At 44.5% G+C, this 144,179-nt stretch overlaps 2 protein-coding genes across 2 annotated transcripts; both read right to left on the bottom strand.

The window, feature by feature from the left end:
• Nucleotides 1-35,422: 35,422 nt before the first annotated feature.
• Nucleotides 35,423-53,977, bottom strand: ROPN1L (rhophilin associated tail protein 1 like). The gene is made up of 6 exons (XM_040262510.1): nucleotides 53,841-53,977; nucleotides 53,367-53,521; nucleotides 47,041-47,164; nucleotides 45,721-45,882; nucleotides 37,649-37,824; nucleotides 35,423-35,619 (listed from the first exon to the last, which is right to left on the bottom strand). The coding sequence occupies exons 2-6, from the start codon at nucleotides 53,495-53,497 to the stop codon at nucleotides 35,556-35,558; spliced, it is 657 nt and encodes a 218-aa protein (XP_040118444.1). The 5' UTR covers nucleotides 53,498-53,521; nucleotides 53,841-53,977; the 3' UTR covers nucleotides 35,423-35,555.
• A 5,579-nt stretch (nucleotides 53,978-59,556) lies between these two features.
• Nucleotides 59,557-133,493, bottom strand: MARCHF6 (membrane associated ring-CH-type finger 6). Its single transcript, XM_040262509.1, has 26 exons — nucleotides 133,236-133,493; nucleotides 111,466-111,562; nucleotides 110,599-110,672; nucleotides 108,676-108,819; nucleotides 104,366-104,438; nucleotides 100,317-100,485; nucleotides 98,646-98,835; nucleotides 97,139-97,200; nucleotides 96,468-96,500; nucleotides 92,382-92,433; nucleotides 90,590-90,648; nucleotides 89,274-89,354; nucleotides 88,764-88,832; nucleotides 88,605-88,679; nucleotides 87,529-87,663; nucleotides 85,624-85,743; nucleotides 84,561-84,661; nucleotides 81,961-82,098; nucleotides 80,241-80,445; nucleotides 78,313-78,382; nucleotides 75,060-75,241; nucleotides 73,193-73,327; nucleotides 68,039-68,128; nucleotides 66,059-66,191; nucleotides 64,982-65,117; nucleotides 59,557-62,336 (listed from the first exon to the last, which is right to left on the bottom strand). Exons 1-26 carry the CDS (start codon nucleotides 133,252-133,254, stop codon nucleotides 62,246-62,248), a joined length of 2,733 nt encoding a protein of 910 aa, XP_040118443.1. The 5' UTR covers nucleotides 133,255-133,493; the 3' UTR covers nucleotides 59,557-62,245.
• Between the last annotated feature and the right edge of the window lie 10,686 nt (nucleotides 133,494-144,179).

Here is a 144,179-nt window from a genome sequence, read left to right as displayed (position 1 = left end):
CAATCCCTCCTGCCCAGCCACTCAAAACATTTCTCAAATCTAGAAAATGACTATTATCTCCCTGGTGTGTTGTCATCATCGACTTTCAAATTCTTCTATGCAGACCCGGGGCTTCCAAATGGCTTTGAAATATTTTACATCCAGACCTGGAACAGATGTGTATAGAAGTTTCCTGAAGCAATGCTTCCCTGGTGGCTCAGACGGTAAAGAATCCGCCTGCAATGCAGGAGACCCGGGTTCGATCCCAGTTGGGGAAGAGCCCCTGGAGAAGGGAATGGCTACCCACTCCAGTATTCCTGCCCGGATATTCTCATGGACAGAGGAGCCTGGCGGGCTACAGCCCAATGGGTTGCAAAGAGTCATACATGACTGAGTGACTTCACACTTTCACTGTTTTATGCACCCTGGTATTTTTCTATACGGTTCTATTTTGTTCCATTTTTAAGAGCTGGTTTCGTCTTGATCTTCAGTGGTAGTTTGAAAACCAGCAACCAGGCAAGTGAGTTTACTCTGAGCAGGCCTGGCCGGGCGTGGTCTGAGTGCTCCCTCTGGGTTACCTAGGCCTCGGCTCCCTGAGTACCAGCTTCTCCGCAGAAGACCCCAGTCCTGAGACGCAGGGTCCTGGAGCTCCTGGTGCCCTGGTGGGCACCAGAGGCAGAGGGAACGTGAAACACAGGAAGCCTGTCTCCAGGCCCACAGGCTGGTCTGGGTTGTCCAGAGTCACTCAGCCATGTCCAAGAGCGTGTTCCTTAGAGTTTCATCCATTCAGTCACGCTTAGTCACTCTGTTGCATCCGACTCTTTGTGACCCCGTGGACTGTAGCCCATCAGGCTCCTCTGTCCATAAGATTTTTTTCAGGCAAGATTGCTGGAATGGATTGTCATTTCTTTCTCCACGGGGGGTCTTCCCAACCCAGGGATCAAACCCGCATCTCCTATGTCTCCTGAATTAGCTGGTCAGGGTCGGGGGGTGCGGTTTCTTTACCTGCTGAGCCATCAGGGAAGCTCCTTTTAAAACGAAGATGTTCCTTTGCTGTTTGTATCTTGATGTCCAAGGGGCTGGTGCTGCAGAGTAGGGAGATGCAAACCTCGGACTGGCGACCAGCTGGGCGCCCAGCGATACAGAGAGAGCAAGGGGAAGCTGCAAGAACAGCCTGGGCCGGGAGGACCTGCCTTCAGGTGCCATCCTGAGTTGCCAGTCCAGCTGTGGTCCTCCCCTCCCTCCCCTCGTCCTCCCGGCCCAGGGCCACGTGACCCTTCCCGGCTTCCTTTGCTCCTCTGAGAGACAGCCCGCAGCCAGCCAGGGATGTCCTGGAGCTCCTGGTGGGCACCAGAGGCAGAGGGAACTGACTCTGTGACCCCATCAACTGTAGCCCATCAGGCTCCTCCGTCCATAGGATTTTTTTGGCAAGAATACTGGAGTGGATTGTCATATATTTCCCCAGGGGGGCTCTTCCCAACCCAGAGTTCAAACCTGCATATTATGTGTCTCCTGCACTAGCTGGGGGAGGGGGGTGTTCTTTACCTGCTGAGCCATCAGGGAAGCCCCAACACACCCACCGGGCCCAGTGTAACCGCGCCGTGTCCCCCACGCCCCCCCTTCCATGGCTGGAAGTAGCCGAGCACAGGGACCTCGGAGCCCACGTGGAAACGGAAGGGCCTTGGGTCCCCGAATGGTGCTCAGGCGGACACCACCTGCTCATCAGCGTCATTCATTCTGATCTTCACACGAGTGAGAAATATACCCCCACACGTCTCACTCACATCACAAGACTCACTCACACCACAAGGCCACTAGCAGACAGCGATCACGCCACTACGCAGAAGTCCTCTGAATCTCTGGCCAATTTCAAGGCAGTGGAGCTGGATGTTCTTAAACGTAGCCAATTTCACGGAGCAAAAAATTTTCCATCGAAACAGAGGATGAATGTACGGGGTTGGATGGTGTCTCCCCAGACTCATGCTGACCTGGAGCCTCAGAATGGGAACTTACTTGGAGATAGGATCTTGGCCAATACCATCAGCTTAAGTTGATGTCACCCTGGGAAAGGGCGGTATCCTTATGGCAAGAGAAAAGTTCAGACACAGTGGACATACACAGAGAAGGCTTTGTGGAAACAAAAGCAGGATTGGAGTGATGCAGCTTAAATAAAAAAAACTCCACGGCTTGCTGGCAGCACCCAGGATTAGAATAGGGATGGGAGCATCCTCCCAGAGACTTGGGAGGGAGTGTGTCTGTCAGGTCAGGACTCCTCACCATCCGGAGCTGCTCCAGAAAAAAAGAAAAAAATTCCTGCCATTTTAAGCCCCCAGCTCATGGTACTGTGTGACGGCAGCCACAGGAAACCAACACACTCTGTAATCAAAGCATCGTGTAATGTTTAAAAGCTGCACTATTTTTAGCCCAGTTCTGCGTGCTCCAAGGAAGAGAACACCCTGATTCTGTGCTTCCAGCTGGAGGATGGGAGCCCAGACCCCAGGGAAGAGAGCCCTCCACCCCCCCCACCTTCTGGAGAGAGCCCCTTGGGATGGGGTTCCCCGGGCAAGTCAGGGCAGACAAGGTCTTTGTTGTACATTGTTCAGGTGACTAAGTCGTGTCCACCGCTCTGTGACCCCCCGGACTGCAGCACGCCAAGCTTCCCTGTCCTTCACTATCTTTCACTATGCTTCCCTGGTGGCTCAGCTGGTAAGCAATCTACCTGCAACGCGGGGGACCTGGGCTCAATCCCTGGGTTGGGAAGATTCCCCTGGAGAAGGGAACAGCTACGCACTCCAGTATTCTTGCCTAGAGAATCCCATGGACAGAGAAGCCTGGAAGACTACATACAGCCCATGGGGTCACAAAAGTCAGACACAGCTTGGCGATTAAACCACCACCACCACCATAAAGTCCATGGGGTTGCAAAAAGTTGGACATGACTGAGAGACTTTCACTTTTATCTCCCAAAGCTTGCTCAAATTCATGTCCATTGCATCACTGATGTCATCCAACCATCTCATCCTCTTTCGCCCCCTTTCTCCTCCTGCCTTCAATCTTTCTGAGCATCAGGGTCTTTTCCAATAAGTCAGTTCTTCGCATCAGGTGGCCAAGCTCTCGGCCAAGGGTAGATGTGAGCTCTTCCAGCCAAGGTTTCCAGTCAAGACCTATTTGCCCTCGAAGATGGTCTGGCTCATCCTCCACGGGGGTCTGGGCCACCAGGTAAGAAGGAGAAGGCAACCTGGTGGATGAACACCCCGAAAGGCAAGACACACTCGTCTGTTGTTCCCAGACGGTGGGAGCCCATTTACCACGTGTATCGAGGCTTGCTGACCAGAATCAGCTCACTTTTGATTATCATCCAAGTCGTGTCTCACCTTCATTTCAAGCATTCAGAAATATAACCAATGACGCAGGACATGGCTTCCTGGATCACATTAAAAGGCAAAACATACTTTACGCACAATAGCTAATCAGCTACCTCGAGGATGCTGTGATGAACGTTCTTTACTGAACGGGCATCTCTCTGAAGGGGACTAATCACTCTGGGTGCTGGTTTGCTAGGGCTGCAGCGATAAAGTAACATAAACCCAAGTGCCTGAAACAGCAGAAGTTTAGTGTCTCAGTTCTCGAGGGTACAAGGTCAAGATCAAGGTGCTAGCAGGGTCGACTGTCTGGAGAATCTGTTCCAGGTCTTTTCTTCCGGCTTCTGAAAGTTTGCTGGCAATCCTTGGCATTCCTAGACTTGTGGACTCATCACCCCACACTCTGCATGGCCTGGTTGCCCGTGTCCAAACGTCCACTTTCTACAAGGTCCCTGGCCAGATCACACTGAGGCCCACTCTATCCGGTATGAACCCAGACTCACTAATTACATCTGCAGTCACTCTACTGACAATGTGACACCCTGAGGTATGGGGGTTAGGACTTTAGCACATGAATGGGGTGGCAGGGTGAGGAAGCGGAACACAATTCAGCCCCAAACATTCCCTTTGAATCATTTTTGTTAAAACCTCTACCTTAATATGGTAGGTTGGCTTTGAAAAGTGAAGGTGTTAGTCGCTTTGTTGTGTCCAACTCTTTGCAATCCCATAGACTAAAGCCAGCCAGGCTCCTCTGTCCATGGGATTCTCCAGGCAAGAATACTGGAGTGGGCTGCCATTCCCTTCTCCAGGAGATCTTCCTGACCCGGGGATCAAGCCAGCATCTTCTGCGACTCCTTCATTGCAGGCAGATTCTTTACCATCAAATCACCGGGGAGGCTGTTTCTATGCACATATTACACTTTCATTTTTAAAAACAGCTTACTACAAATGAAAACTATCCTTTTCATAGGTGGTGAGCACTAGCTGCGAGAGGTCGTGTCAAGCCTTTAGCCCAAGGCTCCACAATCTGAGCCCTCAGCAAACATGCTCTGTTACCGCTGTACCATCCCTTACCCAGCAACACACTTTGGGGTTCTGGCATCAGTTCGGAGGCCCTTAGGTACAAGGGGCTTATCCTGAACCTCATCTCCCACCGCCAACACGGTGGTACTGTTCAACCACAGGGCATAAAGGGTGAACACAGCCCCACGCCAGTTCACATCAGTCTCGCCTCCCATTATGGGGTTTTGTCCCTAAAAAACTCACCAGAATATGTCTTCTGAGGGATTTTTGGAATTCAGGATTGTGGATAAGGGATGACACAACTGTGTGGTCATATCATGTGTTCTTTTCTGCAGCTGGGAATCAGATGGTTTGTGCTCCAGGCCAGTCCTTTTCAAGACGAAGCCAGGTTTCCCACTGGATGAGACTGGAGACTAGAAAAGGAAATAGGAAGCACTGCCCAGAGCTCAACTAAACAGATGCTGAGGTTCCCGCCAGACCTCAGGCCACCCCGCCCTGGTGACTTCAGCGGGCAGACCTGACACGGCGGCCACGGCAGGGTCCGAGCCTGGCCTGGCCCCTAGCGGCTCCTCCAGGCACCATCCTCCCCTGTTCCCTTGTGTGTGTGTCTGGGGCCTGGGCAGCCCAGTGGGGGGGGGGGGCTTGGGGGTCAAGGGGGTGCCCAGTGCGTGGTGACTTCAGTCAGTTCCATTGAGCTACTCAGTCGTGTCCGACTCTGAGACCCCATGGACCGCAGCACGCCAGGCCTCCCTGTCCATCACCCACTCCTGGAGTTTACTCAAACTCATGTCCATTGAGTCGGTGATGCCATCCAACTATCTCACCCTCTGTCATCCCCTTCACCTCCTACCCTCAATCTTTCCCAGCAACAGGGTCTTTTCAAATGAGTCAGCTCTCTGCATTTGGTGGCCAAAGTATTGGAGTTTCAGCTTCAACATCAGTCCTTCCAATGAATATTCAGGACTGGTCTCCTTTAGGATGGACTGATTGGATCTCCTGGCAGTCCAAGGGATTCTCAAGAGTCTTCTCCAACACCACAGTTCAAAAACATCAATTCTTCAGCACTCAGCTTTCTTTATAGTCCAACTCTCACATCCATACATGACCACTGGAAAAACCATAGCCTTGACTAGATGAACCTTAGTTGGCAAAGTAATGTCTCTGCTTTTTAATAGGCTATCTAGGTTGGTCATAACTTGTCTTCCAAGGAGTAAGCAGCTAGAGATACAGGACGCCCTGTTAAAAGGGAAGTTCAGATTCAACAGTGAATAATCCCTGTATTATGTCCTGTATAATATCTGAGATATATTAAGTATAACGTTGTTTATCTAGAATTCAGATGTCCTGCATTTCATCCAGCTGCCCTCCAGTGCGGGTGTCTCCAAGATGAGGCATCAGTGAAGGACAACAACCTTCACCAACCTGCTTAGACAGGAGGGGAGAATGCCGGCTGGGGGAGGGTGCAGGACCGTCTCCTGACCTGCAGGGCTGGACAAGAGGCCGAGGCTGTCCTCGAGGAGGCCGTGTTGTCTCTCCCTGTCTCTGTCACCTACGTTCTCTGAGTGCAGATTCACCTCCACTTCCTGTCTACCCCACACTTCTTCCACCTCCGGCATCACCTGCCATCCGTGTACAGGGCATCCTCGGAGGGACACGCTCTGGGGTCCCTCCCCCACATCTCACTCAACCACAGGCCCGCCAGCCCGAACCCACATCTCACTTCCTCCACCAGTGACACAGCCTGGAGTTCCTCCAAGTCGGTCCACTTGGAGTAGCTTCCTTCTTTTGAACACTCGGGGGCAAGTGTTGGGAAGGAGATGGTGGGCAAGCCTAGAACTTGTTCAAACCCTAATCAAGGAAAGTTCTCGTATTTTCCTCCTAGTCCATGACTATCGCCTTGCCTCTAGGGTGCACACCCCACTCTGAAGCCTGCCACCTGAGAGCTGAGCTGTGGGTCACCCAGGGCATTGCCTGGGCACTGACATCCCGCATCTCTGTTAGGCCTCAGTGGCTTCTCAGAGACTCATCCTGACTCAACAGTCATCCAAGCTTGCGATGTCCTGGCTGACTATTTATAAGAGCAGATGTAACAAGTCTACTCACCTTGCCCTGGGTCTAAAGCGGGGTTCTCGAGACTAGCGATCTTTGGAACTGGGTACTTCGTGGTGGGGGCTGTCCCTTACACCATGGGATGTTCAACAGCGTCTCTGGGCTTCACCCACCAGATTCCAATACTGCCTCCCCTTCCAGCATGACAACAGAAACGTCTCCAGACAAAACCCAAATCTCCCTAGTTGAGAACCACTGCTCTCAAAGCCTCCAAACTCACCTCATTCCACAGATCTATGACAGAGTGGAGAACGCATTCACTGTGGACCCGCCATGGCTTTGCTGGGAAACAGTGGCTGTAACACCAGGAGTAAAACTCTTTTTTTAAAAAAGGATGCTATTGGTTGAGGCTATCTTCCAAATAAGATGTTCCCATCCTCAAAGTTCATTCCCCTAATTAATGTGTTTGCTGCTAGGAATTAACCGATGCTTTGTTTCTCTCTCAGAAAAAATGGTTTCAGCAAACCTCATTTCCTGCCAGGACCCCTACTTCAGGTGCTTTGAAGCCAGAATGAGTCTAAAGCAGTGATGGGAACCGAAGGAAGCAGACATTCCTGAGGGCCTGCTATCAGCTCAGTCCCTCCTCCCCAAAACCACGTGGTTGGCGTTATTCTAAGGACACTGATGCTCCCTGGGGTGATGTGACAAACTCAGGGCCACTTACCTCATCATTAGCCATCCTGGGAACCCCACCTGGATTCCAGAGCGAACTCCCCCGCAATCTGCCCTCCTTCATTCTGCAATTAGAGATAATAAAATGCAGATGCCCAGGAGGAAAGGAAACCATTACTTCCTTTCACTTGTTACACCTGCTCTTGTAGGTAGTCAGCCAGGACATCAGAAGCTTGGAGGACTACTCAGTCAGGGCGGATCTCTGAGACTCCACAGACGCCTAACTGAGACGTGGGATGTCGGTGCCCAGGCATGAATAAGTAAATAGTGAAAATAAATATTAATAAGTGACCCTTTCCTGCTGGGAGGGTTTCATGAGGTCAGGCTAGAGCACAGGGCAAGGGTCACTAGACCCCTGGGGGGAGCCAGAGATAGAGGAAATGGGGGATGCACAGTGTGTGTGTGTCTCACGATGCTGCCAATGGGTTGGGCCTTTATTGGCTATCAGCCAGGTCCTGTCTTGAGGGAGCCAGGGCGATCCGGGAGCAGCGTCCCATAGACATTCCTGTGCAGCTCAGTTGCCTTTCCTGGCCCCATGCAGCCAGGTAGCAACACCTGAATGAAGTCAGTGGCATTGTTAGGTAGGTCAAATAGGGAAAAGGAGTCCAAAATGGCAGTGGCTAAAAGACAAGGAAGGGAAAAGCCCGCGAAAATAGAACAAAAGAAGGTCCGAGGACCGGAGTGAGGACCTCAGGTAAAACAAACAACACTCCTGGCTGGCCCAATTTATATAGGACAGCCCCAAGGAGAGAAAAACATATAAGAAGAGGAACCAAAGCAAGCTCTCTCTCTCTCTTTCTCTCCCGCGCGCTGGGGCGCTCTTCTCTTCGCGTCTTTGGATTGACGTGCCCTCAGGCCTCGAAGATGGATTTTCCTGCTATCTTCTAAATAAAATAGAGCTGTAACACTGGGCTGTAACACTGATTTGTCTAAGAGCTATAACATGGTCCGTTTGAGACCTCAGAGCTATAACACGGTCTGTCCAAGACCCGAGGGCTGTGACGTGCCGAGGGGGCTTTCATGTCCATCACTCCAGATCTTTGTTTTGATGAGACAAAAACCGAGGGGCATACACTCGCCTGACAGCATCACGGTTGGAACCTAAGCACTTTCCAGTCCAGCGGTTCTCAAGCGCTGCTGTCCATCAGCTTCACCTGGGAGCTGGGCCAGTCCCGAGTCCTGGGCCACTCCCACCATCGGGACCCCAAGATTTTCAAGCTCTCCAGTGACGCCTATGTGCAGCCAGCTCCCCCTGTGACGGAGCACAGCACCCCACTTTCTAATGCACATTCAGGCAATGGTGATCCCTGGATCTGCAGAAACTGAGTCAGGAGGCTGAGGTGGGCCTGAGATCCTGCATGTCGGGCCAGTTCCAGGGCGTGGAGCCAAGTGCGGTCCATCCTTTGGTGGTTGTCACCTTGGAGCTGGTTGTTCGTGTTAGTTGCTCAGTTGTGTCCGACTCTTTGCGACCCCTTGGACTGTAGCCTGCAGGCTCCTCTGTCCATGGGATTCTCCAGGCAAGAATACTGGAGTGGGTTGACATTTCCTTCTCCAGGGTAATCTTCCCAGGGACCAAACCCAGGTCTCCTGCATTTCAGACAGATTCTTTACTGTCTGAACCACCAGGTGCTGGTTAGAACCTTGAGAATCTCAGCCCCACGCACTCTCCTATCCCCCACACCAAGACCTACAAGTCAGAATCTGCACTTTAACCAGGCCCAGGGGAGGCAAGTACATGTTCAAGTTTGAGACTCTTTGCTCCACCTAATGCCTTTGTTTGTTGATGGGGCAGTGAGGCCAGCAGAGGACAAGGGCCCAGGACCCCACAGCAGAAAGTTCTAGGAACTCGTGCTAGGCTGCATCCAAATGTCTTCTTTCCATCATTTGATGATCTCGGTAAAGATGATTTATTTTTCTTCATTTACTATGATTTCAGGCAATGTATACAGTGTCCCTCTCCTATTGCATTTAATTCAGGCACAAAACCAGACAAAACCTAACCTAGGAAGAAAAGTAGGGATTAGTAAAATACAAAAATAAGACAGAAACAAGGTGCTTTCACTTGTTCTCTGATGAAAAACAGCTAATAACTGGGCACCTTCCAGTATGGTGACTTGAGAAACACAGCAGAGGGGAAGTTCAGTGGGAAACTGTGGATCATTCCTACCAGAGGAGTGATCAGGAGTTTTGCCTATACCCAGGAATACAACTTCCTTTGCCTATCTCAGGACAGTCTACTTTCAGCCTTGTGGTGAGACTATAATATAAGAAAGGCGTTAACCAAAAGGAAATGGCTGTTTCCTCTATTTCTAAGCCACAAACTCCTGCAGGACAGAGCTGATGAGTCAGTAGCGGTGGCCCCATTGTGAACGGCCAGAAGACTGTGACCATTTTCTAAATGTCTTCTTAAAGGTCAGCCTCCACCTCCGCAGTCTGGAGTTGATTTTTGGAAACAGCCGAAAGTTAATCAGAACCAGGTCAGGTGATTAAGGTGGTGACCAGACTCAGCTGCATTTAGGAGGCAGATCCAAACTGAGGCCGCAGCGTGCCCTGCCTGGCTTCTTGTGCACCACCTCGCGGTTCTGGCACAGCTCCTTATGACAGCCCCAACGCGGGTTCAGCAAGGACAGCAGCACCGGGGAAGCTCGACGCTGCCCCAAAGTGCTCCTGTCAGTCCTACTGAAGGGAGAACATGCTTGCAAATGCTATGACTGATAAGGGGTCAAACTCTAAAATACACAGACCACTCTTACAACTCGATATCAAAAGAAAAACCTGATTAAAAAATGGGCAGAAGAAGTAAATAGATATTTTTCCAAAGAAGACAGACAGATGGCCAACAGGCACATAAAAAGATGTTCAACATCGCTAATCCTTGAAAGTGAAAGGGAAGTCACTCAGTCGTGTCCAACTTGGCGACCCTGTGGACTGTAGCCCACCAGGCTCCTCTGTCCATGGGATTTTCCAGGCAAGAATACTGGAGTGGGTTGCCATCTCCTTCTCCAGGGGATCTTCCCAACCCAGGGATTGAACCTGGGTCTCCTGCATTGCAGGCAGATGCTTTAACCTCCTTAGGGAAATGGAAATCAAACCCACAAGGAGACATCACCTCGCACCTGTCAGAATGGCTACCATCAAAAAGACCACGAATAACAAATGTTGGCGAGGATGTAGTGGAAGGAAACTCCAGCATTTCCACTCCTGGGTATTTATCTGAAGAAAACGAAAACACTAATTGGAAAAGACACATGCACCCCAATATTCCCAGCAGCATTAATTACAGCTTCTAAGATATGGAAGCAACTGATGTGTCCATCAACAGATGAATGGATAAAGAAGATGTGGTATACAGATATATGATGGAATATTATATGGCCATTAAAAATGAAATTCACCATTTGCAACAACACGGATGGACTTGGGTGGTGTATGATGCTTGGTGAAATAAATAAGAGAAAGACAAACACTATATGGTATCCCTTATATGTCCAATCTAAAAAATACAGCCAACTAATGAATATAACAGAAAAGAAGCAGATGCATACACACAGAGAACAAACTAGTGGTTGCTGCTGGGGAGGTGGGGGGTGGGCAAGAGAGGGAAGGGGATTCAGAGGTACAAACTACTGCACATAAAATAAATAAGCTGTAAGGATATACTGTACAGCACAGGGAACACAGGCAATCTTTTATGACTGTAAGTGGAGCTGTTGTTTAGTTGCTAAGTTGTGTCTGACTCTTGCAACCCCGTGGACTGCAGCCCACCAGCCTCCTCTGTCCATGGAATTTTCCAGGAAAGAATACTGGTTTTCATGCCCTTCCCCAGGGGATCTTCTGATCCAGGGATCATCGAACACACATCTCTACCACTGAGCCATCAGGGAAGACCCTACAAATGGACTACAACCCTTAGAAAATGTGAATCACTATGCTGTATACCTGAAACATACAACATTATAAATCAACTGTATCTCAATATAAGAAAACAATAAAATAAAATCAAAAAGCATCACAAAAAATAATGGTTCTGTCGACAAAGCAGGTTCCTAGTCATCACATTCCCTTTGTCTAACATCCACCCTCACCTCATTTCCAGTAGTGGTTATGCATTTTTAGACATAAGACAGCAAGCACATTGTGGGTGTAAAGGACAAAAAGCAGCTCACCACCTGGGGGCCTGGCCACGGCAGATGGAGGTGACAGAGGGCCGGGCAGACGGCAAGGTGGGCAGCCACTTGAAACTGGAGGAGGCTGCAACAGGCTCTCACAGAGCCTCCAGAAAGAGACCGGTCCTCTGACACTTCATTTCAGGTTTCTGGCCTCCAGAACGCTGAGGGAGGGTATGTCTGTTGTTGTAAGCCACCCCGTGTGCAATACTTGTTGCAGCTGCTGCAGGAAATGAATGCACCCTGTCTGGGCTAGTAAAGCCCTCCTCTCCACTCCACCACCATCTCTTCTGAGCCCTAGCTCACCTTCATCCGTGCGGACGGGGCTTTGGTGTGTCCTGACCTGTGGCTGGCCCGGTGTCCCCCCTGAGGCTCTAATCCTCCTTCCCCACTAGCTCTCCCAAGTTCTCCATCAGTCCAGGAGGGGGTTTGAGTGACCCGGGAAGCGCACACTGGTGCACCCAGAGGTCTGTCCAGCTGCCTGTTCCAGCACCACAGCTCTGCCTGCCTGAGATGAACCGCGAGCTGGCCATCTTGGTGGTTTCCATGACAGCCGGCTGCTTTCATCCAACTCTCACTCTGTCCCACGGGGGTGTGGACCAGAGCATCACCATCACCTGGCAGCTCACTGGAGAAGCAGGGTTCAGGGCTGGCCTAGACCTACTGGATCGGAATCTGCATTTTAATGTGACTGGAAAGGGGCTGCTGGGCCTGTTACCGTGACAGACATGTGGGTCTAAACCCTTCTGGGATGATCCCCTCTCACCAACACACAAGCTCTCTCCATTCAACTTCCTGTCTTTTCTCTCCTAGGTGGAGACTGTGGCTGCCTGGCCCCCCAGGGAAGGGGCGTGGTTTAGAAGCAAAAGCTTTTGTGCACTTGGTTTAACTTCCTGAGACTTAATGTATTTTGAATTTCAAACAACAATTCTCAAGCCTGGCTTGCGTTTGTTATTCAGTGGGGCAGGTGCCCGGTGTTTAACTCAGTTAAAAAACATTTCTCCTGACCACGTCCAGGCTCTCAGGGGAGCAGGCCCCCACCTCCCCGTGGCTGCCTGCCCTGTAATCTCTAAAACCAATCCGATTCAGGCCCTCCCTGCCGAGAACATCTGTTGTTTGTCCACCGGCATCGCCTCCCTTTTCTTCAGCAAAATCTCCTCTGGGAGAAGGCAGCCTATCACAGCGGGGTCACCTCCCTCCCGTCACCTGTCATGTGACGATCACGTGACTCATACTTGCCTCTGTAGCGTGCCCTGTGCCCCTGGCCAGTGATTGGTCCAGCATTGGTCATGTGACTGAAACTAGACCAATCAGAGTTGTCTGCAGGGGCTTTTTTTGTATGGACACTGGGAAACAGTGTCTCTGTCCTTTAGGAATCTCTAAACTGGAATGATGTCAGTGGGTCCGACCACACTAAGGTACTCCCCTCACGGCTGCCCGCCACATGGAGGTACACTCATGCCTCAGTGTCCACAGGGGATTGGTTCCAGGGCCCACTGCAGATACCAGTATTGTTGCAGCAAAAACAGAAACGAGCAAACAGACTTTTGGCACCTACCAGCCAAGCAGGCCTGCAAGAGTTAAGCAATCTTGGTTACTCTTGAGCTGTGACTACTAACAAACACTTGTGGCTGGGCTTGCCCCTCACAAAGCTAGTTACTCTCTGACTTTGTACGAGTTGTACTCTGCACCTGGCGTTCTTCTCGCCCTACGCTGTCTTGTAGCATTCAGAAAGAAGGTCATGGGCTGATAACTTCAGGGCCACCAGACCTGGTTGCTGAGTTGCCTGATGCCAGCTGTGACTGTTTCAAAACTTTGCAGAAGGAAAAAAAAAAACCTGTGTAAGGATATAAACACCTCTCCCTCTTCCTGAGAAGGCGGGCACAGTTCTTGAGGGGCTATCCTGCTGTGTATCCCCTTTGCCTGGCAAAAATAATAAAGCCACTCTTTATTGTTTCTTCCAAACTCTGTCTCTCTATTTGGCACTGATGGACAGGGAGCCAAGATTTCTGGCAACAAAATCAGGGGATGATCAAGTCCCTCATATAAGATGATGTAGTGCTTGCCTATAACCTACAAACATCCTCCTTTATACTTTAAGTCACCTCTAGGCTACTTAGAATGCTCAATTTAATGTAAATGCTATGTAAATAGCTGCCAGTACACAGAAAATTCAAGTTTTGGTTATGGAACTTTCTGGAATTTTTTTTCTTTTTAATATTTTAGAAAATGTATCTTTTGGGAATTCTCTAGTGGTCCAATAGTTAGGATTCCATGCTTTTACTGCTTGGGGCCTGAGTTCAATCCTTGGTTGGGGATCTATTATAAGATCCCACAAGCCACATGGTATGGCCCCCAAATTTTTTAAATTAAAAAATAAATAAATAATCAAGGCTTCCCTGGTGGCTCAGTAGTAAAAATCCACCCGCCAATGCAGGAGACACAGGTTCAATTCCTGGTCTGGAAATATCCCATATGTCTTGGAGCAACTAAGCCCATGCACCCAAACTATTGAGCTGGCACTCTAGAGCCCAGGAACCGCAACTACTGAGTCCACACACCACAACTACTGAAGCGCATGCACCCTAGAACTGTGCTCCACAACAAGAGAAGCCACTGCTCCTGCAGCTAGAGAGGAGTCCCAGATCATCACAGCTCGAGAAAAGCCCCGAGCAGTAATGAAGACCCAGCAGAGCTGCAAATAAATATGTAACCCCTGTGGCTCAGCTGGGAAAGAATCCACCTGCAATGCAAGAGACCTGGATTTGATCCCTGGGTTGGGAAGATCTTTGGAGAAGAGAAAGGCTACCCACTCCAGTATTCTGTCCTGGAGAATCCCATGGACTGTATCGGCCATGGGGTCAGAAAGAGTCAGATACGACTGAGTGACTTCAAGTAAAAATAATAAACAAATAAAAAATAAAAATAGTTTTGCTCCAAGGTTGGTTGAATCCATGGATGCAGAAGCCACAAGTCCAGAAGGCTGACTAGCTGTCACAAGGCACCCAGGCACATGGATACGCCTGGTGGTGCCCTGCCCCCCAGAGGCTCCCTGCCACGTGGAAATGGCCCGTCTGCAGTGGGACTGCACCATGCAGAAGCCTGGATCAGAGTTAGAACAGAAGAGGGATTCCTGGCTCCACTCCAAAGCCCTCGTCTACTCCTGAGGTCACTAGGACCACTTCCCCAAGCCCTTTTACCATTTTCCTTTTTCTGCCTGAACTTGTTTGAATTCGGTTTCTGTCCTTTGCAACTGAGAAGTTCTAAGGAGCACAATCTCATCTTAAAAGCTTTCCGTGGCTGCCTTGCAGGGGGTGGGTGTGGGGGACAGGGTCACATGTCTTGTGTTGGCATTGAGAGACCCCCCTCCCCCGACACCTAACTCCAGGTCACTTCCTCCCACAGAAATTCAGGCCCTGCACTTGGAACTCCTCCAAGGTGCGGGCACCTGCAGGGAAATTCCAGGCCCCATGTTCCCCCCACCCCCAGTGTCTTTCTGTCTGCACCCGGACAACAGCAGCATCCACGGCCTTGCGATAGTTTGCATCTGTGTTTCCCCTACCAGGCTGTGAGCATCCCAGAGGGACACTCGGCTTTGAGCCCCAGGCCCCCAGTGGGCTCCAGACTCACAGGACACGCTTAACAAACACTGTGGACAGACCCCCGCTCCCTGTCTCTCAGCAGAGGGGTTACAGGGTGCCACAGACACCTGCCTCTGACACAGGACATGCTTTGGCTGTCCAGTAGCTAAGGTCTGCTGAGATGCCTCCTAAATAGAAAAAAGTACCTCCGCTACTCCATTCACTTGCTCTGTTCCATCCCCACTCATTGCCCCCAGTTTAGAGCCTATTTCCATCCAGGTGACCTGGGGCTCCACGTCCTCATCCTCCAGACAGAGTCCTCAGTTTACCTCCTGGGCTCGGCATGCCTAGACCTGCGGCAGCCTCGATGTCCGAGGTCATCAGCACAAGCTCCAGGATGCTCTCCCGGTCCCAGAGGAAAACTCCTTGAGAGGCGAGAAGATGCGTGTTCTCCTGCACAAGGACTTATCCCTCCAGTGACTGTACCTTTCCAGCCAGATCCAAATGGTAAATTACACATTTGAATAGGGAGTGCTCACCACCTGGATTTACTCTCCAAGAGGCCAGGCAGGTCATTACATGGTCATCTGAGTGGACAGCCCTGGGCTCCCCAGAGTCAGAGCATCAAGCAGGGTGGGGCTCTCCTGGTGGGCCCCTGAGGTCAGCAACAGACAGCACGTCTGGAACCTTGCTTCTTCCCCTCTGGATCATTCTCCAGAATCCCGCCATGCTGGGCACTCAAAACCCACACTCTGTGTTGTCACTCGAGGGTAGAAGAGCTGCCATCGGAAGGAACACAGCAACAGAAGTGCAGAGGCCCTCCAGGTCACACGCTTCTGCTATGTTTGCCTGTCTGGATCCCTGTCTGCCCTGGATGAGGGCATAGCAACCCACTCCCTTATTCTTGCCTGGAGAATCCCATAGACAGAGCAGGCTACGGTCCACTGGGTCACAGAGAGTCAGACACGACTGAAGCAACTTAGCATGTATGCATACATCCCGTCTGCACCCTGATTTTCTTGGGGAGGCCCCCCGTCCCTGTGTGGGTCCAGGGACAGCAAAAATTTCCTGTAAAGATAGCAAATATTTTCGGCTGCCAGAGCCATACCATTTCTGTCATAGCCACCACAGGAAAATCGCCATAGAGGATGTGAATGAGTGGCTGTGACTGTGTGTCAACAAAACTTTATTCATAACAGCAAATGGTGGGCCTGATTCTCCCGTCACAGACAGCAGGAGTTGGCACTCAGCCCTCATCTCATCCATGTGTTGTTCACGTGGAAACCTAGAGCATCTAAGCTGGTCATGGTAGAGGATACAGTCTTCAGCAGGAGGACGAAGCCATTCATTTGTTCTTTTTATCAAATCTTAGGGGTCAGCTTCCACATGGAGGTATCTGGCTCACCTTGTGGGAGATGGCCTATAAGACAGTACTTGGGAAGTAAACCAGTCTGGCGTGAAGTGGGAACTGGGAACGGGTAGGACGATGATCCAGACAGTGCCTAAGAGGGTCCATAGGAGCCACAGGATTGGGGTGGGCCTCTCAAGGAGAGACATCTGAGCTGAGGCTCAAAGGGTCGGAGAGGCCTGGCTGCAGAGAGCATCCCTGGGAGGGGAGTGAAGCAGGAGGGTGAGGCATACTTCCTGGAGCACAGGAAGGGCCAGCCCAGCAGGAAAGAGGCCTGAAGGGTGGGCAGGAGCCAGAAGGGGTCAGGCCTGGCTGCAGGATTAATGACACCGGGAAACATCACCAGGCCACTGCATGGAGAAAGCTTGTACCAGTGGTGCTCAACCTGAGTGAGCATCAGACTCCTAGAGGACATGTAACCAGAAGGCTGGCCCTGCCCCCAGACCCTCTCATTCAGTGGGTCTGGGGCAGCCCAGGAATTTACATCCTGAGAGTATTTCCAGGAGATGCTGATGCTGCTGCTCCAAGGACCACACCCTGAGAATCACTGGATTTCAGGAAAGCTCACAGTCCCCAGCAAGGCCTTCCCCACCACCCAATCCAGACTGTGCCCCCCCACCCCGTCGAATCACCCATCGCATTTCCTTCACCGCACACACCACTCTCTGAATGCTCTCTGTCTCCCCTTCACTTTTCTCCCTCCTCACCTTCCTTCACTTCCTTCAGGTAAACCCCCAAGGGCAGAGACCTCATTTGTCTTGTTGACAGCAGTGTTTTCAACAGTAAGAGTGCACCGCATACAGGAGCTGTTCAGTGGGTATTTCTTGACAAGAAATGAATGGCCTGAGGGTGAGAACACAAGCTGACAGAGGGTATTTCTCACCACTTCTGCATCTTGTGAGCAGAGGTACGAACTGCCCTTTTCTTGCAGACTCTCTCTAAGGATGGTTATTCAGTGAACGGCCTCGGAGGAAGAGGAGGTGTGTCCCTGAAGAGGAGAGGGTGGTTTGGCGACTGTCCAGTAAGATAAACATAACATTAGCCCTGGGGCGCAGACTGGGTGTGTTTCTTTACTGCCAATTATACAACACACACATTCCCTGAGCGCAGGGGCCCCAGCTGTGGAGGAGACCCACCATAAGGCACCCACCTCCAGATTGCTCCTGTGGAACCTGGGGACAAAAAGAAACAGGGCAAACACAAGCTTGTACTTGTATTTTCAGGATTCTGATGTTTGTGACCTTTGGGGCCCTGCTGATGCTGGAAGGGCTGTCCCCTGCCAGGTAGAGCCAGTTGCTAGATGTGGTAAATGACTCTCTTGGCAAATACAAACCAACCAATCCAAAGCTCACACTGCAACCACTTCTTTACTGGAGTCCTCACACAACAGGCCTGGGTTTCCCTGTGGCTCAGTGGTGAAGAATCCGCCTGCCAAAGCAGGAGGGGCGTGTGCCACCCCTGGGTCAGGAAGATCCAATGGAGGAGGAAATGGCAACCCACCCTGGTATTCCAGCCTGGAGAATCCCATGGACACAAGAGTCTGGTGGGCTCCAGTCCATGGGGTCGCAAAGAGTCAGACATGACTGAGCGAGTAAACAGCAGCAACATACCAGGCCACTGTCCCCCTGCCCTAATCGCCCCCAGGGCCAGGTACCACACAGCTAGGGTCACCCCTGCACCCAGAGCCCATGGAAGCTATTCAGGCCAGCCAATCCGAAGCCTGCTACCCTGCCTCACTCGTTCCTTCCTGGGATCAAAGGCTCCTCCCATGTTCCCCTCTCTCCCTCTGCCCCAACCACCCCTGGTGCTTCCCCATGTGGACCCCTCCTCCTGGAAACTGTGAGCAACACGTTGTCTCTTCAGTGACCTTGGTTTCCCAATGTGTGGGCCTTCAGCTCACTGCAGTTCTGTCGCTTAGTCACATCCAACTCTTTGCGACCCCATGGACTGCAGCACACCAGGCTTCCCTGTCCATCACCAGCTCCCGGAGCCTACTCAAACTCATGTCCATCCTTACTGTATCTCAAACGTTCTATGAAAAAGCAAAAGCGTTAATTGCTCAGTCCTGGCCAACTCATTGCAATTCCCTGGACTGTAGTCCCCCAGGCTCCTCTGTCCATGGAGTTCTCCAGGCAAGAATACTGGAGTGGGTAGCCATTCCCTTCTTCAAGGGATCTTCCCAACCCAGGGATCAAACCCAAGTGTCCTGCATTGCAGGCAGATTCTTTACCATCTGAGCTACCGGGAAAGCCCCCAGTGTTCTATGAATACACTCTATTTTAAACTCTCTGGCTGCTTGCTGTGCCATGAGTAATAAAGCCTCCTGCTCCTGACCCAGAAGTCTTGTGTTATCTGGCATCTGACAGCCTGCATGAAACTGACAGGCTATCTTGTGAGCCTGAACGTAGGTAGATTCTCAGACTCACAGTTCCGACAAGACCCAGGCCTGCACTGCAGTAGGTTTTGTAAGAGCTGGGTGTTGGAAGGAAGAAATAGAAGATCTAGTGGCAAAAAAAGACAGCTCCAAAAGGTACGGGAGCTTTGAGGCCAGAGGGGATTTGCCAGGTCCAGCTGTGGAAATCTAGAACAACAGGGACTGTTGCTCAGATTTTATTTCCCCTGAGGGTTTGTATAAAGGCTGATCTGGTCCCAGAGGTCTGGATTGGGGCATGAGAATCTGTGAGCTCCCGGGGAAGCCCATGCTGGGACCACACTTGGAGCAGGTGTCTAGAGACACACGTGACACAAGGGCCACGTTTATAGGTACACCTGGAGGATGGGGCCTGGAGGCCTTCCTCTGACCAGCCACCAGCACCACCTTGTCCCATATTGACTCCCATGTCCCCCAGCCCACCCCAGCACACACAGCCTCTTCCACAGTGTGGATTAGCTCAGCAACAAACATAAGGGCCCTGGAGGCTGTGACTCCCACGGGAATCTGAGGAACTTTCTGGAACAGAAGATGGGGTTCTCAGAACAGCCCTGACCTCCTAAAAGCCCAGGAAGATTTGCCTCAGGCAGGCAACCTCCAAACTCTCAGAAATCTGCTTCCGCATCCATCGCCCTACACAGAGACAGGGCCCAAGAAACATGCTTTGAATTAATGAAAAAATCCTATCAATTTGTGAGTGTGTGTGTTGCAGCTCCAGGGGAAAACTGAAAGAAAAGAAAACTTCCCGCAGAAATAACCACATTTGTTTATGGCCTATTTATTCATTGATCTACTCTTCAGGAAGCTAAGAAGTTCCTATTTTTAGCACCTCCCAGGCGCAAAAGTGCATTTTTCTTTTTCCCTTGAGCTTTCTTTAAAAGTTGACAGTTTTCAGCCTATGAACTGCAGAGTCATGTCCTGCATCCAACGGGGTTGATAGTCGGGGCCCCCAGTCCCCAGGAATATTTACAAGGCCTTTGAAAACTGCCCTTGGACTGCAAGGAGAGCCAACCAGTTAATCCTAAAGGAAATCAACCCTGAATGTTCATTGGAAGGACTGATGCTGAAGCTGAAACTCCAATACTTTGGCCACTTGATGAGAAGAACCGACTCATTGGAAAAGACCCTGATGCTGAGAAAGATGAGGGAAGGAGAAGAAGGGGGCAAGGAGATGATAGGATGGTAGGATGGCATCACCAGCTCAATGGACATGGGTTTGAACAAACTCCAGGAGACAGTGAAGGATAGGGAAGCCTGGCGTGCTGCAGACCATGGGGTCACAAAGAGATGCGACCTAGTGAACAACAACATAGAATTTAAAGAGTCTTTCATTCAATAAGAATACTTTTTAAAATAGTCACAAGGCAAGAAAGGTGGACAAGAGTGGCCAGGAAATGTCACAAGCCTGTCCCCAAAGAAGCCTTCCAGCGCGAGTGCCAGCTCCTCCTATCTTCGTCGACTCCACTCTCCACAGCTTCCAGGAAGCCAGGTAGGAAGGGTCCTCCTCCCTCCTCCATCCACCTGTTCTCTTCCCACTTCCAGAGAGAAGGTATTAACGCTGGAGCCTCTTCCCTGCATCTCCAACAAGCGCCAAGCGCACTGGACCAAATGGTCATTTATAAGTCACTCAATGAAAAAATGTGGGACGTGTGAGCTGCACCCGAACCCACGTTCTAAGCCTGTAAAAATATCTGAAAGAGGGTAGTCATTGCAACTGGGGTGCTGAGCTCCAGAACTGACACTGACCACGCCGAGGGCTTGAGCAAGTCTTCCAATTCTCTGGGTCCCAGTTTCTCCGCGAATGATGTGTGAATCGTAAGTATAGCAAGGAGGTCCAACCAGTCCATCCTAGAAGGAAATCAGTCCTGAAGATTCATTGGAAAGTCTGATGCTGAAGCTGAAACTCCAATACTTTGGCCACCTGATGCGAAGAACTGACTCATTTGGAAAAGACCATGATCTAAGAAAGATTGAAGGTGGGAGAAGAAGGGGACGACAGAGGATGAGATGGCTGGATGGCATCACCGACTCAATGGATGTGAGTTTGAGTGAACTCCGGGAGTTGGTGAAGGACAGGGAGGCCTGGCGTGCTGCAGTCCACGGAGTCACAAAGAGTCAGACACGACTGAGAGACTGAATTGAACATTAGCACCCAGTTATACTCCTGGAACTTGGAGAAGCTACTGCTCAGCCCCAGGGATTAATGTGCAGCTTAATCACTCGTGAAATCTTTCTAAAATATCCACACTGGTTACCCTAATTCCAGCAGCTACATCAAAAATGGAAACACTGGGATAATCATCAGAGTAACAGAAGTAATACAGCACTAGAACAGAGAAGATTTCCAGGGTGTTAATCTTGATGCCTCTATGAGGACAGGAGGCGGCTAATACATGAAAACATGATCCCTGTCATCACCAGGCATGCTTCCAGGGCACTGCAGACTCTTTCCAAAATTGACACTCATTTTACCATCTGTCCTCATTCCCGACAGAAGGATTGAAACTATTCTTATTTTCTCCAATTAATAAATTTTTTTTCAGACATGAGAATCCAGCAATATTTGGGTAAGGAAAGGTAGTGGATTGAATAATGTCCCCTCCCAAAATGCAGGTCCCAGCAGAACCTCTGAATGTGACCTTATTTGGAAAAATAGGGTCTCTGCAGAGATGATTAGTTATGATGAAGTCATCCTCGAGCAGAGTCACCACTGACTGCTGTTCTTGTGAGAAGAGAAGACGCACTAATAAACGCAGAGGAGAAGGCCCTGTTCAGAGGAAAGCAGAGGCTGGAGTGATGCAGACACAAGTCAGGGAACCCTAAGAATCGCTGCAGTCACCAGACCCTGGAAAAATGAAAGGGAAGTCGCTCAGTCGTGTCCGACTCTTCACGACCCCATGGACTGCAGCCCACCAGGCTCCTCCATCCATGGAATTTTCTAGGCAAGGGTACTGGAGTGGGTTGCCATTTCCTTCTCCAGGGAATCTTCCCGACCCAGGTCTCCCGCATTGCAGGTAGACTCTTTACTGTCTGAGCTACCAGGAAATCCTACCAGGCCCTGGAAAGGACCAAGAAAAGATTCTTCCCTCGAGTCCTGGGAGCACGACCCTGCTGGCCCCTTGATTAGGACTACCTGCCTCCAGACCCGTGAGAGGACCCAGCTCTATTGTTTCAAGCCCTCCAGACTATATGGTACTGCATTATGTCAGCCGGAGGAAACGAATAAGGAAGAACAACCAAGACCTGGGAGCCAGGAGACCCAGGAGGGAAACTTGCAGAGGCTTCGAGAACGCTCCAGGGCTGCCACTCAGGAATTCAGAGAAGGCTCAGGACCCTTCTGGTCCCTTCTGATCCATCCCAGGGAGCAAACGCTCTGGGGAACCAAGAACAGGGTCAGGAAGGAGCCAGCGTGATGTCTGTCCCCCCATCCCCCATCCGCCCATCCCCCATCACCCCTTTCCCCATCTCTGCTTGTACTTGTGGGGGGAGGAGCTTCATCTGACCAATCAGTGAAAGGCCCATGGGTTCTCCCGCCCTCACTTGGACCAGCGACCCCTTCAGCGGCGCCTTCTTCCCGCAGGAAGTGGTTAGACAAGTAGGCGCTGAGTCCTATACCCTCCCATTCTTCCACACCTACTTCCTCCCTTCCCTCTCATTTCAACAAGACTGATCAGGAGACCTTCGCACCGCTTTTCTCCAGATCCTGCAGGAGTGCCCTGGTGCCCGTCCAGGTCCTTCCTGCCGCTGCATCGTCAGGTCTCCACACCGGGCCTCAGCGGCTGTCCATCCTCTCCACTCTTTTCGTCTGCGGAGTGTGAATGACGGTAAAGGTCCTTTCTCCCAGATGAAGGCAGCGAGTCCGTAAATGGGGAACGGGGCCCAGAAAGGCCTTCACAGGGTGCCTGGTGCTGCCAGCGCGCTGGAACACTTTGCATCTTCAAGAGTTTGATCTTGACAGTCAAGGTCAATTGCAAGAGCAGGGGAGGGCGAAAGAGCCCTTGACCTCAGAATCCTTGCTGGGGCTTCCCCAATGGCTCAAGTGGCATCAAGAATCCGCCTGCCAATGCAGGAGGCGCAAGACACATGGGTTCATCCTTGGGTTGGGAACCTAAATGGCAACCCATCCCAGTATTCTTCCCTGGAAAATCCCATGGACAGAGGAGCTTGGGCAGGCTATAGTCTATAGGGCCACAAAGAGTCAGACACCACTGAGCATGCAAGCACAAGGAAAGCAAATTGAAAAAGGAGATTTTGTGACTTGTCCAAATTCCATGAAATACAGTATTACCCATAGGCGAAGTCTTATTGGAGCACAACTACACTGCTCAGCCTCCATGAGGCCACGGCTGTCTTCACTGGTCAGCAGTAGACCTGAGTAGCTGTGACAGAGACCGCGTGACCCGCAGGCTTAAAATATTTACTAGCTGATGCTTTACAGAAGTTTGCTGGCCCCTGGCATAGACTCTGGAGTCGGATGACCTAACTTTAAATCCTAGCTCCACCACTTACTAGCTCTGTGATTTGGGACAAATTATTTTCCTCTCTCTTCTCTCATTTCCACGTCTCTAAAATGGACACGAAAGTTCTTATTTCTAATTATTGTGACAATTAGATGACTTACCATTCTAATGTCTTGAAACAGTGCCTGGCAGGGAACAATACTATAGATGGGTTAAGTTATCTTCAGGTCTCAAAATCACTGCAGATGGTGACTGCAGCCATGAAATTAAAAGACGCTTACTCCTTGGAAGGAAAGTTTTGACCAACCTAGATAGTATATTCAAAAGTAGAGACATTACTTTTCCGACTAAGGTCCGTCTAGTCAAGGCTATGGTTTTTCCTGTGGTCATGTATGGATGTGAGAGTTGGACAGTAAAGAAGGCTGAGCGCCGAAGAATTGATGCTTTTGAACTGTGGTGCTGGAGAAGAGTCTTGAGAGTCCCTTGGACTGCAAGGAGATCCAAGCAGTTCATTCTGAAGGAGATCAGCCCTGGGATTTCTTTAGAAGGAATGATGCTGAAGCTGAAATTCCAGTACTTTGGCCACCTCATGCAAAGAGTTGACTCATTGGAAAAGACTCTGATGCTGGGAGGGATTGGGGGCAGGAGGAGAAGGGGACGACTGAAGATGAGGTGGCTGGATGGCATCACAGACTCGATGGACATGAGTCTGAGTGAACTCCGGGAGTTGGTGATGGACAAGGAGGCCTGGCGTGCTGCAATTCATGGGGTCACAAAGAGTCGGACACGACTGAGCGACTGAACTGAACTGTCTCCCTAAATCCTACATCGTTCTACACCAGAGTAAGATGAATAAAAACTTCCAAGTCTTCATCTTACTTAACAAAAACTTATCATTTTCTCCTTTTTTCTGCATTTCATTCACTTTTCATTATTGGTCCATAGGCAAACAGATCCAGGAGACCTTAACTCAGATTTCTCAAATCCCAGCTGGGTTCTAATTTGTTACGTGGAGGAGAAAAAAAATCCATATTCCTCAGCAGATGCACAGGAGTGCTTTGTTAAGCACATTTGCCACCTCCTTACTCTTCAGCATTAAAGGGCATTCTTGCAAACTCTAGAAATCCTGACATCAAAAGCAACACAAAGGGGGCATTTCGCTGATGGCCCAATGGTTGGGTATCTGCCTTGCGATGCAGGGTACACTTTGTCACAGTGGCTTAGCTTTCATCCTAACTAACCCACAGCCGGGCAGCCCACTATCCTCGGCCCACAGAAGCAGAGGTGGAAACTGAGTGATTGGCTAATCTGCCAACCACCCCCTGATGCCAACCCCACACTTAGCTGCAGAACCCGATCTGAACCAAACTCTGAACTCAGAGCCCTGTGCTCTGTCCACTTAACACGGGCATTATATTTGCTCTTGGAGACAAGCCCATGTCCCCTCAGCCTCTGAATTAATCCACCCAGTGCTTAGCACATGGTGCCCATAGGCTTCCCAGATGGTGCTAGCGGTAAAGAACCCACCTGCCAATGTAGGTGACATAGGTTCGATCCCTGGGTCAGGAAGATCCCCTGGAGGAGGGCCTGGCAACCCACTCCAGTATTCTTCCTGGAGAATCCCACGGACAGAGGAGCCTGGTGAGCTACAGTCCATGGGGTCGCAGAGTTGGACATAACGGAAGTGACTGCATGCATGCACGCCAATATGCTGCTGAGGACAGTGTGTCAGCTTGGGTCCAATCAGGAGACAGGAACCACAGACTAAGACAAACAGGTAACGTACAATAGAAGAATCAGTCGCTGTAACAGGAGTGGGATACAAGGAACCAGATGGAAGAAGTAAAGAGAACTCTAAAGGCTATCTGACTAGCAGGTGTAGGAAGCAGCCGTGAGCCCCAGGTGTGGGACCAGGGCACTCGGGGGAAGTATCCCCCATCCCCCACCCTCACCTTGGGGCTGAGCTCCAGATCTGTTGGCTGCGGCTATGGTTCTGTGCTGGAGAACTTGCCAGAAACTAGCCCTCCAGGGACTCAGGGAAGGAGTCACAGGAGACACCTCACTGCTTTGGAACCACGTGGGGCTCTAGGGAAGCTGCTGGCTACAGAGGATAATGAGCAGACAACTACCGGTTGTTTAGAGTATGTTTGTGAACCAGCAACAATCATCTTTTGCTCATCTTTTTCTCTTATCTTTGCATGCGTGACTGTGAGTACTGAGTTGCTTCAGTCGTGTCCAACTCTTTGCAACCCCATGAACTGTAGCCCACCAGGCTCCTCTGTCCGTGGGATTCTCCAGGCAAGAATACTGGAGTGGGTTGCCATGCCCTCCTCCAGGGGATCTTCCCAATCCAGGGTTCAAATCCACATCTCTTAGGGCCCCTGCCTTGGCAGGTCACTTCTTTAACACTAGCACTCGACTGAGCGACTTCCCTTTCACTTTTCACTTTCATGCATTGGAGAAGGAAATGGCAACCCACTCCAGTGTTCTTGCCTGGAGAATCCCAGGAACACGGGAGCCTGGTGGGCTGCCGTCTATGGGGATGCACAGAGTTGGACACGGCTGAAGCGACTTAGCAGCAGCAGAAGCAGCGCTACCCAGAAAGGTCTCTATTATCCTTAGAAACTTCCAATATTTTTTTAAACTAATGTGTATTCATCTTAAAACAGAACTTAAAAATATACATCCACGTTTAATATGAGATCACTTTTAAAACCCACAACATCAAGGCTCAGCAGTGTTCCTTCTTTACCATTTGGGAGGGACTTTGGTCAGAAACTGCGTTCATTTTCTATCGTGCATCACCCATGGTCACAAAGATAGCGGCTTCAAACAGTCCACGTTCATTAATTTGTTGTTTCTGTGGATCAGGAGGCGACGCATGGGCTGGCCGAGTCTCTGCTCACTTGGCAGACACCTGGTCAAGGTGTGGGCTGAAGCTGCTCTCTCACCTGATGTGCAGGACTCACACGCAAGCCCTCAGGACTGCTGACAGAATTCAGTTCCTTGTGGTCATAGGGCCACATGCATGCAGGCTCAGTGTCCGACTCTGTACAACCCCATGGACTGTGACCCGCCAGGCTCCTCTGTCCAAGGGATTCTCCAGGCAAGAATACTGGAGTTAGTTGCCATGCCCTCCTGCAGGGGACCTTCCCTACTCAGGGATCAAATCCCCGCCTCTTAGGTCTCCTGCATCGGCAGGTGGGGTCTCCACCACTAGCGCCACCTGGGAAGCCCCTCGTCGGGCTGAGCTCCACAGCTCTTTGCCTGCTGTCAGCTGGAAGTTGCTCTCAACTCCCAGAGAGCACCCTCAGGTCCTCAGCACCTAGGCCTCTCATAATGACAGCTAAGATCTCAAAGCCAGCCGGAGCATCTCTCTAGTCAGCCAGCTCTGAGTCTTACATAAGGTAACACAACCAAGGGAGTACCTATCCCACTGTATTCATGGGTCTACCCGCAGTGAAGGATGTGAGATCACAGAGCGAGTGCACACCAGGGCCAGGATCTTGGAGGCCATCTCAGAATTCTGCCTGCCGCGGAGACTCATAGAAAGTCTGGGACAATTTGAAAATTACCAAGAGCAAGTCTAGCTTCTCCCCATTCTAGAAATCTCTCTGATCTTCTAAATGAGCCAAGATTCCCTCATTACACTTCAACTTCCTCTATCCTCAAACCAACCCCCATTCCCCAAATCTGAAATTTAAAGGGCTTTCTTCTTAGGGATCAATAGAAAAACATCCAGATCTGGCTATGCCAGAGGTTAGTCTATTTCTTTTTTTGGTTTGTTTTTTAGCAGCTTTTATTTTTTTGTTGTTTTTTGTTTGTTTTTGTTTTTTAATTTATTTATTTTCTAGATGACCATCAGCAGAGGAATGGATAAGGAAGCTGTGATACATATACACAATGAAATATTACTCAGCTATAAAAAGGAATACATCTGAGTCCATTCTAATGAGGCAGATGAAGCTAGAGCCTATCTGTAGAGTGAAGTGAGTCAGAAAGAGAAAAACAAACAACATATATTGACGCATATATCTGGAATCTAGAAAGTGGTACTGATGAACACATTTGCAGAGCAAAAATGGAGATGCAAACATAAAGAGCAGAGTTCTATTCTATTTCTGATGCCCCCTCTGGACAGTTGGCAAGAAAAGAGGTTGGCAGGTATACTGGCCTCCCAAGGCTGCTGTATTGAATAACCACAAGCCGCAGGGCATAAAACAACAATCTATTCTCTCACAGTTCTGGAGGCTGGAGGTCCAAAAGCAAGGTGTGGGCAGGACCGTGCTCCCTCCAGAGGCTTAGGGGAGGGTCCTTCCTCACCTCTCCCGGGCCCTTGGTGGCCTCAGGTGCGCCTGGCTTTTGGCTGCATCACTCCAGTCCCTGTCTCCACCTTCACTGGCCTTATTCCAATGTCTCAAGTCTCTCTCTGACTTTCTCTTATAAAAACCCCAGTCACTGGAGGCCCACTCTAAACCAGGGATGATCTCATCTCAAGATTCTTAACTACATGTGCAAAGGCCTTTTCCAAACAGGGCCACATTCACAGCTTCCAGGGTTAAAACATGGTCTAAGGACTTCCTTGGGGGTCCAGAGGTTAAGAATTCACCTTTCAGTGGAAAGACGCAGGTTCCATCCCTGGGCAGGGAACTAAGATCCCGCATGCCATGGGGCAACTAAGCCCACACCCTCTAGAACCTGTGCTTCGCAACAAGAGAAATTCACATGCTGCAACGAAGAGCCCACATACAACAGTCCAGGTTTTATTTATTTCTTACTTTGCATAGCCAAAATAAAATAAAAATAAGTAAAACATGGACTATCTTTTCAGAGGGTCATTATTCAACCGATTGCTTTGGAAACTATTTATTTAGAAGTCCACTTATATCAGTTGCAAAGACTAGTGATCCTCCTCAATCTTACGGGAGCACGATGGGGTGGCCTTGGTTGGTAAGTGTAATGAAATTGAGAGCCTGGCCAAGGTGGTGTGCCCCTAGAGAGGCAAAGGGCCAGGATCCTAACCCCCAGGACACTGCTGCTCTGCCCTAGAGAGAGACTCCTCTACACCAGGGCCCCAGGGGGGCCCCCACAGATGGGGAGCAGGGGAGCATAGAGACCTCTGCAACCCTACCCATGACACTCAACCTCTCTTCCTCAGTTGTCACACCTAGAGTATGAAGTTAGTCACAGTGACACTCTCTTTGTGGGGTGTCGTTATAAAGGTTAAATAAGTCCATGTATGTGAAGTAGGTAGAATTCTAACTGGCTCTGAAATCCCCACCATGCTGATGAACCTGCCCTTCACAGTCCCCTCTCCTTGATGGCCTGGCATGTATTAGATTAAATGAGATGAAACTGACATTTAGGGATGAAAAATGGAGTCAATCTGTAACTTACGTGTTTCGGCAGAACACACTCAAAGTCTTAGTCCTGCAGGTATATCTGACTCTTTGCGACCCTATGAACTCTAGCCCACCAGGCTCTCTTGTCCGTGGGATTCTCCAGGCAAGAATATACTGAAGTAGAATTGCCATTCCTTTCTCCAGGGGATCTGCCATACCCTAGGGATTGAGCCCACATCCCCCCCATGGCAGTCAGATTCTTACCTGTCTGAGCCACCAGGGAAGCCCCCATAAGTATCATGTAATTGTTAGCTAAGGTTACTACCTACAGCTCTAGGCCCACCTCCTGATGATGCCTCAACCACAGGAAAGCAAAAGGACTTCTCCCTCCCAGCTCCAGGATGAAAAGCTCAAGGGAGGCTCTGATTGGCTGAGTATGGGTCATGTGCCAACCTGCTGACAAAGCACTGTGGCCAGGAGGCAGAACATCAATTCTTGTTAATGATTGGTGGATGGATGGATTGAATCTATAATACACGTACATGATAAAAATCAAACAATAGGTAAAGTTATGCCATGGCAAGTAGGCCACTGCTTCTCAGAAGTTTCTACCAGTGCCTTTTGAGTGTGTTAACATTCCAGAAATAATTTGTGCATCTGTAAGCACGCACATCGTAAGCATGCACATCAATGCATAGAGATATAGATACAGATTTCCTGCACCTTTTTTTCACACGAATGATTGTATGCTGGATATTTCCCACTTCTTTGAGTGTTCGTCTCCTCGCTCTGCCCTTTTCCAAAGCCAGATGCACTGATCTCTGTGGCCTAGGACTTCCTTGCCCCTGCTTCTAGTTGTGATTGACCAACTTAAGGCCCTGGCAGATTAGAAGGCCAGAGGCAAATGGGAGGGGAGTATTTATTCCCCCAGCTGCCACCTTGTGAGTCCCAAGGCATAGTGTGCATGCGTGCATACTAAGTCACTTCAGTCATGGCCCACTCTTTGCGACCCCATGAACTATAACCTGCCAGGCTCCTCTGTCCATGGGATTCTCCAGGCAAGAATACTGGAGTGGGTTGCCATTTCCTCCTCCAGGGGATCTTCCCAACCCAGGGATCGAACTCGAGTTTCTTACATCTCCTGCATTGACAGAGATGGGTTCTTTACCACCTGGGAAGACCCAAGGCATGGCTACTCCTCTACTAAATCCATAGCTCCTGCCAACTCTCCAAACCTCAGAGGCAGCCGCCCCTCTACTACATAAAGCCCCCACATTGGCTGGCCCAGGGCCCTGCACCCTTCCCCGTGGGTTCCCCTTAACCCTTCCCACAATTTGATAAAGTCTTCTGTGACACCTCCTCTCCAACAAGGTGAGCCTATCCCTATTAGAGGATTCTGCCCCGATTACTGTCCCCTCCCCATTTTCCTTCTTTAAAGTCAGGGGTCCCCAGACTCTGAAGTCAGACTGCTAGGGTTTAGTCACAGCCCTGCCACTTTTTACATGAGTCACCTGGGCAAAGATACTGTTCTGACCTGTGAAGGCAGTGGTAGTAACCCCCCGCAGTTGGTGTGAAAATTCACTGTGCTCTGAACATGCCCCTTAGTAGGGGGCTCAGCCCTTAGTGGGTACTGGTTAAATGCTTTCTCATCTAAGCCAGATGTTATCCGAACCCCAATGTCCCCAAGGCCCCACTGGGCAACCTCTGTCAGGGATCTTCACGTCCTGTCTGGCCATCCTGGTCAAGGCATATTTGAACATGGGTTGGATTTGGGGTGGTGACTGATGGAACGTGTGTCCAGAAGGGAGCCATTCTCCATCCTGTGTCAGTGGCTCCATCTCAGCCTCGAAAAGTACCGGACTCCTGCCTCACCTTAGTGGATCACGTACCAGCTGTCCACGAGACGTCTGGAAGGATGCAGCCATTCTGGGGAAAGCTGCAGGTGAACATGTCAACACCCTTTCAGTTTACTTTACCTTTGAGTCTTCCAACCTCTTGGAAAGCCAGCACCAAGGAAATGGAGGGGTGGATATTAGAAACGCTGGTTGAAGGACTTCCCCCGTGGTCCAGTGGCTAAGACTGCACTCCCAATGCAGGGCAGCCCGGGTTCCATCCCTGGTCAGGGAGCTAGATCCCACATGCTGCAACTAAGACCCAGGGCAGCCAAATATATAAATAAATACTTTAAGAAAGAAAAGAAACGCTGGTTGGTGTGGGAGAAGTCGAGAGGGACAGAAGTGCGAGGCCAAGAGGGTGGGCCTGAGCCCGGGGCAAGAAGAGCAGCTGAGATGCCCCTGCCCTCTTAGTTCTAGGGCTCAGGCCCCAGAAAGGGGGTTAATTATATTTTTTCAGCCCACCTCATGGGCTTCTGGAGAGAATCCACGTTAACAACCAAGGAGGACAAACTCCACAGCGGGACATAATGGAGCTGGGGTTTTCCTTAGGGAGCGTCTGCACCACTTTCATTCCAGACACTAAGGCACAGAGCCTCGGGCCTAACGAGAGCTTCAAGGATCTTTGAAAATGTTTAAGTCTTGAAAAAAAAAAATGATAGGCTGCAAATTATGAAAATAGTAATAGCAAAATCAAATTCTACAAATGATTAATTTATATATTCGCTCTTCATTAATTGTTAAATCAAGTAGACATCAAAATCTCACTGCATTTGAAAACTGTTTGTAAAGATAGATTTTTCTCATGTCACAAGAATTCACAAGTATGCCAGTGCCTGCCAGGAAATAACGGCTAATCGCAAGTTAAATGAGTGACTTATAACGAAATCTTTTGTGTGTGTGTGTGTGGCCACATGGCTTGTAGAATCTCAGTTCTGAGACCAGGGATTGGACTGGACCTGGGCCACAGCAGTGAAACCCCAGAATCCCAACCACTAGGCTACCAGGGAACTCCTGAAACTCTATCATTTTAATGACAAAATCACTGGTCTTCCCCAGTGAACTTCATCCTGCCAGGGGATGGTCTGTTTCCAGAATCATTGCTACTTCTGCCTTTTTCTCTTTCTTATACATCATGAATACCAACCAAAAAAAAAAAAAAAAAAAAAAACCACCAACCCTCAGTTTCTTTAAAGCGGAAAAAAACAGAAGCTGACAATAGATTGAAAATCCATTCATCTGCCGGTTGCATTGCAGGGACATGGTGTTTTCGATGAGACAGCCAGTTTCTAATACCAAAGTCACCTTTGGCTAATTTGCATTTGTGGCTTTTCCAATCCTGGTTTCCCCCAACCCACCCCTGTGCCATCAAGGGAGAGCAGGTACTTTCCAAACCCACAGTTCACAAATGCCAGGGATTGTTGTTTTTAACGCAGTGTGTGTGTGCTCAGCCGTGTCTGGCTCTCTGTGACCTCATGGGTTGTAGTCCGCCAGGCTCCTCTGTCCATGGACTCTCCAGGCAAGAACACTGGAGCGGGTTGCCATGCCCTCCTCCAGGAGATCTTCCCCACCCAGGGACCGAACCTGGGTCTCCTATGCCTCATGCATTGGCAGGCGGATTCTTTACCTCTTGACCTATCTGGGAAGCCCTTTGAATGCTGAGTCTCCCTCATTGTCAAAGTCTCTTCTCTAAGTGACTTTACTCAGAAATGTCTCTCTCTCTCTCAAGGTAAACCCAGATGGCATCACCTGAGCCCTCACCCTCAGCCTCTCACAGTCAGGCTCTACTGGAACCCACCCCCAGGCTCCCACAGAAAAGAGGAACTGGTCTCTGTCTAGAGCTCCTCTGTTCAAAAATTTCAGTTGTTTGAATGGTTTATTTTATCCAGCACATTGATTAGTTATTAATTATGAAAATAGTAATAGCAAAATCAAATTCTACAAATGATTAATTTATATATTCGCTCTTCATTAATTGTTAAATCAAGTAGACATCAAAATCTCACTGCATTTGAAAACTGTTTGTAAAGATAGATTTTTCTCATGTCACAAGAATTCACAAGTATGCCAGTGCCTGCCAGGAAATAACGGCTAATCGCAAGTTAAATGAGTGACTTATAACGAAATCTTTTGTGTGTGTGTGTGTGGCCACATGGCTTGTAGAATCTCAGTTCTGAGACCAGGGATTGGACTGGACCTGGGCCACAGCAGTGAAACCCCAGAATCCCAACCACTAGGCTACCAGGGAACTCCTGAAACTCTATCATTTTAATGACAAAATCACTGGTCTCTTTAATTAAATCATCTGAGTGAGCCCTCCGAAGACCGTGAACAATCTGACTGGAAGCCAAGCCCCCTACACAAGTTTTAAAACAGAAAAAAAAAAAATGCAGGGCATGCAGGAGAACAAGGGTGACTCAGCTGTGTCTTAGGAAGGGCCCATGTCCCCACGAGGACGGGGGTGAGCTAAGGCTGCTGTCTGGAGGCTTGGGAGCTGGCTGCTGAGGAGCGGACGATCCAGGGTGGATACACAGTGGCACGTGCCTGGACTGGCACTGTGTGCCTGGTGGACACACAGCGGCACGACACTGAGGTGCTCCAGCAAAAGTGGGATAGAAAAGCACCCTCCCTTTGTGCGTGCAAAGTCACTCAGTCGTGTCTGACTCTTTGCGACAATACGGACTATAACTTACCAGGCTCCTCTGTCCAAGGGATTCTCCAGGTGATAATACTGGAGTGAGTTGTTGTTTCACTTAGACAAAGGCAAGTTAATGTTTCTGGGTCAAGTTCTTTCTGGTTGAATTTTAGGGACCTGACAGAGCCCTAAATCAGACCAAAACAATTCTGGGGACTGAACGTGTTGGAGGGAATGCCGTTTCCAATTCCATGGCAAAGTTACTCTTAAGGAGGAGCTGTTCTTTCAGACCAGGGACAAACCCCAGAGCCTGTTCGCCAGCGGGATGGTCTACGGGAACCCATATTCCCACAGGAATTAACACTTCATTCCATGTCTCCCCCAGCCCTGTACACATGTACGGACAGCCTCCTCCACCATCAACATTCCCACCAGAAGGTTCATTTGTTACAGCCCAGCCACCTACCCTGACACATCACTGTCACCCAGGGGACAGAGCGTACCTTAGATCCCCTGGAGGAGGAAATGGCAGCCCACTCCAGTACTCAATTCTTGCCTGGAAAATTCCATGGGCAGAGGAGCCTGGCGGGCTACAGTCCACGGGGCCACACGTCCCTTCCCATTGCAGTGCGTCCCCTGCACACATTTGATCGCTTCACGTGATTTGCCACTGCACTGACCTGCCACCTCAGGCGTCTTTCTGCTTATCCCCATGCATGGAGGGTTTACAATTAGAAGGGGAAAAAATATTTTAATTCTTTGGAGCAAACTTTAAGAAGATGTAAAGCAGCTCCAAAAATTGTGAAACCTTTTAAAACTCCAACTTTGGTAAGTTTCTTGTAATTTTATGAACAAACTCTCTATATTGTTCACTTGGAGGGTGAGTGGAAGTCTAGGCAAAAGATCATCTCAAATAGAGCAGTTTCATGTCCAGATGAAAAACATACTTTACCCGTTTGCAAAAAATGACACACTTTTTGAGCTAACAAATGGGTCTCCCTAAAACTTTGGGTTTTCACGAATCTTTGAACACCGGTGAAACTGACAACTAGCATGGTTAACACATTTTCAGAGAACCAACAAGCCAAACCATTCCCCAGTTCTCAGAAGAATAATCTGAGATGTATTTGTTGGCTCTGTCGTTTTGAAGATTTTATATGAAGAAAGCAAAGAGACTGCTCGTCTCTGTGCAGTGGACCAGGCGCTGGTCCAAGCTGGTGGCCCCGTTAGCCTCCCATCGGCGGATGCTCTCCCAGCCAGCAAGTCCCGGGGGCCGTCCTGTCACAGAGAAGATCCAGCTTCAGCACAAGACGCTCCTCCCAGGGAGCCCAGGTGTGACGGCCAGCGAGCGGAGGGCCTCTGCCTTCCTGTGCTCAGAACTTCTGAAAGAGGAGGTACAGCTGATCTTACCCTGCCCCTCCCCCTGCCTACTCTGCAGCCTCCAAACAGATTGCTTTCCCTGGGTCATTTCTCTGCTGTGAATGTGTTGCAATTGAGGCTCTTAGGAGAACACGGAGCAGAACAATCACTAAATGTTGTTGTTGTTCAGCCGCTAAGTCATGTCCGACTCTTTGCCACCCCATGGACTGCAGCACTCCAGGCTTCCCTGTCCTTCCCTGTCTCCTGGAGCTTGCTCATTGAGCAAGCTTGTCCATTGAGTCAGTGATGCCATCTCACCCTCTCGCCCTCTGTCACCCTCCTCTTCCCCGGCCGTCAATCTTTCCCAGCATCAGTGAAGTGAAAGTCATTCAGTCCTGTCTGACTCTTTGCGACCCCATGGACTCTACAGTCCATGGAATTCTCCAGGCCAGAATCCTGGAGTGGGTAGCCTTTCCCTTCTCCAGAGCATCTTCCAAACCCAGGGATTGAACCAGGTCTCCCACATTGCAGGCGGATTCTTTACCAACTGAGCTATTAGGGAAGCCCTTCCCAGCATCAGGGTCTTCTCCAGTGAGTTGTCTCTTCATATCAGGTGGCCAAAGTATTGGAGCTTCAGGTTCACATCAGTCCTTCCAGTGAATATTCAGAGTCAGTTTCCTTTAGGATTGACCGGTTGGGTCTCCATGCAGTCCAAGGGACTCTCAAGAGTCTTCTCCAACACCACAGTGCAAAAACATCAATTCTTTGGTCCTCAGTCTTCTTCGTGGTCCGACTCTCACATCTGTACATGACTGCTAGAAAAACCACAGCTTTGACTATACTATGGACCTTTGTCAGCACAGTGATGTCTCTACTTTTGAATATGCTGTGTAGGTCAGTCACAGCTTTCATTCTAAGGAGGAAGCATCTTTGAATCACTAAATAGGGCCCCATGATGCATGGGTCACATTCCATTACAAGAAAAACTCACACTACATACGTATGTGGTTAATGACATGTATTGGGTGTCAAGGTTTTGAAAGGCACTATTTTGACATTAAAATGTGTTCTTCTCTGTATTATGTGTTCTTTTCTGTATTAATGGCCTGTCTTCTGAGTTTTCTTTTCAAGGCTTTCTAAATTTTCCTCTTTAGAACGAAGAAATCTGAAAGACCTATCATACCATTCTTTCTAGCAGCTCTAAATGGGAAACAAAGACACTCATTAGTAATCTCTTACTGCACATCATACTGTTTCTATGCAATATAGCATAATTTAGCTTTACCTTAAAAATTGACTGTGGTCTCAAATCAGTAATTATTACCTCTAAAAATAAAGCACTCTATTTTCTTACATTGAAAAATGCATATATATTTCTAGGTGAAAAAAAATTAGTACTAGGTTTAAATTTTTTTTTTATTGACAACTCAAATTTAGTCACTAGTATAAAGAGGATCTTTCTAGTATTTTAAAAGTTGATCCAGTAGAGCTCAAAGGAGTGTCTTAAGTCTATCAAACTTTGGCATTGACAACGTCTTTTGACTTTTCTCCTTATCTACAGACAGTTTTATTTCTTAAAAGATGTGAACGTTAGTAAACTTCTACTAGCATCTTAGATGTAAAAATACTGAACTGGAACAATGTTCATTTTCCATGTCAGTGGGAACATAAGAACTGCCTTGAGGGCTCATATTTAAAAGTAATAGGAACACAAGTTAGTGGTTCTGAAACATACTTTACCATAAAAAGGAACCACCTCTTATGGGCCCAGGGGAATGACACCTTAGGAAGAGCCTCCCATTGGAGCCACCTGGCGATAGAGAGTGGACATCTCCCTGAACGATAGAGAGTGGACGCCCCTCCTGGGTGCAGGGACCTCCCACCTCAGGAGCCCAACCTCTGCTCAGGCAGAATCCGGTTACTGTCTTTGTAATTGTAAACACCGGGTTATAAACTCCCACCTCGCAGCCTGCAGTTAAATGCCCTTTACCTATACTTTCAGGCTGGGCAACCACGCATTTCTGTTGGGATGGTTGAAGCCTGAGGGGTGCACCAGACGTCCCCGAGGGGAGGCCCAGTGGGCACTTGACATCGGAGCTTGGAGCTGGGGGCCAAGGCCAGACAGAACCCACGGGCAACTCAGAGGGGGGCGAGTTATCCCGCCACCGGCCTTCTTAAGCATAGGGTGTCAAATGGTTTAAACACCAGGGCTCGTTCAAAAGGAAGAGTTCGTTTCTTAACAATGAAACACAGAAATGGGTCCCTGCAGGCGGGGGGAGTTCTGACTCCCCGCTTGAGTGAGGAGCGACTCCATTCGCCCCTTCCCGTGGGCGTGGGGGGTGGGGGAGGGGGAGGGGGTGGGGTGGGGAGGTGGGGAATGCGATTCTGGAGGGTGGAGGAGAGGAAGGGGTTTCGAGGGCTCCAGGTGAGGGCTGTGGGGGCGCCCGGCTCCCCTTAGGGGCGGAGGGGAGGGGCCAGCTCCGGAGCACCCCAGATGGGTTGGGGGGGGCGGGGGGAGGGGACGAAAGCCTGGGAGGTGGGGACGGGCCTGCCGGGTGCGGGCTCCCGGGCCGGGCAGCGGGACTGACACGGTCAGTGTCGCCATCAGCGGCTCCGTCGCCTTGCCGTCACAAACACACGCGTGCGCGCACCACCACTACGTCCCGGCACGGCACGCGTGGCTCTCCGCAAACCTGTCCTGTGGCTCCAGGTGGCGGGTGTGGGGGCTCGGGGGACTTTGGGCAGGGGCGCCTGGGGGCCTGGGGAGCGGCCCCGCTGTCCAGAGGCCGGCGAACGTCACCTTTCAGACCCGCAGAGGCGCGGAGCCGACACCTGGGGGGCGGCTCCTCCCTCGCGGGGCACAGCCCCTGCAGGCAGCACCGGGGGCAGGTGGGGGGCGAGGTGCACGGGGTCACTTCCCACTGCTCCTCACTCACGCGGGGAGTCTGGACTCCCTCCACCTGCGGGGACCCATTTCTGGGTTGCATTGTGGAGAAACGAACTCTTCCTTTTGAACGCACCGTGGTGTTAAACCATCGCACATCCCGTGCTTAAGAAGGCCCGGGCGGGATGTGAGGTCTGCGCGCTGAGCGGCGCCCCCGCCCGGCCTCCTCACACCACCGAGCCACACCTGACACCTCGGGGCTGGGGGGCTCGGCGTGTGCTCCTTCCCTCCCGTCAAAGGCCCGATCGATCTCTGAGAGCCGAGAGCCCCGGGGCGCGCACTTACGCGCTCTCCTTCAGCGAGGAGAGGTAGGCCTCGGTGTCCGACGCAGGGATGTCCGAGTCGAGCTCCGACAGGTAGCGGTAGACGTAGGAGAAGGTCCCGAAAGGGATGCGCGCGGGCCCGCCCTCGGGATCCGTGGTCAGGATCTCGCAGAGGTGCTTCATCGCAGTGTTCAGTGACTGGAGACAGCAGAGGGCAGGCGGGGAAACGGTTACCGCTGCGATGAGCTAAGAAAGACAGCAAAGACAGCCGCCGACAGACACCTGCGTACAGCCTACAGAAGTTCTCCCCCAAGTATGTTCTCGGCGGTCTAAACTAAGAACTACCGGGAATTTACAATCGCCACAAGGAAGAAAAAGAAAAGGGTCGATCAGGATGTAATTGACCTGAAAAAAGTTTGATTTCCAGATTCTCTCTCATGTTAAACAGGGAATGACTCCTAAAGAGACAAGAGGAAGCCTGGATCTTATTGAGGAGGGACAAGGCAACTTGCACACCAGTCCCTCTGGCCCCACAACATACCTGGGCCATCCGTGGTGGGGGAGTGGGGCTGGCAGGGCCCTGAGCAGGCTTGGGGCAGCGGCAAACCTGGGTCACACACCCCCTCAACCCCATCTTCCACTGCATCCTTGACTTTCAGCCAGAACTCCTCCCCGCCCCCACGTGGCTCGAGCTTCCAGAACATTCCAGAGCATGCTGACGCTCCTCCATCCGACCCCTTCTAGTCACCAAGGCATGAGGGTGAGGGTCAGGGGAGCCCTGGCACATGTCAAACACCCCAGGAAGGTGCATCTAGTCATGGCTATGGTTTTTCCAGTAGTCATGTATGGATGTAAGGGTTGGACTATAAAGAAAGCTGAGTGCTGAAGAATTGATGGTTTTGAATTGTGGTGCTGGAGAAGACTCCTGAGAGTCCCTTGGACTGCCAGGAAATCCAATCAGTCCATCCTAAAGGAGATCAGTCCTGAATATTCATTGGAAAGACTGATGTTGAAGCTGAAACTCCAATGCTTTGGCCACCTGATGTTAAGAACTGACTCCTTGGAAAAGACCCTGATGCTGGGAAAGATGGAAGGTGGGAGAAGCAGGGGACAACAGAGTATGAGATGGTTGGACAGCATCACTGATTCGATGGATATTAGTTTGAGTAAGCTCCAGGAGTTGATGATGGACAGGGAGCCGTGCTGCAGTCCATGGGGTCGCAGAGTCGGACAAGACTGAGCGACTGAACTGGACTTAAATCCCCAGCAGTTTTGCGAGATGGGAGGAAATCAGCCTTGGTGGGCGTGTCTTCACCGCATTTGAGGCCCTTGTCCTGCCCTCAGGGAGCTGAAATGGAGGGCTGCCACAGTGACAGCGGGTCCTACAGAGCGCAGATGCGAGCCTCTGGGACAGACCGGAGCCCTCCAGGGCAGCTCCTGAAGGAATGAAACGTGGGCTGTGCTCACGAGGAAGAGAGAGCCAGGAAAACCGGGGGGGGGGGGGGGGCTGGCTGCAGAGGATGGTTCCCCAACGTGGGGGCCAGGCAGCAGGTGGAGGGGAGGGCATGGGTAGGCCGAATGGATCAGAGCAGCTGTGTGGAAGCGAGTCCCACGGCTCAGGGACACGCAGAGGGCCGGGGCCAGGCCTTGAACACAGTCATTATCCAGCCACCACCCAGCCAGCCGGCTCCTCTGAGGCACCAGTCGGGTGGCGGCAGAGGTCTGGTTCTCACCCAGAGCCTCGACTATTGGAGGACCCACTACCAGCCTCCCAAGGGGGTGGGCAGAACTCACTTCCTGAGGCTATAAGACCACGAGGGGGCCCGCCTCTGGCCAGATGCTAGCCGGAGCCCCTCCGGGCTCTGACAGGCTGCTGAAACAGGCCCTGATACAGGGCCTCCCTGAGGTCCTCTTACTACACACCAGCTTCGTCAACCGCCAGGGGATGGACCAGGCTCTCACAGTGAACATCAGAGAGAAACCAGCGGTGCTTCCCACAGTGGGAGGAGCAAGGCAGGGGCACCGAAATGAGGTTCCTGCCCAGAAAGTGCTAACGGCCCGGCATCACCACACAGCAGGAACCCCGAGAGATGGACTGGTCATCTCACTCACTCCTCATGGTCACTGTGCGAGATGGGGTCAAGGGGGCTGAGAAGCCGGGTCACTCACCCAGATGAGTCAGCTGGGATGGGAATTCAGCAGTCAGCATCCCAAGCCCGGGCCTGACCAGCACATCCCACCTCTGGGCTGGCTCGGGGAGCAAGTGGCAGGGCCAGGGGTGAGCCTGGACCACGGGCGCACACTGCCCCCCGCCCCCACCAGCTGCTGGGACTCCGGGTGTCTGCAAACCATCACCATCCACACCCACCCCAACCGAAGGCCCCTGCTGAGACGGGATGCGGAGGGTGAGTGGACAACCCCACAGTCCTGACGTTAGCCCAGCTCTGGGGGTGAGGGGATGCTCTAGTTAGAAAAAATGGTGGCATTCATTTATTCATTTCTGCAGGGACCACCGCACGCACCATCTCCCCGAAAGACCATCCCCAGGGAGGACTAGGTGAACAGAGAGTTGTGTATTTTACAGGTTCCCTGCTTGAAATGTCTCAGAGACTAGTTGCTCTGTTAGATCCTGCTGTTTGAGCCCACACACCGGATGACAGTCATCGAGGCGGGGCTGGGGGCCTACGGCAGGGCTGAGGGGTGGAGGAAGCTGGCAAGGAGCCAGAGCAGACGCTCTTCTTCAAGATTGCTGCTCCAGCGCTTCCGAGGAAGAGGTATTTTAGGGGGAAAAAATGGATCCAAACATGCTGGCATCACTTCCCCTGACAAAGATGTGATGACATTACCGGTGCTAACATTTCCGACGCAAAGACTCGCAGCAGTTTTTATGTCCACAAGGACTCATTAGGCAACTTGCTTGGCTTGGGAACTCTGTTCCCTACAACAGCTCTCTCACCCGATGGGTCATGGGTCCTAAGGCTACTTGCTCACCAGCTACAAGGACTCATCTTCTGGGCGGTAGCTCCACTAACCCGCTGCTTGTTATTCTCTTGCTGGTGGTTGGTCCAGGAGGCGGCGGCTGCAGTGCACACTGGTACAGTGTGCACGTCTGAAAGTGTCAGTTGCTCAGTGGTGTCCAACTCTTTGTGACCCTGGGGACCGTAGCCCTCCAGGCTCCTCTGTCCATGAGATTCTCCAGGCAAGAATATTGGAGTGAGCTGCCAGTTCCCTCCTCCAGAGGATCTTCCTGACCCAGGGATCAAACCTGCGTCTCTAACATCTTCTGCGTTGGCAGGTGGAGTCTTTACCGTCTGAGCCACCAGGGAAGCCCAGGCATGCCGAGGCCTCATCTCAGATGCGAGTGGAGACGCAAGAGAGACCTGGCCTCCCGAGCACGTGCAGTGCTGGTCCTGTGGGCCCCTCCAGTCTCCCGTGCGGCAGCTGCTGTCCTGCGACACCGCGAGCCACCGTATCGCCCCCGGCGGGTCCCTTTTAGCTGCAGGGAATGAACAACGTGGGCCACACTCTGCCTGACCCTTTGAACACAGGACACAGTGGGGGGCACTCGCTCCTGCCCTGTGGCCAGAGCTCCGGGGGGGAGACTCGACTCAACGTCGGGCAGCGGCACTGACCCCCAGGTCTCATTTTTAAAGAACCCCCCCCCCCGTCTTGCCCTGTTTTACTTCCTTTCCTCACAAGCTTCCTTTTACAGCACGGGCCTGGGGCTCGTGGCTAGTGCCACATTCTCGAATGTGAGTGAAGCCAATGCCTCGGGCTGGAGGGACGGAGGGGCCAGCACGCTCAGCATCCACTGACCCCACCGCCCCCAGCCCCACGGAGCGGACGCACAGCTGGGGTGTGGTGGGCAGGAGCAGCTGTCTCCTAGCTGGGAGGCAGTTAGTACATGAGCCTGCGGCCTGAGGCTCACAGGTGAGCATCTCCAGACGGGCTCGTGAGGCCCCACTGGAAACCTGAACCAGGGGAGAGCGCAGCCTGGAGGATGCCACCTCCAGCACCCAGGGCCCCGCGGTGCTCAGAGACACCAGAGCCCACGGGTGGCCCGCAGCTGGGTGCGATGGGGGTCTGAGGCCTCCAGGGTGAGTGCGGCCGGCAGGCTGGCACACAGTGTTTTAGGGAGCGGATCACCTTAGGACAGGGCTTCCCAGGCGGCTCAGACAGTAAAACAACTGCCTGCAACGCAGGAGACCCGGGTTCAATCCCTGGGTCGGGGAGATCCCCTGGAGAAGGAAATGGCAACGCACTCCAGTACTCTCACCAGGAGAATTCCATGGATGGAGGAGCCTGGTGGGCTACAGTCCATGGGGTCGCAAAGAGTCAGACATGACTGAGCGACTTCACTTTCTTTCTTCTTCTCGCTTTAAGGGTATAAAATGGTATCAAAGGGAAGGCCGGGGAGTTGGCACTCTCTGGGGCGTGTCCCAGCCTGTGGGGGCACAGTGCCTGGGCTACAGAGTCATCACAGGGATCCCCCCTGTGTCCACCAGGAGCGGTGGCTCCGGAGCCCGGGGTCTGAGTTCAAATCCCACCCCGCTGCCTCCCCCTGCCCTCCGCCCCACTCAGCCCTCCAGCCCACGGGTTCCGAGATCAGGGCTTTCCTCAGAGGGCTGCTCAGAGGATTAAAGAGAAAACAGACAAGGGCTCCAAACATTCCCACACCTGGTGAGAACACTGGAAACGACGGCCATACGTAAGCAATACATCCAGATGACACACGTATATTTGCAGCTGTACACACGGAGGGACACTCCCGTGAATGAGGAAGTTCAAAAGCTTTTCAAAGACGAGCCAGAGCTGGGGGAGCAGCTCGTCACTGCAGACTTTCCTCAGTCCTGTGTGGGGCGCGTGGGAAGGTGGACTTGGTCCACAACTGTTTTGCTGCTGTTGTCCAGTCGCTCAGTCATGTCCGACTCTTTGCGACCCCATGGACTGCAGCACGCCAGGCCTCCCGGTCCATCATCTCCCAGAGCCTACTCAAACTCATGTCCATCAAATCGGTGATGCCCTCCAACCATCTCATTCTCTGTCATCCCCTTCTCTTCCTGCCTTCAATCTCTCCCAGGCTCTTTTCCAGTGAGTCAGTTCTTCACATCAGATGGCCAAGTATTGGAGTTTCAGCTTCAGCATCAGTCCTTCCAACGAATATTCGGGACTGATTTCCTTTAGGATGGACTGCTTTGATCTCCTTGCTGTCCAAGGGACTCTTAAGAGTCTTCTCCAGCACCACAAGTTTGAAAGCATCGATTCTTCAGTGCTCAGTCTTCCTTATGGTCAACTTTTAACTTTTTCATGTTATAAAAAAGATTTCCATACTTAAAAAAAAGAACAGATGAAAAATGTTGATCCACTTCTTAGGACATTGATGGGGCAGCAGAAACATTAGGTGAAGATCACAACGCAGACTTGTGGTCATCTCACCCAGCGATCATGAACCTTGGGAGACAGCCCCTCTGCCCATGGCCGAGGTTCCTGAGGCAGAACCCCCTGATGCTCTTGCTCTCGTGCCCTCCCCCCAATCGCATCTGAAGCTTCCACTCAAGAACCAGAGCAGCACTTGGGGCTCAGAGGATATACCAGATGTCGCCCATGGGGTGTCGAGATCCCCTGGCACTCAGAGCACAGCCCACACCAAGCAGCAATCGACAGACATCCATGGAAGGAATGAGACATATGGCTCGGAAATCTCAGAGAAGGTTCCAGTCTTTGCAGAGGACTCAACTCATCCAACTAGAGAGACTCCAAAGAGATCCTGAAAAGCCACAAGCCACGAGACACCGCAGGCGGAGCAGCCAGAGTTGCTGCGTCACAGCGAGGCAGAGTGACCAGATTCCAGCTTCACGGCAGTCCAGTGTGCGGAGAAGTGGACCGCAGTCATCCATGAGAAATTCCTCCCTCTCATCCCGCTTCAGTTCTTCACTGGCTCCTTTCTGAACATTTCCTTCTTCTAAGCATAAAGACAAGTGCTAAGGTGCCAATCTGCCCAAAGAGCCGTCTCCCGGAAGTCACATCGCCGGGCTTTTGGGACGTCTTCAAGCTGTCCCACCAACAGGGGCACCGGTGGGTCAACAGAGCACATGTCCCCTTGGGCCTGGCCCATCACAGCCCCGATGGACCCACAGCTAGCCCTGCCCTGGGTTTTTTTTCGGGGCGGCAGGCCAGGATGGAGCGGGCACCCCAGGCTCTGAACTCTGCCTGGCAGAGGAGCAGGGGACTTTCACACCTGAACCCCCTCCCCAGGGTGGGCTCCCTACAGAGAAATAGGAGAGAGTCAACGGCCCAGTCCGGGCCCAGGCGGCTTAGTCAGGGGCCAGTGCTGGACCCCCACGGGCTGATGGGGTGAGCGACACATTCCGGGAAGAAAAGAGAAGTGAGTGTGCTCTTTCCTGTCACTTGCCCAGGCTTTAGTCCGGAAGGGAAGCTCCATCCTTAACAAATGTCTCCATCTAGCGTCATGCCCCACACACAGCTATGAGGCCTCCTCTTGCAAAACACAAGCTGGTCTGGTTTGAAATCTAGCGCCTGATTCTCCTGATTTGGGAGGAAGCACTTACAAAGATGGATCCCCCAAAGATGAAATATTCTGATTTCCCATCTTTATAAAAATCTAAGCCTCATAAACCAAGTTTAGAGGAATAAACCATCAAATCAAATATTAGGTATTCATTTTGTGTTATTAAAATCTCCCTTTCCCGGAGCTCGGGATGAACAAAGCCACATAAAATTTCCTCCAGTAACTAAATGCATCTTTGTCCTCAGTGACACCCCACTGCGATTCTCCTCAGTGGCCTCGGAGCCCAGAGACAGGTGGCAACAGGGTCTGGGTTGTCCAGCCCAGGGCTGGCGGGAAACGCCACCTGTGGGCAGGGACACCACGAAAGGGAGCAGCCAGCCTGACTCCCGGCTTTTTTGGGGTTTCCGAGTTTCTCACTGGGGCCATGGACAGAGGTGGTAAAGTGCGCGATGCTCGCAGAGCGGGCACTGCACAGCAGAGGGAGGTGAATGAACCGGAGCGTCTGTAGCCAGGCAGATGAACAAAGAGAAATCTAATTTGGAATCAAAGAAGAGTTCCAGAAGATTAGTGACAACATAAAGCTGAAACCAGCTAAAATTAAGTCAAGTACTTCTTGGGGGTCCATATGCGCTCAACGGAAGCAGGCGCTCAGGGCAGCCGATGCTTGACGTGGAGGGCAGTGCGGGGATAGGATGGAAGGTTAGCTGCAGGCAGTTAGCTTTCGGTGGCCCTGTGAGGTAGTGTCAGACAAAGTACTGCTAGAGAGTTAAACGGAATCAAGGAGGCTTGTGCAGGGACCCAAGATGAGGGTGCCCCACGAAGCAAGGACTAAGGATTAGCCAAGTATGTGCTCTGGGGTCCAAAGACTGAAGGGATGGGGTTGCACACCTGGTCTCAGCAGTAAAAGGAGCTGGTTCTTTTCTCAGTCCCTTTCTTCACACACTGAAAGTGGACTTGACCCCTGTGTCTCACGTGGCGACTCAAATTCTAGAGCTGAAGACAGGCTCTAGACTTCCAGCCCCTCCCCACCACACCCACCACCCTTCTCAGTTCAGACTGGAGGGATGTCTGTGTCTTCAGTCCTAAACCTGTATGGGTTATACTTCTTAACATCAGCAAGGTATCTGCTTTAAGTTACTAATAATCGATTTTAACTGCTGTAGGTGACTAATAATTGATTTTAACTAAAATAGAAGATAATTTTATTTCTTTTTGCACAAGAGGGAAACCTATCAATTTGTCAAATGATGTATAGTTTCATAAAAGTCATTGATGCATTCTCTTCTAAACACTAAACACATTTTCACGGTATCTACATGTTTTATCTATTGTTAACATCTTTCACGTTGAGGCACTCATAAGTATTTAACTTCTGTAAGTTAAAGTAACTACAAGCCTAAAATATAATAAGCATCTGAAAAAAACTGCCTAAGACAAAATGACTAAAATCATGAGCGTTACTAAAGTGATAAGAGTGTTCTTACAGTTACTGAAACAGCTAAATTATTTGGACAGCAGGCCTACGATCACTCAGAATTATTAACAGGCTATTTGTAGGTACGTACCCCACCAAGCATGCTGCATCCAAGTGCTAAAAATTTTATCCACTCGATTTTGTCTTCGCAAGGATCCAGCTGCAGGAGAGCTTTGAATTTTTCTATAGGCAGGCACAAATTTTTCCATTTCTGCTCAAGATCTGCTAAGTCCACATATTCCTTGTGGCTACACTATTTGGAAAACACAGCATGACATAATCAATGTTAAGTTGAGGACCCAAGAAATCACATAATGCTTAAGAAGACTTAAATAGAGTACCCATCCCCGTTCAAAGATGAACTTCACCGTTAGCCCACCACCAGGGGAGGGGAGAGGGGTGGGGGTGTATGTGTGTGTGGTCGTGGGAGCTGGGCTACCTGAGCAGGGAAGCGGGGGGGTGGGTGGTACTGGGAACTAGACTGGCAACAAGTTACTTCTTGAGAGAAAAAAGGACTGTGAAGCGAACATGGCATGTTATGACTTAATGAAATGAGCACACAGACACGAGGAGCCTGATTCTCTACTGTCTGCAACACTTCACAACACAAATAAACTTCAACAGACCTAATGAAATCCAACTCCACAACATGCTGACAGTTAAGTGGGAGAAATTTTAACCCAGAAAATAAATGTATTCCTTCTACTATTTTAAGACAACTTGATGAAAATGGGTGACTTCTGTGATCTGCTAGCAGTATTCTGCGTGGAAGAGCTTTGAGCAATTTTCGCGTGTCTTTCCCCAGACTACCTCTCTCTTTCAGTGATTATCCATTTTCCCTTAAGCGAGAAAGCTGTGGGAGAATCCCATGTATAGAAGTCAGCACCCTGGTCAGGAACACATATTGGGGACAAACCACTTTAAAACTCAGGGCTCTACCACTGATCTGTTTTGGCAATACAGCCCAATCATTCCGATAAAACACACTTTCTATGAACTCTCCAAGTGAGCTAGTGGGTCTCAAGGGCTTTCAGGAGGGCTGGAAACCAGATACCCCTTCAGATGAAGAAGGTGGCAGCTTATCATGTTTAGCATAGTTTTTATAAACTCATATTTCAAAAAGGATCTTGCAACCCCCAAGTCTGAAATTCCATATTTTCAAACCTTTCATTTCAGTCCAACAGCCTCTTGCATCTTAACGCAAGTACTTAAAAAAAGAAAGTGTATGTCTATACAATTGTGAACAGTGATCTTGGGTTCTTTAAACCGGAGGAAGGTCACTGAATTCAAGATTCCCTCCTTGATTAAACCTCAAAGGTTCCCTGCAGGGGGCACAGGGCTGTGGATGGATGATCGTGGAGGTCCTGCAGCTTTATCTCATGCTCAGCTGACTGATCACAGACTCTGATACCTGCTTGTGCAAAACTTTAAGGAGTCCTTGAGTCAGGCCTGTGTCTGTTTTCTGAGTGGCCATGGGCATTTCGATTCTGTCCTTCACGGGCAGTGGATCCCCTCTTGACAAAGCTGAAAAATACCTGAAACAACAACAGATATCTCTGAAGCTTCATCGACACATGCTGCTGTTGTTCAATCGCTCAGTCGTGTCCGACTCTTTGCAACCCCATGAACTGTAGCCCTCCAGGCTCCTCTGTCCGTGGGATTCTCCAGGCAAGAATACTGGGGTGGATTGCCACTTCCTTCTTCAGCGGATCTTCCCAACCCAGGGATTGAACACACATCTCCTGCGTTGGCAGGCGGATTCATTGACACACAAGCAACCCTCAAATTCGGGCACTTTCATCACCAACCCCAGAGGGAGGCCGTGATGAGGGAGGACCGGGTTGGGGCCCCTGGCCCAGGCTCCCCTCCTGGCTCCTCCACTCAGCTTTTGGACTTCACCTTCTCCTGTGCCTCAGTTTCCCTGTCTGCACAATGGGGACAATGGCAGCTCCAGACTCAGGGGCCCCCCGTCTGGCACGCCTGGGGGTCTCCAGTAACACATGCTACTTTTATCAAGCAAACACCCATCCAGGTCCCGAGATGCTGCCAGAGGAGGTGGAGGTCAGGGCTCCACATGAGCTCGAGTGCAAGGTCATGTGCAAGGTCATGCCACTTGGACAGTTGCAGACTTGGCCCTGCCGCTTTTTGAGGGGCAGGATTTCAAGCATCTCTGCCTATGCAGGTCTGAGAAACCCCCTCGAGCAGCAAAGTCACCTGATTGGCTGAGTCAGGTGCCGGCATTCCCTACCCTTCACTTTTCCTGCTTGGTACTTTTTTCCCCCTTAATTGTTCCTTTCTGGGACATGGAGATGGCTGCTAATTCGGGGAATAAGCAGGGCATGGAGATAGTTTGGGGCAACAACTCAGGAGAGGGTGCACATCGGGTTTCTTGAGGGAGGGGGAGGGATGCCACGTGGGGTCTCTGCAAAACGCGTGTCAGTGGAGACCGGCTCCTGAAACAATGACATTTGCTGCCCACATCACTCTCCCACCATCAAAAAAATGACATATTCAGGAAAATAAAACACAAAACCACCCAGGATCACAGGAAATAATATAAAAGATATGAAAAACTATGGTTACCCAAGGGGAAATGTGGAGAGAAGGGATAAACTGGGAGACTGACATACACTCACTACTATATAAAAATATATATAACAAGGACCTACTGTATAGCGCAGGGAACTCTACCTAGTATTCTCTAATAACCTATAGGGGTAAAGAGTGCTTCCCAGGTAGCTCGGATGATAAAGAATCTACCTGCAATGCAGAAGACCTGGATTCAATCCCTGGGTTTGGAAGATCCTCTGGAGACGAGAATGGCTACCCACAACAGCATTCTTGCCTGGAAAATTCCATGGACAGAGAAACCAGGCAGGCTATATAGTCCATGGGTCGCAAAGAATTGGACACAACTGAGCGACTAATCAGAGAAGGCAATGGCACCCCACTCCAGTACTCTTGCCTGGAAAATCCCATGGACGGAGGAGCCTGGTGGGCTGCAGTCCAAGGGGTAGCAACCGAATGACTTCCCTTTCACTTTTCACTTTCATGCATTGGAGAAGGAAATGGCAACCCACTCCAGTGTTCTTGCCTGGAGAATCCCAGGGACGGGGGAGCCTGGTGGGCTGCCGTCTATGGGGTCGCACAGAGTTGGACACAACTGAAGTGACTTAGCAGCAGCAGCAGCAGAGCAACTAATACATACATGTACATACATATGGGTAAAGAATCTTAAAAAAAAATGGATATATATATAACTGAATCACTTTTCTATACACTCAAAACTAGAAAAGCACTGTAAATAAACTCTACTCCAATAAAAATTTTTAGATATATGAATAATTAGAAACATCTCAGAACATGTAACAAAGTGTAGGTAAATAGACATTCACCAGACTAAAAGGAATTTTATATCTCACACCCTTTTTCTCTCTCCACCCCTCAAATTCAATTTTGTTTTCATGCTTTTAGGACAAATACAGTCATATTTCGTTAACTTGATGGTTTGAGGGAAAGTTAAAAGGCAGGTAGCTATGAGTTAGACAAATGTAGATCTGAAGCCCTAAAGGGCCAGGCTGGGGGAAGGGTGCTGCATGTGACCATGTTAATCTTAACTAGGGTTTTCATCTATTGTCACCCTGCTTATTTAACCTATATGCAGAGTACATCATGAAAAATGCTGGGCTGGATGAAGCACAAGCTGGAATCACGACTGTAGGGAGAAATATCAATAGCCTCAGATATGCAGATGATACCACCCTTATGGCAAAAAGCAAAGAACTAAAGAGCCTCCTGATGAAAGCGAAAAAAGAGAGTGAAAAAGTTGCCTTAAAACTCAACATTCCAAAAACTAAGATCATGGCATCTGGTCCCGTCACTTCATGGCAAATAGATGGGGAAACAATGGAAACAATGACAGACTTCACTTTGAGGGGCTCCAAAATCATTGTGGATAGTGACTACAACCAAGAAATTAAAAGATGCTTGCTCCTTGGAAGAAAAGCTATGACCAACCTAGACAGCATGTTAAAAATCATCAGTTTGCTGACAAAGGTCTGTATAGTCAAAGCTATGGGTTTTCCAATGGTCATGTACGGATGAGAGAGTTGGACCATAAAGAAGGCTGAGCACCAAAGAATTGATGCTTTTGAATTGTGGTTCTGGAGAAGACTCTTGAGAGTCCCTTGGACTGCAAGGAGATCCAACCAGTCCATCCTAAAGGGGATCAATCCTGAATATTCATTGGAAGGACTGATGCTGAAGCTGAAACTCCAATACTCTGGCCACCTGATGCGAAGAGCTGACTCATTGGAAAATACTCTGATGCTGGGAAAGATTGAGGGCAGGAGAAGGGGACGACAGAGGATGAGATGGTTGGATGGCATCACTGACTTGATGGACATGAGTTTGAGCAAGCTCTGGGAGTTGGTGATGGATAGGGAGGCCTAGCGTGCTGTAGACTGTGGGGTCGCAAAGAGTTGGACACGACTGAGCGACTGAACAACAACCCAGACTATTCCTCATCAGCCATCAGAGCAGGCCCCAGGCTCGGGGCAGCCTCTAGAGCAGTGCCCCCTCCCCAAGAAGGCACAGGCAGTGCCTGGAGGCACCGTTGGTTTTCACAACCAGGGCTGACTGGTATTACTGGCACCTGGTGGGTGCAGGTCAACAGGCTGCTAAGGACCCTACAATGCACAGGACAGCCTCACACTCCCCCAAAGAGCTTTTGGTGACTGCAGCCAAGAAATTAGAAGACGCTTGCTCCTTGGAAGAAAACTATGACCAGCCTAGACAGTGTATTAAAAAGCATCATTTTGCTGACAAATGTCTGTATAGTCAAAGCATCATCAGAGCCAGGGTGGAGGAGGCCTGCTTGAGTGGCCAGGCCAATTTACGTTACATGCACAGAAGGCGCACGTGAGCAAAAGGCTTTAGGGCTCAATGACATAATAAGGTACAGCCAATGGGCTGCGGAGTCACAGCAGAGGCTGGGAGCCAGGCTGGACCACCTTTGCCTCCTGACAACCTCGTCTGACAAGAACCCTCCTGTGAGTGCCTGCTAGCTAGCTAGTGCATCCTGGCTCCCTGCTTGGTTTCTCGTTGTTTTTCCTTCCTATCATGATCCTTGTATCACAGGCTATTTCCTCTCCTGCCTTGTCTTAACCCCAGTCGCTACAAAATCTTTCAAAGACCACTCTACATTCTCCTGAACAACATCTCTGCCTAACAGATTCTGTTCTGAGTGAGCAGAGACACGTGAACAATGCCTGCTTTTTCTCCTCAACGCCAAAATTGTTCTTAAAAACGAAATTAGCGGCATGCAACATTCAGAAGGTTCTTGATTAAGCCTTTTCAATTAAAGTGAAGCTTAAAAGAGTTGCCTCTAAAGTGTTACCAAATATAATGTTCCAAGAAGAAGAAGAAAAAAAAAAGATTAAATCTTGGAAGGTTTGGTTAAGTATGAATAAACTCTTTTGAAAAGCTGTTATCTTTTATTTAGGCTTGAGTAATGGTTAAAACCGGATGCCACAGACTTCCCTGGTGGCCCAATGGATGGGAATCCGCCTGCCGATGCAGGAGACATGGGTTCAGTCCCAGGTCCCAGAAGATCCCACATGCCACAGAGCAACTAATCCCGTGCACCACAACCACCGAGCCCATATTCTACAGCCCAGGAGCCGCAACTACTGAGCCCAATGCTGCAGCTGCTGAAGGCTGTGCGCCCTGGAGCCTGTGCTCTGTGACGAGAGAAGCCACCCCTGTGAGAAGCCCGAGCACAGCAGCTAGAGAGTAACCTCAGCTCTCCACAACCAGGGAAAGCCAGTGTACAGCAGCAAAGACTCAGCAAAACTAAAAAGAGAGAAAAAAAAAAACAGATAAATAAAATGAATTATTAAAAAAAAAAATCCAGAGACCACAATTTTGGGCAAGAACAGAGTCTTTTAGAAGCATTTGTTAGAGGTAAAGTGCTGGTTAACCAGCAGCCTCGTCTGGTAGGTGCAGTGAGGGCACCAAAGATACCCTGGCCCTGATCCCGGAAGCTGTGGATCTTATTTTACATGGCAACAGGGAGTTTGCATTTATTTTGAGCAAATACATGCTCAAATTTTCTCACGTATTTGAGAGAGGATTTTGAGCTGGGAGCACCATCCAGGACTATCTGGATGGTTCCTAAATGCAATCACAAGTGTTCCTAGAGGAGGGAGGCAGAGGTACATGTGAGAACGCCACAGTGCTGGCGATGGAGGAAGGGCCCAGGAGCCCAACAGCACAAGGAATGCAGCTCCAGAAGCTGGAAAAGGCACGGGGAGGGGTCGGATTCTCCCTGGAGTCTCCAGAGAGAGCAAGTAAAAGTGAAAGTCGCTCAGTCGTATCAACTCTTTGCGACCCCATGGACTATACAGTCCATGGAAATCTCCAGGCCAGAATACTGGAGTGGGTAACCTTTCCCTTCTCCAGGAGATCTTTCCAACAACCCAGGGATCGAACCCAGGTCTCCCACAGTGCAGGCGGATTCTTTACCAGCTGAGAGCAAAGCCCTGGCAATGTCTTGAGTGTAGCCTGGTGAAACTGATTTTGGACTTTTGGCTTCCAGAACTGAGAGAACAGAGATGTTTGTTGTTTTAAGCCATCACATTTGGTGGTTATCTGTTACAGCCGTCCTAGTAATAATTCACTTTGGTCATACAATTTATAGAGAAGTTCAGCAAAATTTGACACTCATTACTAAAAAAAAAAAAAAAAAAAAAAAAAAAAAAACCTAAGTTAAATTTCTACTGATTCTGTGACCACAGATTTGAGTTTCTGAGTCTGAGTCTGTTTACTACAAAAGGACAAAGAGCTTTCCTGTAAAAGCATCAGGATTTATTTTAATGATTCTAAAGTCTGCTGGGGCAAAGAATCCGCCTACCAATGCAGGGGACGCAAGAGACTTGGGTTCGATCTCTGGGTAGAGATCTCTGCCTGGAGAAGAAACGGCAACCCACCCCAGTATTCTTCCTGGAAAATTCCGAGGACAGAGGAACCTGGTGGGCTACAGTCCAGAGAGTCGCAAAGAGTCGGACATAACTGAGCAGGGCTGAGTGCACACGCGCACACACACACACACACACACACAAGGTCTGTTGACTTGTGACTTTAAAAGTATTGATAATCTGTTCTTGGAAATGGTTAGAATGTTTGCTGCAAGAAACGGTCAAGTCTCTTGTGCTGTGAACTACGATGGACAGAGTTTAACCTTACTGCATTCTTGGGATGTTTACTCTAACTGGAGCCAGTCCCTCTGGTTCCAAAAAACTCAACAAGTACCTAATCCTGGAGGATTCTCTGATGACAAGGAACATAAGCGTTAAGATTTCTCTTTGTAAAATCATTTCACAAGTAAGATAAAGGGACTGTGATAGTTTGACTTTTATAACACAATGCAAAAACTTTTTATCCCATGTTACTGCTTTATAAATTTCAGTCTACCTGCATAAATACCATTCTCCAAGAATTGTGTCACTACTTCGTAGATAAATGGGCATTGTGCAGTAATTTCTGGTCTCATGGTCAATAACGCATGATGTTTCCTAGACAGATACTTAGGTGTAGATGCCACCACTGCCAAGTTCTGTCGGTACTTGGTCTGTGTCCTGAGGGTTGGACCACTGGGCCAGGTAGGAGGGTTCACTAGACACGACTGGACATGCCGACGGGCCAGCTCTTGCAGGTGCTGGCCCAAGAGGGGCTTACCCCGCGGACCACTGGAGCACGTCGGCGGGCTGGGTGCGGATCGCAGCCTTGGTGAACTGCTTCAGGATGTCGGGCAGTTCGGGGGGGATGTGGATCTGCTGCGCGCAGAACATGGTGTCGGGAAGCGGCATCGCTCTCCGCAGACCAGAACCAAGCTGGAAGAACCAAGGTGTGCTGCGGCGGGGAAAGGGGAGAGGAAGGGCGAATCGGTCAGCCTGGGGCGCGCGGGAGACGCGCCTGCCAAGGGGTTCCGGGGCCGGGGTCCCAGGTGCCGCGTTTAGAGCCTGGCCGGGGCCGGCGGTCTGTGGGGCGGGAGGCGGGGGGCGGGGTCCCAGGGTTAAATTGGGCCAGGCCAGGCCGTCCGTGTCTCCCTGGGTTTGGAGTGGGGCGCGGACGGGGGCGGGGGGTCTCGGGTTTGGAGGCGGGCCAAGGGGCCGGCTTCCCAAGGCGCGGGCGGCGGAGAAAGGCTCTTACCGCTCCTCCACCGCAGGCTCCTCTGAAAATGAGAGCCAACCGCCCCTCCTAGCAACAGACCAGAAGCTCAAACCCTGCGTTATTGTCTCACAGCAGTAACCAGGCAACCGAGACGCGCGCGCGGTCTCCGCCCCTCTGGCATCGCGCAGGCGCACAGGCCTCGAGCCGGGATTGGCAGCGTGTGCCGGTCTGGGCTGGGCTGGCGGGCGAGCGATGCGCTTGCGCAGTCTGCCTTCGGCGCCCGCTTGGCATAAACAGGTAGTTTACGGATGCACGAGCGGAACATTTCAGTTAAAAAAAAAAGGACGTTTAGATCGATTTCCCACTACCAACTGCGAGCGGCGAATTCGCCAAAAGGCCCTCTTTTCCTTTGCACTGGCTCGGTGAAGCTTTGGAACGAGATGCTTCGTGGCCTCCGTGGAAGGAAGCCTTTGAGGTCCTAGGAGCTGACATGTGCCCGCGGCCTGAGCCTCCCTGCGGAAACTTGGCCCCTGCCACTTTATAGAGTGGCAGTTTCCAGCCGAAAGATTTTAACTTGTTTTCCTAAATAAGATGGTGGGGTTGAGCCGATCTAATTGGGTCTGGGAGTAAATAAGGTACTTTTTTTCCCGATACAATAGCTTTGGGGTCCGCGGGTAGGAGAAACTGTTCCATTCTGGTGGATGCTGACTAGGGTAGCGTGCAAGGTGTGAAGCCTAGTTTCCGGGTCTCCTGGCTGGCTGCTGCAAGGTGCCCTTAACACCCACACTGGAAGAAACAGGCCTGAGACCAGCCTCTCCTTTCCCGCCTCCAGGCACGAAGATGAAGACCTGCTAAATCGATAGACAGAGCTATCTCCAGAAGGGGCCACCGACAAACCCTCCTTCCTTCCCTAGAGGCATCAGGCCCCAAACGCAACTCCTCCACTGGGCAACTTAGCAAATGAAGCCTACCTACTAAGTGAAGACACACGATTCCAAATTCAGAGCACTTGCTAAACTGAAAATAGGCTGTTTAACGTTATGGGAAAACAAGGAGTTCCATACACCGAGAGAGAGAAGTATTAATGGGGCAACGTGGCACTTTAAATATGTTTGATGATTTTGCAGTCTTCCAGGAATTTATCCTACAGAAATACTAATAAATATGGGCAAAAATGTTTACTGTAGCATGTAATAAAATGAGTTAACTGTCTTTCAGAAAACTTAAATCGTAATCTTATTCACACAATGGAATACAATACAGCTGTAAGTTTTTCAATGGGACAGCTACTTATGTACTGAGATAAAAAGATGTTCAGAAATATGAAGTGAAAGAAGCACTCCACAGAGCTGCCCAGGGCTCATGCCACCTGACTCGGGTGTTGATAAGAGTACCTGTGGACACATGCTTACACAGAGTCTGGAAGCAAACACCAAAGTACTGACAAGTGCTTGCCTCTGGAGGATGGTTTTCAGGTTTTATTTTAACCATATATACATTATTTTCATTCTGTTTCATTCACTTACTCAACAATATTTACTCAATGCCCAATATGTCCCAGTCCTGAAATACAGTAAAAAAAGAAAGTAAAATGAAAGTCGCTCAGTCGTGTCCCCATGGACTGTACCCCACCAGGCTCCTCTGTCCACGGGATTCTTCAGGCAAGAATACTGGAGTTTGGGTAGCCATTCCCTTCCCCAGGGGATCTTCCCGACCCAGGGATGGAACCTGAGTCTCCTGCATTATAGGCAGATTCTCTACCATCTGAGCCACCAGGGAAGCCATGTAGTAATCCCCAAATAGATTTTTTTTTCTAATCTTTGGAGCTTATATTCAAGTGAGGAAAAAGATGCAAATACAAACGAGATAAGAAAACTGTACAATATTACTAAATATGAAAGAGAAAAAAACAGAAGACAGGAGTGCTCCGGTAGCTACAATTTTGGTCGAGACTCCCTAAAACAGATATTTTATAGAAATGAGGTTGGAGAAAGCTTAGATATTAACGTATGGCAAACAGCAAGTGCAAAGGTCCTGAGGTCTGACCTGTTCTGGAAAAGGGGAGGCTGCCTGGGGTATGGTAAACCCAGTGGGTGTGGGGGATGGTGTGAACTGCCAAGGGTGTGAACCTGTGAAAAGTTCTCTTCTGATTGCGTCTATCTTCTGGCAGAAATAAGAATAAACATCAGCCAAAAGTCTGGAAGGAGGAGGAGGAAGTGCTTTAAAGAAAGAGAATGAATGAAATGGTCCACTGGAGAGAATGTATGAACATACTACTTTTTAAAGTAGAACTGTAACTAACATGCAGCAAACTGCACAACTCGGTAAATTCTGACATGTCAAACCAGAACTCCATCAATAGGGCAAACACATCCACCACACACACGCAGCCTCCCCACCCCATTTCTTCATGCACCTTTGAAGCCCCTCAAATCCCTCCTCACCAAACCCCACTCCCACTGATCTGCTACTTCCAGATTTCTGTATGTTACATTTTCTAGAATTCTATATAAAGGAAAGCATACATTTTTTGTCTTTCACTCAGCATAAGCATTTTGAGGTGTATCAGTGTTGTGTACACGGAGAGTGAATTGCTTTTTGTTGCTGAGCAGCATTTCATTATATGAAGAATCATTTATCCACTCACCTATTGATGGGCATGAGTTGTTGCCAGCTTTGGGTTATTACAAAGCTACTATGAACACTCACGTACAACTCTTCATACGGACTTTTATATTTTGGCAAATAAATAGGAGTGTTAAGTACATGTTTTAACCTTTTAAGAACTGTGCAGCTCTTTTCCAACGTGGTTGTACCATTTTACATTCCCTCCAGCTGAGTATGAGTTCCAGTTCCACCACAACCTCATCAGGATGTGGGATGGTGTCTTTAATTTTAGTAATAGGCTAGGTATGGAGCGGTGTCTTGCTGTGGCTTTAAGTTGCATTTTGCTGTCGTTCAGTTGCTCAGCTGTGTCTCTTTGCAGACCCCACGGACTGCAGCATGCCAGGCTTCCCTGTCCTCCACTCTCTCCCAGAGTTTGCTCATGTCCATTGAGTCCATGATACTATCTAACCATGCATTTTACTTATGGCTAATTCTGTTGAACATCTTCTCATGTGCTGACTTGTCACCTGTATAGCCTCTCTAGTTAAGTATTAATTTTGCCCATTTTTAAAATAGGCAAATAGATTTTACTGCTGGGTTGAGAGACTTTACTCCAAACGCACTTCATCAGAAATGTTTGCAAATATTTTCTGCCACCCCATGACTTGTCTTCTTGTCCTCTGAACAGTGTATTTCAAAGAGCAGATGTCCTCAACTTTGATAAAGGCCAATTCATCAAATTTTTCTTCCAGGGATTGTGCTTTTGAGGTTGTAACCCAAGGATGAAGTTTCCCCTTTGTCTTCTAGAAGTTACACAGTTTAGGGTTTTACATTTAGGACTGTAATCACTCTAAGTTACTTTTTGCAAATGTTAGGACATGGATCAATTTTTAATCTTGCATCTGGATGTCCAATTACTCTAGCACCATCTGTTCACTTTTGCACCTTTGTCAAAAACCAGACCACGTGTGTAGGTCTATTTCTGGACTCTATTATGTTCCATCACACATTGGATTTGTGCAGCTAGCAGAAGGGACTGATCAAGTTAAGCAAAGAACCAACGAGTGAATGAATGGGGCTCCCAGGTATGAAGCATCTTGTCCTAAAGTTACAGAACATGGAGGAGCAGAAAGGCTGGGGCACTGTTACATATATATGTAAAGGAAGAAATTTTAAAAAGATGATGCTTAAACAATGTACAATGGGTTACTAGGTGTTGGCATGCGGACAGCTGTGGTGCCACGTAGGTCTGAGCGGAAGGCGACTGCACGAGGGTGTAGAGGAGCTGTGGGCATGTGGGAGCAGGGGTGCTATGTACACGCGACAGTAATGGAGGATGCAGTCAACTTGTCACAGACTTCCCCAGGTGCATCCTTGCTCCGTGTTCCTGGCGTTTTACTCATACCTGTAACAGAACCTTTTGCTCATTTTTTCCTGTTCTTTTCCATTCTAACGGGGCTCCTTGAAGGTAGATCCCATACTTCATTCCGCTATGGTACCAAGTACAGTGCTAGAAACATACACCACAGTAAATGAGGGTAGGGTGGGGTGAGTGTTACCTCCTCAGACCCTTATGGCACTTGTGATCTGGGTTCTGTTTCAACAAGAGTGGCTGCAAGTCGCACAGTGGGGGGAGGACACTGATGACCACTTACTGAGATTCAGCGTACAACATCCTCTGCTGTGAAATTTCAACTTCACAGCTTATACATACCCTGTGGGTCAAATAGCATTTCACCTACCACTACTGCATATAAAATACAGATACACTTGATTTTTAAAAAAAAAATCATAGGAAAAAAACCAAAACTGAACCTAGAAAAAAAGGAATCTTGTCACAAAGGGCACTTTAGTAACCCTCACTGCGGTCCTTTTTCTCCGATACACATGATCAGTATGTGAGGTAGACTTGACTGGCTTCATTCCATCCAGATCTCCACCAAGAGCCCACCTAGGGAAGCTTCATGCTGGGACCTTACAATGAAGGCGCGGAGCTGGGCTTCACTATTCCTGGTAAGAATGGTCTGTAATCACAGCGGAGGGAGAGGCAAGGAGGGAGGAAGAATGTACCTTCTGCAACTATACTTTTAAATTCACCCTTAAAACAGAATGGAGGGGCTATAATCATATGTAATTTGAGTTTTCTCTTCCATAATTATTATATTTTTAACGGTCTGGATTATCTGCCTCTGCCAACTAATAATGCACATTTCTGTAATTCTGAAGCAACCATGCCACAAAGCAAAAATAAACGAACCAAAAAGCTAGGCTACAACTAACATTTTTATTCAATTTTGTTCTCTCAACTCAGAAGGCAACAAAGGACCACATAAAAAAGGGAGCACTTTATGTACACATAAAGTTGGTCTGTGTATCTGTGTTTAGTAGAAAACTGACATCCCAACTACGTAAATGTTCTATTTATTGAGCTTCTACAACAGTCATTTCTAGGCTCTATGGTCATTACGTTTTCATTTAAGGTACTAATTTCATGACTACAAAATGAGGCACACATACAAAACAGATGGGAATGAAAACAGATGTATCCTATCTTCATGTTGCATTAAATGCCCAAGATATTGTTGGGGATCATCTGAAAGAAGCCCTTATTTACTCATGATGGCTGTTTTTAAAAATGACAGAGGGCAGTAATGGACTGAAAGGAAAAACATCTGACTGCAGGGCACGTTAACGAAGGAGACACAAGGAAGTTAGAGAATCTTCACAGGTCAGACTTCTCCTAGTCCCTCTGTGCTAAGACATTTGTTTTTTTCTTGAAGGCGACTGAACAGGTAACATTCTTAAGGATATTTTAAACATAACCATTTAATTTTACAATATAAAAAATTTATCACAGTAAGAGAGCTTAAAATGTTCAGTCCTGAAAATAAGAATAAGTAGCTTATATGAACATTTTAAAAATGCCAATGTTCTTACGCTGGTGCAACATTCTTCAGAGGAAGTAAATGAGTGAGTAAGGGTGTGTGTATTTTAAAAAGTCATTAATTCAACCTAAATTCAAGAATTACACTTTAATAGTAGCATTGTGCCAATACAGAAAGGACATACCATCTAGGAGCAAATCATCTGAGAAAAAGTTATTCTCTAGTACTTGAATAAGGGAAAGAAAAAACACAAGACAAGAATCCACAGTAATAACAGTTATATTAAATGTTGAAATAAAAATTACTTTTCATTTACATCTGGAATTGAGATGTCCAATCTCCATTGTTTTTCCAGAGAACTAACAGGAAAAAAAAAAAATCACCTAAAAACATGGAGCTTTTTTAAGGCTAGCTATACACAAACTTCACATTGGCATTTTTTTCTTCAGCTTTCATCTCAACTATTAGTACTTAATAGTAGTTTAAAAATCAAACATAATTTGCTAAATAATGAACAACTGCACACTTCATACTGTGACCATTTGATAACTGGTCATGTAAAACTAACCCCCAAATGTTGATTTGTCTTCAATTTATAAACAGGGAAAGTAAATCAAAAAGATCTTTCCTAATGAACTTCCTTGAAGACAGTTTTAGCCCAATGTAAAATGATGCAGAACTAGACTATTTTTTTTTTAATTCTACATGAAGAAGGGTAGCAATACTAGCACTTTCTGAACTAGAAGTTTAAACATTTATAATACTATTAGTTAATAATAAAATCTTGATGCTACCCAAGTAAATAGTATGCCAGCAAATGCTTTCTTCATGAAAGTATTCACCTCACTGAAAACAACAGGACAAAGCACAGATGAAACCCAGGGGAGACCCTTAAGTAAGAGAAGACAAAGGGATCTGCCAGTGAGATGGAGGGCAACTTTTTGGCCATTCTTTTTTTCCTTTTTTTTTTTTTTTTACAAAATATCTGATAAGATTCATTTAAAATTTTGTAGAGTAACAATTTTTATCTATTGTGGTATCTGTCTAGATTTCTTTCTGGCAAGACAGATAAACCTGTTCCAATAACTTTGTATCAAGATCTACAAATTCTCTGAAAAATTTTAAAAGAAACAAAATTAACATAATTAAAGTTATATGCCCAATTTGATATTTTTCCCCCAAAGAGAACAATTTATATAGACATACACCATAACAAGTGGCATTATGTTTAAAAAAATGCTAATTTTTACAGTAGGACTAGATTTCTAAGTGAAGGTAGGGCTAGCAAACACCTTATTTCAAACATGAGAAAGGGCCACTACCAAGTGTGGAAACTGTAACACTGAGTTCTATGTCAAGCTTTTTCTTTTTTTGATACTGATGTTTTAAAGTTCTCACTTACCACTTCAGGAAAAATTGCTGAAATATGAAACAATCAGAACCTGGTGCTTTTCATTTTGGTAGCTTATGTTTGACTGACTCTCATACTTTAAAAATCCTTGGATTTAAGCCTATGGGTTTTAATACTATATGGAAACTCTTTTATGGTTTCTTAAGACCTTTGCTGACCATTTTCTCTGAGAACTTCTAAGTTATCATTCATAAAACAAACACTCCCCTTACAATATACCATCACCGTCAAACACTGGGATCACAGGCCCGACCATTCTCTCTTTCCATTTCTCACTTGAAGCTTTGGTTATACAGGAAAACCAAGTCTCTAAGTGCTCTGCCTTCTGAGATTTTATAGCATGCTTCCAATGAAATACACTCTGCACTCCTATGTTAAAAGGCCAGCATGGCCAGCTTCCTCCTGGTCAAATAAAACCAAGCTGATTTTACTGATAAGTTTTATTCTGTAAACAAAAAGCTTCAGAAACTTTGGAGAAAAGCACTGGCCCTAATCCTCAGCCAGGGACGTGCTCGCCAGTGGGACCTGGGGCTCCAGCCAGTCTCCTCTAATCTAAGCCCACAATCTAATGCTGTCAACCTAAGACCACAGACCCTGGCTACACTGGACAGACACTCAGTATGTCCTTATTCCAGGAAGATGTAGGGTCACTGGTGATGTTATTTTCTTAAGATTCATGATCTTGAGTGACTCCTGGCCACTGCTGCCAAAAGGACAGCTGTGTGTGGGAAAGGGGAATTGGGGGACCCAAGGAAAAAACTTTTGGACTTTTGTTTTTCCTCTTAAGTGTAGACATGCCCCTAACAAGCACAAAACCCCTACTCCCGATGCTGATCACTAGGAATATTAAATTATCAAAATTAAAAATAATTTCCCAACCTAGCACAAGATACTATACAATATTACAAACACAGACATATGAAAAAAAATCAGGCAGTAGAAAATGTACAACAGCTTTGGTGTTATACAAAATAACTTCCAAAAACGATTGACAGTGAAGCACAAGTTCATGTTTTCTTAGCACAGACACTCCACTGTTGATTTCTACTTGTTTCCTTTTAGGTTCTTGGTAAGGTCTGAACAGCCAAGACACACAGAACGCACAGTTCACTTAAAAAGAACTGCTAGGAACACCAGGACATCGTGCTCCAAAAGACGTCATTAAAAAGTCTGCCTCTGCACTACAGCTCTGCGGCACATTTCCTGTCAAGATCACAGCAGGTCCAAAATAAAGTGACAACTAGATTTAATAAATTAATATACATTTTGTTTAAAGATGTACAATGCACATTCTGTTTAATCCAGGGCTCTAGGGTATCCAGGAACTTCTATTTACACATGTACAGACCTCGGACAGCAGTGATGTCAGAAGATGCAAGGGCGGCAGGGTCTCGCTGCTGCTCGCTGAGTGCTGAGCACACAAGTCAAAGACACCTAACTTAAAAACAATGCTGAGAGATCACTGGGAAAATCTCCAGAGAAGTCCACAAAAAAGGACACGTGAAGGCAAGGGGAAGGCCAACGTAGTGGAGACAACCACTTTATTCTTGGGACGACTGTGGAGGTGGTGGTGACGTGCCTTGTTTGCCGGATTTCCGTTCATAGTTCACGAGGCGCTGGCCCACAAGGTACCTGGGTTGTAAAAAACAGGGTGGTTACTCTCTTCTGTCGTCTTCCTTACTAAACATCCTTCCTTGGGGTAGCCAGTGATACATTTTTAAAAATGTAAATCAGATCACTTCACTCCCTCTTAGAACCCTTCAATACTTAGGGAGGTAGAATGGGGGGTCTAGAATGACCACAAGCACAAAAACAGGCATTTCATAGCAAGCCATGGGACTTACTGGAGACAGAGATGCACAGGTCAGCGGCCTCAGATGCTGTGCAATGGAGAATACACTCTGGTCCACAGACCAGGGACCCTCAGAAACTGAGCCCTGGAGGCCAGAGGTAGGTAAGGTCAAGTAAACTTACTCAGGGGATTTATGTCTTACAGATCATATTTTACAAAACTGGTAAGTGGATAGATCTGAAGAAATGGACTGCAAATATCACCAGGAAGCTGGGTAGGGAGGAGAGTCAAACTCTGAAAAGCTCCAGCTCTAAAGAAAAGGAGAAATCAAAAGGCAAAGTTTTCAAGGAGGTCCAATGGAGAAGTATGTGTGCAGGGGACTGACAGAAGGTAGGAGCTTATGGTTCAAGAAAGAAAACTAACTGTCCATAACCTGTGCGATGTGGCGGCAGGGAGGTGATGACAGATGGAGCAGGGCTGCAGAGACGGAGATGGAAGTTCCTGTGGCTGGAGTCACGAGGCTGGAGTCACCTATCAGGATGACGTCCCCGTAACAACCGCAGGGGCTGGGGAGGAGGGGCAGGAACATGCCTCTCCTGGAGGCTGACCCCAGGAGAAAAGTGGGTGCAAAGCTGATGGCAACAAGCTGGGCCAGGGGTCGAGAACAAGTGTATCTGCTTGGAGTCAGCAACAGAGATCCAGAAGTGCCCAGCAGGACTTGACACAACGGTGTGTAAAAGTGGGAGAGGGAAGCCAGCCCATGACAGGGCGCTGGGCACTGCTGCAGCCAACAGCAAGCACGCAAAAGCCCAGGGAATGGAGGCCTGGCACGTGCTGAGGACTAAGGACTCAGCAGCTTTTCTTTTTCACCATGATCTTCTCCACCCTGACTTCCATCTATCACTCTTCTGCCAACACATATGCTGCACAAGGTACTCTGGCAGTTTATGCCAAGGAGCTTATTAAAAACATTCCACTAATCCTACAGCTTCTTTGTCATGGGCTCACTGTTTAATCCCATTTTTTTTTGTCCTCCTGATATTCTTTCTGAAGGTAACCATTCCTTATCCCACTGTTCCCCAACCAAACAGTGTTTTTTCAAACTGTGAGATTTTGTAAATGTTTTAGACAATGCCAACCTAGTAATATCTGACATAATCCACAGGGCACTACCGGACACACACCTGAAGTTCAAACCATATCAAGATATCAAGCCCAGAGAGAAAAGCAAAGTAAACTTAACCAGGACCCAAAAAGTAGGGGCAGAAAAAAGAAGACTGAGCCCACAGGCAGTCCTGATACCCTCGGCACCCCCACACACAGGCACGCTCGGCGCCTCCCAGGGACCAAGCCCTGAGACGTGCACTGTGAATATACACTGCAAACAGGATGTGGCCTCTGTGGAGCTGCAGTTCAATGGTTTCCTGCACGGAGAGACAGAGGGGAAAGACAACAGAGGGCGCTGGGCTGCGGGCAGCTCATGAGAGTGTGTCTCCTATGTTACTGCAGTATTACTGCACTGCCAAGACAGGGGAGGTGAGAAAACTTTCAGCACTGAAATCGCCCTCCCCATTCTTTCATGGTTGACAGAACTTAGACTCTGACTCCCTAAGAGGTCTAGTGTTTATCATCATCAGTAAATGATTTGGAGAAGCCCTGAACACTCTAGATTTCACTCTTTAAAAAGTTACTCTTAAGTAAGAGTCCTCAGAGTAACAAGGTGACCAAATAATCTGTTGTCCAAAGCTGGCTCTCATGACTAAACAGGGGCCGGTTGGCGGGGGCCAGCGGCTGCTAACAAAGACACGAAGGCACACGTGCAAACTGGGAGGACGGAGAATGACAGACGCACTTCCTGTGAGATGCCGTTAAAGCAGAAGGGGATTCCGCCTTCCAGTAGGACACGGAGGGTCAAAGGGCTGTTACCCCAGAATGGGTTTTCGTCGACTGTCCTCAGTTTCGTGGAGGGCAGGTGGTAGCGTCTCCTCAAAACAGAGTGCAGCACACTTTAAAGCAACCTTGACCTCTTCTCTCAGCCACAGGCAGAGAAACCCACCGGCCTGTGGCTACAGGAGGCGCCTGGGCACAAGTGCGAGCTCCTAGAGTAGGTTTCTTTTTTTCTCTCTTTAGGTTTCTTATTTTTTATCTGAAACTACTTAATATACTGCCAGACCAAGACATCAGAAAACAGACTGAAAAGTATTTCAAATGGACATTAAAAAAATCTACCCCCCAAAATGAGTTTCAGTCTTTTTCATCTCCGGCAATAATTCCGTATTTTTAGTCACTTGATCCAAGCCAAGTACTTAATAACTCTCTTTTTTCCTTTCTACACCCAACCTGTTGGCAAATCCTGTTCATTCTACCTCAAAATACATCCAGAATCTGAGCACTTTTCCCTCTTGTGATTTATCACATCAGACACAATAGTTAAGATACGTGACATTTTAACAAGGGCAGATAAACCAATAAAGTCTGGACTTACTTGTCATTTTTAATATGTTCATAAAGGCGCTTAAACTGGCGGACCTGGAAGGACAAGATTCCCATCAACACCACAACCATCAGCAAAAATGGATAAATCCGCCGATGGACCAAATTTTGCATTTCCGCAGTAACACCTGTAAAACCAAACAAATGAGAACTCTTAAGTATATATACAGTGTATACATAAAGACAGTGAAATGAAAATACATCCCTTCCCTAAGAAGAGGGAAGGGGAGCTTAACTGAAACTCATCCTGTACGACCCAGAGTGAGGCCAGGAGTGCCTGGGGCCAGCCCTAGCCAGAGGAGGAGCCCCGTGAACTACCCCAGGACCTAGACTGTGCTCTGAATGCCACAGAGCAACCAAAGAAAGCATGTTCACCAGAAAGTCTTGAACAGTAAGACTCGGTCTTCTGAAAGGTCATCGTGGCTACAGTGTGGAGACTGAGTTAGTGGTAGAGGGTTCTGAGCAGGGAAACCCAGAGAGGAGACAGCTGTGGTTGCGGTGAGAGCCGATCTCTGTCTCAACAGGAGGCAGGCAAGGGCACAGATGAGAGAATGGGTTCCTGGGGTCAGATCAGCAGCACTCAGAAGCCAGCTGAGTCAGAAGAGCAGAGAGCCTCAGGTGACATGTAAGACCTTCAAGGTCTCTGATTCATGCTACTTGTTGGAATAATAATGGGGGTAACAGAGAGGGAACTCAGTAGAAGAAAAATACCTGGAGGGGAAAACTGTCTATATTATTGAATATGTGCTTTAAGGTCGTGTGAGGCTTTTTCAGCATGTAACTACTAAGGTGCTATCTACATGTTAAAGTGTCACAAATGAGCATCTCCTCTTTGGTTTTTCTTTTATGCTAAAGAAGATTTTTTTACGTTTCAATACTTTCTTACCTGCCTAGAGAAAAAAACTGTGACAGAGTTTTATTATCCTTATCTTGCCCTGACTAGTGAAATCTAAAAAAATAGTCTTTGAGAATCATTGTTTTAGCTGGATTTATATTTCCAATAAAGCGTTTGGAGCCAGGTAACCTCATATTGGAAGGGACAAGAATGTACTGATGTGGATAAACCCACCAAGTAAAGGAACGATGCCGGACGCGATGACGTAAGGTACACACAGGGAAAGCAAGAGCACAGAGATCACTGGCGCTGCCAGTTTCCGAACGATGTACTGAAGATCAATGTTCCGGATGCCATTTGCGTAAACCTGAAACACAGGGGGTGGGTGAGAGCCACTATTGGAGACAAATCCCTCCAGGCTAAAGGGCGATCTCTACTGCAGCCAAGACACGGAGCGGGACCTATCAGCCCAAACCGATTCAAGGTGGCTGTTTTTTTTCAGAAGTCAAGGCAAATTCTGGAACACAACATAGGTGTGGTGTCCACAAATTTTTAAAAGACATGCATTTACTTCCTAACACTTTGCAGTTAACTCTGCTAAGAGATGTAGTAGTAACATCTAATCCTAACCCGAGAATAACAGCTATACTAGCTTTGTGCTCTACAACACCAGGTGGCATCTGTAACATTAGCTGAAGACCACATAACTTAAAATAATTTTATATATAAATTGTGTGAGAGTAAGCTGTGTTATTACTCAAGATTACATTCATGTTATCTGAATATAAGAAAACATTACAAATAGGAAGCACGTTTCTAAAAATCTAGTTATAAATCAAATTTGAACAAATCAAAAGCTATTTTATAATGTAACAATTCAGTATGAAAGAATGCTACAGTGAAATTTTTTTTAATTCAAGAATTTCTAAACTATTTCCATCATTTTTTCTAGAAAGTTCTACTGAATAGTACTGCAGAGGAAAGAATGGATGGCAGTGGGGAGATCCTGGGAATAATGGAACATAAACATGGTGTGCAGAAGGGATCAAAACTGAAGAGCACTGTGTTTCCCCAACGCTCCAGCCTCTCCTGGCCCTCGACCACACAGTGCGGTGCGGCTCACTCCAGGCCCTGGACCCTCGGACACGGGCCAGAGCATCAGAATGTGAATGACACACAGGCTCCTCTGACCCCTTCGAAGTCCTTTTAACCCAAATGCATTTAAATTAATGCAGCAAAGCAGCTCATTGTTTCTCAATCATTAGACACATGTATGAGAAACAATGCATCAGAGAGAAAATGTCATAAAGATCAACAATGTTTATTCTCCAAGAGGGTCACGGCCTCACCTAGAACCTCTGAAGTGAACTGGTCTGTACCCCTACAGTAAATGGATATGCTGCAATGTACCCCCAATCCATCTCACTTCAGAATCAGCCCTCTCTTGAGAGACATATGCAAAGACATACAATGGCTCTTCCCGGTCCCACAAATCTCCAGGTACAGGGATTTTGGGACTACTTTTTTGTGCATACTGGACTGAGAACTATTTCCTATACATCAAAAGGAGGTGTACCTTTACTGCTATGAAACTGTAACACTTTCTTAATTTTGTGCTGCCCTAAGGACAAGTAGGTTGTTTCTAAGTCCATCCTCTAGGAAACCAAACTTAAAAGAAGTAAGAACCAAAATTTACTACATTGGTTATTTAGGAAGAAATCTTCCTAAAATGAATTATCCTACTTCCCAGCCTTATTATCAAAGTACAGAAGCACAACCTATCTCTTTCAAGGTTATCACCACAATGACCAAATTATCTGACAGTTCCATAATACAAAACTGTCACAGGTGCTACATAGCTAGAATACCTCTATTTTTTAAATCTATTCTTTTCCTGCCTTTTTCTTTACTGCCTTACACATTGACCTCTTTTCTCTACTACAGGTTTACAAACCTGAATCCCTGCTCTAAAAAACAAAGAAAAGCACACGTGCTAAATTCTGCCTTTACTTTTGCTCAGGCATCTAGGTACTTTAAGCTACCAGTTAACTTCAGGTAAGGGAAGTTTTAAGAGTAGTTGATGATAAGAGTAAAAAGTGCCTTTCTCCTAAAAAAAAAAAAAAAAATCATATATCCTCATTAAGGAAAACATAGAAAACTTGAAGAGAAGTGGGAACATGAAAAATAAAGGCCCCATGAGTCAAACTTGCTTACCTGCTCAATTACAGTTTTCAGCCACCACTGAGGACCCATCAATGTTATAGCTGCAATGATTTTGGCATGCAGGACTCCAAGTGCCCAGTCCTAGGGAATAAAAATCATTTAACAGGTTTTGTTTTTAGCAATAAACCCAACACAGAGGCTATACAGTTTTTTTACATTATTTACTTCAAAACACAAGTTCTGTTGGATCAGTAACAATTTTATATAAGAGTAATAAGTACACTGGAAGAAAATTCAGGAAAGTTCAGTGTTTCTACCAAAACTCATTCTTATTATCTCCAAAAAAAATCTGCATTATTTTCCCAAGAGAACTAAGAGAAGTGTTTACTTTAGTGGAGAACTCAACAAGCAAATAAATAAACCAGTGCCCTGCTTTTATTTCATCACACCATTCTTAGGCTGTTCTATTGGTTTGGACAGGGAAGCCCTGTCTGACCTAAAGAAGCCATCCCGAGGGCTCAGAGCTGGTGCACTGGCACTTGTGCTGAACTGTTACTAGGACCCGCACTGCCACACGGAGCTCCTCACAAGGGGCCTCCTGCCCACCCCCACTCTCCACCAGGCAGCCAAAGCGATTGCCACTCAAACCACCCAAGGAATCTCTTGAAAGTGCAAATCAGATCATCTGAAGAGTCTTCCCTGCTTACAACCCTGAATATAGCACACACAGTCCTTCCTACTCTGTTCTCTGTTTATCCTAAAATATCTGTGTATTTAAGGATCACATAACATTTAAATCTATTCTTACAGAAAACTGAAACCTTTCCAGGGACGGCTGGAGTCCTCTGTGACCACCCGGCAGCAGTAACCACAGCTAACATCTGCTAAGTATCTTCTACATTGGTTTCCCTAGGCACCAACCAATTTCTATACGTGTTATGTCCCACAGGAAATACGCAGTACCTGTTTTACATGGATTTTGCTCATACTGTTCTGTTCTGATTTTCCAGTTTGGTTGGCTGGTTTTCCAAAACATCTTCAAAACGGGGTGCGAGGCTGAGGCATGCACTGAACACCACTCTATGCTGACAGATGAATGACTGAATGACATTTTGTCTGGGTACAGGAAGCATGGTTTTTGTCCCTTTGATCTTAGTGGTCTCTAAACACCTACCTTCTACGGTTTCAGTGCTACAAAGTTCACTGCCAGTACGGTTCTTTTCGGAGCTTGTGATTTAATTCAGAAATTTTACCAAGATGTACCCAAATATGTGTTTTCCTCATCAATTTCCATTTCACCAAACCTGATAAGCTCCTTCAACCTACAGAGCAGTTCTTTTCTTCAATTCATTTAAGAATGTCTATTTCTGTGTCAATTGTGGCCTCGTATTTTGGCACTGTAGAACCTGTTTTATGAGTGTTAGTAAGTCTCCTGGCTGTATCCCCCACCTCTTCTCCCCTCAATCGCCTGCTCTTCAGCTGTGCACTGGGCATTGGTCTTCCAGATCTCCAGCCTGAGCCTTAATGGTGACTGGTCACATTTTTAATTCATTTACTGAATTTGTTTGAAATCCATGCTATAAAACACCGCGACAATTTCTCTGTGTTTTATGGGTGCTGCTGTGTGTGCATTCACACATATCCTAATAGCCTGTTTTTATCTTCTATTTGGATGCTCACAGCTCTGCAAGCAGTTCCCCGTCACTGGGCCTTTTCTTTCTGTGGCTGCTGGGCCCCTCCTTACATACAACAGTTATTACTTTTCTCTACAGGCTCAATGTGGCTCAGAGGCTCAGACTGAGAATAGCCTACAGGGCTGCAAAAGGATCTTTTAGCTCATTAGACCTCTAGGGTAGCAAGCAAACAGCCTGTCAATGAGAACATGGAGAAAGCCTCTCTGCTTTTTCTCTATCCTTCCATGCTCCAGGCAGAGAAGCTTTAACCCACCAGCTCAGCTCTCTTGTGGCCTTTGGGAGTCTAGAAGGCACCCAAGTGAAGTTAATGTTCACATGGGGAGAAACACAGAACACTGAGGTTCCAGCTCTTTCAAATCCTCTGCTTTGCAGTTCTTTACCACACTAGCTCCTCTGCTAGAATTCCAGAAGAGCCCAACCTCCCACAGAACAGCTTAGAGTCAGGGATGAACAAAACACAAGTTGTTCCTTCAAACTTTGTATTTTATCCAGCATATTAAGGATATCATGCTGTTGGCAACTTTTATCTATCCTATACTCAAAAATGTATCTGAGAGCAAGCTGTATTAAAACATACAGCAAAACAAAACCAAAAAATGAAACACACAACTTGACTTCTTTTTAACTGCTGCATTGAATTCAAAAGGAAAGATATATCAGATTTTATTTAGTTATTTTCTACTGATGGACATCTGGCTTGCTTCTAAGTTTTCTGACATCATAAAAACCACAGGATAGCAGAACAACCCTGTTCATGTCTCCTGCACATGTGTAAATATTTCTTTGCAGGATTTCTGAAAAGTGAAACTGATGGGTCACAACATATAAGCATTCTTGAAACAGTAATTTCAACTACTCCACCAAGGTCAGGATGTCAGACACTGTCAAGACCACCAAGAACACATGTACAGGCGAACAAGCTGCATCACTACTCAATGCGGTAAGGCAGAACAGACAGTGGGGAGGACTCAGAGCCCTTAGTACGAGTGTTAGCAAAGGCTTAAATTCTAGTTCTCTGGCCTGTGTGAAGTGCTCTGAGGAGAATTTAAGGAAGCAGGGCTTTGCTCTATTCCAGATGCTATTTAGAAAAGTAGCCCACCAGGCTCCTCTGTCCATGGGGTTCTACAAGCAAGAATACTGGAGTGCGTTGCTGTGCCCTCCTCCAGGGGATCTTCCCAACCCAGGGATCAAACCCAGATCTCCTGCACTGCAGACAGATGATTTACTGTCTGAGCCACCAGGGAAGCCCATTATAAAAGTCCTGGTAATCTATAATTTGATATTTTAATCAATCTTATCCAGAAGACAGGACAGACTGAGGCTAATAAAACTGCAGCTGGAAACGAAGGAGCAGCCAGGAATGAGCACGTTTAGTCATTTGTGTGGTCTGGACAATGTTCATGCTTTGCCTGCATTCAGACATGATTATGGAGGGGCCTTAATTTTGTTGTGATCCCTCACGGTCACAGAGTGGCAGTATAATGCTGATGTTCTGTCAAATGTTCATATTCAACAGGAGGCACAGCTCCTGGACTCGGGCTGTTCTGATGTTCTTAGTGCAGTGCGCCACACGACCGCAGGAGGCACAGAGCATCTGCTGGCCACATCTGCAATCATCACATGGGTCAAGGCAGTGTCTGCTGACCCCTCCTCTACGAAGCTGTTTCCCTTTCGGGTATCAAGTAATCTGAAAGGTGACACTTTGTCACCATGCAAACCACCACCTCTGCACTGTAGTGGCCTTAAAACATGACCACAAATTCTTCTCCCATGGAGTGGTAGGGGGCTATGGCCACTTCCTATAGATCTACGCCAACCTGTGACTTGCTCGTACCCAGAAGGAGGCAGTGAAAAGCAATGTGCAGGACTTGTGAGAGGAGGCCATGAAAGCTGATGTAGCCTCTGCCTTGTTGGTTGGGACACTGATTTCCCTGAAGTGCATTGGAAGAAGCCCAAGTACCTTGAGCCTCCAAGCTATAAAAAAGCTCAAATACGTCCAGGGGCTTCAGCCAAGAGCCCAAATGAGGGGCAACGACCAGTGCCAGCCCTCACATGAGTGATGACATCTCCAAATGATGTCAGCTAAAGCTGTCAAATCACACTCAGCCACTGAGTCTCCTACATGAGACCCCAGAGAACGTGAATCAGATAGCAGATTACGCCCTGGCTTAACTTCTGACCCACAGACTCTATGGACAAAATAAATGATTGTTTTAAGCCAGTAAGCCAGGGCCGTCAGGTAACTTGTTACTGCAGCACAGTAACCAAAGATCAACCCATCAACTTTCACCTGATGGGTTTAGTATTCACTGACAATCCCAGGAATCAATTATTTTAATTATTGCAAAATAATGATTTTCCTAATTAATTCCCTTAATTCCTATTTTTCATAGATGCTATTATTCTGTGAAAAACAGCTTTCCTTCAGTCCCTGATGCTATTACACTACACTGCAATTCAGCCTCTACAGGAAGGCATCACATACACCTAGCAATTTCCCTTTTTTGCTCACTTTCACTCGGGTTCTAACCTACGAGCCGTGTCACCTGTGTGTGCTGTCTCATGTCAGGGCCTGCCCCCTCGTTCCTCCCTGGAATACACTTCTTTTCTCGCCCACTCCTCTGCACTCTACTATGTGGTCCTGGACGTCGTCTCTCCAGAAAACCGTATGTGAACCCCCCAGCTGGGTAAGTACTTCGCCCCCTAATGCTTTGCTCCTCACGCATGCCCCACCACAGCACTGTCTACCGGTCTTTCCCACCAGCCTGCAAGGTTCCCAGAAGTCCTCGCGTTAGCCTCACTCTCATCTGAGTTACACCGCACAGGGGCTGGGCACACATTAAAGCACTCGAATGTATCTGCTGCTAAATGAAGTTTACGGAGGTTCTTCATCAGGAAGGTAGACAAAATTTTCATCTCTGAAAAGTTTATTTTTAAAACAAAGCTGAAAAGGCTTTGAATGACTGAAGTCAATATCCACCCTTTCCCTAATCTCTCAAAAATTTGAGGTCTGTGATGTTAACTTCAGGCTCTAAGTATGACAGAAAAGTTAAATCTCTTTTTCCACGTGTATTTTAAGGCCTTTGCTATGACCTGCAGTTAACCTCAGAATGTTCTTTTTAATAAGCCTGTGACTCTTGTATGGGAAAATGTGTAATTATTCAAAAATGTAGGTTATCGCTTCAAGGCTCAAAACTAAACGGAGCAAGGCATCAACCTAACTAAAAGTGAAAAGACCAACACATTAGCTTGCATTTGTAAATATTAGTGAAGCCTATAGTGACATTTTAACTGATAAAGTAAGGTATTACTTACTTTACTTACTTACTTTATACATGACCTGCATATTTCAAAAGGTAAAATTCATTATCTGATCAATTTTACAAGAGCTCCTACAATAGAAAAAATTAAGGAGTCTTTCTAAACAAGCTGCTTAAAATCACTTTAAACACCTGAGAATTTTTCTGATTCCAAATACAAAAGAAAATATGAGCAAAAGACATGCACTTACCTGCCACGGGTAAAAAAGAGGAGTCTGATCCAAAGGAACCCTCAGGGGAGCAACAATAACCAGCTCAAACAGAAGCCCCAGAAGAAGTGGGACCACCCCAGCTAGCAGCACTGCCACAATCACAGTCTTCATTATCTAGTGGGAGATGAAAGGCCACTGAGTTAGACAGTCGCCCTGACTTCTAGCCGAACACTTTATCTCACGTGAAGTTTATTCTTCTTTGACCTGACGCCTAACAGAACAAATACATACCTTATACAACTCACTTTTTATGTTACATGTTTAAATGAAATCTGAATGTATGACTACAAAAACTCAAATTACTTAGCAAAAGCATGAAATTACTACTGAACATATTACTATGTTGCTACAAAATTATCTTATTACATATATTAACCAAGTGGCTGTGTTACTTTTCTCAATCTAAGTCTCAGAATAGGCTTCTGTTTGTCCAAGAAGCTGACCAAGTCTCCACTCTCCATCTTGGAGAGTTACTGCCAGTGTTTATCATCTCCCTGGTTGTTCCACGCCCCTGAGCCAATGGTGGCCCACCCACAGGCTGACCTGTGACCTCTGAGATAGACTGATATAGTTAAAGCATTCTGCATAACCCTAGTTAAGGTAATTAACCAAGCTGATCAAATTAGCTGATCAAATTAGAGCAGTACTTCTCAGGGAACTGAGGACTGTGGGAAGTCCTTACTTCTGTGGGAAGTTCAGTTCCCACAGAACTTACTGAGATGACAGAAACGACCTGTATCTGTGTTGTGTAAGATGGTAGCCGTTAGTCACATGGCTACTCTATTAGCACAGCTATAGAATTTGGACAAAGTGGCAAAATAGAAATTGGCACAAAAAGAAGGAAGAGGTAACATGTAAGAGCCCCTATGAAATCCTGACAAAGAAATCAGTTTTAAAGTGGCCTTGATGTCCCTTTTTCTTAAGGGAGTCTCAGTAAGGACAGTTGTTTCAACAGCAAGAGACTAATAAAACGGTGTGCATTAAGACACAGTAATTATTTCTTTACATAGCAATATGATGTGGAAGAATATCAAATGAAAACTGGTACTGGCTAGTTTCTCTATTTAAATATAGTTAAGCGTCTCATTATCTACAGATGACACAGCAATCAAATCCCTCTGTTCTTAATATACAATGAATCTCTTGTGGTTTTCTTTAAACATGAATACTAAATAGATATTAAACTCCTAGTAAAATCAAAATAAAAATTCAGATACAAAACTAGAGTTGATTATACAAATGAAAAAGCATAAAGCAGTGACCTAAACATATTTATCAGTCATAATCAACATTATGATCAATTAATAAGTTGCCACCCTTAGACAATCATCTTACAATGACATTTTCCCCTACTCCTATGACAACTAAGTTCTTTACTGAGAGTAATAATTCCCATTACCTACTATACTTTCACACTAGCCAGGACATTCTTGAATAACAACAGACTATAATTAAAAGAATCTCATTTATATAGAAAACACTGACTGAAACCTGAAGTCAAGTTTTTATATATTAAAAGAACTTAATAAAATTTTAGAAAAAATAACTTTCAAGGAAATTTCTACTTTAACTGATTTTAAATTCTACAGACTATCTTACGTCTCAAGGGCATTACTGGATCATTTAATAGCATGACTTTCTTCTAACCCTCAGATATGTCTGGACTGTATTTTTCAAAGTAAAACCAGAAAACTACTGCCTTAAAGGAATACTCCTTTTAATTCAAAAAATCAACTTTCTTAACACAATCAACACAGTGAAACAAAGTAAAAAGATTTAAAGAAACCACTGGAAAAACATTCACCACTGTTGTCAGACAGGACCAGTCTTGACTAGAAAGGCCTACCATGAGGGACCACTCCTTGACCTTCTGGAATATCACTCTGCGTCCCTGTGGCATCCACGCCACAAGTACCGTCACTGCCCGGATAGTGAGCCAGCAAACATAGAGACCACAGGCAGCTGTGTAGAGCTCATGGATTTTGGCAGTCCCGGTCCAAAATGACATTAACCAACGGCCAGCAAATACTGAAAATACAAAGGCTGATCAATGAGACATGCTACTGTGCAAAAACAACTCTAATCTTGATGTCAATGTTGTACTACCAGTATTTTCAATTCTTTCAATCATTGTAACTGATTATTAAAAAGACAGCACGTTTTGATGTTATCAGTGTCTTCATTAAGAGCAAACAAAATAAAAACAAAATCCCCCAAACTCTAAAGATAAAGTCATAACTTAAGATACAACCAAACCACAGCAAGTCACTGGGTACAAGCTCGCCTGTGACCTGGATGGCGACCTGCGAGGCCAACTGCTTATTCTCTGGGGACCGAAATGACTTGAGGAGCAGGGTGTTCTTGCTGTCTGGATCATCAAATGAAATGATTGTGCACGTAACAGGACACAAATGGAGAATATACTTTCTATTATTTGTGTTGTCAATATTTTTAATATTTAGCAACGTTACAAAGAATTTAGAGTAACTTTCTTTCATTTAGCTCATTCATTAAGATAGAAAACTAAGCTTATTTTAATAAGAAGTGGGCACAATAAAAAAAGAATTTCACACTAATTTTCTCATGAAAAAAATAAAATGAAACTTAGGAAATATGTGAAAGTTGTCTAAGCGATGGCCTCAAAGAGTTATTAGAAATAAATTCCACAATGTACCCACAAAAATCTATCAGGCAAGATCATTTATATAATTTCTTCACATTACTCCCTAATAAGGCTGGAAAGAAGACCAAGACCTGTCTCTTTCTCCTTGACACAGTAGTTATCTGTTTTGTTTTGTTTTAAACTTATCTGTTATTTTTGAATGTCTAAAAGGAACAAGTGGCTGGGTTAAACATTTTCCATACATTTTCTCATTAAACTTGCCAACAACCCTGCAAGCAGTAACGACCCTCCATTCTGAAAACTGAGAAACTGAGGCCCCTACCGAGGGCACACGAGGGTGGCGGCTGAAGGGGAACTCCCATTTACATGACCAAGATCATGCTCTGGATCACTGACCCACACTGTCTCCAATCCCAATCAAATCACCTCAACAGTCAAGTTTATAGGCCATAATGCTAATAATATTACAGACTTCTTTGCAATATCACAAAACAGCTTGGGTATAAAGATAAGTAATTTTTAAAGACAAACACATGCAAATGTCACATGAAATAAACACATATGCTTGTTAAAGATTTAAAAGTATCACTGATAATTCTGTAAAAATGTCAAGCATTCTATATGTATATGTATTTCTACTCCAGCAAGGAGATTAAACCAGCCAATCCTAGAGGAAATCAGTCCTGAATATTCACTGGAAGAACTGATGCTGAAGCGCCAATACTTTTGACTACCCGGGGCTTCCCTGGTGGTGCAGAGGTTAAAGCGTCTGCCTGCAATGTGGGAGACCTGGGTTTGATCCCTGGGTCGGGAAGATCCCCTGGAGAAGGAAATGGCAACCCACTCCAGTATTCTCGCCTGGAGAATCCCATGGATGGAGGAGGAGCTTGGTGGGCTACAGTCCACGGGTCGCAAAGAGTCGGACAGGACTGAGTGACTTCACTTTCACTTGTGAAAAACTGACTCATTGGAAAAGACACTGATGCTGGGAAAGATTGAAGGCAGGAGCAGGGGAAGACAGAGGACGAGATGGTTGGATGGCATCACCGACTCAGTGGACATGAGTTTGAGCAAGTTCTGGGAGTTGGTGATGGACTAGAAGCCTGGTGTGCTGCAGTTGATGGGGTTGCAAACAGCTGGACATGACTGAGTGACTGAACTGAACTGATTTTTATTCCAAAGTTTTTGTTCTGTTTTGGTTGGCTGGTTTTAAAAAATTTAAAGCCCTCTTTTGATTCTGTACTTCACATACTTCTAAAGTGTTTTTGAGAGATTAGATTAGTTTCTAGTTTATAGTAACTTAACGTTAGTTAAAATGTAGCTACAGGAAAGTAACCTGTGGGAAAACAGCATCCTCACCACCTTAAATGTGTACTATGACAAGTATTCCTGTAATTAAACACAGCTGCATTCCTTCCCTCAGATGCTGGGACTGGATTAACAGGGAAGTATTTACTTAACAATATTTAATGAGATTAAAGTACTTGTATTGCCAAATTCAAGTAATAAAACTGGGTTTCTTTCCTTTGTTACCTTTTTAGTATTTCTGATAAAAATGAAAACGGAACTTAAAAACCACAAAGCTGTCCAAAGTTCAAAAACTTAAGTTTTCTCAAAAATATGTTTATTTCACTGCACCTTCCCAGGTGGCACTAGTGGTAAAGAACCCACCTGCAAACCTAGAAGACATAACAGACGTGGGTTTGCTCCCTGGGTCAGGAAGATCCCCTGGAGGAGGGCATGGCAACCCACTCCAGTATTCTTGCCTGGAAAAATCCCATGGACAGAGGAGCCTGGCAGGTTACAGTTCATAGGGTTGCAAAGAATCAGACACAACTCAAGTGACTTAGCAATGGTTAACCAGGCTTTGTCATTTTAACAGTTGAGATATGAGTAGTGAACTCAGGAGCAAAGTTTTAACAGTCAAAAATCAGTGAAGAAACAGTTAAAACAAAATTTAAAAAAAACTTTATTTTTACCAGTTTAAGGTAAATCACAACTCTTACACAAATCAGAAAATAACTTTTTTAAGAAACCTCACTTGAAATTAACTAGTTGCTCCTCCTCAGCCTTAGCCCACATGGGAAAAAATTCAAGTATTTAAGGTAAATCTGATTTATAAAGTTATACTGAGTGCTATAATCAAGACACTAGCTCACTATACATTTGCATGCTTGATAAAACCTGAAAAGTATCTTCCACTTAGTTATGATTTAAGTGGCTAACACATCAGTATGATTCGGATTTTCTGGCTGCTACGAAGCACTAACAAGGAGGCTGGGGGGCAGTGAGCTGCTTCTGATACTTTGTAACTGACTTTGAACTCTGTTCCCATGTGCCCTACATTCAATAAAAATGAAGGGAAAACTGCTTCAAGTTTATATTTGATGAAAAGATTACATCTCAGCAAAATATACCGTTAAAATGTAGCATCTTTTCATGATGTCATTAGCAGAGAGCTAGGATAAGCTCATACCTGGTAGAGTAAGGCAGATGAGGCTGGCAATCAGTAAGGTTATACACATGAAGACAATCAACAAAAATATCTGCAAGGCAAAACACAGCAGTGCATAAACAGTCGTCACATGTGCTCAATGTATTTTAGGACATCACTCAAAGAATCAACACAATTCTCTCAGTAAAAACAAACCATCTATACTGGCATTTCCAAGACTCATTCCATTTTACATAAAAAGGAAATTTTCATTTACATAATATTAACTATAACTCTGGCTAAAAGGAAACTGCTTCCACTTTCATATAATCAGATACATCAGCAAATAACAAGCAAATATATTTTAAATCAGAGAGCACAAAGATAAAACATGATCAACTTACATTTTCCCTGTTAATTAAAACTAAAAATAGTCACTTATTTTTACCAAATTCTCAAAAACAACTTTTCATGAAAAGAAAGCTTACTCTATAACAGTGCCATCCAATCAGAACACTCTGATGATGGAGATGTCTACACCTGCACTGCTGAACACGGGAGCTATGGGTACATGAGGCCACCAAGCACTTCACAGGGGTCGGTGTAAATGAATGCTGGAATTTAAAATTCTAGGTACTCAGAGTATGTCTACGAGAATTGTATTTTTTATTTTTTCAGCTTAATTGATATAAATGACAAATTAAACTATATTAATAATAAAGTGTTCAGTGTGGTCTGATATACATATATGCTGCAAAGGAATATCCACCACTCAAGATAATTTACCACATGTCTACAAGTGGTATTTATTTTTAATTTAGTTTAAAAGTAAAGAATCATCATAGCTATAGCTGGTGGCTCCTATATGGAAAAGTGTAGATAGAAAGGAAACACCCTGAGGTAAGAGGGAAGTGGCCATCCTGGACAGAGAGATAAAGAGTGCTGCCTGCCTGGACCCAACCAGGCCCCAGGCTCCGGCAGGGAGACGGCAAGCACCAGCGGTAACACCACACGACCGGGCATGGAGATTCGGTCAGCTTCCACTCCCTGCCTGACAGACCCTGTGGTGGTCCTCTCTCTTAATCTGAACCACACAGTACCTTCTGGTTAGGAAAGGATCTTTTGTCAACTGAAGAGCCTCGTCTCTCACAGCTCCTCCATCTCTGGCAGTTCGCCTACACCTCGTGCCTCAACTCCATCCATTCGCTTCCCTGCAGGTCCATACACCTTAACGTGCCTCTTGCCCTGACAACAGGCCTGGAACACCTTTTCCCACCTGCTTTTTTTAATCTGCTTGATCTCCTAACTTTAAAGATTTACAAGTATCAACTCCTCCATGAAGCTTCTTGAACAACTTCCAAAAAAGTGTTTTGTGGAACAAGAAGTGGGCAATCATGTAACGTGCTACTAACACAGCAAGTAAGGTGAGGACCAAGACCTGACCATGGAATCTAACACCCTGAAGGTCCCTGGAGACCCCTGAAGGATCAGTTTCGGTAGCATCTGGAGGAAGGTCTTGGTGACCTTGACAGGCACTTCCTTAACCAATCTGGTCTTCAGTTTTATCAGATATAAACAAAAGATTACTACTCATTCCTTGGAGCACTGGGATTAATACTGCAAGGATTAAAGAGAGAAAAACTCTAAAATGCGGATTCCAGTTTCTGACATAGGAAATGAATCAAGAATGTTGATTTCTTATTTGATCTAGGGTCTTCTTGTTCCTTACAAATGGCAGGGGCCAATGGCACATGGAAGCCCAACTCCATGGCTCATGTCTAAAATTTGATAAACTTACCTGACATTTACATACATAACGTGTTGTAGAATGAGAGTGAAAGGTAGGTTCTCCTCAGAAGACTGTAAGATGTGTTTATACCAAGGACTCTATACTAACAGCACCAATAACAGCAGCAAAAGTTCTCAACAGAAATCTGAAAGATCTTCTGTTAAGTCTGTACAGTACCTACCCTGAGTGGAAAATTTAAAGGCCGGCGGTAAGGCTGAAAGCCGACAGGCCCGCCCTGCTGGAGTATGGCTTGGTGGGCTGCATGCAGGCCTTCCCCCACCACGGGAATAGCGTTGTTATTTCGGGCATGCTGGTTATTGTTAACCTGTTGGTTTGCACTGTTCTCATTTTCTTCCTGGTCTCCCAACAAGTAGGAATGAAGATCCCTGTGTAAAAATTGCATCAGTGAAAATTCTCACTCAGAGTAAAACAGCAGACATGACACTGTCTGTAATAGCAATTATTATTATAATTACTGGTGATCCTTAATAATTATTACTTACAGAAAAAAAGGTATAAGTAGAACCTATGCAGAGCACCACCATTACCTTAATCTGCTCTAGATGTTGCTGCCTGCTTTAAATGAAACCCTTCCAAATGTAAAGTTAATTAACATACAGAATACCCCATAAATTCGATCTATTTTATGTTTTCTTCAGCCAACATCTGAGAAAAATCAGTAACTGGAAAAAAAAAGTGTACAACATACAAGATACTCTATGTGAAGAATTTTAGGGAAAAAAGTATCAATTTCTCTTTTCACTATAGATGACTACCATGTCTGCTATGACATGCAGCTCAACTAAAACCTCCAAACCACAAATGAGTTACAGCACAAATGAGATGGGGAGGGAGGAGGCAGGGCAGGGCACTGAGCCGTTAGAGAAGGATACATGTTCAAGCAGAACCCAATGCACACGGGCATCCCCTGGAGGCACTGTGGGTCTAGCCTGGGACACCACAAGAAAGCCAACATTGCAGTAAAGGGCTCAAGACTTGTGGTTTCTGAGTGTATATAAAACTTATGCTTACACTTGACTATAATCCAGTAAGTGTGCAGCAGCACTGTCTTTAAAAAACAAGGTACCTGCCTTAATTTAAAACTACTTTACTGCTAAAGAATGTTAACCATCATCTGACAAACCTTCAATTTATAAAAAATAATACTCTAAGTGTAAAGCACAAAAAACCAAATTATGCCCATACTTCACATTAAGGTATCTCAGTTCATATACTGTTGAAGCCTCGCTTGGAGAATTTTTAACATTACTTTGCTAGCGTGTGAGATGAGTGCAATTGTACAGTAGTTTGAACATTCTTTGGCACTGCCTTTCTTTGGGATTGGAATAAAAACTGACCCTTTCCAGTCCTAATTTATCAGGTTAGGACTTCTAAAAAAATGGTAACTTGGTTTGTTTTTAATGCACTAAAAAGCATTTTACTTTTACCCAGTGTAATGAAAGAACCTGGGCCGCAACCCCTCTATAACAGGGTAAAAACATGCATGTATGCGTGCTAAGTCATGTCAGATTCTTTGCAACCCCATGGACTGTAGCCCGCCAGGCTCCTCTGTCCATACGATTCTCCAGGCAGGAATACAGCAGTAGGTTGCCATCTCCTTCTCCAAAGGATCTTCCTGATCCAGGGATCGAACCCATGTCTCTGCTACTGGCAGGTGATTTTTAACACTGACCCCCCTGGGAAGCCTCCCAAAACATGTATACATTCTCCATAAAAGGATAGCAATGATTAGAAAAGCTTTAATAAGTATTATATACACTTGCAGATATCATCAAAATGTCTCTTATTAAAACTAACTCTTCCTGAGTGGGGCATGCTTTTTCAGAAAGGTTACTAAACGATCACAAATGACACGCCTACGAGGCACCTGCCGTACTTACAGCAAGTATCCAGCAGTGACAGTCCAGGCTCGCACCAGTCCCTTCAGCCACTGCCGCGTGTGTCCCTGTTCGAGTAACGCTGGTAAGACAACCTGAAGCAGAAGCAGCTCAAGGGACAGTTCACTCACTGGAGCGTCACTAAGATAATTACAAAAAGCCATAACTCACAATGTGGATTCAATTTCCATTGTCACCCCCACCCTGTACCATATTAAACATTTAAGGGAATGATGGTGAAACTCCTTGAAGAGTCACATGAACTTACTGCCTTTATCACTTCACATCAACTCTCAGTTGAAGACAACAAGGCATCTCCCTCAAACATCACCAAAACCGTTCCTGATAAGGACTGCCATGACCGTCGTGTTGTTAGAGTGGCAGGCGGGTCCTGGTCCTCAACTCACTGGCTATATTAGTACTGTAGTACAACACCAGCCACTCTGCACTCCTCAGAACGTTTTCTCCATGGACACCTCTCCAAGGCGTGTTGGTTCCTCCTCATCTCCCTGACTTGGACACAATGAAAGGCCCCTGCTCTCTCTATTCTGATCTGCATGTGCTCTCTGGATGCATGCAACCTCCTGTGGCTTAAGATAGCAACTTTCTGTAAACTTCTATGTACTATCAGACATCTGCCCTAATCCTTAACTTACATACCCAAAGAGCCAACCCAATGTTTCACAGAACACCCACGACATCTTAAATTGATCGTGTTCAGTATCAAATTCCCACTCTTCCTTAAACCCTGCTCTTCCACAATCTCCCTCTTCTTAGTAAATGCCAACTCCATCCTTCACGTGCTCAGGACAGAAACTTAGATCCTTCGCTGCCTTTCTTCACCCTTCATTCAAACATACAGAGAATCCTATGGACTGTACCCTAATTGTACCCTAAATCAAACCACCTCTCCTGACTCCACGGCCACTTCCTCCATCTCAGCTACCCTCGCCTCTCACCAGGATGTGGCACTACCCTCCTGGCTGGCTTCCTGCTTTTGCCCTGGCCATCCCAACCCTGGCTCGTCTAGTCACAGTACCCAGACTGAACCCTGCGAAACCTACGTCAGATCACTGCTCTCTCTGCTCAACCTCCCCAAAACCCCCACCCCTCAAACCACTCAAAGCCAAAGTGCTTACCATGGCTTACAAGGCTCTGTAGGACCCAGCTTCCCACGACCTCTACAACTCACAGCCAACTACTTTTCTCCTTCTTTCACTGCAGCCAAACTGGCCTCCAGCTGTTCCTCAACCAATTCCGCTGCACATGCCTGCCCAGCTGCAAAGGGCCCTTTGCCTTCAGAGATTGAAGCGGCTCACTCCCTCATCACCTCCTCAGGGCCTCCTCAACTGTCACTTCAGGGCCTCACCAGTCACTTCTTTGTTCATTGTTTCCCACAGCACTTATGACTCTCTGGCACATTACATATTTTACCTATTTTATTGGCTGTCTCCCCCACTGAAAGACAAGTCCAGAAGGACACAAATTGTTCCTGATTCTGATTTGTTCACTGTTACATCCCTTGCACACAGAGAAGCACCTAGTATATGGCGGGCCTTCAGTCTTGCTGAATGGAAGAACGCACTACATACTGCTACAACTGCTCCACTGAACTTCTAGGTATAACCGACCGCCAAGATGGGACTATTTCAGCAACACATAGGACCAACTGTGCTTCCTGTCCTCGCTACCACAACTGGAACATACAAGGACAGGGAGGTGACTTACTCTAGATAGCAAAAAACTCAAAAGAATAAAACCTCAGTTTGGATTCTGAGGAGAGACAGCAAAAGCTTGCAGAAGGTCACTACAAACAGAGAGGGTAAGACCAGGAACAGCTAGGCCTTTATGGGGAGACTCAATGGAGGCTGCGTGGGGCTGTGGAGTAGAATTCCAGTCAGACGAGGCTGGACAAGATGCTCAAAAGGCAGTGTGAGATTATGCCAAGCCTTGTATGTCATTCTAAACTACCCAGATATTACTATGCATATTATAGAGAGAGGGAGAGATTTGTTACAGATGGATTATAAACAGAGAAAAAGAAAAAGGCCTAAAATATTAAGTGGTATATCACTGATTTATATAAGAGATCATAAAGAATTAGAACTGACAAGATTTAGAGACAATTACAAGTAAATCTGAGGAAGAAATTTAATTTGCCTGGCATATTTAGATGACTGAAGAGAAGATACTAATCACTGAAGAAGGGAATGTAGGAGACTAGGTTTCGAGGTTACTTTAGTCTTTAAATCAAAATAATATTTTTCCATTTATAAGCCCTAGATCCTATCTTCATCTGTAATTACATGTTTAACTATGGCTACCTTACCTACGATGTAATGCTTTTCATATAAAGATCACTACTAGGTACCTCTCATTAGGAATGTTAACATTTCAATGCTAAACAAAGGCACACTGCATATGCAGAAAAACAAGTCTTTCTTTGGAAAATATAACTGCTAATGTTCATATGGAAAATTTTAGTTATCAGATGACTGCTAGTATCTGTGAGAAATGAAATGTTTTATTAAATGTATGTACTCTGAGAATCAAATCTCTAACAGACTTTTAATTAGTAAAGCTTCCAAATATCAAAAACTTACCTATAGAGCATGACGTTGTATGGGAGAAAATGAGGCAGCAGACTCTTGATTATCCGTATAGGCAGCCACAGCATCAGGAGGACGATGGAGCCGAAGACAATCTGCAGCAAGAGAAAGGGCAGGCCAGGCACCACTGTCACCATCCGTGAGAGACGGCAGATTCCAGTTCAGGTCGATGTATGCCCAGGGCACTGAGTGTTCTTACTCTACACACTACACCTGGGTCACTCTGTGTGAAGACGCGTTCCTAGGACAGCTGCTCCTCTCTCTCTAGGACACAAGGGCTCAGACAGGAGCCACAAAGGATAACCACAGCACGGTATACGAAAAGAGAGCTAGAAGCTCACAATGAAGGATCAGAACTGTCTGCCGCATAATAAACCACCAGTGACAGCAGGAGAGAACCCATACTAATGGCACAAAAGTTTCCAAAGGGCTCACAATATTGCTTTTAGAATTTTATCTTGGAAAAACTTAAGATTTAACTGGGCAATTTCTTTTTCCACCCAGGGAAGAAATTTTGAGATGGTTCTATTAAGAGTTTAATGTGCTGTGCTCAGTCACCTAGCTGTGTCTGACTCCCTGCAACCCCATGGACTACACAGCCAGCCAGGCTCCTCTGCCTATGGAATTTTCCAGTCAAGAATACTGGAGTGAATTGTCATGCCCTCCTCCAGGGGATCTTCCTGACCCAGGGATTGAACCCACATTTCTTGCATCTCCTGCATCGGCAGGTGGATACTTTGCCACAGCACCACTTGGGAAATCCCAAGAGTTTAATTTGGAAGCTATTAACAAGTCTCTATTGCTTAAACGCAAATTAAATATAATTCTGAAACCCATAATTTGGCAATTAATTATACTTCTAAAGAACCAAAAGGCATTTTTGTTTACTAACATTTTATCAAAGAAACCAACAAAATAACTATTTGATAACCAACTTCCACAGGCATAGATAAACCTAAATTATTCAATCCACTCTACCAGTCCTTCTGACCAAAAAACGAAAAAACTCAAGGGTAGCCCATTTTACTTCAAAATCATTAAAAAAAATTACACTTACCACTGACAAAATAAATCTTCGAAGATGCCTATAAATAGGCAAATGAATCATTTCTTGTACTGGATTAAAATCTGGATCATTCAAATTCCTTAGAAACCATAAAACACCAGGTCGAAGTACCTGAAAATTTATTTCAAATGCTATAAATATCTATCAATGTCTTCTGCCTCTGTATATGAGCTAAAACATTAACAGAGAAGCTTTTAAAATTATTTTGGCATCTTGAAAAATTGTCCCTAGAAAATTCATGTAACTCTACTTAGAAAAGAAGTTCCTATATCAGAATTAAAACTATCTTGTGCCTAATGTTCTCTGATGCTTTTAATCATTCAATGGAAAAATTTTACTAAGTATAATTTGTCAAGAAATCTAGACTTCCAAGATGAACAGTACGTATTTTTATAAAAATTATAACTATATTGTATAATCTGGGAAGAACTGGGTTATAATTTATAATTATCCTAAACAAAAGATGTGATTTCAGTCTTACACTTTTCAAAAAGACTTACCTTAATTAAGAAACCCTTCAGCTTCTCAGTATCTTCAAGTGACTACCTATTACATCTTTTTTCCTGGCTCAGGAGAAAGCATCAACTCTAGAGGTTGTGGGTGATGGGACAATGGATGAGCCTGAGGGTTAGTTCTGGGTGGCCCAAACTCACTGAGCTACCCTGTGTAAAGTCTCTCATCTGCCCAAATTCTATTTTTCCATTTTTCAAACAAAGCAGTTATTACAGTTAAGACTCCAAAATACTAGGATTCTGTATCAACAAAAAACTACCACATTGATAAAATGAAAAAATTCAGTATAAAATATTTTATCAATGAACAATGTAATTTAGAGGTCACATAAAATTACAATTTGAAAAATACACTTAGTTTTAATCACTAGTTTCAAAACAAGAATAAAGGCTTTATTTGCAAACAGCATTTACTGCACTTATACTCTTATGTTTCAGGAGAATATTTTGGACCCCACCTCATCCCTAGCTCCTCAAATCTCTCAAAAGAGCGGAGTAACCATGAATAGCTTTAAGCCTTTGTGTGTTAGTGTTCCATTCACACTGCACTAGTCGTCAGCCTGCTCCTTCACCCTGCTTCTCCAGCGCTGCTCTCGTGGAGTAAGCAGACTTGCTCCCTGGCTGTATTCCTTCCCAGAATGTAACACTGAGTAGGCACTCTGTCCTTGTTTCGCCCGATTACCCCAGCATACAGCACAAAGGCTGGCACAGAGTCAGCGTACAATACTGTTTGGGGAAAGAATTCAGAGCAGAAAGTACATTTATTACAATTACTCAAGTCTCACACTTCCTTTTGCACCAGGTGACTAAGCATGAGATGCATCCTAGTCAAACACACACACTGTTTTACTGTCTTCATATCAGTAAGGACCGTATTCTGAAAACAGGATTGGTAAAAGTTCCCATCTGGCAACTGAACCAGAATCATAAAGAAGCCCCACTATCATACTACACTTAAGGAGTATAAAACGGCTTCAAGACCATTTTACACATCTGATCCTGTGAAACCATACCCTTTGGGAATTTCTAGCATGTCCTTGAATGAAGTCCAAAACAGGCTCACATCACATAAAGAAGTCCAAGAACACGTATTTGAGGATGGTTAAGATACATACCAAGTAAAATATGTGCTTTTATTTAAATTTTCCCCTCACTCTACTCATATTTCAAACTGATCGAAATAATAAAACTTGCCAGTTTTTGAGACCGATAACTAAAAAATGGTTTAAAGCAACTGAGCCAAACTAGTCTACAGCTATTCCCTCTTAGAATAAAGAGAAAAAGACTGAGCTAGGAAATCATCATAGCCTTAAGGCATGCCATGTGGTTAAAGCAGAAGTCCTTTCCATGAATGTGCAATGTTGGCACTTCCCGTGGAGCTTACCTCTCTCAGTAACAGGATGAAGGAGGCAAAGTAGAACACATACACCATTCCCACCAGCCAGTGCAGAAACATGGTAGTGCCTGGGGCCGACTGAAAGCTCAGCTCCCGATCTTTCAGAGTAGCATCAAACATTTCCTAAATCAAGACAGAATAGGTGAGAGACATCTGTACCACTCACCTCTGCTGAATTAACATCTTCACATTCTAGGAAGGGAATCAATCACCATACATAAAAGTTCTGATGTTTCTAGGATTACAGTTCCCTTAAAGGCATTTCATAGTAGATATAAGGTTGAATGCTATTTCAAAGACATACATGACATTTTGAAAAATTTAAAAGCGGCAATACTGATAGATCAATTTGTGAATAAGAACTTTACCAATGTTGCTATTGTGAAAGAAACATTTATGTTACCATAATACCTTCTTCTCTTGGTTACAGATCTAAATTAATGGTGGGTTTTAATACTATGAGAGAAAATGTTACCTCAGAAAAGGCAGCTTTTCTATATTTAATTATTTTTTGAGAAGAAACTGATTATCACTGACAGCCATTAAAGATTTTAATCAAGACTGAGCATCTTAGTTAAAACAAATGGTTAGGGTTGAATTTATTACTATAAAGGTAGTCTTCTTATAAGATTTCTTTCTTTTTTTTTTTTCCTTTTTTTTTCTCTGAGGAGTTTCCCAACCAGGGACTGAACCTGGGCCACAGCAGTAAAAGCGCTGAGTCCTAACCAGCAGACCACCAGGGAACTCCTTTGATTTACTCTTTTTACGTTTATAACATCTTGGCATCTTTATGAAAGTGAGAAGAGTTAAGTAAGAAAGTTCTTCACTAATTATTAGAAAAGTTCCAGTCAAAACAGTCTAACATCAAATATATGTACAAACCTCACAAAAATCAGGTACTCAGGAAAAATTAACAACATTGAGAATCTACGATGATACATTCTCAAAAAAAAAAAAAAATTATCATCAAATATTGGCTTTCCAGTAAAAGGAACCCATTCTAAAGACTTTTTAAAAAGCTTTTAAATTATTAGATTGTATTAGATAATGAAAAATAAACTCACCAAGGAACAGATATCCAGCCACCAGCCACAAATGAGAGGGAAAACTCCAATTTCTACCACCACTAACAAAGAGACCTTAAGTAAAAATAAAGGTCATCAATATCACCTAAATGGGGAGAAAGCATTTCCAGTCTTAATTTATTAAAAGGAATTAATTACCTTAACAACAATATAGCACACTCCTAGCAAGCGACGAGACCTATGAAATTTAACAAGAGTTGCCAACCCCTACAGCATGTCGTCAAGGAAAAACTGAACATTTAAGAAAAGATACAGATAAACAGCAAGGTCCTACTGTATAGCAAAGAAACATTTAATATCCTATGATAAACCATAATGGAAAAGAATTATTTTTAAAAATAATGCATATATATGTATAACTGAATCACTTTGCTGTATAACACATCTAAATCAACTATACTCCAACAAAAACAAAAAACTTGTTTATTTCAAAGTAGTAAAGATACAATGAAACAGGTAACTAGGCAACACTCAGTACTATCTGACAGACAGAATTAATTTGTCTCAATTTTTTCTGCTCTCATCCTCACTACAAATACCCACAATTTCAACTAAAAAGGACTAGTGGAGAAAAATAGTTTTCATTAATAAGAACAACTTTGGGGTTAATAACATTACTGAACACCAACCTGGTTCATTAAAGGATACATGACAAATTATCAATGTTATTGCTAAAAGTATATACCCAACTATGGTTGTGATTAGGCCTTCAAAATGAGACGCTTGGACCTAGACAAAAGAAAATAAATAAAATATTAATTTTACTACATGGCCTATACCCGTTAAACAATGTTTATTAAACAATCCAAGTTGACTATATAACTGTCTATAACCGTCCATAAAATCCCCTCTGTATGACAATTCTGCAAACCAGATTCTCCCACTGACTGAAATTTACTACAAAAAGATGAGGAAAAATTAAAGAGTAACACTTTGCTCAAGCAGACAAAATCAGAGTACAGTGAATTAAATTTTACAAAAATAAGAAAGAAGCTGTAACAGTCTGCACTCTAGTCCACACTGAAGTGGACCCGCTAAAGGGTGAGTGCTAAAGGAGCAGCACACGGCCTGGGCTATTCACTGGCCACGTGCAACCAAGCCACTTTCTCTCCTACTGCCACGGTTCCAGTTTTCTTTGCTCTGTAAATCTGTTTCATTCTCAACTTACAAAGAGCAAGAGCTTGGATCGTGACAAACACTGCTCACCTTTTGGTTCCTGAATTTCACACAGCAAGTGCTATTAAAATGTATCAAAGTATTTATCTGACTTTTCAAGTTCTCACATTCATCTAGTGAGAATCTGGAGAGGTGCATTAAATACCAGAACATGTCTCTTTGCCATTTCGGAAACTTCAGAACGTGATTTCTCAGGATTCACACACACAAATGGACCAGAATGTTCCAACTGTCCTTAAAGGACTAACTCTTTCTGGGGACCCCGCCCCCCCGCCCCCGCTAAAAATAGTAGTTGTCCATCCCAATATTTATCTACCTCTGAAAAATAACCATAAATGTCAAAATTAGAGCAAACTACTTAGAAGATACCACAGCTTGTCATTCTGACACAGATCAACATTAAAAAAACTGACTAACATCTCGTTACCTTTCTAAATTCACTATGGGGCAACTAGGGAAAAGGGAGAGAACGGAGCTCGCAAGCCAGTGGTCAGGTGAAAAGGTCAGTCTGTAAGAAAGCTTCCCCACAGCATGTCTCCCACCTGCCCCATAGGGAGGAAGACTGTGCCTCACGAGGTTCAGAGAACACCTTCCACACCTCCCAACATTTCTATGTCTTAAGCTGCTTTTCGCTTAAGACATGAACAAGGTGGTGCTGGATAAACTACTCCTTCATGGAAGGCAGACAGAGGAATGAAGTAACTCTTTACAATATTATTACTTACTCAACATACATCAAATTTAGGGTTTAATTACTGAAATTAAGTTTGTGAAAGTATCATACTCACGTGTTCTTCAAATCCCAAACCAACAAGAGAAAAGTGACCGATGTGGTAAGGGCAAAATGCTAAAAGGGGGGAAAAACTCAATGAAAACTTCAAAATCAAAACAATGAACACTCCTAGTACCAACCCCACTAAAAGGAACAAAGGCTTCTTAGAGAAATGAAAGACCCCAGAACCAAAAATGTACTACTGCCTGTGGTATTCTCTAGAACCAGAGAACAAAAAAGTTATCAAGCTCTAATAAGCTCACAGTGAAAGGACACAAGAACCATTGTGAAAGGGTCTCACAGGCCAAAGAGAAGAAGCTATGAGCGTCAAAAAGAACCCCAAAACTAAAGAAAACACTGAATATATACAAACCCATGACTTCATAATCTTCAAAAAAGGGAATGCCAAAAACCACAAGAGGAAAAAAAGCAACATAACACAAAACACTTTTATCAGCAAGGAAAGCAGTTTGTGCTAATAATTAAAGGAAAAGAAGTGCACATCTGACCTGCTGCTTCAGATTAACTAAATGGTTCCAACTGATAAGAACAAGCTTTTCTTCATAGAAAAACCAGCCAATGAATGTTTTAAAATGACGGAATTTGAAAATTACCATTTTGCAATGCCTAATAAAAATAAATTAATCCAGGCAAATATCAATGGCTAATAAAATTATTAGGTAAAAAGTTGATGGAACACTAGATATTTGCAGAATAATAAAATACCACCTCCCACAGATTACTTTCTGGTGGTTAAAGGGAAACATGAAACCTAACAATAATGGCTTCAAGATACCATGACCTGAACCAAAGACAAAGGTGGAGAACCGGACATCAGGTACCTCCTGATATGTCGTATTATCAGGCAATGCATGACCAGTGAAGGTTTTGTCCTACAAGTACTGACCCTGAATCAAATCGGGTCTTAGATCTAACTTTCAGTTTAGAGGAAATACAGAGTCAAAGGAGCAAGGTAGCAGATGGCATCAAGAAGTAATTAGAAAGGGGCAGACAGTGAGGCACTAAGAGGACTCTAAGGTCAGTGTGCAGCCTGCAGTCTCTCTGGGACACCCGAAACACGGTCTAACCAATGACCCAAGTCTATCAGACTCCACCTTAAAGAACTGCTGGAGGAACCTTAGTTACTTGACTCAGTTTCCCTATCTTCCCCCAAAGGAGAAAAACCTGTGAGCTACATCTCAATTCTGCCTTCCTTTCTCTCATGACTCCCAACTGGAGGGACTCTCAGTGCTGTCACAGAAACCTCACAGGTACAGCTGTGAAGTGTTTGGAAGTCACGGCATTACTGGAATCTGGTTCTGAGGGGAGTGCCACTCGGGCTAAGTTCACTGTCTTTCCTCAAACCCGTATCTCTCTCTGCGACAGCTCCCAAGCCAAGGTCTCTGGAAAGGTCTTGGTCAGGACTTTAACAGATTAAAAACAAGACCTTCTGCCACAGGAAAGAACACAGAGATAATCAGCACAAAATTAATTTCAAAAGTGGGACACTGTATATTCTCAAGTCAGTCTAAAACCATCTGCTACAAAAAGAGACAGAAATGCCCAACAGAAGTAGAGCTGGCAGTAACAACAGTCAGTGCTGCTTAGGAAAGAAAATATTTGTATACCTAGGTCCTTCCTATGCCAGATGACTGTCTAAAACTCCTTTCATATATTTCATATAAATTCCATTTATATATGCCATTCTTATATTTCATATCAGTTAAAACCAAACAAAACCTGTAGCAAGGTCCGAGAAAACTAAACTCCTATCATAATACCATAAATAAAAGCAAAACACCACTTACCAAAAACAAGAATGAACAGTGTGTTTAAAGACACCACCCAAAAGACATGTTCCTAAAGAAAAAAAGGATTAATAAAACATATTAATCCCCTATTGGATTTACATTTAATTCACTTAGGAAGATTGATATTTTTACTACAATCTTGAGATTTCATTCAGAAATTATATGTAACTTTTCATTTTTCATGTGTGTGTGCTAAGTTGCTCAGTTCTGCCCAACTCTTTGCGACCTTATGGACTGTAGCCTGCCAGGCTCCTCTGTCCATGGATTTTCCAGGCAAGAAAACTGGAGTGACTGGCCATGCCCTCCTCCAGGGGATCTTCCCGACCTGGAGTTCGAACATGCAACTCTTACATATCATGGATTATCAGGTGGGTTCTTTACCCCTAGCACCACCTGGAAATCCCCAGATAGCTCCTAAAACTAAACCTAAAGAACTCGAAGTTCCTAATGTCACATATTAAAAAAATCAAATTAATCCAAAAACACTTCCTCTTCAGAAATTAATAATATACCATGAACTGTATAGATTCTCATAAACACCAGATTTCACTTGTATCACACTAAGATATCCAAATAAGGAAAAATTTGAAAACCACATTATTTCTGAACAACATATTAATGTAAACTGCACAGCACTTCTTTCAGTGTCCAGTGTCTCTCTTTAAGGTCTCTCTTCTGTGAGAAACTGAAAGTGATAAAGGACAAAAGGTGGCTCAGTGAAAAAGAATCCACCTGCCAATGCAGGAGACATGGGTTCAATTCCTGGGTCTAGAAGATTCCCTGGAAAACGAAATGGCAACCCACTCTAGTATTCTTGCCTGGAAAATCGCATGGACAGAGGAGCCTGGCGGGCTACAGCACGTAGGGTCATAAGAGAGTCAAACACAACTGAGCAACTAAACAATAGCAACCTTCTATACTGACTGTATAGAATCATAATCCCTTATGATTATACACTGGAAGTGAGAGATTTAAGGGACTAGATCTGATAGACAGAGTGCCTGGTGAACTATGGACAGATGTTCATGACACTGTACAGGAGACAGGGATCAAGACCATCCCCATGGAAAAGAAATGCAAAAAAGCAAAATGGCTGTCTGAGGAGGCCTTACAAATAGCTATGAAAAGAAGAGAAGCGAAAAGCAAAGGAGAAAAGCAAAGATATACCCATCTGAATGCAGAGTTCCAAAGAATAGCAAGGAGAGATAAAAAAGCCTTCCTCAGTGACCAATGCAAAGAAACAGAGGAAAACAATACAATGGGAAAGACTAGAGATCTCTTCAAGAAAATTAGAGAAACCAAGGGAACATTTCATGCAAAGATGGGCTCAATAAAGGACACAAGTGGTACAGATCTGACAGAAGCACATATTAAGAAGAGGCGGCAAGAATACACAGAAGAACTGTACAAAAAAGATCTTCACAACCAAGATAATCATGATGGTGTGATCACTCACCTAGAGCCAGACATCCTGGAATGTGAAGCCAAGTGGGCTTTAGGAAGTATCACTATGAACAAAGCTAGTGGAGGTGTGGAATCCTAGTTGAGCTATTTCAAATCCTAAAAGACGATGCTGTGAAAGTGCTGCACTCAATGTGTCAGCAAATTTGAAAAACTCAGCAGTGGCCACAGGACTGGAAAAGGTCAGTTTTCATTCCAATCCCAAAGAAAGGCAATGCCAAAGAATGTTCAAACTACTGCACAATTGCACTCATCTCACATGCTAATAAAATGCTCAAAATTCTCCAAGCCAGGCTTCAGCAATACATGAACCGTGAACTTCCAGATGTTCAAGCTGGTTTTAGAAAAGGCAGAGGAACCAGAGATCAAATTGCCAACATCCGCTGGATCATCGAAAAAGCAAGAGAGTTCCAGAAAAACATCTATTTCTGCTTTATGGACTATGCCAAAACCTTTGATTGTGTGGATCACAATAAATTGTGGAAAATTCTGAAACAGATGGGAATACCAGACCACCTGACCTGCCTCTTGAGAAACGTGTATACAGGTCAGGAAGCAACAGTTAGAACTGGACATGGAACAGACTGGTTCCAAAAAGAAAAAGGAGTATGTCAAGGCTGTGTATTGTCACCCTACTTATTTAACTTATATGCAGAGTATGTCATGAGAAACGCTGGGCTCGATGAAGTGTAAGCTGGAATTAAGACTGCTGCGAGAAATATCAATAACCTCATATATGCAGATGACACCAACCTTATGGCAGAAAGTGAAGAAGAACTAAAAGAGCCTCTTGGTGAAAGTAAAGGAGGAGAGTGAAAAAGTTGGTTTAAAACTCAACATTCAGAAAACTAAGATCATGGCATCCAGTCCCATCACTTCATGGCAAATAGATGGGGAAACAGTGGAAAGTGGCTGACTTTATTTTGGGGGGGCTCCAAAATCACTGCAGATGGTGACTGCAGCCGTGAAACTAAAGGACGCTTACTCCTTGGAAGGAAAGTTATGGTCAACCTAGACAGCATATTCAAAAGCAGAGACATTACTTTGCCAACAAAGGTCTGTCTAGTCAAGGTTATGGTTTTTCCAGTAGTCACGTATGGACGTGAGAGTTGGACTATAAAGAAAGCTGAACGCCGAAGAATTGATGCTTTTGAATTGTGGTATTGGAGAAGACTCTTGAGAGTCCCTTGGACTGCAAGGCGATCCAACCAGTCCATCCTAAAGGAGATCAGTCCTGGGTGTTCATTGGAAGGACTGATACTGAAGCTGAAACTCCAATACTCTGGCCACCTGATACAAACAGCTGACTCATTTGAAACGACTCTGATGCTGGGAAAGATTGAGGGCAGGAGGAGAAGGGGATGACAGAGGATGAGATGGCTGTATGGCATCACCGACTCAATGGACATTAGTTTGGGTAGGCTCCGGGAGTTGGTGATGGACAGGGAGTCCTGGCGTGCTGCAGTTCATGGGGTTGCAAAGAGTCTGACACGACTGAGCAACTGAACTGAACTGAAACTGACTGTGATCTAACCTTGAATCTAAGCTACTAAGTCACTTCAGTCGTGTCCTACTCTGTGCAGCCCCGTAGACAGCAGCCCACCAGGCTCCGCCGTCCCTGGGATTCTCCAGGCAAGAACACTGGAGTGGGTTGCCATTTCCTTCTCCAATGCATGAAAGTGAAAAGTGAAAGTGAATTTGCTCAGTCATTCTAGACCCCATGGACTGCAGCCTACCAGGCTCCTCTGTCCATGGGATTTTCCAGGCGAGAGTACTGGAGTGGGGTGCCATTGCCTTCTCCAGATCTAACCTTGAATAGGAGCTCACTAATATCACTTCTTACTAATCTGAGAATTATCATCAGATATAATCCTCAAATCCTCAAGCTATGAGCCTCAATTCCTATTCTAGCTCCATCCAGAGGCAGTTTGAGGAGGGCTCTGTGAACAGCAGAGGGAAATTATGTGGGTCCGTGACATTGCTGGGCCCCTGGATCAAGCACACCTGAAGCCCATCCTTCCTCTGGACTTCCTCTTACGTTAACAGTTTTAGTCAGTTGGAGTTTGGCTACCTGCAGCCAAAATCATCTTGATGACCAAAACTATTTAAAAATCCCAAAGGGCAAATTCTGTGACTTTATATCACAGAAGCTGGAAAAATCATAATTTCACCTTAAAGAACAAGTTCTTCGAAGAACTGCTCTTTACATTAGAGTGGTACTCTTTATCGTTAAGGTAAACATAGGTGAGGCTCAGCAAATAGGGCTCTCTCTGTGAACATCTCAAAGCTGCTATTTTCACCAGTTCAGGCATTAAAACACAGCAAGCTGGGACTTTAAAAGAACACCAAGTTTTCTGAATTACCATCAACTTCGTATTTCATTTTCTTTTCTAAAATTCAAATATTTTTAATAACTTCCTTTTTAAATAGCATTACGTTTATGCTTTGCCAATATTTTCAATACACAAAAAAGACTTTCTTCAATACAGCAAGTAATCAAAAATCAAAGGGCATTTTGACCTTAGTATAAAAAGCAACCATATATTATAAATTTGAGATCACTGAATCACTAAGACAAACAAAGTTACAATTCTATTATTAAAAAAGATTAGCTTTACTTACTAGAAAAACTAGTGATCCATCAAGTCCTAGCATCTAAAATAAATAATAAGCATTAAATCAAGATTCAACAGGATTTTTATCTATTTATGAAAATAAATTTTATTAAAAATAAATTTTATTTATTTATGAAAAAAGCTTATTTTCCTTTCAATATCTTTAAACATAATATTTACCCACTACTTTCCAAAAGAGCCTATCATTCTCAGAGACTGAAAAACTTATCGTAGGAGTTTTTATATTTTGGATATCCTTTTAATCCAAATTATATAGTTAAAAAAATTCCATCTTGGATTTTTATTCTTACATTAGATATGGAGCCAGTCAAGATTTCATGATACACTGTCCTGTTTTGTTAACTGAAATATCAGAGTTAATACTTATATTTAAATTGTTACTTCATTTTCCAAAGTGCACAATTTCAAGTTACAAATTTCATAAGTGAAACAAGGTTTGTACCAAAAGAGAGAAAAGGAATTAATAGATCTTTATCATAGTATTTGTAATATTTTCATCACAAACAATATATCACTTAATTTCCTCTAGAAACTGAAGTTCTGGTAATTATTTTCATCAAATATAACTGCAAAATCAGTGATCCATCTAAATATGGCCAAATTTAAGACATATATTAGAATTAAAACACTAGGACACTTAATAGATAGACGTCTTACTCGTTCCCACGTAAGCTCTTCTGCAGCTCGGTCCCATTCTAAAGCATTCCAGTTCATGTCATCTGGAAATATAATTTAAACATTACTTCTGGAATGTGAGTTTAATAAATAATAAGACATTTTAAGTTGTGTTTAACAGTGTTTTATAACTGTTGTTAAATACAACAGTTAAAATAGGCTAAACTAAAATTAAAATTTTTCCATACTGAATATTTGCTAGTCAGGCAATTTTTAAAAAACATAAACACAACATACAAAATAAATTAGATTATTCCAGACTGTGACATAAGTGCTAGAAAGGACATAAATAAGATTATGTGAAATAGAGGAACTCAGCAGCTCTGCATCAAGAATGAACCTGGTGGATTTGAGAAAAGTGAAGAACCCAGGCGACTAGAACTCTCTGGGTGAGGAAGAGGGTGGTAGAGGATGTTTACGAAAGACAGACGGGGATCAGATCATATTGATACAAAAGGAAAGTGAAGCCTGGATTTTATTTTGTTCTTTAGTGTAATGGGGAAATCACTGACAGATTTTAAGGGCAAGAGATCAGTATAAACACTGTGTGGAACAGGAAGGGAGGAGGGTCCAGGCAGGACCCACTGCATGAGACAACAGACGGAAACCAGGTGTCACTGGGGCACTGCGGCTGCACTCTCAGAGCCTCGGAACACACACCCTCCTCTCCCTTCAAAGGCCCCTGCTCCCTCTATACAACTGGCTTCCTCTCATCCTTCAAGCCACAGCTCAGGGATCACTCACTCTCAGCTATCCAGGGAATTATTTCAAACAGGTCTCTCCTCAGGAGCACCCTCAGAGCAAGCTGCACACTTATCACATTGTGTAATAACAGACTCGCTCACTCGGATATTTCTACTTCATCACTAGACCAGAAATTCCAGGAAGGCAAGGACCTGGTGTCTGCATGCCTGGGGCAGAGGGAACACTCAGCAATGATAAGTGGACCCAGAGACAGTGCAGCACTTGACAGGAAACTTCTGGGGCCGGAGAGAGAAAAGAATATGGTGAACTACTGACAGCTTACTGGTGGGCTGGTCTCAGACATTCTTTTACATTCTAGAGTCTTTACATACTGCCAGAAAATGAGAAATGAGTTTCTCTGGGTGATGTCTGGTCTGCAGAATACACTTCAAAATTCTTCTTTAATAAGAGAAGTTGCACTGACTCAATAAAGATGGCAAAGCGATAAGATAAAATGGTAGTAAATTCCTTTTTAAAAAATACAGTATCTACTCCAACTTACAAATAACTTCTTCCTATCCATCCTTTAAAAAGTCCTGTGTGAAGAATTTTAAAACACAAAACATGCCCTGCTTCATAGCTAAAAAGAATGTCATGCTTATGAATGCCCATAAATGCAAGTCTGCTAAAATAAAGTAAAATCAGGTTACAAACAGAACTTCAAACCCATGAAATTTTGAAGCCTTCAGCCCTCCCCTGGGGAGCTGGGAATGGAGAAAGGGTGGGGACAGGCCGTAGCCATTACCCTGCGCCCCATTGTTGGCATCGGCTGCATCCTCCCCGCCTGCGTCGTCCTCCTCCTCGTTCTCCTCCTCCTCCTCCTCCGCCTGCTCGTCCTGGGCATCAGGGTTTTCCCCCACCACCACATTATCTGCTGGGGGGTTAGCAGGCTGCTCGGGGGCAACATTTTCAGCACCATTTCCTCCAGCTGGAGCCTAAAATGACAGAACAGACCAGAAATTTGGCTAACTTGTTTCTGTTTTGCTATACTTCCAAATTGTACCTTCCTTTCTAAAAAAACAAAACTAGCAAACAGACAAAAACTCTACTAAAATTCAAAAAAATCAGCTCTCAAGGGCAGCTCTTCTAAATGTATCTGAATTTGGACCAACTTGGTAACATAAGAACACAAACTCACTTAACAGTATACACGTTCATTCAGTATAATTTAGAGATTAACATTTCACAAAGATTATAAAAATACATGAACAAATCTGGCTATTTTGAATACATCATTTCATAATCCTTCTTTATAAGGCAATCTCTTGTTTTTACTGATCACTTCAGGGATGAAAATGTATTTATGCTCTCTACTTGCTTGTTTACACACATACTGATATATAACTTAATTCTCAGTTGTCAGTTTAACACCTGAGGAAAGATTTCTCATGTCTGCACTGCAGGTTAAGCCTGTCCACAGGAACGTCATCAGTTCCCACACACTCATTTCTCTGCCTATTCCTGAATTCTGCAACCCACAAAATGCAAAGACCCAGTTGCAGTTAATTAAAACACTGAACTCCTATAAAGGTAACAAAGACTCTAAGAGAACTGTGGTCATGCTTCAAATATGAGATACAATGATGAAGTATTAACAGGAGGTTAAGAAAAGCATGCTGCTTTATAGTCCCATTTTCTCATATGTGTAGTTTTCAAAGAAGCTGTACCCTTAAATCTGTAGAGAAAAGGGTATGGTGGAATTTGATGAAATCAATCCTAACACTAGAAAAAGCAAAGGTACTGAAAATGAAAAACTGTTGTTAACTATTTATAGTTAATTTTATAGTCAATTTTTTCATAATAAAAATTTCACAAGGTGCAAACTGTTTTTGTGTCAGTTTTTTTTTCTTTGACATCTTTAGCCCTGTAGTTTCTCAGTAAACAAGATACTAAAAATCATTTATCATACCGTCCTCTTCTTAATGCCTCAAGCAAACGCTCTTCATCTTGCATGCCATCTCTCATTAAGAAAAAGTAAAACTGTACAAGACTGTTATCAACAGTATTCCTTTTTTTCTACTTTTGGTAATGTTTAAGACAAAGGTGAGTTGTTTTACACATAAAGAAACTAATGAACAAAGAGGGCAAGGGGCCTCCTTAATGTTAAGGAACACATCAAAAGGACATGAAGGAGATTTGGATATTAACTTCCAGGCAGCTGTTAGCCCAGGCGAAGGGAATGAAGGCGCACTCAGTACACAACCTAATACTGCCCCCAGTCTCACTAGGAAACTAACAGGCAAAGTCACAGCCACGTGCTTCTGATTTTTCACCTCTCCCTTAAACTTCTCCCAAACCTTGTCATTGTCCTGCTTCGCAATGAGGGACACGGGAGTCAAGGGTTTGGATCCTGGAGGGGGACAATAATTCTCATGTCCCACCTAACTCAAATGAATTTGGGGACAGAGGGGTTTACCTCATTTTGGTGATGCCCAGCAGCATTGAAGGGCGGAGCGGCGTGCTCCAGCCATATTGGGGCTCCCCCGTGGACGATCTGCTCTCGCAGCCACACCAGGCTGATGAACGCACACAGTGTGCACGTCACCACAAAACAACCCTGCAAACAATCCGCCAACAAGTTGTCCCTGTTTAAAAAAAAAAGAGGTATACAGAACTACTCCAAAGAACACTTCAAGTTAAGAAACCAATAACATTCACTTTATACAAAAATCTAGAAAGAACAGCCAGAAAAGTGGTAACTTCTTGGTAAAAGTCAGTCTCTCAAAAAGTTATTTCTGAGGATGGCGGCACTTTACCTGTAAGAGGGTCAAATATATGTATTTATGTATTTGTATTATATGTGTTTATATTATAGAAGGCAAGGAATAACATCAGAACTACATAAACCAGCTATCCAGCCTCTCTTTGAGGATGACTGAGAAAAAGGAAGGCAGCAAGCAAAAAATAGAGTAGCCAAATACTTGACAAAGGTCAAGTATTACTAAAGATTAATGACTCTGCCCAACACTTACTAAGAATTTCCTTATCCTTATTTTACACACAAGTTTAACCAACTTGGTTGGCTCATACTTAAACCTATGAAAATGAACAGAATCAGCAAATCAAAAAGAAGAGCCTCTAGTAAGGTCCAAAGACACTACAGGAAGGTTGAGAGACACACAGCTCACAATGCGCAAGGCAAGAAGCCTGTGGGAAGCGCTACCAAAGCCTCATTCAGAAGGCAGACTGAATTGCAATGCTAACTGCAAATACACCCAAAGTATATTAGCTCCTCAACAAATTCTAACAGATCATGAACAATCCACATGACAATACACAGAGTATCACCCTACTGAACACTTCTTTGTTCTTTTCCTCTCTGAAGGAGCATATCCTCCCCTGGTCTATGTCTGATTTTAAAATAATTCAAAGCTAACTCAAGAATTTGGGGAGCCTTTAGAAAATTCACTACCATAATAAAATGACATTTTTCCCTTCATGGAGACTTAAGGAAGGGTCAATTTGGGAGACCTCAGCCTTTAAGCTCCAAACTGAAATAATGTGGTCCTCGGATACTATCTGGAATATATCTTAGTAGAAAGAGGAATGATAATCAACCCCCTGGTAAGGAACCCTCCAGAACATTAAAATTTTGATAGGTGGGGACCCCTCTTGCCTCCTGCCTTGTCACCAGTAGTAAGAACAGCAACCGGTCACCACAGACTTTAAACAGTGACAGACTCCTGGTAGAATCCTCTGCTTTTCCCTCACACCTTAACTCTGGGCTGGTTTGGGAACCATCTGCACCCTAAGTGAGAATTCCTGAGTTCCAAAGCCTAGAAGAGAGCTTTCAAGCTTCCATCCTCACCTTTTTAGAAGGCTGCCCTGAGACCACCATGTAAAGAAGCCCCACTAGCCTTCTGGGAGAGAGGTTGTATGGAAGAACCAAAGTACCTCATCTTAGACCATCCCACCCCAATGACACGCAGGCATAACGTTAGGAGGCAAGTCCAACAGGTAAACCGATCCGCTGAGCCCAATCCAAACTGTTAACCCCTGGAATTACGAGTGAATTAAAACGCTTGTTGTTTTAAGTCACTAAGTTTTGGAAACAGCATGTTTTGTAGTAATAGTTAACTGACTGTGCCTTGAGATGTTGAAGACCTGGGCTACGGAATATCTAGCACCTGCTAAGGTACTAAGAAATTTTAAGTAAACTTTCGGAAAATATATTCTGTAGAGACAATGAAACAATACTCAGAAAAAATAAGTCATTTAACTATAAGTGCTTTCAGAAAAACTGGTTCAATTCTTCACAATCTAAAAGGCAGCATGAGATTATAAAATCTACCCACGCTTACAATTTCTTTCGACGATCCCCACCGAGCCTCCAGCATTCTTCCGGTATCATTTGAGGAAGCTCATGAAGGCAATTCAGGCGTGGCCCTAACCCATCAGGCTGGCGTGAAAGGGGGAGCCTGCCAACGTAAGGCAAGCAGCAGCTCTGTGTTTTGGTGGTAACTGTGCTACTGAGTAACACAGTGCTCAAAATTCACACATGGTTTTCACATATATTTGTGAATTTAATCTCTGAACGTGCCTCAGGGAGTGGGTTCAGCCCACTTTGAAGAGTGGGCTGTTCAAAGATTAAATTCACAAATACACGTAAAAACTTAATGTGAATTTTGTCTGATGAGAAGACAAGGGTTTCGAACCGTCCAATGATTTGTCCAAGGTCACCAAAAAGTTGCAACTTTATTCCAGTGCCAGGGTTCCTTCTGTTACCACCTCAGTGCACTACCTAAATGATCACACCAGCCGAACAATCAGATGTTTAGCGGTCCCACCAACATGCAGTAAAGGCAGTAGGCAAGTAGAACACTGCCCTGAGACCAAAACACGGAAACTTCTCTGGCACGGTGGTTTCCATAAGCACCTGGCTTTCACAAAGTCAAAGCCTCCCAATTTAAGCTTTGGCAAATACTAACATATTTTGCCACTCAAAACAGAAACCATAAAAGAAGGAATACACCCCACTTTACTGAATAGCACACATGGGACCTCAAGTCATCTTTTCTAAACAACTGGGATATGACTGGCTGCTACACTGTTCTCTCAAAAGCTACAATGATAAATACAACTCAGCCTCAAACTAAATGGAACAAGACCACCCTGTTTGAAACAGTTATTTTATTATTTCATAGATGTTAAAATGTAACTTCCATCACTTTTAACTTGTTTCTGACCTCCCTTGATACTTCTAACATGAGCTTTTCTCTGGTATACAATTTCTAAAGGAAAGTCAGAGGTGAGTTATGTCATAAACACAGAGACATAATGAATGACACTTCAGCCATTTAAGACTGATTTTCCTTGCCTCCATACTAAAATTGTGTTCTGGATGGCTGAGATAAAAATCTGATGTCCAGATACAGGAATGCTGTTGTATTTATTTCCAGTGGATCACTTCACAGGTTAGTATTTTCGTACAAAGGGTAATATTATTACACTATTTCTAAATTCTCAAGTGTGTCAAATCACTGCTTCTCCTTGTTATCATGGCCACAGCCATTAGTGCCCTATTTCCAAGATTCCTATCTACTTATGAACATTACTTCAGAAGCTGTTCTAATGTGAATGAAATTCAAAACCTTTTTTCTGTTTCCTATACTGCCAAAGACACAGAAATAAATAGCTTGCCTATTTTATCCAAAAAGGTACAACCAGCAGGTAAAACCACCAGTAGGAAAACCAAGTTGCTGACACATCTCATGTTTCCATGTGTTTTCAACCATAATTCAAAATAACGATCCAGAGACTTGATTTCTTGTTTATCAGAAATGAAACATGCTCTCCTGCACTCTTCTATTTTCATTTGGCTTGTTTTCATAATATAATCTGAATGCCTCTATTCTAAAAAACAGTCTTATATTATTCTTTGCCTTTACTGAATAGGGATCAGAAACCTAAGGTCAGTTGAGTACAAAAGAAGATTTAGCAAACACAGGTCCAATCTTTTGCAAGCTTAATATTCTAATGATCTTGATACAGTTAATCATTCACAGTATTTCTAACATCAACAATAAAAATATAAGTCATATGTCTTTCCCAAGAAACTGCAATTATAATGCTTCACATCAAATTAAAATACAATAAAGCTACAGTCAAGTTTTTAGAGTCCATAACCTAACAATCAAAAAAAATTTTTTTTAAGATATCTGGCTTCAAACATCTGTTGTTAAAAACACGTTTAAAGGAACTCTCAGCATCTACGTGGAACAACACATTTTCTCGCACTATGTGACAGCTTATTTAACTAGCTTTCCCACCATTACCAAATACTCCTTTAAGATGGTATGTTTTAAAACATCAGTTACATATATCAGTTGCTTCCCCTGTAGCTGTTAGAATAGGTAAGAGGAATAAAAGGACTTTTCCAATCACAACAAATCCAAGCATGTGGAAGAAAAGATGAGCACCGTTCCCACCGCGCGGCCTCCCACAGCTATGAGGTTCAATACTCACGTGGACAGCATGTCCAGCGGCAGCGTCAGGAGGGAGCTCACAGAGCCAGTAAACAAGCACTTGTAGATGCGGCCTACCAAGGAAGGGCACGACAGCACACAGTCACAGCTCTCATCATAACTCACACAGTCACTCAGTTAAACAGAGGTAAAGTGTGAATGCCACTGAAATAAACACTTGGTCTTTGCAAGTTTGAATCACAAAATACTAAACTAAAAAAAAAAGATCAATCATTAAAGATAGTGATAGTAAAGAGTAAGTGTTATACAATGTTTAAAGTTTAGATTCTCTCTAGATTTACTTACTTGTGTTTACTGAATGAGCTTAGATGTTTGAAAAAAAGGGGGGGGGAATCCAGAAAAGATCTCCAAAATTATAATACAGAGAATTTTTTTTTTTTAACCTAGAATTTCAAAATTCATTGAATCTGTTCACGAAAATGAAGTTTTGGGGTACATGCGTTTTGAAATTAAAAGGACTTTTCAGTGGAGTACATGCTTCAATGCTATGAACAACAAACTAACAACAATTTTTTAAAAACACAAATTCAAGAGTCTTCAAAAGGACAAAATCTTCAATCTGGCCATGAAGGGAAAATATGAAGTAAGGGTCAATATATAGCCATTCGCTATCTTCTTACCAGAATAGGCAGGAATAGATTTGGAAATGGGGCCCAAAAGTTGAGGTTTTCTTTCAAACCAGTACTTGTGTGTTAGTTTAAGTATCCTCTATAGCCTTGTACCAAAAATTTACAGTAACTTCAATGGCTGTTTTCAAATGTCAAGTCAAAACAGAAAGATAGGAACAGATTTTCTGTAATACAAACTGCTTATATCTGTGTATAAAATATTCAAAGCAAGTACGTTTATAGCAAAGTAAAACTAACAGAAGGCCAATTGTCTGTAGATAAGAAAATAGATTCATAAATTAAAGGCCTCCTTACTAGTGTGCTTAAAAACAGGGTAGTTCAACACCTTCCTACATGAAGACAGTCACAGGCACACTGCTAACTTAAAGAAAGAAGTATGACATAGATTTTGATTGTGTGTGAGTGTATGTGCAAACAAGTCAGAACACAAATCAAGCTTGTTACCTGTTACTTAAATCCTCAAAGTCCTTACTTAATTTTTGATTATTTGATCTACTGATTTCAGAGAAGTTAGTTTTCCACTATGGCTGTGAATGTCTTACGTTCTAAGTCCTGTTTGCTGATGCATAAAAATTCTTACATTTTCTTTTATTAATATAAAATAAAATGCTTTTCCTCATTTAAAGTGTTTCATCTTGAAGAATACCTGGCTGGTGAATACTGTTCCTGTGTTTTGTTAGCTAACAAATCTCTCTAACATCAGCCCCGGCTGTTTTGTACTTCTTTCTCGTAGTGGAACACTTTCATATGCACACAGTGATCAGAGCTACCGTGACCACTTTCACCCCCCTTTCTCTGTCCTCTCTTCTTGTCTTTCCTGTCCTTTGGTGGACTTCAAATTTTATTCACTGTCTCCTATTCCTACTCCCTAGGATAAAAACTCACCATCTTACTTCTACTCTCCAAGTGGTTACCTGTAAGTTTTGTTACTTTTTTATAAAGGTAAAATTCACATAAATCTTAAGTGTATCGGCGTGAATTTTTACATCACTATATATCCAAGTAACTGCCACGCAGATAAGATTCTCCACATTTCTAGCTCTCCACAAGGCTCCTTCAAGCAACTTCCCAGTCAAAATCTCCAGCACAAGGTAACCACTGTTCTGATCTCTATCACTGCAGATCAGTTTGGCCTATTTTAAAAAGCCACATAAATGCAATCATACAATTCAGACTTTGTGCCTGGCTTCTTTTTCTCAAAGAAGTGAAGCTCGTCCATGTTCCCCCATGTCACGAGAGGCAGCTCTTCTGTCATCACCATGTAGAATTCCATTATAGGGTAAGTGCACAGTGTCCGTTCTACTGCTACTCGGTTGGTTCGTTTTAAACGACTATCTGCAGAGCTGCAGTGATCACACTATTATATACAAGTCTTGCAGTGGACACAAAGCTGTGTCCTGTGAATATTTCTGCAATCAATATTCCCAGAAACAGAACTGCTGGGTCATAATGTATTTAAAGTATTAACCACTGACAGATAATGCCAAACAGCTTTCCAAGATGGTTATACCATATTTATATTCATTACTACTGATGAATACACGTTTCAGATGATCCACATCCTAATAAAAAGCATTTGGCACTGTTTTTTTTCCTTAACTTCAGCCATTCTGCTGATTCTGTAGAGTACCTTTCTTATACCTTCTCCTGATGACTAATGATACTAAGCATCTTGTCCAGTGCTTACTGGCTATTTAATCTTCTTTCCAGAAACACCTGTTCACATCTGCTGTCCACGTTTTAATTGGCTTGTCTGCCTTTCTCTTAGATTTAATAGTTCTTTTATTACATACTCCTTGCGTATATCCTGGATATGTGAACTACAAATACCTTCTCTCACTCTGTAGCTTGCCTTTCTCTCTTAAGGGTGTCTAAGCATGAATTAAAAACCTTAACTTTAATTAAGTCAAACTTCTCAATGTTTTCTTCTATGGTTATTCTAGTATACTATCTTTTAGAAATTTTTAAAATTTAATGTTCACAATCAGACTTATGATCTATCCAAAATTAACTTGGGTCAGGTGGGAGATGATGGTATGGTTCGTTTTTCTCCATATGCCCAACTGGTTGATGCTATACCGTTTACTGAAATGACCATCTTTCCTCCCCACAGTGGTGGCACCTCTGCTGTTAATCACTTTTGCTAGTTCAGGACTCTTACTTGGCTAGGCCTATATTTTCTTGTTTTGTCTAAAGCATCTATAATTTCCCCACAAGTAAGACAAACAATCTAAAAGGCTCTCGTTTCTATCCTCCCCTCACAAGATTCTTTCATGTGAAGATGGCCTAGAATTTTAGTTTCAGACTGACACCTAAAAAACTGTAGTGCACGCATGCTCAGTCGTCTCCAACTCTTGGCAACCCCATGGACTGCAGCCACCAGGCTCCTCTGTCCATGGAATTTTCTAGGCAGGAATACTGGAATGGGCAGCCATTTCCTACTCCAATTATTGTAGATTAACAACAATTATAATTTAGCTATAAGAAGTACTTGTTTTTCTTTGTAAATCATACTTTTCTCTTTGATTCCTTGCTCTCCTTAGTAAAATATGTCTTCAAACACTATTTCATAAATAATTTGAAGTAGTAAACTTTCCAACTCCTTGCCTCTATTGAAATGTCTGTATTTGTCCTTCTATCTGAGAATAACTTTAGAAGGTTTTAGGTTCAAAAATTTTGTCAAATTTTGAAGCTTCAGCTGTCTTCTAACATTCAGCCAGCCTGACTGTCATTACTTTGTAGGATAATCTGAAAGCATAATATCTATACACTACCCTATTCAGCACTGGAAAACTTTAGAATGGGCCTAGCTTTGCCTTTTTCCTTTATCAGAGTCAGCTCTCTCTCTTTCACCTTCTGGAACTAGTTACTAGTCAGATACTGAAACAACAGGATGTGGCCTCTATCTCTCAATTTTTTCCTTCATACTTACAACTTCTTGTCTCTGAGTCATATCCTAGAGAACTCCTTGCTCAATCTTCTAGCTCACTAATTCATTCAAGTGAATAGTACCTATTCTGCTATTCTCATAAGATTTTCATAATTCATCAAGCTTATTTAAGAAGATATGAGGATATTAATCACACTTATGTAAAAATCTTGTTTGCATTTAACTCTAAAGAATCCTATCTACATACTCTGGCACATATACTACTGACTCCTCTCCATGTCTTTAAGAACACAAAGAACCTAGAGAGAATCAACTAAGAGTTAGTATACCAATTTCCCAGAAGTACTTCTATATTCGAAAAATACACTTCCCAACTCTTCAGGACCATTGAGGATGTGTTTTTTAAAGAGGGATTACAAAAAAAAAAAAAATTTCAAAAAAATACATCTTTTGCCATTTTGGAAAGCTCTGATAAACTTCAAAGAGTAAAAGTCAATTTCCTTTCAATTATGCTTTGATTTTCGTTTTTCAATTCTCTCATGAACTTTCATTATTAGCCTCTGTATGCTGTGTTTCTTTCCCACATTCATTTAAGAAGCTCACCTGTTAAAAAATGGTTTTTCATTCAGATAAATAACATCTTCTAAATGAGGCTCTCCTAATATACAACATTATAATATCTAATAAACATCACTGAACAAAAATACTTTATAATATTAAACAGTTGTGTAATATTTAAACAACTCCAGCAACAGGGAAATGAATACTCACATGCTGTAAGAGGAACAACTCCCAACCATGCAAAGGCCACAAGTGTATAATGAAACCAATATCGTATTGCAGTGCCAATACTTGTAACTAGTCCAGCAAATATGTCCTGGATTGGAAGCCGCGAAGGCATATCTGGGGAATAAACTGTAAGGGGGGGAAAAGGAAAAAGTTCACACAACTTCATGAAGGTTCAAAAATAGGTTACTTGTAGGCATACAGAACTACCTAATTTTTGACCTTTGCATTGCACTTAAGTATTTTGTCCCATATGAAAAATAATTCAAATAGTCACAACATAATACTACATTTACCTAGAAGTCATTTATGAGAGCAAATTACATAAATATAAAAGCCAATAAAATGGGCCTCTGAGCAGGAAAAAAGATTCAAGAGATGTACACACCCCCTCACTCAAGAGCCAGGAACTTTATGCAAGGCTAACTCACACACATTTCAGCATTCAAACAATATAACCAACTAGTTTCCAGAGTTATCACAGATCACATAAAGCATACAGGCGCAAACGATGGAGCTGACAGAGGTCCTCAAAAAAGAACCCTTCCCCAGTACTAGCCTCAGCAGCAGCGCTCACAGTGCGCAGAATCTGCAGCAGGGCCACTTCCTACAGGAGCAGCAGCCCGCTGGGGTTCTTAGCCACTCCCCGCTCCCATTCTAGCACAGCCAACATTCAAATAGTAAACCGTTATGACTTTAATCATATATACTCATTACGTAAAAACAAAGTAAAATTAACACTAGTTCACAGAATTTATACTCAGCACTTCAAGATGCTTAAAACAAACACCAAAGCATAAAAAGCTTTGGGGGAGGGGGCAGAAGAGGAAGAAGAGCAATGTACTAGGATCCCAGAATGAAAATATGCTTCAAATTCTTGATACCTTGCCAGTATGAACATCTACTTATTTATAAGGTGCATAATATTAAGTATAAATCAATAGGCAAAAGACATAAAATGTAATTGGAATTCTAAAGATCTGCAAAATATTTACCATAGGTTTACAAAATACTGAGCTTAAAAAGTCTTGTTTTTAAAAAGTGAATTAAATATTTGTCGTTATTAGTGTTGTTATTACCACCAACACAATTTTAACTCAAAAGCTATCCCAAATTTTAATAGGGATGAGATATTTCACAAATTTAAGGCATCATTAGTTACTCACTTTTCTGGGTAAATAATGGTATTATAGCTGTTTTTTTTTTTTTTTTAAGAACCCTTGTCTTGGAGGTACATGCTAAAATATGTACAGATGAAATCATAAATGGGATTTTCTGTAATAAGGATGGAGACGTGGGAACAAGAGCACAGAGAACCACCAGAGAAGCCCACATGCAGTTGAGAGAGGCCCCCAGTCAACGGCCTGCGGTGGCCTGAACCCTAACACACACGTGAGCAAGCTCAGAGAAAGACCTCACCCCACAGCTTCCCAGCTAAGCCTTCGAATGACACTGGGGCTCTAGCTGACAAGACTGACTACAAGCGTATGAGAGATGCTGAGCCAGAGACATCCAACAAAGGTCGGTCCAGATTCTGGACCCACAGAATCTATGAGATAATAAATGTTTGCTGTTAAAGAGCACAGGGGACCACATGTAAGGGCTATGGGTTGAACATGGATGCAACTGAGTGATGGATACACATAGGTTCATTATACCTTTGTGTATGTTTGAACTCATCTAAAATATAAAAAAGAAAGAAAAAAATATCTCGCAAATTAAATCACACATGTGTGTGTTAAAAGCTAACATACAGCTTTAAAAAATGCTTTCCAAAATGCTATAGCAATACCTTCTATTACTATCAAAACCAAGTTAAATCAAACATAGTTGCTTTAAAAGTGTTTAAACACCTTTAGGTAGCCAGTTATAATCTAGAAATGCAGTGTAAACTTCTGAAGAACTTACTTGGTGTGAAAGCAAATCTGTGCTTGCATAATTCACAGTATTCTTTTCGACTGTGTTTCAGCCACTGAACTAAGCTGCAATTACAAACATATTCGTAAGTATAGTATTTATGACAAGGAAATTTTGAGGTTTCACTGAAATCTAATATTGCTGTACTAAAGTTTTACATATCACAGAACTTTTACAATTTTGAATTCAGAGTATCTTTAACTTTTTTTTTAATCACTGATGCCCTAGAAGAGTACAGAATTATAACAAATAAAGATAAAAAACACGTTTCTACTACTAAAAAGCAATTGAAATTAAACTGAAATTAAACTAAATTAATGTAAACTGTAATCTCCTCAAAGATAACTGAATATAAAAAGAATCTCCAAGCATCAGCATCAGTTCTAAAACTGGTTTAATAACACTGCTGCCTGGTGGCCAGGCCTATCACTAATTGGCTGGCTGTGCCACCGAGAAGTTAACCTTTCTATGCTTCAGTTTCCTCATGTGAATGACAGTAATACGCCACCTCAGAGTTCTGCTGTAAGGATTAAATGAGCTAAAATGTACAGAAGCGCTGAATATTCCCTGACACAAAGCATTTCCTCAATGTAAGCTATAACCATCCTAAGCAAAACCAGAAAACCGTAATACTCCCCATGAACATATAAGCTCCCCACAGTAGAAACAAACAAATGGGCAAAAGACAATATACCAAAATGACATGGCTTGGTAATAAGGAATAGAGATAATCTCCAAACACAGTAAAAAAAAAAATTTTAATATCTAGTTATAGAAAAAGTCATTGAAACAATTCCCTTTATTATACAGATGACAAAAGTGAAGCTCAGGCAAAAATTTTCCAAAAGGATGACTCACCATTCTTGATGGATAAACTTAATACTGCCAGTACACACACAAGGATGATAAAGAGGTTTCTCAGGTGTTCCTTCTGACCGACACACTCTACATATGTCTATTAATGAAAAAAGAAAAATTAAATTATTTTGGTTGTAACTTATAAAAAATTAATGGACCACCAAAAACTAAAATATTGAAAAAGTTTTTGTTTGGCAAAGTAAGACTCTGTCACTACATGAAACATCATCAACATCATGGAGAACTGAAAAGGGTGATCAAGATGATAATCAAATATATCTGAAACTTAAAATCCCTATTATATAAAAAGGTCAATTGTTCTTTGTATTAGAGTTCTGTAAATAAATAAAAATTGAGAATGACAGAAACAGTGATTTTCTTTAAAACTGCATGGTGCTTAGTCGTTCAGTCGTGACAGACTATAACTATCCAGGCTCCTCTGTCCAAGGAATTCTCCAAGCAAGAATACTGGAGTGTGTTGCCACGCCCATCTCCAGGGGATCTTACTGACTCCAGGATCGAACCCAGGTCTCCTACATTGCAGGCGAATTCTTTACCGTCTGAGCCACCAGGGAAACTGCAAAAATCAATCACCATTCTTCTCCTAACATTTTAAAGTCCTAAGTCCAGTCCTAAGTTTAAACTTCACAAAAACGTTATCTCAGGACTTATAGAAACAGCAGTGAGCGAACCTGGGGACAACCTTCCACTAGAGGGAGACACTGTAACAGACACACACACACAATCAGGGTGTGGAGGGGGCATCCCAAGACCACGAAGGCCAGAGAAAACAGCCAGAGGCCGCCTTGAGCAGAAACTAAGGGAGCACAGAGATACGGGTCTGCCGCCAGAGGGCAGCAGCTCCTCCTCACGCGCCTGCCCCAAGTGGTTCTAATTGCACCGCCGTCAGTCGGCCTGGGGTGGTGGGTGACATGCAGAGGACTGAAAGGTGCCATCCAGCTCTCTCGTTCAGCAATGTGGTCCTTCCGCAGGGCCACCTACCAAAACCTGGTAGTGACTTTCATCTAGAACGGCTTCTCAGCGAACCACCAAGGCCAAATACCAACCCCAAGGTGGGAATGTGAGGGGCAACGGGCAGTGTGAACAAGGCGCAGGGACTTGATGCAAACTTCTGATCTACTCTCTTACAGGGAATTCCTCATGAATGAGTAACAACTGCAACCCAGAGCCTATCTCTAACGGATTTAATAATGAAATCTCCAGCACCCGTCTGACTGGAAGCACACATGCTGAGCAGTGTGGTGCGGTTCTGGCCACTTGAGAGCATCACAGACTTGTGACTGCTCAATCTTGGGCGGCTAAACAATATTTGTCGAAGTTAAGGCTATCAAGCCCTCGGGGTGGTTAGCACACTAGTCTCCCTGTTATCTATAAACCAGACAAATCGATCCAGCAAGACAGAAAAGCAACTCACCACCACCCAGGAAAAAGCTATCAAAAGTGTCAATCTTGGTTCCCATGGAGTAGAGTTATCTGAATTGCATCAAATAAAGCACAGATTGCACCACTGTGCCTTTAAATTTCAGTTCTAGAACCAGACACTGCCGCTACCATCATCAGAAGGACTTTGCTTTCCGCTAAGCTAGCCGCACATTACCGGAAATAACGCTGGCAGTCGGCATCGTTTATGGAGAGACAATATGGGATCAGAATCTCTTTGAACCTCCCTTTTACAGCTTCACCCTTAATTAATAAAAACATCCATGGCAACAGCTTTCACTCTGGTCCATTTTGCATCAATCTAAGACTTTGAGCTCTAGCGGTGCAGTAGGAACTTCCCAGCCATCGCATCTAATCGGCCTCCGCAAAGTTCCAACGCTAAACAATCACGGTCCCATGCCATGATTTCCAGCGGCAGTGTGCAGGCAGCTCCCGCACTTCAGCCCAGGGAAACGAGGCTAGGAGCCAGGAGAGCGAGGAGAAGCAGGGCGTGGGGATAGGGGCGGAGGATCCCCATGCATAAACCCGCGCAGCAGATCACACGGTATTTTAACTGCACCGAACTCAACACCCTGCCATTGAAGCTGGAGACTACCTCGGCTGCTTCCCTCATGGCTCAGTCGGTAAACAATCTGCCTGCAATGGAAAAGACCCAGGGTCAATCCCTGGGTCAGGAAGATGCCCTAGAGAAGGAAATGGCAATCCACTCCAGTATTCTTGCCTGGAGAATTCCAGAGACAGAGGAGGCTGGTACAGTCCATGGGGTCACAAGAGTTGGACACAACTTAGCAACTAAACCACCACCACCTCCGCTGCAGGTACTAGACGTGCCATGCAGTGGATCTGCCTTAAAGAATTTTAAGTGGACTCATTCCAATCACCAGACTTCCAGAGACCAGTTCTGTTTTTCATCACTGCCTCCCCACCCTTGGGTTGAGACCAGCAAGTCTGCTACCCCTTGGTTGGGGTAGTCCATTACCAGGCTTCCTCTACGGAACCAAATCTGGGTTCCCCATCACCCAATTCCCAGTTGCCCTGGTCGGCACAACTTAACGGGGCCACAGGACATGCACTCCTGGTGACCTAGAATCATCAGAGCTGAGCTGCGGATGCCCACAGGCATAGATGAGTTCTAGAATGACCACGGTTCTGCAGGTAGCACCCAAACCTGCACTCAAAGTCATTCGCTATGTCGGGGTACCAGCGGAAATGCCTAGACCTCTGTGGATTAACTTTAGAGACAGGCATATGCAAGATGCCCCACTTACGCAGCGTTTGAGTGCAAGTGTAGGTGGGCAGATGCAGTCACAGGGCAAGTGGTTCCATCTCTTCCTGTCTCCTCCACCAGCTCTCAAGCAGCCGCGGGGGCAGAAGTAGGGGGCAGCAGAGACAGCGTGGCAGGCAGGACACAGGACAGAGGGAAGCGGTGGCAACACCGCTGGCCTCCCATCACCCTGCAGAAACATGGTGACTGGCAGCCAGCAGTTATGCGGCGAAGGACTGGGGTTGGGCCAGGGAGAGCCTTTGTTGGCACACTCGGCCAGCGGAACACAGGGAGGTAATGCGCGGAACACCACCAAGGAGCGGGCAAACGGCTGACGGTCAGCCTGACTCCTCCTAGATACCCATGCCGCCGAGGCCCCTAGGGCTCGCGGGCGCTGCGGGCGGGAATACCACGGAGACTGCGGGGTGCACCCATCCACCAGGACACCACAGTTCCCCACACTCCACAGGATGGCCGCAGGGGCAGGCTGGGCTGGAGTTGAGCGCGACTGCGAAGACCGGATCTCCATTAGATCCAGACAATGATTTTCAGAAGATTCCATCCTTCTAAAGGACAAATCAAGGAACACAAAACTAAGCAAACACAACAAATCTAAATCAAGCCCCAGAGCTCTTCTCAACAGAGTCTACAGTACAGAACTGGGACTCACCGGGGCCCTGCAAGGTCAAAACTCTCTCCGCTCTAACACTTAGGAGTCTCCTCTCACTGTCTTGCCAGTGTACAGTGGCAGTTTCCAGAGGCTACAGAACACAGCTGTTTGAATGTAGCTGCTTCCCACTAAACCAAACATTTAAAACAAACATGCAAATATAAAACAAATCTACTCTTCTCACCAATGTTCTGGCTTTAGAATATATGGTTATTTTCATGAAGAAAAATGTATATTAACACATAATAAGTGTTAAGTGAATAAAAATTTCTAAATATTTTTATTCTCTTATATGGCAAATAAAAAGTTCTTCTGAGTCTTTCAGAAGAGTTTACAGGGATCCTGAGACCAAAAAAGTTTGAGAACCACTGCCCTATATAATTTTTTTCCCCACAGTAAAATTGACAGTAACTATGACTCTCTCAAAATACACACATACACAATATTATTATTTTATAAGGGACTTCACAAGCTCCTCTGATTATATAAAAGGAAAGAGAAGGGAACATTTAGGCTTCTAAATCATCTTGTTTTAGAATCACGGAACTCTTTTATATAATAAAAGTGGGAACCAAACGGTCAAAGTAGAAAATAAGCCAAAAACAAATGAACCTGTGTATACCAAGCTTAATCACAGAAAATAATTATTTTAGAGACTTTATAACATGATCATACATCCCTAGTAGGCTATATCCAAAGACAAAAGGGACTATAGAGATAACCTAAAGAGAATTCAGTAATCATCATGTTAATAAGCAATAATACTCACAGGCATTTTTATTTTTTTTAATTATTTATTTTTTTGGCTGCACCAAACAGCATATGGGGTCTTAGTTCCCCAACCAGGCATAGAACCTGTGCCCCCTGCAGAGGAAGTGTGGAGTCTTAACCACTGGGCTGCCAGGGAAGCCCCTTGACAGGCCTTTTAAAACTTGGGAGGATAAAGACAGTAAGCAGTATGACAGTGGTATTATGGTTAGTTTTTTTAATAAGTTATTATCTCTTAGAATACATAAGCATTTACTGATGAAAAGATACCATACTTGGGATTTCCTTTAAAACAATCCAGTAGAAGTGTGGGGAAGCAAGAGGGAAAGAGTTGAGATAAAAGAACTATCAGCCCTGCTTGTATCTGTTGAATCTAGATGCTGGCAATATGATGGCTTACTATATTGATTACTTGTGACAGTTTGAAATTTATATAATTAAACTTTTAAACTATATAAATCAAAGATTAAACATGCAATTTGGAAATATCATAGCTGAACTTTTATTTTACTAAACACTACCGAGTCCAATTTTATCATGAAGTTCTTTAGTAGGGGGACTTAGCACGTGGTTTATTTAATACACACACACAAACGTGAAAACTTTTGTTAGCAATTTTCCTATTTTAGTGATCATGTTTTAAAAAATGTGTTAAGGGATTTCCCTGGTAGTCCAGCGGTTATGATTTGGAGCTCCTAATACATGAGACATGGATTCAATCCCTGGTCAGGAAACTAGAATTTCACATGCCACATAGCAAGGCCAAAAAAAAAAAAACGTGTTCAGACTTCACTGTCTATATCCTCATCAGGGAAAGAAAGCAGAGTAAGATCTAAGTAATCTGTCTCAACATTCCTAAAGGTCTATTTCTATGAAACCAACAATCCAATTCTAATTTAAAACCATTTAATCTAAATGACTCTAAAAAGAATTTGATCCAAGAAACAATATCACACATCTCTTCTGTAGTACTCACTCTTTGTCTTTTCCCACGTGATAAAGTTGTGACTACATGAGTTTTGTTCAAGTGTACTTTCTGTATGAATATTTCCTTTAATGGAAAGGCAAAAATTGTTTCTCTAAATCAACCAGAATGGTGATAAGCCTCAGCTATACAACACTTTAAGGCAAACACTGACCGTTTAGTAGGCCCTGAGCCACACACTGATCAGGTGTGGCTCATCCCCTTTATCAAGGAACTGGAGGCCAAGAAAAGCTGCCTAAGAGCTAGGCTGCACCTGGTCTATATCCTCAACTAAGTTTCCTTCGCTAGTCTGTGTGCATGGAGTAGAAGGCATGGAAGCTTCTTCCATGCCAATCCATATTTCAGCAGAAAAACCTGAAACAAAACATAGGTCATGGCTGAACATTTATTCTGGAAGAATAAGCTAAGCTAAGTCACTTCAGTCATGTCCAACTCTGTGCGACCCCACAGACGGCAGCCCACCAGGCTCCCCCATCCCTGGGATTCTCCAGGCAAAAACACTAGAGTGGGTTGCCATTTCCCTCCCCAATGCATGGAAGTGAAAAGTGAAAGTGAAGTCGCTCAGTCGTGTCCAACTCTCATTGACCCATGGACTGCAGCCCACCAGGCTCCTCTGTCCTGGGATTTTCCAGGCAAGAGTGGGGTAAGAGCTATTAACAGTTGCTACTTTGCAGGGATCACAGTTGGGGAAAGTTCTTTCCTTAATTTACATGGGTATGCTGCCTATAGTACAGCTGTACCTCAGTATCCCTGGATGGATTGCTTCCAGGAGGCCCCAAGTACAACAAAACTCCAGGGCACTCAAGTCCCAAAGTCGGCCCTCGACATCTGCAGGTTCTGTCTGCGTCCAAGGATTCAAGCAAAGGCACGTGAAAATTTTGATCTGCAGTTGGTTGAGCTTACCGACATGAAACCCACGAATGGGGATGAGGGGCAACACCATATAATTACTGGAAGAAATCTGCATAAAAGTGGACCCAAGTAGTTCAAACCAGTGTTGTTCCAGGATCAACTGCATATATTTGTGTATGTGTCCATATATAATGGACATGAATTCGAGCAAACTCCAGAAGACACGGAAAAACAGGGAAGCCTGGCGTGCTGGAGTCCATGGGGTCGCAAAGAGTTGGACATAACTTAGCAAATGAACAGCAACAACACAAAATGATGTTGAGTGATAAAGAACCCCAGACACAAAAAGTTACTTACTCTTTGTAATTCCAAATGTAAAAAAATACAAAAATGTGAAAAACACGTATCACTAGAAAATCAGGATAAAGTTTCCTCCTGGAGAAAGACAGCAGTAAAGACTAGAAAAGAATGAAAAGTTCTAGATCAAGATAAAATATTCTCTCTATTCCTCCTGCCAAGGACAGCTAAAAACACAGGATATTATACATGAAACACACATAAGAAGACTAAAGAGTGAAGGAAAGGCAGACCAGCAAAAGGAGCTGGGGCCACAAAGAACTACACACACAGCAGTGACTAGTGAGTTCTCTGCGTTTTGTGTTTTGCCTTAAGTAGCCTTGACTAGTCAGTTCTTCAAATCAGGTGGCCAAAGTATTGGAGTTTCAGCTTCAGCATCAGTCCTTCCAATGAATATTCAGGACTGATTTCCTTTAGGCTGGACTGGTTGGATCTCATTAGAAAAGACCCTGATGCTGAGAAAGATTGAGGGCGGGAAGAGAAGGGGACCACAGAGGATGAGATGGGTGAATGGCATCACCGACTTGATGGACATGAGCTTGAATAAGTTCTGGGAGTTGGTGATGGACAGGGAGGCCTGGAGTCCTGCAGTACATGGGGTCGCAAAGAATCAGACACGACTGAGTGGCTGAACTGAGCCTGAACTAGAGACTAATGGGGAGAAGCTGGCAACCTAAAAACAATAATGAGAGCAAACCAAAAAAAGTCCCCACGAAAACCTGCTCCCTCTAGCCAAAGGACCAGAAAAGGGGCAACTCAGTAAGCCAGAAAACTTAATAGACAATAACTGCTGCTGTAATCCAGCCAAACAGTACAAGAAAAACTTCAACCCTACCACTACCTCTGACACCAAAGACAAGTGGGGAGCAGACGGAGATCAGCTAACTCCAGTTCTAAACTAACCCAATGATGTTATCAACCAAGTTTATGAAAAAATGAGGATTAAAACAGAGCCCCAAATTCCAAAAAAGAACTTTTCAACTTTATCATGCATACCTCGGTTATATGATCAAGTTTTCTAGAATGTTTTATTTTTTCATAATTTAATGTCAATATCCTATATATCTCTATCTTCTACCCCTCCAACATTATTTTCTTGTATTTGAATGGTAGATTGCTCCGTCTAATAAAAACACACTGCATTACTGTATATAAGGACAAAAATAACTTGTATAATAGCTAATTAAGTAGTTTTATTACTAGTGAAGCTAGATTATTTCCACATTCTGCCATGTTCTTTTTCTCTGTGAACTATTCAAGTCCTTCGTCCAGCTTACTAATTGCTGTCTTAACAATAGAAAATAATCCAAAAAGTTTCAGCAAGATTTGAACAGATACTTCACCAAAGAAGCTTTCTGATGCTAACCTAGAGAGGTTAGCATCAAGAAAGCAATGCAAACATCATTAAGGAAATGCAAATTAAAATCACAGTAAAGTTGTTGGTAACTGCACAACAATGTGCCTGTATTTAATGCCACTGAATTACACACTTAAAAATGGTTAGGATGGTAACTCTTGTTATGTATGTTTTTCCACATTTAAAAAATGTTTAAACCACAGTAAAGTACCACCAGACTTCCCTGGTGGTTCAGCAGTAAAGAACCTGTCTGCCAATGCAGGAGACACAGGTTTGATCCCTGTCTGGAAGATCCCCTGGAGAAAGAAATGGCAACCAACTCCAGTATTCTTGCTTAGGAAATCCCATGGACAGAGGAGCCTGGCGGGGGCTATAGTCCACAGGACTGCAAAAGAGTCAGACATGACTAAGTGACTAAACAACAAGATACCACTACATACCTGTTAAAATGACAAAAACAAAAACATATATACTCTTATCATACACTCAGGAATCCTATTCCTACTAGGTATTTGACCTAGTAAAGTGAGAACTTACTTTCACACAGAAATCTATGTAAATTTCATGTGTAATTCTGCCAAACTTGAAACAAGCTATCCCCAAATTCCACAACTGGGGAATGGATAAACTGTGGCACATTCCTACATAGAATAACACTCAGCAATTTAAAAAAAAGATAAGACTACTGATATATGCAACAATGTGAATAAATCTCAAATGCATTATGTTAAGTTGAAATAAATCAGACTCAAACAGCTACATACTGTTTAATTCCATTTATAACATTCTGGAAAAGGCAAAACTATTGGGGTGGTGCACAAGTAATTGCGGTTTTTGCATTGTTGAAATCTGCTGTTTGACGCTGGAATACATTCTTAAATGTGGTTACATTATACATCATTTTAATGCACATTTCTTGGTTTTTGTTTTTTTTTTTTGCTAATGACATTACTTGCTGTTTATTTTATATTTAGACTACGGAGATGATATTAGACAAAAAGCAAATTCGAGCTATCTTCTTATTTGAGTACAAAATGGGTCATAAGGCAGACAAGAGAACTCACAACATCAAAAACGCATTTGGCTCAGGAACTGCTAACGAATGTACAGTGCAGTGGTGGTTCAAGAAGTTTTGCAAAAGAGATGAGAGCCTTAAAGATGAGTGTAGCGGCCAGCCATCGGAGGGTGACAACAACCGAGAGTCATCATTGGCAATGATTCTCTTACAACTACACAACAAGTTGCCCAAGAACTCAACGTCAATATTCTACATTCATTTGGCGTTTGAAGCAAACTAGAAAGGTGAAAAATGTGGCTGCCTCATGAGCTGACCGAAAATCAAAAAATTATTATCATTTTGAAGAGGCATCTTCTCTTATCCTACACAACAACAAGGAATCATTCCTCGATCAGACTGTGATGTGTGATGAAAGGTGGATTTTATATGACAACTGTCGATGACCAGCTCAGCAGCTGGTCCAAGAAGCTCCAAAGCACTTCCCAAAGCCAAACTTGCACCAAAAAAGAGTTATAGTCACTGTTTGGTGGTCTGCTGCCCATATGATACCCTACAGCTTTCTGAATCTCAGCATAACTCTTTCATCTGAGACATATGCTCAGCCAAGCAATGAGAAGCACCAAAAACTGCAAGGCCTGAAACCAGTATTAGTCAACAGAAAGGGCCCAATTATTTTCCATGACAACGCCCATTCGCATGTTGCACAACCAACGCTTCAAAAGTTGAAGGAATTGAGCTATAAAAATTTGCCTCATCCACCATGTTTACCTGACCTCTGGTCAACCGACTACCACTTCTTCAAGCACCTCAACAACTTTTCGTAGGAAAAATGCTTCCACAACCAGCAGGAGAAAGAAAATGCCTTCCACGAGTTTGTTGAATCACGAAGCATGGACTTTTATGCTACAGGAATAAATAAGCACCTCCCACTGGCCAAAAACATGTTGATTATAATGGTTCCTATTTTGATTAATAAAGATATGTTTGAGCCTAATTATAATGATTTGAAATTCAAGGTCTGAAACCACAATTACGTGTGTATCAACCTAATATATAGGCAAGGAGAGCCAACCAGTCCATTCTAAAGGAGATCAGCCCTGGGTGTTCTTTGGAAGGAATGATGCTAAAGCTGAAACTCCAGTACTCTGGCCACCTCATGTGAAGGGTTGACTCATTGGAAATGACTGATGCTGGGAGGGATTGGGTGCCGGAAGAGAAGGGGATGACCGAGGATGAGATGGCTGGATGGCATCACCGACTCGATGGACGTGAGTTTAAGTGAACTCCGGGAGATGGTGATGGACAGGGAGGCCTGGCATGCTGCGATTCATGAGGTCGCAGAGAGTCGGACACCACTGAGCGACTGAACTGAACTGAACTGAACTGAATATATAGACAGAAACAGATGAGTGGTTCCAGGGTCTGGAGGGAGAGTTGACCATAAAAAGGCATGGAGATATTTTGAGTAGTGAAAGAAGTATTCTATATCTTCTTGATTGTGGTGGCTACATGACTGCATGCATTTGTCAAAAACTCACAGACACTAAATAAGGTAAATTTTACTTTAATTATACTTGGAGAGGAAAAAAGATCAAAAGATTTTCTACAGTAGTGACTAAACAGATGGAGGAGACAAGAACAGGTAATGAGAAACGAGGAACAGGAAATGAGAAAAGGTAATGACATGGAAAAAAATTGGTTCTCTCTCTAAAATGTGGTCTAATGAAGTTGTAGACTGAAACATATGGCAGTGAGCACATTTATTCCATCCAACCACGTTGCAAGGGACTGTGGAAATCATCAGTGCTGGTCATCAAATGTGACTGCACTTCCCTGTCACCTCTGAAATCCTACATGGACATGTGACCTGCTATGGGCAATGCAATATGAGGTCTAGTGATGGGCATCACTTCTGGACAGAAGGCTTTGGGCACCGATGAACACACTCCATCACACTGCATGCTCCTGCCTCAAGGACTGTGGAATCAAAACCACGGTCTCCCATCTAGATCTCCAGGTGATCCAACTTAGGACCATTTCAAGATACGATGTCAGTGAGAAACGTCAACCTTTTGTTGGTTTAAGTTGCTAAGGTTTGGGGGTAGTTTGTGACTAAGACACAAATTAACCTTTCCTGTTTTATAAAAGATCTTAGCAGATTCACAAAACTAAAACAAGCATAACTACCACCAACAGAGAAAATTCAAAGAAACTCTTTCCACCATCTTTCCATGCTCTCAAGAGCATTAACAATGCTGAAAAGAAAGACCAATACTAGGTCCTTATCAGGCTATGCTCCCAAGTCGTCATCTGGTTTCTGACTGTGATGATGAAGCATGCTTACACTGGTGAATTTCCAATCACTGATGACCTGGGAAAATTACAGGCAAGTTAACAAGCGTGGAGTGACCAGCCCTAGCTTTGGAAGTGCAACTTGAAAACCTAGAAAAATGGCAAAATAACCTACTTCCATTCTGTTAGCTTGGTTTCATTGTCCTGACCACCTCAGGTGGCATGAGGACCATGAAGAAACAAGACAAAAACACACAGGAGAGAAATCCTGGAATTTCTTTCCTCAAGGAGTTTAACACATGCAAATAAAATGCCTCAAAGGGGAAAGGGGGGGCGGGGAGGGAGTCAAAGAATAATCTATTTTGTTTAGTTAGTATCAACCCTACCACCTGAAACTTCAACAGAATAACAAGGCCAACGGTACAAAAGGAGAGCAAAGTGCACAAAAGATGCAGCCTGAGGCCCTTCCCTAAGAATGAAATGTGGTGGAGTAAGGCTCCACCAAATTTACACACAGTCAAATTACACATCTTGTTCAGGCCAAAGTAAAATCAATGCACTTTACTGGTTATGAACACATGCTGCTGCTGCTGCTGCTGCTAAGTCACTTCAGTAGTGTCCGAATCTGTGCGACCCCATAGACAGCAGCCCACCAGGCTCCTCTGTCTCTGGGATTCAACAGGCAAGAATACTGGAGTGGGTTGCCATTTCCTTCTCCAATGCATGAAAGTGAAAAGCGAAACTGAAGTCGCTCAGTCGTGCCCGACTCTTAGCGACCCCATGGACTGCAGCCTACCAGGCTCCTCCGTCCATGGGATTTTCCAGGCAAGAGTACTGGAGTGGGGTGCCATTGCCTTCTCCGTTATGAACACATACCTACCTAGAAATCAAAGCTCTGCAAACCTACCTAGGAAAAAAAAAAGCTCTTATGGTTTTCAAGGGCAAACTTCTGTTAAATCCTGTAGCAACTTTTGTTGCTTAGTTGGTTTGCTTATTTGAATACTTAGTATCTTCACAAAAGGAAATCAACCCTGAATATTCATTGGAAGGACTGATACTGACGCTCCAATACTTTGCCCACCTGATGCAAAGAGCAGACTCATTGGAAAAGACCCTGATGCTGGGAAACATTTACAGCAGGAAGAGAAGAGGACAACAGAGGACAAGATGGTTGGATGGCATCAACTCAATGGACATGAGTTTGAGCAAACTCTGGGAGACAGTGAAGGACAGGGAAGACTGGTGTGCTACAGTCCATGAGGTCGCAAAGAGTCAGACACAACTGAGCAATTGAACAAGTATCTTCACAAAGCATACCTTTTGAAAGTTTCTAGCCCAGTACCTAGCTCAATTAAGGTACTTTGAATGAAACCTTCAAATCCTGAGTGACTGAGCAAGGAGACAGCCTAGGAGATGAAAGAGAGAGGGAAAGCCCAGTAGTATGAGAGGTTACCAAGTCAGTACCCATTTAGGGCTAGCCCATCCCTTTAGTGTTTTTAGCCAACAATCCAGTTCACCACATACATTCTAAGCATCTACTCTAAGGAAAAATACAGACCAACTCATAGATTTGGGTACATCCTAACTCTTAAACCACTGTCTACCCGGAAAGCTCTTTAAGACTTCAAAAAGTTTCCACTTTCCTTCTGGTGATAAACGAGTGATGATTTTAATAAACAATGGTTTAATATACTTTATTTTTTAGAACAGATTACATTTACAGAAAATGTGGGAAGACAGTACAGTGTTTCCACATACCCAGTACCCCTATTACTAACATCCTACATTAGGATGTCACACTTCTATTACATTAGGGTGTTACTTTTATGACAATTAATGAACCCATACTGACACACTCTCACCAACTAAAGTCAACAGGCTATTCAGATTTCCTTGATCTTTACCTAAAGGGATTTTTCTGTTCCAGAATCCACATTACATTTAGTTGTCATGTCTCAGGCTCCTCTTAGCTCTGGCAGTTTCTCAGACTTTGCTTGTCTTTGAAAACTTTTATCATTTCAAAAAGTATTGCAAGATGCCCTTCTATCAGAATTTTTTTTATGGTTTTTGCTCATGATTAGAGTGGAGCTATGTATTTTGGGAAGGAAAATCTCACAGGCAGAGTGCCATTTCATCACATAATATAGAGGGTACATATTATCAACATGATTTGTATGACTGCTAAAGTTGATGCTGATTCACTTGGTTGCAGTAACAGGGATTTTCAATATCTGATTATCGACAAAAATCTTAGAATTAGCAGCTATGATTATAGTAAACAATTATTGAAAAGTGTTACTCAAGACTTCCCGGCAGTCAAGTGATTAAGATTCTGCACTTCCAATGCAGGGGGTGTGGGTTCGATCCCTGGTTGGGGAAATCCCACATGTCTCTTGGCAGGGCCACAATACTCAAAACATTACAGCCAAGATCAGGAGTGTGGCTACATAAACTGTGGTACATTCAGTACTTGGAATGTCTATTTGTTGCTGTTCAGTCACTCAGTCATGTCCGACTTGGAATGTCTATAGTCCCTTAAAAACAGCAAATTTAACAACTATATGACAATATAGAAAAAATGGATAATGTTAAATAAGCAAAGCACAAACTTAAAAAATGAATATACACTGTTCTTCCAACTAGGTAAGAAACCTAAAACAGCCTAAAAGAGAAAACACACACACACACAAAATGAGAGCCACTATAATTGGTTAGATGAGAGTATGGGTGATTTTCTTCTCCTCTTTCCCCAGTTTCTACTGTTTCATTGCTACTTTTACAACTATAAGAAAAAAAAAATTGAACTAAAATTTTGTGGAAAACACTTCCTTTTTGACTGTGGAAGTGTATATATATACACACACATACTTTTTAAATGTGGATTTGGTAATTAGGCCTTGAAAATTTTAAATTCCAATTTAAATTGGATTTAAAATTCCAATCCATATATCCCAAAGCTTAGTTATTTCTTATCCCTTCAGATTACAGGTCATTACAAAACTAACATTCACCTGCACTACTGCTCCTGGAAGCCCAAAAACTAGTTTCCAACCTGAAATCTACTACTAGGCTTGAGTTACGTTCTGTCAGTGAGACGCTCTTCTGTGGGATCAGAAGACGGAGGGAAGGGGCACTGTCATTTTCTACTTCTGACTTTGCCCAGCAGTGGGCAAATTCAAGTTCAGCAGCAGAGGCAGTAACTCCCAAGTATCAGCAGGAGTGTGCCGAGTATCAGTCTGATTCCTCTCAGCTCCAAACTTACCCTTCAGTACTACCTGTTCAGTAATAAGAGACTGACTCTCTTAAACAGTTCTCAGAAAAGGATTTGTCAGTAGAGGGTGCTGGAGGGACAACACAGGAGGCCTGGAGCAAGCTGTTCCTGCTGCACACTCAGTGGGTTTGCCAGCTTCTCACAGCCCCACTGGTAAGACCTCAACACATTCCAGGCCCTGCACCCACAGCGGTACCCTAACTCTCCGTGCATGTCTACCCACCCACCAACCTTGGGTTTCCTGCATGCGCCCTGGGGCGGGGGGGAGGGAGAGGGGGTGTTTCCTGCTCACCCAGAACCTGTGGGCTGGCTCTGGCCTGGACTCCATCCTTCTCCAATGCAATCTGAACCACAGCTGTGAGGAAGAGTCCCACCCCTCCCAAGTCTTCCTACCTGCACTTTCCCTCAGGCCCAACGTACCCTTTACAGCAGTCCTGGCATCTTTATAATTATTCTCGTACCACAGCTTAATAATTCTTTCAACTTCCTCTAATTAAGTTACTGTGTTTTCAGTCTCCTCACTGTATCCAAAGTACAAAGAAAAAAGAGGATTTAAAGAACCAAGTGAAATTTTTAAGAACTGAAAAACACAGGGAATGAATCTAGGCTCATTCTTGGGCTCAGGCTCAACAGCAATGATTGTCTCAAGAAAAAGCACTTGGATTATTCTTTAGTGTGACAAGTTGGAACTGCGTTTACCCCACTGAGACACCATTTTTACTATGGAAGAAAAAAAAAGCCTGACAGACAACAGTTACTCAGGCAGGTATGTGGCAGGTACTGTCACAAAAGAATGAAGTGAGTCTAAGAACCAAAGAAACCAACTAACAATATTTGTTGCCAATGACAAACCTTTCAAGCAAAAATTAGGATTTTAGCAAACCTGTTTCCACCACAATAAGCATGACAGTTTCCCAAATATCTAAAGCCCTTCTGAGATAAGTGGTGTCCTTAATCAATGTGACTTTTATATTACACAGGAAAACATGTCAACATTTGGAAGATTTGCATAACTTGATCCAATAGCTACCAAATGATCACTACATGATGATACAAAGCCATGCGTAAGTAAAAAGACAATGGATTTTTAAAGACAGCTTTACTGAGGGATAACTGACATACAATCAGATCCACTTAAGAGGATACCACTTGATATGCTTGACACTGGTAAAACTGTCACCACATTCGAGATAATGACAGATCCATCACTACCAGAATTAACTCAGGCCCCTTTGTAATCCTCCTTCATCTCTCATCCTTCTCTCACCCATCTCATTCCCTCTGAACTGACTGTTCTCCACAGCATGTATAACTGTCTTGTCTTGCCATATACTTTATTACGTTTATTTTCTGTTCTCCCTTCCTCCTTTACGAAGCCGAAGACAAGATTGCAGGCTCTATGAGAAAAGGGATTTTGTCTATTTTGCTACCGGCCTACCCCAGGTGCATAAAATAGTGCCTGGCTCATAACAGCTGATCAGTAAGCACTAGCCAAATAACTGCATGTATGCCTGGCCCTAGGCATGCCAAAGCAGTGACAGCTGATTTGTGGTAAAAACAATGAAGTAGACATTACTGGAAGCAGATAAAAGACCATGTGGTTCTAGAAAGACAATAACTAGCTGTCTGCTTCTGACAACTTCCTATCCTTTGAACTCACTGCTTCCAAATCTAAGTCATCTCAAGGTTTTGCCATACTACATAACATGATCAATATGATACACTTGAGCTTCATCCCTTCCCAATGAATGCAATTCACAAAGCATTAAGAAGAATTGCTTTGGCAGTCCATAAAAAACTGCTAAGATTTTATATTATGTTTTGCTAGTTTGAGCAGTAATTTAGAAAAATGAAAAAGAAAAACATCAGCTCTATGTATCACTGGGCTGAAATAAGAGCACTCCTCTATGGCAAAATGTTTAATATCTTAATGAGAGTTTCATACATCAATACTTGCTTGCAACATCAATTCCAATATTGCAGTCCTTTTACTTTTTAAAAGTGCATACCCTTTGGCAAAGGACAGCATTTTTTCTTTGAAACTGAAAAATCTCAGTGCGTTGCAGAATCAGACTCCTGACTGACAAAATGAGAAAGGTACAAGGTCTTCTCAAGCTCTGACATTTAAAGATTTAATAAGAGAGCAGTTTGCCTAACAGAACATCTTTCAAAAGTGGAATCAATTCTCTTAAACCCTGCCCCTGCTTTACCAACTAGGTTTACATAATATTCTAAATGTATGTTGTCATTTCAACAACTTTCATAACATCTTCACTAGGAGTATATTTTGTCTCAAGAAACTACTTTCTTTGCTCACCCCTTTGCAACTCATTTGTTAATATTTACCATGAAATTACAAAATTCAGTCTCATCTTCAGGCTCCACTTCTAAATCTAGGCTTTTTGCTATTTACACCACATCTGCAATTACTTCCTCCACTGAAGTCTTGAACCCCTCAAAATCAACAAGGGTTGGAACCAAACTCTTCTAAATTCCTGTTGACGTTGATGTTTTTACCTCTTCCTGTGAATCATAAATGTTCTCTTTTAAAATTTTTATTTATTCTTTTAATTGAATGATGGTTGATTTACAATGTTGTTCTAGTATCACAAAGGTTCTTAATGGTATCTACAATGGTGAACCCTTTCCATAACGTCTTCCATTTACTTTGTCCAGATCCATCAAAGGAATCATCATCTCCACGTCAGCTCTGACGCAACAGAGGATGAGATGATTAGATAACATCACCAACTCAATGGACATGAATGAGGGCAAACTCCAGGAGACAGTAAAAGACATGGGAGTCTGGCATGCTGCAGTCCATGGAGTTGCAAAGAGTAAGACATGCCTTTACGACTGAACAACAACAACAAATGGCAGCATAGGCTTAAAAAATTTCTTCTTAAATAATAAGACTTTGACTTTCCAAGTCAAAATTATTAGTACTTTTTGATCCACTGGCTACAGAATGGATTTTGTTTGTCAGCAGGAATGAAAACAACATTCATCTCACTGCACATCTCCATCAGAACTCTTTGGTGATCAGGTACATTGCCAATGAGCAGTAGTATTTTGAAAGCAATCTTTTTTTTTTTTTCTGAACAGTAGGTCTCAGCAGTGGGTTTAAAATATTCAGTAAACCATGTTGTAAACATTTGTGCTGTTATCTAGGCCTTGTTGTTCCATTTACAGAGCACAGGCAGAGTAGAATTAGCATAATTCTTAAGAGCCCTAGGATTTTCAGAATGGTAAATGAGCAACAGCTTCAACTTAAAATGACCAGCTACATTAGCCCCTAACACAAGTCAGCCTGTCCTTTGAAGCTTTGAAGTCAAGCACTGACTTCCCTTCTCCAGCTATTAAAACCCTAGTTGGCATTTTCTGCCAATATAAGGCTTTTTCGTGGATATGGAAAATCTGCTCTTCAGTGTGACCCACCTTCAAGAATTATCTCAGCTAGATCTTCTAGATATCTGGTTATTTCACTTTGCACTTTGCCGTTAAAGAGAGAACTTCTTTCCTTAAAACTCATGAACCAAGCTCTGCTAGCTTTAAACGTTTCCTCTGCAGCTTCCTCCATTCTCTCAGCCTTCATAGAACTGACAAGTGAGAGCCTTGCTCCAGGTAGGCTTTGGCTTCAGGGAGTATGGGCCTGGTCTGATCTCTCCAGACCACTAAGACTCTATTAGCAATACAGCTGCTTCTCTTTCTTATCATCTGTAGGTTCACTGCAGCAGCACTCTTTTCTTCAACAACTTTATCTTTGCATTCACACCTTGGCTAGCTGGATCAAGAGGCCTAGTTTTCGGCCTATCCTGGATTTCAACATACTCTCCTCACTAAGCTTAATCATTTCTAACTTGTGATTTAAAGTGAGAGACGGGCAACTATTCTTTCACTTGAACACTTAAAAGAGATCATTACAGGGTTATTAAATGGCCTAATTTCAAGTGTCTTGGGGAATAGCGAGGCCCTAAGGAGAAAAAAAAGAAATGGCAACAGCAGTTGAGTGGGGCAGTCAGGAAACACACATTGATCAGTTAACTTTGCTCTCTTTGTGGGCACAGTTCATGGTGTCCCAAAACAACTGTAATAGTAGTAAATCACAGATCACTATAAAAAATACAGCAACAATGAGAAAGTTTGAAATACGAAAAGAATTACTAAGATGTGACACAGAGACATGCAAGTGAGCAAATGTTTTTAGAAAAACAGCACCTAGAGACTTGGTGCAGGGTTGCCACAACCCTCAATTTAAAAAAAGAAAACCATTATCTACAGAGCTCAATAAAGTAAAACACAATAAAATCAAGGCATGCCTGTATTATGAGAATGATGATAAACCTGTTGGTTTTGCAAAAATAAGATTTAATATACTGAACACTTTAATACAGAACAAACAATTAATATGAAGCGTCAAAATCTGGCAAATAATCAATTTTGTAACAATTCAGGGTTTTTACTACAAACATGAAACATTCTGAGACTATACCATCATATATGGTACCATTAGGGGAAAGCAACAAGCATTTTTAAAAGAGATGGAAGAGTTAACACTATTTGCTGGTTGGTATTTCAGTAACAATCTATTCATATTAACATAATAAAAAAAACAGATAAGTAAACAATGTCTTCAGTGTTATTAACAATGAGTGATAAAATTTAAAGATTAAAAAAATTTTTATGTTCTTTATGTTTAGCCATATTTTCCAAGTCTCCTGCAAAAAGAAAGTTTCTTTTATAATCAGATAAAAATCCAACTGCATTTTTTTAATTTAAGAAATAACCTGTAGTAACTCATTCAGCAAACAGAAGTTGCTTCCAAGCTTTTTGGTATCGTCACTATATCATTTTTTCATGAAATCTGTAATCCTCCCACTCTTTCCAGCTTTTTTTCAAGTTAAGTTTACATTAATTTGAAAATTTCAGAAGACTTCTAATTTGGAATTTTGCAAAATTAGGCATGAGAAGTATTAAAAGTCACTTTCATTTCATAACTGTGTCATAAAACAAATGCAAAGTGACACTTTGCCAATCATGTAAATAACTCATAAACAGAGTGACAAAAATTCAGTTATCTCAACACTGGGTACAAGGTGAAGTGAAAGTTGCTCAGTTGTGTCCAGCTCTTTGTGACTCCATGGACTACAGTCCTCCAGGCTCCTCTGTCCACGGAATTCTCCAGATAAGAATACTAGAGTGGTTAGCAATTTCCTTCTCCAGGGGATCTTGCCCACTCAGGGATCAAACCCAGGTCTCCTGCACTGCAGGCAGATTTTTTTTACCACCTGAGCCACCAAGAAGACACAGGGTAGCCACTTATAAATATCTAATTTAAACATGAAGTCTGAAATATCTAACGTAATCACGAAGTCCAACAGGACTGAGTTTGAATCTTGCCTCTAACATCGGTCACCTGTTATGACGCTGGAAAAGTTACTTAATCATACTAACCCTTAGTCTCCTCATCTGTGAAAAGAGAATGCTACCTACCGGTAAGTGTTTGTGTGTATAATGTGAGTTGTGTGTAAAATGTTTAGTGAAGGACATGCCATACATGAACCCCTCAGTAAATGTTAGTTATTTCAATAGAGAATAGTGTTCGAGTTAGTACATAAACATCATTTATACCTCATCCTGATTATAATTTTACAAAAAAAAAAAAACAAAAAACAGTGCACTAAGAAGCACAGTGAAAATATGTCTTCCACAATTCCACACAGACTGAGATTCTGCAATTCCTGAATCACCACTATCATATGGTGTGTATGCAGGTACTAAGTGCATAAGCCCGAAGAATGAGAACTTAATAAAACATGCCGGTATATATCAAGTGATAAATCAATAAACACATGTATTACTAGGTTGAGTCATTAAAATTTGAACCCAAAAGGATGTATGGATGTAGACCGAAATTTACACACTAGGACCACCTGTCCAAAAAAAGTCATTCTTAATCTCAGCAGTTTCACTTGACTGTTTCCAAAGGAGTCTCCTGCGGCAATGACCTTTCACTCACAGTACATAATAGAAACAGTCGAAACACAATGAAAGGAAAATTATTTGTAATTAGAATACCAAATCTTTCTTATTCGGGTGTGAAACCTGGACAAACTTTAACTAAAATAACTACCAATAACTTCCACATCTATAAAAGATAATAATACCTACCTACTCCACAGGGCTCTTAGTAAGATCATATGTGAAGGCATGTAACTATGCTTTGTAAACTGTCAAGTATAACATGCAAATATCATTACGGCTGAGGTTCTTTTATTATCCAAGGAAAGACTTCTTTAAAAAATGATACACTGATCCCCTCCACTCATTACATATATGGACAATATCATATTTTCTACCACTAATTATTCCATACCACAACAGTCCTCAACGATCTTCATCTAAAATCACCAAGAGTCACAATCTGAAAGGCTGAAAGACGCTTATCACATCCCCACATAAGATACCTCAAGCATAAATGTATCTCCACTGATAATCGAAACAAGAAACAAATTAGTAAATTCATCTATACACTCACTCAATATTCGATAGACTCTAGGAAGATAAAATTGCTTAGAAACAACCTAACTACCTCCACTGAATAAAGCAAACGCATGTCAATAGCCACAGATGTTCAGTTGTGTCTTCACTTCTGTATTCTGCTTACGAGTCAGCTGGTGTCAAAGCACACGCACCCACCAGGCAAACACACACACACACAAACTCTGCTTATCGGTGTCAGGGGCTGAGCACAAAATAAACTGCACCCAAACAAAAGGAGTCTCTTCAGAGCCTTCCTGCTTTGAATAACCTCGCTGGGCCTGCTCCTTCCTCGTCTGTAAACAAATTACCGGTGGGGGGCACGCAAGCAAGAGGGCGAGGGCTTCAAATAGGGGTTATTAGGCCGTCACCTGGCGAGGTGTTTTTCGCGAAGTTTCAGTCAACAAAGAAGTTTCGTCGCGAAGGGGTCGGGCCGCTGGAACGGCCAGGCGAAGCAACGTTAAAAGACAGACAAAACCGAGTGTGGCGGGGTGGTGGGGAGAAGCACGTAGAAAACGCCCCCTCAGACTTCCAGCCGCGGCGACGGCGCCGTCGCCCCCGGGGCTGGCGGGACGGAGTGGGGGGGTCGGGGAGCCACGCCGGCCACCGCAGCCCGACGCCCCCGGCCCACGACCGGCGCGGGCGCGCGGGGAACGGCTGGAGGCGCCGACGGGTCCCCCGCAGGCTCCCCGCCGCCCCTCGCGCCCCGCTGCCCCGCGGGGCAAACGGCCCGGGTGCCGGCCCCGCCACGGTCCCGCCCGCTAGCGACGCTGTCACCGCGCGCCCCTGACCCGAGCGGAGGCGCCCCCCGCCCACTCCGCCACCTCACGCGCCGTCCGGGCCCCGCCGCCCTCCTCGAGCGCCACACGGAACCGGCACGGGCCCGACCCGAACGCGGGCGCCGCAAGCACAGGGCGCGGGCGCCGCCGACTTACCTTCCTCCGCGGTGTCCATCTTGTCTGGGGGGGCGGCGGTGACGCAGCCGCGAGGCTCCAGCGGCCGCGACCAGAGCCTTCCGGCCGGGGCGGGGAAGGGGGAGGGAAGGGGAGGAAGGAGGAGGGAGCGGAGCCGAGCCCGGGCAGGTGCGTGTGCTCAGGTGCGAGAGAGGAAGAGAGAGGGGGGAGAGGGAGAAAGGCTGACAGAAAGCGGGCGAGAGAGGGGAGGGGGAGGGGCGGGGAGAGCGGAGGGGCGAGGCCTGGGCGGGGCGTGCGGGCGGAAGGGGCGGGGCGCCTCCGCGACGTGTGCTGTCACTTCCGGCAGTGCCGCTGTGCGCATGCTCAGTGGGCGACGGCCGCGGGGGCGTTGCGGGACATTCCCTCCCCAGCCCCCAACTCCCTCCACAGGCCGCCGGGTGGCCACTGTCGTGGGCCGCGGGCCACCTGGGCTTTGTCCAGAGGGCTGCGCGGCCGGAGAGGCTGAAACCTTAGAAGGAGCTGAACTCTAATGACACCGAGGTGGGGGCGGGGGGGCGGCGACAGAGAAGGCACGGAACCAAGGGAGGAGGGCAGCGGGAGCGAGCCCTGCACCCGCGGTGCACCACACAGGCGGGCCTCGGGGCTGAAGAGCTACCTGGGCGCCTGTGAAAAGACGAGTCCTGCGCCCGGCTCCACTCCCCTCTTCCTGTCCAAGACTCCGGTGTCGCATGTCTGGAGTCGGTCCAGGAATAGGCACTTTTGTTCCGCACCTGTGAGCAATACTGATGCACGATTTGAAGAAGTGGTAAAATGTCATTAGTATGAGAAAGGCAAGTCCTAACTTTAGCGAGATCCCTCCCCCAGGAGACTTCTTCATTTGACTGGAAGGACCGATTCAATAAACTGCTTAGGCTGGAGGCTGTAACATCCGCCTCTAAGGGAAATTGGTTCAAACTGTGAAGTGAAAATGTGTTATTAAGGGGGCTTCCAAAGCGTCTGCCTGCAATGCAGGAGACATGGGTTTGATCCCTGGGTCGGGGATATCCCCTGCAGAAGGAAATGGCAACCCACTCCAATACTCTTGCCTGGAAAATTCCATGGACAGAGGAGCCTGGTGGGCTACAGTCTATGGGGTCGCAAAGGGTCGGACGAGACTGAGCGACTTCACTCACTTTGTTATTAAGTGTCACAGCCATCAGCGATTTCTGGCCTCCAAATATGAATCTCAAACTGCAATCCACTGGCTGTTGCTACCCCAAACCCCGCCTTTGATTGCTCAGGAGCTGGGGGAAATGCAAGGTGAACAAGGAAACGGAGTTGACACCCCGCCCCCCATAAATGAGGTGCATGTGAAAGGAATGAATTCAGTGAGCCCAGAGGGTTGCATCTTCCCCTACCAGGAATGCTAAATTCCCTAACCTGATAACCTAATCTTTGATCAGACTGCGTGTTCCCTTGGTTGCAAACTTGTATATAGCCTGACTTTCCCACCTTCCTCCTTGGAGCAGTTTTCTCAGAGCTACTGAGATGCCATCTCCCTGGCTCCGAGTCCTAAACATTCCCACCAGGTAACTATTTTCAGGTTGTGATTACATCTTTTTAGTCGACAAGTTGTGCACAGGGCTTGATACATTGAGCTGTGGATGTTTACCTGGCCAGAGGTGAATTGCTTCTGCCTGATGAAAGACAGCCCTGCCTGGATCAGCACACAGCTTTCCTCACTGTAATTCCTGCTTTTTACTCTAAAGGAAGAACTGTCACACAACATGGTAAATCAACCATTCAGTTCAGTTCAGTTCAGTCGCTCAGTCTTGTCCGACTCTTTGCGACCCCATGAATCACAGCACGCCAGCCTCCCTGTTCATCACCATCTCCCGGAGTTCACTCAGACTCACGTCCATCGAGTCAGTGATGCCATCTCATCCTCTGTCGTCCCCTTCTCCTCCTGCCCCCAATCCCTCCCAGCATCAGAGTCTTTTTCAATGAGTCAGCTCTTCTCATGAGATGGCCAAAGTACTGGAGTTTCAGCTTCAGCATCATTCCTTCCAAAGAAATCCCAAGGTTGATCTCCTTCAGAATGGACTGCTTGGATCTCCTTGCAGTCCAAGGGACTCTCAAGAGTCTTCTCCAACACCACAGTTCAAAAGCATCAATTCTTTGGCGCTCAGCCTTCTTCACAGTCCAACTCTCACATCCATACATGACCACAGGAAAAACCATAGCCTTGACTAGACGGACCTTAGTTGGCAAAGGAATGTCTCTGCTTTTGAATATGCTATCTAGGTTGGTCATAACTTTCCTCCCAAGGAGTAAGTGTCTTTTAATTTCATGGCTGCAGTCACCATCTGCAGTGATTTTGGAGACCAAAAAAATAAAGTCTGACACTGTTTCCACTGTTTTCCCATCTATTTCCCATGAAGTGATGGGACCGGATGCCATGATCTTATCTTCGTTTTCTGAATGTTGAGCTTTAAGCCAACTTTTTTGCTCTCCTCTTTCACTTGTATCAAGAAGCTTTTTAGCTTCTCTTCACATTCTGCCATAAGGGTGGTGTCATCTGCATACCTGAGGTTATTGATATTTCTCCCGGCAATCTTGATTCCAGCTTGTGTTTCTTCCAGTCCAGCGTTTCTCATGATGTACTCTGCATAGAAGTTAAATAAGCAGGGTGACAATATACAGCCTTGACGTACTCCTTTTCCTATTTGGAACCAGTCTGTTGTTTCATGTCAAGTTCTAACTGTTGCTTCCTGACCTGCATACAGATTTCTCAAGAGGCAGATCAGGTGGTCTGGTATTCCCATCTCTTTCAGAATTTCCCACAGTTTATTGTGATCCACACAGTCAAAGGCTTTGGCATAGTCAATAAAGCAGAAATAGATGTTTTTCTGGAACTCTCTTGCTTTTTTCATGATCCAGCGGATGTTGGCAATTTGATCTCTGGTTCCTCTGCCTTTTCTAAAATCAGCTTGAACATCAGGGAGTTCATGGTTCACGTATTGCTGAAGCCTGGCTTGGAGAATTTTGAACATTACTAGCATGTGAGATGAGTGCAATTGTGCAGTAGTTTGAGCATTCTTTGGCACTGCCTTTCTTTGGGATTGGGATGAAAACTGACCTTTTCCAGGCCTGTGGCCACTACTGAGTTTTCCAAATTTCCTGGCATATTGAGTGCAGCACTTTCACAGCATCATCTTTCAGGATTTGAAACGGCTCAACTGGAATTCCATCACCTCCACTAGCTTTGTTCGTAGTGATGCTTTCTAAGGCCCACTTGACTTCACATTCCAAGATGTCTGGCTCTAGATTAGTGATCACATCATCATGATTATCTGGGTTGTGAAGATCTTTTTTGTACAGTTCTTCTGTGTATTCTTGCCACCTCTTCTTAATATCTTCTGCTTCTGTTAGGTCCAGACCATTTCTGTCCTTTATTGAGCCCATCTTTGCATGAAATGTTCCCTTGGTATCTCTAATTTTCTTGAAGAGATCTCTAGTCTTTCCCATTCTGTTGTTTTCCTCTATTTCTTTGTATTGATCGCTGAAGAAGGCTTTCTTATCTCTTCTTGCTATTCTTTGGAACTCTGCATTCAGATGCTTACATCTTTCCTTTTCTCCTTTGCTTTTCGCCTCTCTTCTTTTCAGAGCTATTTGTAAGGCCTCCCCAGACAGCCATTTTGCTTTTTTGCATTTCTTTTCCATGGGAATGGTCTTGATCCCTGTCTCCTGTACAATGTCATGAACCTCATTCCATAGTTCATCAGGCACTCTATCTATCAGATCTAGGCCCTTAAATCTATTTCTCACTTCCACTGTATAATCATAAGGGATTTGATTTAGGTCATACCTGAATGGTCTAGTGGTTTTCCCTACTTTCTTCAATTTAAGTCTGAATTTGGTAATAAGGAGTTCATGATCTGAGCCACAGTCAGCTCCTGGTCTTGTTTTTGTTGACTGTATACAGCTTCTCCATCTTTGGCTGCAAAGAATATAATCAACCTGATTGCGGTATTGACCATCTGGTGATATCCATGTGTAGAGTCTTCTCTTGTGTTGTTGGAAGAGGGTGTTTGCTATGACCAGTGTGTTTTCTTGGCAAAACTCGATTAGTCTTTGCCCTGCTTCATTCCGCATTCCAAGGCCAAATTTGCCTGTTACTCCAGGTGTTTCTTGACTTCCTACTTTGCATTCCAGTCCCCTATAATGAAAAGGACATCTATTTTGGGTGTTAGTTCTAAAAGGTCTTGTAGGTCTTCATAAAACCCTTCGACTTCAGCTTCTTCAGCATTACTGGTTGGGGCATAGACTTGGATAACTGTGATATTGAATGGTTTACCTTGGAGACAAACAGAGATCATTCTGTCGTTTTTGAGATTGCATCCAAGTACTGCATTTTGGACTCTTTTGTTGACCATGACGGCTACTCCATTTCTTCTGAGGGATTCCTGCCCACAGTAGTAGATATAATGGTCATCTGAGTTAAATTCACCCATTCCAGTCCATTTTAGTTCGCTGATTCCTAGAATGTCGACGTTCACCCTTGCCATCTCTTGTTTGACCACTTCCAATTTGCCTTGATTCATGGACCTGACATTCCAGTTTTCCTATGCAATATTGCTCTTTACAGCATCAGATCTTGCTTCTATCACCAGTCACATCCACAACTGGGTATTGTTTTTGTTTGGCTCCATCCCTTCATTCTTTCTGGAGTTATTTCTCCATTGATCTCCAGTAGCATATTGGGCACCTAATGACCTGGGGAGTTCCTCTTTTGATATCCTATCATTTTGCCTTTTCATACTGTTCATGGGGTTCTCAAGGCAAGAATACTGAAGTGGCTTGCCATTCCCTTCTCCAGTGGACCACGTTCTGTCAGACCTCTCCACCATGACCCGCCCGTCTTGGGTTGCCCCGCAGGCATGGCTTGGTTTCATTGAGTTAGACAAGGCTGTGGTCCTAGTGTGATTAGATTGACTAGTTTTCTGTGAGTATGGTTTCAGGGTGTCTGCCCTCTGATGCCCTCTTGCAACACCTACCATCTTACTTGGGTTTCTCTTACCTTGGGCGTGGGGTATCTCTTCACGGCTGCTCCAGCAAAGCACAGCCGCTGCTCCTTACCTTGGACGAGGGGTATCTCCTTACCGCCGTTCCTGACCTTCAACGTGGGATAGCTCCTCTAAGCCCTCCTGCGCCTGCGCAGCCACCGCTCCAATTTAAAAGAAAAAACCATACTCCAATTTAAAAGAAAAAAAAAACCTATTTAGAAAATACAGTTTATGTCACCATCTTTGAATTGCCTGAGTAGAACTAGAGATATTGGTAATCCCAAGAAAATATATTTTAAAGACTATGTAAATGAATTGCAGAGATAAATTAAGAATGCTAGCAATACTTTTTCTGGCTGTGAGAGTGAAGGAATTGGGAAGATCCCTGCTTCCTGCAAGCCTCATCAATCAGGAGACTTAGATTAAAGATAATGGAGACCTTCCAGAAAAATGAAAGCCTTTGAAGACTAATGCCATTGTTTTTTCCAGTCACTCATGTTGCCCAAGGTGGGAAAGAATTCAAATTCTTGCAATAATGGAGGCCCACTAATTTCAAGGGCTGACCTTGAGAGTTGAATGTATTTAAACTTTTCCTTAAATATGTTTGGACTGTATTGTCTCCCAAGAAATCGTATCTGAAGGAGGCTCATACCTCAGTCCCCACTCCTCCCACCCAACATGTGGAGCAGACACATCCCCTCTAAGGCCTGTGGCAGGGCACGTCTCACTCAGCTCAGACCAGGGGCGCAGTTCACCACCACCAGTTCAGACCCAGTCTCAGGTGTCATAAAGCAAAAAGGGGGAGGATTCTGAGAGGTAGACTTAGATTTACTGAGGGACGTGCTAGCGGTCTGTCAGAGCAGGTATGTGAACCTCCAGGCAGTAGAACAGGGTTAGAATTGGAGGAATGTACGTGGTGTGGGTGGAGGGCTCCCTGCCTTTGTCTTTATGTCTTTCTTGGTGCTCTAAGGATAGTTACTTCAAGAATCAAGCACTGCCCCGACGTTTTTTCATTCAGCCTTTGGAGTTTAAAGATAAGAGTAATCAACCAACATCTGCTGAGTCCTTACTATGTGTCAGGCAGTGGTCCTTACAACAGGGGCTTGGAAATAAAGTCACTCAGACATCAGATGCAGTTAACCGTTGACAGGAACCCAACTAAGCCCGTAGACAAAAGGGAGGAGTGTACTGTTGACATGAACAAACTGTGACAAGTGAAGTGGTCCAGTGGGCCTCCGGAACTGCTGGAACTAGAGTCCTCTCTCTGACCACACCCCTCAGCTCTGCTTCGTTCTGTACATCAGCTTCTTGCTGTCAGACCAGCTTCCTCCATGTGGCTGGGGACTGATAGCTCTCAAGGTCATATCTTCAGCTTCTCCATCAGACAGGCTGAGGGTGACGCTCTCCAGCCCCAAGCCAGTAATTCTCAGGGAAGGACAGTTAGTTGGTCCAGCAAGGTGCACATCCCTGAACCCAATGTTGAGGGTCTGTAGGAATATGTACGCTGCCATTGAACTCAGTTACTGAAGTGCAGAAAAAGCATTTCCCGGGAGAAAAGGGAGCCCAAAACTATAGATAGGCATTATGGTTAGAATTCTCATTGTTTTGAAACAAGTACACCAAGATTGTAAAGAAATATTTTCATTTGCCACACTTTTATCCAAGGAAACCAATTAGAATTCATACAGAATTTCACCCTGAGAAGAGTTATTTTAGTCAAAAGAGACACTTAAAGGTATAGCATCTATGTGGTTCTAGCCTGAGTGTGTGTGTGTTACTCTGCCATGAGAAAACTGTAGTAATTCTGGGTTTCCATATAGCAATAAAATGAGCAACAGAGCTTGCGTGGGAAGACAACTATAAATTTTTGAGCACTAACTCTAACAGACTAACAATAACAATAATTAACCCTAATCCCTGTTATGAATGAACATTAGTAGCAATTTGTGAAGAAAATATTATACCCATTTTATAGATGAGGAAACTGAGACTCACAGTTGGTAAGTAACTTGCTTTTGGCCATATGTAGAAGAGGAACCAGGAGAAGGTAATGGCAACCCACTCCAGTACTCTTGCCTGGCAAATCCCATGGACGGAGGAACCTTGTAGGCTGCAGTCCATGGGGTCGCTAGGAGTCAGACACAACTGAGTGACTTCACTTTGACTTTTCACTTTCATGCATTGGAGAAGGAAATGGCAGCCCACTCCAGTGTTCTTGCCTGGAGGATCCCAGGGACAGAGGAGCCTGGTGGGCTGCCGTCTATGGGGTTGCACAGAGTTGGACATGAACTGAAGTGACTTAGCAGCAGCAGCAGCAGCAGAAGAGGAACCAAAATTAAAGCACAGGTCTCTCTGACTCCAAACTTCTGATTTTTAAACCTCACCTGTTTCCCATTAACAGCCATACTTTTAACACTACCATTACACTTTCAACTTTTTACTGTGAGCCTGTGTTTATAGAGAACCCAAGACTTTGCAACAGTTGCACAGAATTGCTGCTGATCCAGTAATTAAGAAAAATGCCTTGCTATAAGCTTAACATTAATATCTACAAATTATTGAAGGCATTATCTTAACATTAAACTCTCCTTCCTTCTTGTTCTCTTTTCCTCTTATTTCATCTTCCCTTCCATTTTTCTATTCCATTTCTCTTCCTTTCCTGTGATGAGACGCAACAGTAATGTGGGCAAGAACATGGGTCCTGAAGGGAGAGGCATGCAGGTGGCAGAAAGAGGGGAAGACTGGTGGGGTTGGACAATTTACTACATTGAATAATGATGATCAGATTTTCCATTGTTGGAGAAAATACTAACGTGGAAAAGGGGAAGGCTAGGAAGAACCCTGAGTCTTGGATTGGAACTATAGATATCATTGAAAGTGAAAGTGAAAGTGAAAGTGAAGTCGTGTCCGACTCTTTGCGACCCCATGGACTGTAGCCTATCAGGCTTCTCCGTCCATGGGATTTTCCAGGCAAGCGTGCTGGAGTGGATTGCCATTTCCTTAGAAACTCATTTTTAAACATATAAAAATATATACAGTTGACCTCTGAACAATGTAGGGGGTTAGAAGCACTGACACACCCCCTCCACGCAGTCCAAAAGCTGACTATAACTTTACAGTCAGCCCGCATATCTGTGGTCCCACATCCTTGGAGTCAACCAACCTCGGGATCATATAATACTATAGTACATATTTATTGAAAAAGTCTAAGTGAACCCATGCAGTTCAAAGCCGTGTTGTTCAAAGCTCAAATGCATATGTATGTCTACAATCATCACATGTAATACGTATCAGATATTAAGTACATATACTGGTAAATATATATTATGTAATGTTATATATATGTTATATATATTTCTTAGTTTTGTCCCCTGAGAGGATTTCCACGCAGTGATGTCCCAGTAGCTATGAGCACACTGAAAATACAGACTTTGGTCTCTAATACCATGCTCCACTAAAAGGAACCAAGACTGTACAATACCATAATGATAGACGTATGTCATTATACATTTGCTCAAACCCATAGAGTGAAGTGCAATGCAAGTCATGGACTTGAGGTGATTATGATGTGTCAGTTCTAGCAAATGTAGCAAATATACCATGGGAGAATGTTGATGGCAGGGGGCAATATACAGGGAAGCCTGGTGTGCTAAAGTTCACGGGGTCACAAAGAGTCAAACATAGTGACAGAACGACAACAAGAAGCATGGGTACGTGGAAATCTTTGTACCTTCCTCTCACTTTCTCTGTGAACCTTGCTGCTGCTTCAGTCATGTCCAACTCTGTACAACCCCATGGACAGCAGCCCACCAGGCTCCTCCGTCCACAGGATTCCTCTAGGCAAGAGTACTGGAGTGGGTTGCCATTTCCTTCTCCACTGGAAATGCTTTACTCAGAGAATAAATTACTGTAGACAAAGCCACACAAGAAGTCACTCTTAGATGCTTGCGCGCTTTCCTGAAAGAGACAAAGAGGCAGGTTTCAGCCGTCGGTACCATCGTGAGCATCCTGGGTCCTTAAACTGCTCTAAAAAAAATAAAGTTCAAAATTTTCCAAATAAAGATTTATATGGGGAAAAAGAGGAACCAAGACGCTGAAGAAATGTCAAATTTTAGGGCTAGAGCAGGAAAACTAAAGCCTAGATCATTGTGAAGAAACTAAGGAAATGCTCAAAAATTGACAGGGTTATGCTAAAAGGATATAGAAACTGGCCCAAAGAGGCTCCCACTTGCCATGCTGGGGATAATTTGAACATGAAAATACATACTACAGTAACAGATTATAGCCTACCGAATAAAACAAGAATCCATGAGCTTATCGTGATATAAACCAGTAGGGAGAGAAGAAACTTCTTCCTCTGCAGTACAACACCATCCAATAAGTGTCAAAAGGAATGATACAAACGGAAAAACCACTTACCAACCTGAAGGTGGTTCAGACTGGAGTTGTTGATAAAGGTGAAGAACGGGTAAAGTTTTAATGAGGAAGAGCATTTTAGCATATTACTGGAACGTTTCCCAGTCATTGAAAAGAAAAATAATAGCTTTACAGTGACTATACCAACATAACTAGATGATCAAGGTTACCATCATCAGCTATGGGAAAGACTGACATAATGAGAAAACCAAAGTTTATCAGCAATGCATGCCTGAGTCTGGGAATAAGGACACATCCAGTGGGATTGGGTTGAGTGCCAGTCTGCAGGCCCGTATTCTCTTAAACTCTCAAGACATGGTAGACAGAATGACTGAGGAACAGTTCCAGACTGGAGGAGGCAGGAGAAACATGGCAACTAATCACAATGTATGAAAATCCTGGGCCTGAAGACCAGAAAAGACATTTTCAAGACAAGTAGCAAAACTGAAATTTGAATAGGTTCTTTGAATGATAGTGTTGTATCAGTGTTGATTTCTCGACCTCTTCAGGGGTCCTCGTTTAGAGAAATGCACTTGAGGATATTTAGGGGTGATGTAGAATCAGGTCTGAAGCTTGTAGTCATATGGTTCAGAAAAAGACTAAATGTGTGTTTGTGTGTGCAAGTGTGAGAAAGAGAGAGAAATGTTAAAAGCTGGTGAATCTGGGTGAAGGAATATGGGAGCTGTTCTGGACTGTACTTACAACTATCCTGTGAGTCTGAAATTATTCTGATATCATGTTTTAAATGAAAGTTGCTAAGTTCTGACAGAACTGTAAAGCAGTGTTTCTCAAATTTGGGGAATCTCAGTTATAAGCACCTCTGACAATCTGACAAAATCTGTGGGCTGTTTTCCCAGAAAAATTGCATAAACTCAAAATGTTGCATACAGTTTTCTGAGAGTTCATGGATGCCTTCAAGTGTATGCGGAAACCTCAGGTTAAAAGAGTTTCTCATAAACCCACACACCTATGGGCACCTTATCTTTGACAAAGGAGGCAAGAATATACAGTGGGGCAAAGATAGTTTCTTCAATAAGTGGTGCTGGGAAAACTGGACAGTTACATGCAAAAGAATGAAATTAAAACACTTCCTAATGCCAAACACAAAGATAAACTCAAAATGAATTAAAGACCTAAATGTAAGACCAGAAATTACAAAACTCTTGGAGGAAAACATAGACAGAACACTATGACATAAATCACAGAAAGATCTTCTATGACCCAGCAGTCAGAGTAATGGAAATAAAAACAAAAATAAACAAGGGGGCCCTAATTAAACTTATAAACTTCTTCACAGCAAAGGAAACTATAAACAAGGTGAAAAGACAGTCTTCAGAATGGAAGAAAATAATAGGAAATGAAGCAACTAACAAAGGAATTAATTTCTGAACTATACAAGCAGCTCATAAAACTGAATATCACAAAAGCAAACAACCCAATCCAAAAGTGGGCAAAAGACCTAAAGAGACAATTCTCCAAAGAAGACATACAAATGGCTAGGAAA

The sequence above is a fragment of the Oryx dammah genome, unplaced genomic scaffold (genome assembly GCF_014754425.2).
Source record: "Oryx dammah isolate SB20612 unplaced genomic scaffold, SCBI_Odam_1.1 HiC_scaffold_20, whole genome shotgun sequence".
In the NCBI taxonomy this organism is placed as follows: domain Eukaryota; kingdom Metazoa; phylum Chordata; class Mammalia; order Artiodactyla; family Bovidae; genus Oryx; species Oryx dammah.
This window is presented reverse-complemented; position numbering and strand designations above follow the sequence as displayed.

What these genes read in the sequence shown, in the direction of transcription:
- ROPN1L (XM_040262510.1), bottom strand. Translation starts at nt 53,497, where the DNA reads ATGCCGCTTCCCGACACCATGTTCTGCGCGCAGCAGATCCACATCCCC. An exon ending in TTAAAGTTTTGCACAAGCAG is followed by an intron (nt 45,883 to 47,040) that starts GTATCAGAGTCT and finishes TTTTCCAAATAG; the next exon opens with TGTAGCCACAAGGAATATGT. An exon ending in TCCTCGCTGAAGGAGAGCGC is followed by an intron (nt 35,620 to 37,648) that starts GTAAGTGCGCGC and finishes TTTCCCATTTAG; the next exon opens with AGCTGCTAGAAAGAATGGTA.
- MARCHF6 (XM_040262509.1), bottom strand. An exon ending in GAAGATTTATTTTGTCAGTG is followed by an intron (nt 84,662 to 85,623) that starts GTAAGTGTAATT and finishes CTCTTGCTGCAG; the next exon opens with ATTGTCTTCGGCTCCATCGT. An exon ending in CATCTGCCTTACTCTACCAG is followed by an intron (nt 75,242 to 78,312) that starts GTATGAGCTTAT and finishes TTGTATTTTCAG; the next exon opens with TATTTGCTGGCCGTTGGTTA.